The sequence below is a fragment of the Mangifera indica genome, chromosome 1, assembly GCF_011075055.1.
Source record: "Mangifera indica cultivar Alphonso chromosome 1, CATAS_Mindica_2.1, whole genome shotgun sequence".
In the NCBI taxonomy this organism is placed as follows: Eukaryota; Viridiplantae; Streptophyta; class Magnoliopsida; order Sapindales; family Anacardiaceae; genus Mangifera; species Mangifera indica.
The window spans coordinates 3906729-4023667 of record NC_058137.1 but is presented as its reverse complement, the minus strand read 5'-3'; the positions used below and the strand labels follow the sequence as shown (position 1 = coordinate 4023667).

The window sequence follows — 116939 nt, the reverse complement described above, 5'->3', positions numbered from 1 at the left end:
ATGAGTTGTACATTTGGTCTATTTACACACAAGGGAAAAAATTTTAAGTGAAATACCTAAATTCATGTCTCAATGTGAGAATGTCTAGAGTTGTGCACTGTGCAATGTGTTACCATGCCTTAAAAAAATCTGACAAAGTATGCGGAAATTTGGCTGGTTGTTGGTTTCAGTAGAATGGGCTGGTCTCCCCAAATGAGGTTGCTTTTGGGCTGTTTCTGTGCAGGCTGCGTGGGCTTTTTCTGTAGCCTCTGCAGATTGACTACTTCAAAAAACCGATATCCTGTAAAATTGTTAAAGCTTTGATCAGTCCCTTGTAGTTCAAATTCTTACATTTATAACAAATATTTACTTTGATAAGTTGTACAAAAGATAATGTGGCCGAAAACCAAAATGGTATAAGAGAGCTCCAGTTATGGTTGGCGCCTTGACTTCATGGCTACCACCGCCATCACAACAGGTATCCAACCCAAGACCCCCTTCCTTCACTTCCTCCCTTCATCCCCACCACCTAAATCCAAACCCCACTTCCTTCCCTTCTCCACTTCCACCTCCACCGCCACTCCTCAGCCCCTTCTCTCCTCACTCCACCACCCACCTATCTCTTCTTACCCTGTCAACATCCACAACTCTTCTTCACCTAATAACGTTACTACCAACATTGACCTTGACGTTGAAAACTTCTTCACTTTGCTTCGCTTGTCAGTTCAATACGGTGACGTGTCACTTGCCAAAGCCGTGCATGCTTCAATTGTAAAAATTCAAGAAGAAGAGCATACTCGTCTCGGTAATCCTCTTATTTCAGCTTATGTCAAACTGGGTCTTGCTGTTGATGCTTATAAAGTCTTTACTGGACTTTCAAACCCCAATGTTGTGTCTTTTACGTCTCTGGTTTCTGGTTTTGCGAAGTCTGGTCGAGAGGAGGAAGCAATTGAGTTATTTCTTAGAATGCGAGATGAAGGTATTGAGCCTAATGAACATAGTTTCGTTGCTATTTTGACTGCTTGTATTAGACTTTTGGAGTTGAATTTCGGTTCACAAGTTCATGGTTTGATAGTCAAAATGGGCTATTTGGACAATGTTTTTGTTGCTAATGCGCTTATGGGACTTTATGGTAAATTTGGTGGATTGTTGGAGTATGTAGTTAAAGTGTTTGATGAAATGTCTCAACGAGACATTGCGTCTTGGAATACTGTGATTTCTAGCGTGGTTAAGGAGCTTAAGTATGAGAAAGCATTTGAATTGTTCCGTGATATGAAAAGAAATGATGATTTTAGAGTTGATTATATCACAATTTCAACCCTTTTGACGGCTTTGACCGGAAGTTTTAGTTTGATGGAAGGCCGATCTCTTCATGCTCATGCTATTAGAATTGGGTTAGGGTGCAATTTGAGTGTTAACAATGGGCTTATTGGGTTCTACACCAAGTGTGGAAGTGTAAAAGATGTGGAGACCATATTTGAGAGGATGCCTATTAGGGATGTTATTACTTGGACGGAGATGGTAATAGCTTACATGGAATTTGGGTTAGTGGATTCTGCAGTGGAGACATTTGATATGATGCCAGAGAAGAATTGTATTTCGTACAATGCTCTTCTAGCTGGATTTTGTAAGAATAGCAGGGGCATGAGAGCAATTGATTTTTTTGTTAAGATGGTGGAGGCAGGTTTAGTCTTAACGGATTTCACTTTGACCAGCGTTATTAACGCTTGTGGGTCTCTCGCAGAAGTAAAATTGAGTGAGCAAATTCATGTGTTTGTTTTAAAGTTTGGTTTTGGTTCAAATGCTTGCATTGAAGCAGCATTGTTGGATATGATGACAAGGTGTGGGAGGATGGCAGATGCTGAGAAGATGTTCCACCAATGGCCATCATATCAGGAAAGCTCCATAATTTGGACATCGATGCTATGTGGGTATGCTCGAAATGGGCAGCCAGAACATGCAATTTCTCTTTTCCACCGCAGCCAGTCAGAAGGAATGATGGTTGTGGATGAAGTTGCAGTAACTTCAGTACTAGGTGTCTGTGGAACTTTAGGATTTCATGAGATGGGAAAACAAATCCACTGTCATGCTCTTAAGACTGGTTTTTCATTTGATGTAGGAGTGGGAAATTCAATTATTAGCATGTATTTTAAATGTTGTAACATGAGTGATGCAACTAAGGCTTTTCATGTTATGCCTTCACATGATATAGTTTCTTGGAATGGTTTGATTGCTGGTCATCTTCTCTACCGACAGGGCGATGAGGCCTTGAATATCTGGTCAAGGATGGAGAATGCAAGCATAAAGCCAGATGCAGTAACTTTTGTCTTAGTTATTTCAGCTTACAGGTGCACTAAGTTAAATTTGGTTGATAGTTGCCGAAAATTGTTTCACTCCATGGAAACCATTTATAACATTGAGCCCACTTCAGATCATTATGCATCCTTAGTCAGTGTTTTGGGATGCTGGGGTTTTCATGATGAAGCAGAAGAAATCATCAACAAAATGCCTTTTGAACCAAATGTTTCAGTTTGGCGAGCTTTGCTAGACAGTTGTAGAACCCACAAGAATACTACTATTGGGAAACGAGTTGCCAAGCATATACTTACCATGGAGCCACAAGATCCCTCTGCATATGTGCTTATATCAAATTTGTATTCTGCGTCCGGGAGATGGCATAACTCTGAAATTATCAGGGAGGATATGCGAGAAAAAGGGTTTCAGAAGCACCCAAGTCGAAGTTGGATAATTCATCAGAACAAGGTGCATTCATTCTACACAAGAGACAAGTCCCACCCACAAGAAAAAGACATATATAGCGCATTAGATATACTAATCTTAGAATGCTTCAAAGCCGGGTATGTACCAGACACAAGGTACGTTCTTCATGAAGTAGAGGAACACCAAAAGAAGGATTTCCTGTTCTATCATAGTGCAAAACTAGCAGCAACCTTTGGGCTTCTGAAGACCCAGCATAGAGAGCCCATTCGGATTGTGAAGAACATCCTTGTTTGTGGGGACTGCCATATGTTCTTAAAATATGTCTCAGCTGTCACTAGAAGAGAGATATTTCTCAGGGATGCTTCAGGATTTCATCATTTTTCAGATGGCCAGTGTTCATGTAAAGATTTCTGGTAGTTGAGCAATTTACTATGTTTCCAAAGCCAGTTATCTTTTCTGTAAGGGTATGCTGAAGAAGTTTTGACATATATCCCTGCTTTTGTCAAAATGAAAAGTTGCAAGCTGAGTACATTATAGATTATATGTATTTCTGTAATTAAAATGTGTAATTCTTCATGATATTAGTCAATACAGGGATTTTGTCGAGGTTTTTTAAGACTAATGGGTAATTGTCTTGTATGAAATTTTTGTGCACATAAACTGAATTGAGTGAATGTTATGATAGTGTAAGGCTTGGAAGTTGGAACAGAGAAGGCGAATAACAGATACACTTTCTGGTGTAAATTGATCCTATCATTAATCAAGTTTAAATGATCTATTTCTTATGTTGGAAATTTTAGTCTTCTATTTGTCACATTTATGCATGCCAATTACACTATGAAACTGAAAAACTATCACTTTGCCAAACCTAAGTCCCTTACTAGGGTTGGGTTGGATTCAATTATGGCTGAACATGGACAAATTTTAATTTGAGATCAGTTCAAATCTAAAAGAATTAATTTGAGATCAACGAACTAAGCTGCAAACTCGGCTCAAATTATGAATCAAAGAACTCTTGATGCTGAGTTGACAAATTCCAAACTTAAAGAAGAAGAAACAGATTTCAACAATCAGCTAATCAATTTATCTCAGAATGGCAACCGGTTTGCCCCAGAAAAGCATCTGTCACTGGTATGGAACAAGTCACTTTGCCAAGGCATGCCAGTCATTCATAACATAAGGTTAATTAATCACTTCATTCCCATCAAATCAATCTAAACTTTCAAGAAAAGAAATAAGCTAATTAGCATCGTATTAGCATTTGTTCTTGTTCAATCACTGATATAAAGTGTTGGCTGATTCACATCTGCCCTTCCTAAATGACCCACAAGAACCCTCAGTTTCAGCAAAGCTAGCAAATCAATTTCAGAAAACACTTTTTCTCCTTAGCATGATAGTTTCAGGGTGCTGCCCTCAAAAGGGTTCGCACAAACTAGCTGTTCACATCTGCCTTAAAATGATCCTTAATATTACCTTGTACCAAAAAAACATCTTATCTGTTGGAAAATCTTCTTCAAAACAAAGTCATAGTGACCATTTTGAGCCATTTTTTATCCTGAGCAAGTGTTAATGACTTAATGTGATGTTCATACGTTAGTTCTAGAAAAGTGAAAGCCAAATAATAGTGAAATATGATCCATTTCTTGCTTACCAATTTGCTTTGAGTTGAAAAATGCACGAAGAATGTGTCCACTTTCTTGCCCACAAGAGCATCTTTCTCATCAACAACAGTACTGAAAATATGAAAGAAATAGCAAAAGTTTTCTCGTACATGAACCAAATATAGGCTCGATTAGTAGAAAACCGAAGACAGAGAATTACCTACCACCTAGTCATATACCACAAGTAGTCTCTGGTGTCATTTTTTACAACTTTTTGATGGAAGGGTTCATTTGTAGTGAAATCACTACCAACAACAATGCCATTCTTAATTTCCTCTATGCCTCATTTTCCCAAACCCATTTCAAATTGGAGGGCTCTTTCGTATTATGTCAAGAGCTAACTTTGTGACACACCCACATAATATCTTCAAGACTGTTTTCTCAAAGATCAACTTTTTATGTGCCCATATTATGACTTATCGTCACTCTTGTTTTGGACTCATCAGAGTAGTGACAATAACTCTCAGACCAATTTGCGCAGAGATGATTTAATTCCCTTTCAATGTCACCTCCCTAACTCCATTGTGTACATCACATGCGTAGAACACCCCCAACAAATAACAACACATCCATGAAACCAACCATCATGTACATTCACCCATTAGCACACTTATATACCATTTTTGTTCAAATACTTGTCATACTCACCAACTTTAAACTGTGACAATTATCAACTCCGTTAGATTTTTTGACCATTACAAAGGTTTGAAACTTTCAAATAAGATTGTTCATTCTAAAGAAAGAAAAAAAAGAAGCCTCCAATTAATCATTTATTTATTATTAAGCTTCTTTTCAGAAAAAAAAAAATAATAATAACAATAATGCTTCAGTTTACCGGTGACGGCGAGGGGATGAATTAATAGAGACAGCCAGAAGACACCTACTCTCTTTAACTACCCTTTTTTCTTGCCATCTTACAGTAGAATATCTAAATTAGGTTCAATCCCTAACCGTTGGGTAGAACATCTAAATTAGGGCACATTTTGGTAGCATAGGGATTTGAATTAAAGATGAGTACTGTTATATATATAATTTAGTGCATAAACAATAATGTATTATCATGTGATTAGATAGTTAAAAATTAAAAATAAATCAATACTCAATCACAAAATGATACGTCATTATTTATATATATAATATTATTAATTAAAAATAAAATAACATCTAATCATATAATAATATATTATCTGTATATTCAAAAATATATTTAAAGTGTATTACACACTTAGCGTTGCTTTTTATTATATCCTCAATCTCTCTTTTATTTTTCTATTAATTTCTCTTCAAAACAAATAATATTGAACACTGATATATGCACTCAGTTTTGAATGTCAAATTACGTATCTAATTTAATTAATTAGATGTACTTTAATAAAAAATATTTCAAAATTGGAAAACATTTAATTAATTAATTAATGCGATCAACATTCACCCACTTAAATTTTATAGCCAGTCACATGATTTATATTCAAGAGAGGAAAACACTTAACCAGTAACGATCTTAAAAAAGAGAAGCATATCAAATGAGATAACAATTTAATGCCAATAAATAGAAAGAATATGAGGTCACATTCAATAAATATTTTCCCGAAATTAGATTGGTGAGGTTCCCTAACGTGTTCTATATTTTAAAAAAGTCAATATGTAGCCTAGCCACTACCCACCCACTGATTTTTATTTATGACCATGCCGAGAAATAAAAATTAAAATAAAGTTTTATTTATGCACAAAATTTAGACCTAAATTTAGATGATAAGAAAATAGAAAATGGAAGAGAAATTTGGTAAAAGACAAGTAGTGATGAAATGAATGAAAGGTGGTAATTGGCAGTAAAGCACGAGAGCCCATAGATTATTATTAGACAATGAAAGACAAAGAAGCCCTTCAAGTTTTCGCTTATGGAAAGAGAAAACAACACCCCTTTATGCGTGTAATATTCACTCTCTCGACTACCTAAAGAAATGTACTCTCTGCATTTTATTGCCACATAGCAAAATGAAGTCATTCTTAGCAACTGTTGTGTTGTACCCGCTATAAGGATTACACATTATAAACAATAACAAGAGGTAATCATTATTTTAACTATTTTTTCTATCATTAATATATTTATAATCATATTTTTATTTAATTTTTTTAAAATAAAAGTTATTCGATCAAATACTTAATTAGACAACTTTCATTTGAAAAAAAAATTTGTTAACCAATAAACTAAACAACTTTTATTTTTAAAGAAATTATTTTTACTGGTTAACTGGTTAAACACCTAACCAAATATTAGGTCAAACAACTTTTATTTCTACACAATTTTTTTTTAAGTGAAAAATAGGTAGTTGGCTAGCCAAATATTAGACCAAACACTTGATCGAGTAACTTTTATTTTTTAAAAAGAAGTTAAACATAAATATGACTAGAAATATATATTGAATAAAAAAGTCGTTAAATATGTATATACAATTGAAAAAACGGTTAAAATAATTAATATTCCCAATAACAAAAGCATGCATTGATTTTTTTAATTAATTATTTTATTTTTTAAAATATCATATAAATTAATCATTATTTGAGGTAAGATTCATATTTGACATATCAATAGATTATATCAATTTTGATATGATCAATCATATCTAAGGGTTAGATTAAATCAATCTGGTAATGTGATAGGATTTATGATACTATCTAAAACTTTTTAATAGGTCATGCCTTTGCATTGCCCTAAATTATTTCTAAAATTATAAAAAGGTTTTATAATTTTACAAATATCATTTTTCAAGTTAGGAGTTACTAGTATATGTACGATAACATAGTCTAAGCGATGATGTGAAGCGCGTGGAGTAACATTGGCATATAGCGCCGCTAGGTAATAAAAAACTACGTAGGCGGAGAGAGCGGGGAGAAGGGTAAAAGGGGAAAACAGTAAAGTTTGCATGAGGAGCGGACGCTTGGCGTGATTATGATGCCATTAATCTCCAAATGTTTGAAAAAGAGAAATACTACTAACACATATTTTAGACAAACTTATGTTGGTTGAAGAATAATTAAATATTATTTTATTTTTAATTTAAAATTAGTAAATTATAATAATAGATTATTATTTATATATAAATATATGTTTATTATTTATATATTAATTTTATTATTTCTATAAATTCTCTAATTATTTGCGTTATAGTTTTATGAATTTTAGAAACTCTAATTATTTGTATATATGATTTTATTATCTTTGTAAAAATAATATTATATATACAAACTTATTTATATAAATTAGGATAAAAATATCTAATTAGATGATGCTAAAATGAGAAAAAAATAAACATCCATATTATAAATACAATTATAAATGATCAGCTCAATTTGTATATATAAATTGTTTAGTTTATTTTGTAGAATTTTGCTGTACACTGTAATTTTATTCATTTCATGAACTCCCCAAACGTCATTGCTTTTATTACTTCAATTTCAGAAACAGAAATAGAATCTCAGGGTCATAGTCATTGAGAAAAAGAAAAAGAAACAGGAAAAGAACTTTGATCAAAATGGGAGGAGGTTACAAAAACTGCTGTGCATTGTGGTCTTCTTCATCATCATCAATGAAGAAGCTGTTGTTTGTGGTTCCATTAATCATAGTTGCATCTGGGTTTGTTTCAATTTTGGGTTCTAGAACTTCCACTTGGGTTGTATTTCCTAACCGTTCTTGGTCATCTTCTTCTTCTGAAACTAAACAGAATGATGCAAAAAAGACAGAGGAGATGGTGGATTTACAGTCAAGAATGGTTGTGGTGGGTTTACAGGATAAGGAAGAAGCTCTTCTGAATGTTGATCAGCTTGTTCTCAACAAATCGTCTTCCCCTCCTCTTCCAGTAGAAGCCGTGCACGTTCAACAATCGGTAGCACTATTTTTTTCTCCTTGTTTTTGGCATCTGAAATTAAGTATGTTTCCCGAGAACATCAATTCTAGGAAATAATTAATCCTTTCCATTGAAAACATTAACGTAGTTAATGTATTATAAGTTTTCTTTTTCACTTATATAATCTTTTATTTAGTTTTTCTTGGCACTTTGAGAACACAAGAGTGTTAATTTTTCTTTAATTTAAAATTATTTAATTATATAATAATATATTATCTGTTTATTTATTTTTTATATTTAAAATATATATACATAATTTTATTATTTATATATATATTAACAAAACGTATTGGCATTCATAACTAATAATTTGGACATAACAATGATGTGTATATTTGATTAATATTATTTTATTTTTATTTTAAAATTATTTAATTATACGAAAATATATTATTATTATTTTTATGCCCAACTGATATATAATAAGTGTATATAATTTTATTTACTAGAAAGATAATAACCAATAATTGGGATTTAAACAGAATGGTTCAGTGTTGGAAGATGGCTTGAACATTTCAGTAATGGCTGAATCTCCTGGTGAAGCTCCCATGAGTGAATCGGTGGCTGTTCCCACGAAAGCAATGCGACCAAAGTTACTTACAAAATTGGAGAAGCTGGAAGCTGGTCTCCAAAGAGCAAGAGTTGCAATTAAACAAGCTTCGAATGGAAATCAAACTGATCCACGGGACCCTAATTTCGTCCCTCTAGGCCCAATGTATTGGGATTCCAAAGCCTTTCACAGGTATATTTCAATGTACCATTTTCAAAGATCATCCTATTTTTAAAGACAGCAATTAAAACTAAGCATTTCATATCCAGAGCTACATGAATAGAAGCTTGATAAGAAAATGTCAAAGGATAAACATTGATGGCTTCTTAATGTTAATCTTTAGCCATATTTGCATCAACCCATTGATTTATATTCAATTTGCAAATAAGCTTGGTTCCTCATGTTACAGGAGCTACTTGGAAATGGAGAAACAGTTTAAGGTCTTTGTCTATGAAGAAGGAGAGCCACCAGTTTTTCATGATGGTCCCTGCAAGAGTATATACTCCATGGAGGGAAATTTTATCTACACTATGGAGGTTAATGGACAATTCCGGACCAAAGATCCTGAGAAAGCACACGTCTTCTTCCTTCCCTTCAGTGTGGCGAAGATGGTGCAATTTGTCTATGTCCGCGATTCCCATGATTTTGGTCCCATCAGGAGGACAGTCGTCGACTATGTCAATCTTATTTCTTCAAGATACCCCTACTGGAATCGAAGCCTTGGAGCTGATCATTTTATGCTTGCCTGCCATGATTGGGTAAGTTCACAGCTTTTTGCCTTGTATTCTGCTGCAGTTGCAATCTGCAAAATAGAGATCACTATAAGGGAATAATGTCAACAACTAGCTTTTTATTGTCATTAATTTTCTATTAACCTCTGCCAGCCATATCTAGAGGTGACAATTTGGTTTATAAAATTGGGTCTCAAACCCTCTCCTCCTTTAATAAAGAGAAGGTTAATTGATAAAGATAGGAATAAAAATAATGATAAAAATGACTAAAATCCTAACAATCAAAAATAGAGACGCTCTTTCTCTGTTTCGTCTCTTTTCTTATAAATTTATTAAATCTTAACCTATTAAATTAAGTTGTAAATTATTACAAATATGTATTAATATTTAATAAATATTTTATTATCTTTCTAATTGGGATGGAGAGGAGAAGTGCAGAGAATTTTTCTCATGGAATAGGAAGGGGAAGAAGAGAGAGATCTCACAGGGAGAGGACATATGTTTCTTATCATCCTTGTATGTATCGAGGAAGAAGTGAGGACAAAAAAAAGTTTTTCTTGCAGGAACGGGAACATTGAGTAAGATATTTGACCCTGCACCTGCACCAATGATAATCACTTACTAAATTTGATTTTATGACAATATTGTATGGCATGGGAGAAAATATAAACTTGGAATAAGATACTGAATTTCTGGTATTCAATTTTATAGGCACAAACATTTGAAACAAAAATATGTAATTTTCAAGTATTTTTAATGGTTGCAGGGGCCAGAAACTTCTTTTTCTGTACCATACCTGGGGAAAAACTCCATTCGAGCCTTATGCAATGCCAACACCTCTGAAAAATTCAGCCCCATGAGGGATGTATCATTTCCTGAAATCAATCTCCTAACAGGCAAAATAAAAGGCCTGGTTGGTGGCCCATCCCCATCTCGCCGATCAATTTTGGCCTTCTTCGCCGGCGGCGTTCACGGTCCAATCAGGCCCGTCCTTCTTGAGCATTGGGAAAGTAAGGACGACGACATCAGGGTCCACAAATACCTCCCAAAAGGAGTCTCATACTATGAAATGATGAGAAACAGCAAGTTTTGCCTTTGCCCCAGTGGCTACGAAGTCGCCAGCCCGAGAGTCGTCGAGGCAATATACACCGGCTGTGTTCCGGTGCTGATCTCTGAACACTATGTGCCGCCGTTTAGCGACGTTCTGAATTGGAAATCATTCTCCGTGGAGGTTTCTATGAGGGATATACCAAATCTGAAGAGAATATTAACAAGTGTATCTACAAGACAGTACTTAAGAATGTACAGGAGAGTGGTGCAGGTAAGAAGACATTTCGAATTCAATTCGCCTCCAAGGAGATTTGACGTGTTTCATATGATTCTTCATTCTATTTGGCTTAGAAGACTAAACGTTAGAATCCATAACGATCAAAGTGGTTTCACCAATTGATGAACCAAAATGGTTCAGTTTCAGATTTGTGCAGGGAGTTGAAAAATTCTTGGCTTTCTGGTAGATTACCACGTTAATAATCATCTAAGCAAATAAATGGTTTCTTCTTTCCCATTGTGTTTTTATTAAGGGATATTGAAATTTTTACCCTTTTTTTTTTACCATGTATACATATATACCATTTATTCTAAAGTTTAAACAAAATTACCACAATAATATAACATTTTTTTAAAATACTCCTATTGATGTAACTTATACAGAAAGAGAGAATATTATTTCTCTTATTTTCTTCAACCTTCTAGTGAGAAAGAAATCTCTGCAGTAGAGTTAGATTCGAGTCGAGTCAAGCTCGAGCTCAGCTCAGTTCACATATAGTTGAGCTCGTTGAGCTCGTGAAATTCAAACTCAAATTCAGCTCGAATTCAGTTTGACTCATTTTTCGTTATTAAAACAACGTCGTTTTAATACATATTGGTCAAAACGATGTCGTTTTGTATCAAAATTTTTAATTAAAAAATCTGGCGAATAGCTTGAGCTCGAGCTAGGTCGGTTCGAATCCAGCCCTACTCTGCAGTATGGAAAAAAAATTCTTCAACAAAGAAAACATGTGATTAAACAATAAAACTTATATGTTATGTGTTTTTTTTATGAACAATTGAAAATCAAATAATGTAAGATAGATTCATGTTCATGAGTTCATATGAAATTTAATTTTGTTGTGATTTTATGTTGTTAGATTGTTTAATATTGTTATTTCATGTTATTTTTATTGTTTAAAGTTGTTATAATATTATATTAATTGTTATAAAATACAAAATTTTAAATCTGAAAAATTTTCAGACGAAGAACGGCTTGGTATCGCCAACCCCTTGGCGTTAACGCTAACCCTTAGCGGCAACGCCAACACCCACTAGCTTATATTTTTTTAAAATTGAGTTCATTGTATGAAAGATTCAGTTCACGTCAACACTCATGCAATGGACCCTATTGAATTTGAAGATTTATGGATTCTCTTTCATGCAGTGGGGCCTACTGCATTTGAAGATTTTTAGATTCTTTTTCATAGAAACAATATTTTAACTTATATAGCCTCACCATATAAAAGAGAATCCAAAAATTTATAATAGTAAAATAAAAAAGTCGGCGCCAAGGGTTGGCGACACCAACCTTTTTTAGTTTTAAGAAAGGTTGGCGTGACACCAACCCTTTTATTTTACAACGACAACCCTTTTATTGAAGGGTGGGCCCACATCAACCCTTTTTTAAATGAAGGGTTGGCCAACGCCAACCTTTTTTTAATTGAACGCCAACCCTTTTCTAATATTTTTTTAAAATTTTTCAGTAACTGTTTTTTTTCAGTTAAATGTCAACTCTTTTTTTTTTTTAGTTAAATCTTACTAAATGATTTTTTTTTCTCATCACAGTACAGTTTTAAAGTTGTAGAGAAAAAGAGAGAAAATTTCTTTACATGAGTCCTCACTTGAAAGCCGAGGAAGAAGAAAGAACAAATTTTTAGAGAAAAAAAGAGAATCTATGTACTAATCATTTAAAAAGAGGTATTTTGGAAAAGTAGATTACTGTTGTGGTATATTTGTTTAAATTTTAAAATGAGTGACATATATGTATACATAAATTAAAATAAGGGTAAAAATTTTAATTTCCCTTTTATTAATTTTGTTTATTGACTTGGTGATTAATCATGGTAAAATGACTATTTCCCACCAAGCTATCCAAAAACGATAAATGTCGGGAAAATGACTATTTCCCACCTATTTTTTACCCCATTCTCAAACCTATACTCGCGGTAGATCAGAAACCACTTTTCCCACCTATGACCAAACTACCATTCATTTTTTCAGTTAGGAATAGGGATAAAATCTTCATTTTAATTATAAACCTCAAAACTTTAAAATTTCACTATTTCCCCCCTCTAGGTTTTAAAAACTAACACCTTAACCCATCCTCAAAGTTTAAAAAATTTAGATTTCACCCCTAAGGTTTGTTTCCTTCTTCGGCCACCATCGACGGCTAACGCATTCCACCGATCTCCTATCTTCGACTACAAAGGACGACGAAAGACTACCATTCGTCACCCAGATTTCGACGATGAAGTGTCGTTCAGATCTGGAAGAACAAACGAAGGACAATATTTCGTTGTCGCGTCTGGACGACGCAACGAGTGACGAAGGACAACAAAGCGTCGTCTAGGTGGAGCGACGAAGAGAGATCTCTTCGTCGCATCGTGCGACGAAGAGATCTCCGTCGCATCGTGTGACGGGGAGATGAAGATCTCTTCGTCGCACCACCGTCGTCGCACCAGAAGAAGGAAGAGATCGGTGATGACGTCGGAAGATGAAGTTGAAGAACGAGGGTGAAACTACTATTTTTGAAAGTTATGGGGGCGGTTGCGTTTTGAAAAATATGGAAATCCTAGGTTTGGGGGTGAAAATGTTACTTTTTAAAGTTTAAAAACTTTAGGTAAAAGTGAAATATTAGTTTCTAAAACCTATGGAGGGTGAAAAGTAATAAATTTTATAACTTTTTAATATAAACAATAAAATAACTATTTTACCCCTCTCTTTAACAGAAAAAATGGACAACAGTTTGGTCATGGGTGAAAAAAGTGATTTTTGATCTATCGTGGGTATAAGTTTAAGAATGAGATAAAACAAAGGGTGAGAAATAGTCATTTTCCCGATAAATGCCACTATTTAGTTTGAAAAATGACATTGTCTTCCACTTTTATCAGATATATTATATTCTTTAATTTTTAGAAATAATATTGTGTCTTCAAACTTTATTAAACATATTTATGACCTTAACTTTTAAAAAATAAAATAAAATTGACATTTAATTATATCATATTAGTATAATTTCAATTGAAATATAGTGTGATTCATACTAGAATCATGTTGGTACATCAACAAATTCAGAATAGAACTGTAGTGAGGTAATTTTGGTTGAGATCCCATATAAATCTTATTAAAATAGTGTGATTTGATCAAATTACAATATTATCGTATGATTCTAGCTCCAATTTTATTTATAATTTGTATTACTATGAATTTAAGACCGTTTGAGGTTAAATTACAATTTTGATTTTATGAATCTCTTGCCTGTATGAAAAATGAACTGACTTATTAATTTTTTGAGTAACTGGCTGGTATCTTATCTATATTAACCGTTCAGTAACCTAGACAATGTCTGTTATCTAGCCACGTGTTATGACACGAGTAAGTAAACTATAGTCAAATGTTCCCATTAAACTTCTCTGGTCTACAGGTGGCAATTTCGCCCAATTTTAAAGGTTTCGACCTTTTTTTTTTTACTCTAATGAAAAATAAATTCTCTAATAAAAATAGGGAGAAGAACAGAGATAGAGATAAAAAAGTTTTTGTAATTAAGAATTAGTTGAAGATAGGGATATATGTATCTTTACCCTATTCTCGTTTTTTTATATTAATATATTTACTTAAAATACTAACATATCTTAAATTTTATTAAAAATTCTTATATTATAAAATAGTAAGTTAATTTTAATTTTACTTAATTATGTTAAAATATTAATATTTATAATATTTAAAATAATAAATTAATTTTAATTTTATTTAATTTTATTATTTAATATATTTATATTGTGTTTAAAATATATAAAAAATACATTTTTTCTTGTAAACATAAAAAAAGGTTTTTTTAAAAAAATAAAAAAAAAGATAAAAAAAGATTTTCCTCTATTAGGCAGAAAATAGAGAATTATTTTTATTCTCGAAACAAAAATTGATATTCCATACGACAAAAGATACGGAGACTGAGTTGTCCTCCTCGATGTCATCCCTACTCTACTCAAGGACATAAAAATTATATCTGTAGCTTCGGTCCACAGCTTTGCTTCCCTTCCCTTTTCCATTTTAAATCCACGTGTCACCTCCGTTCTCCGTAGTCACCAGGTGTCCGTCACGTCTCACCAACTCAAACGTGGCAACCGCTCCTCAAATCTCTCTGCTATGCGTGTCACATTCATAAAAAGTAACCTCCTTATGTATGCACCTGTTATATATTCCACAGTTCACCGCATTGCACCATCAACAACATTGGGAAATCAAAGAAATTCCAAGAAAAAAGTTGTCGATTTTGGTTATTGCCAGTGTGTCTTTGTGATTTAGCAATGGCAACGAGGCAACAAAAAGAAGAGAGAGCCGAGGCGGCAGTGAGAATTGCTGGAGCTGACCTGAGAGACGTGAACCGAGGAAGAGAATATGAAGAGAGAGTTTGTAGGGTTGATACGACGACAGATCAGCCTCAGCAACAACAGAAGAGACCAGGGTTGATTGGGTCGGTTTTGAAAGCTGTGACGGGGACCATTGGGCATGCCAAAGACGCCCTTGTTGGGAAGAGCTATGAGGCTGCTGAGGCAACCAAGGAAGGAGCTCAAACGGCGGCGGAGAAAGCCAAAGAGAATAAGGACTACACGACGGAGAAGGCGAGGGAGACTACCAACAAGGCCAGTCAAAAGATGGAAGAATATGAAGATTACGCAGCGCAGAAGGCTAAAGAAGCTAAAGAATCTACTACAGGAAAGGCGGGAGAGAATGCCGAGAAAGCAAAGGAGACTGCTGATTATCCTCCACAGAAAGCCAAGGAAGCAAAAGACAAGACAATGGAGAAGGCGGGAGAGTATAAAGATTACTCTGCTGAAAAGGCAAAAGAAGCTAAGGATAAAACGTTGGGGAAAGCTGGAGAGTATAAAGATTATAACGCAGAGAAGGCAAAGCAGGCGACGGACACGACGTCGGGGAAGGCTGGAGAGTATAAAGATTATGCGGCGGAGAAGGCAAAGGAGGCGAAGGACACGACGTTGGGAAAGGCTGGAGAGTATAAAGATTATGCAGCAGAGAAGGCCCAGGAGGCCAAGGACACTACAATGCAAAAGGCTGAGGAACACAAGGATTATCCGGCTGAGAAAGCAAAAGAAGGGAAGGACACCACTGTGGGTAAGTTGGACGAGCTCAAGGATCCTGCTGCTGGTGCTGCCAAGAAAGCAATGGATTACTTGACTGGTAAGAAGGAGGAAACTAAGCAGAAGGCCGAAGAGACGGCAGAGTCAGCTAAGCAAAAGGCTGAAGAGCCTAAAGCATCTGCTAAACAGAAGGCTCAGGATACTAAAGAGTCCGCAAAGGTCAGATATGGCTGATGCCATGATTAAATATAGATATAGTTACTACTTGTGTGTTCAACTCAATGTTGGATTTTGATTTTTGTTGAAAACATAATTCAGGAGAAGTCGAGTGACTCGGAGGACGCAGCTTGGCAGAAAATGGAGGAATTGAAGCTGAAAGGTGAAGAGCCAAGGGCTGCACGTAAGCATGGAAGCACAGGAAGAACTGTGCCGGCGGGGACGGTTGAGAACGACATTGAAGAGACACATCCCGGCGCCATTGTGGAAACATTGAAAGCGGCGGATCGGATTACGGGGCAAACTTTCAACGATATTGGACGCATAGATGAAGAAGGCGCAATACGCATAGAGCGGAAAGAAGACGGCTATGGCAAAATGTGATGAAAAGTTGTATGAAGAAAGCTAAATAATATGGTTTTGCTTCGTTTCTATTTTGTTCTGTTTTTGTCTCTCGTTATGTAATTTGAAGCTAGTTCTTTTTGGGCACGTTCAAGTCTCCTCTATCGTTCCTAAGCTAAGACCAGTTGTTGTTCTGCTACTATATCAAATATAATTCACCAATTCAGTTTCATGTTACAGTCAGTTTGTTCCTTTTTTATGAAATTCATTATTTCATTGTTATGTGGTGAACTTTCATTGTTGTATTTGGTTGTAATCTGGTTGAAATCTCGTTAAATTTAATATCATAGCCTTAAAGCAAGTACATAGTGTTTAAATAGAGTTGGATTTGAATTGAGGCAAAGTAGTTCTATAGTGTAGTCAAATTTAAGTTTCAATTCAAGTTCTCTTCAAAAGTGTTCAAGTTTAGATGTTTAAAAGGAGTCAAGCTCGAGTTTGAATTCGAATCAAGTTTTAAGTTTGGTTAGATATTGCAACTAAACATAAATAGTTAAAATGATATTATTTTGATGCGTATTGATTAAAATAATATCGTTTTAGTTAGTTAGTGTTAAATTTTTTCATGTTTACAAGTTTAACGAACTGAATATCTTTAAAACTTCAGTTCAAATTCAAGTTAGAATATATTTAATTCTTAGAGTTAAATTTGAATTCGAACAATTTTAATTCGAATTCAACCTTATCTACAAGGATGGATGGTTGAATTGATGAATTGGAGTAAGTTTATCAAAGTTTGGTTGGTCGAATGGCGTCCATGGAAGTACGATTGGATGAACTGACTATCAAGTTGGATCAAAACGAGAATCGATTTGTTGTCCTGACTGGTTTTAAGCAGAAGCTCAAGCAGCATATGGTGAAGGAAATGAAAGGTATACCACTGAACCAACTTATGACTCATCGTCGATATCATTGAATCAGCCAACAATGTATAACGGAACCATGTCAATTGCTGGTGAATCATCCCACGTCGAGCAACCGTTGTACTCAACAGTGTTGGAAGGTAGTTAGAGACACGAAACCACGCCCGCACGGCCCGCTGGCCGTGCCAAAGAGGTCGGAAAACATGATGAAGTTGGCGCAATGCATAGGAGGCCGAAATTAGGCCCTGAAGGGGGGAAATTGGGCGATGGAAAGTGATCCAAGAATATTCAAGCAACCAGTAAACAAGTCCACGTGGTTGTGCATGATTGGAGGAAGAAGTATTTAAAAAGGAGCATGACAAAAAGAGGGGAGCAAGTAGAATTTGAATAAGTGGATCATTAGTGGGAGAGACTAGACACTCGAAATAGCCATTGTTTTTTCCAGTTTTGTTGAGAAAAAAAAATATTTAGAATTTATTTTTTAAATTAGCATATTTAGAAAATGAGGCTTTATATTAAACTCCTGAAAAATAGGCAATTAATTATATAATTTTCATTTTTCTAAATATCCAATCACTATTTAAATATAGCCAACAAAATATAAAAAATACTCTGACCGTTTTCAAATCTTTCAACCGCTGGACTCCCCTCCCATTTACCTTTCTCTCTCTGTATCCAACAACAAAGACAACAGTCAAAGCTCTTAATCAAAATTCAAACAGGTATGCATTTGATTCTTTGTTTTGTTGTTTACATGAATAATTGGCGCAAGTCCATCATTAAATATTTGATTTGTTGATTAATTTTGCCGGTTGATATACTATCTTTTTCATTTCAAGTAAAGCATATCATAATTTTCATATCCACAAAGTTTGCTTCAAGCCATTTGCAGAGGGATTTGTTTTTTGGCCTATAGAGTCAACTGGATTCTGATTTTCATTTTGGAAAATATAAAGGTTCTCTGTTTTCTTATTTTTCAATTATTGAAGAGAACTCATGTCAATCAATAAACGGTTGTTACTTCCATGAAACCCCATCCATTCTTTCTCTGAAGTATCATTGATATGGCGCTTGTGGGGTATTCTCATATCCCAGATTTTCTTTTTAAGTTCTGCCCTTCTTTTCTCAATTATTAGTTTAAAAGTTGATAGAGATAATTTTACCCTTGTTACAATATATATATATATATATATATATATATATATATATATATATATATATATATATATAAAATGGATAAAATCGTTCTCCTTATTCATTAGGTTTTAGATAGACTTTAAAAATTGTCAAAGTTTATCTTAAGTTATGATCGCTCTCTCTGCGAGGTTTATTTTATTATTTATTTTAGTTTTAAAAAGGGACAATGAGGTGTTTGGTTGATCGGGAAATTAGAGAAAGTGGGAAGAAAATAGGAGAATCTACAATCAATTAAGAAAAAGGAAAAGACTCTCATAATTAATTATTATTTTAATTTTAATTTAAAATTATTTAATTATATAATAATATATTATTAATTATACGCAAAATTATGCACCTTAATTATGTTGACAGCCCTGCTCAAAAAAATAAACAACACTTGGAAAGCGTGGCTGCAGACAGTATTTTTGTTGGGTCTGTTTGAATGACGTCCGCTTGCTAAAGCTGTCAGCCTGAAATTGCAAGGCACGACATGAAAGCGACGGACTTTTAATAATAATATTATATTTTCAATCATAAATAAGTGATTTAGTATTATATACCTTCTAGATGTATATTCATTCGGAAATTATTTTTGAATCAAAACACTCTTAACTTGTTTAATTTTATTATTATTTTTAACAATTAAATTTAATTACATCAAATAATTCTTTTTGGTGTGAAAAGTAAAGGCCTACCATAAAGATTTACCATTTTAATGAATATTTTAAAGCCTATATGTAGAAAATAATACCAGTCTTCCATATTATAATATCTGAATTGGTTTGATGGAAAAACGTTGGGCAAATGACATTGAAAGATTCCTATATTTTGGTAGGGAACAGAAATTGACAACCTCATAGCCTGGAACCATTCAATCATTCTCTTAAATCCTCATTTTATATGTAGAGATTGGAAGTGAATGAATGATTGAAGTAGGTGGTAGGCCATTAAAGTTACAGGTGCTATTGTAGTTTTCTTATTTGTAATGAAGATAGAAACAAAACTTTGGCAGATAGCTTTTCAAGGGTAGATTGAAAAAATTCTCAAAGGACGTGGTATACAAAAAAGCAATGGAGATGATTTCTAAGAGTTAGTAAAATTAGCGGATATTAGAATTTTGAAAGTAATGGTTTGAGTTTAAACTTCTATTATACTAATTTATCTGATACAATAATTATAAATTTGATCATTATGTTATGAGTTTATTTATCTAATAAAAACATGAGAAATCTTTGATCACTTTAAAAAAAGAAAGTAACGGAGATAAAAATGAAACTCTTACATAAAAAACAAATAAATGAAATTGATTCTGAGAAGATTCTCTCTATTCATCATGAATTTTTGAAAAATATTCACATCAATCAGTTTGGCCTTCCTCACAACCATCTACCCTTGGTTTTCAGTTTTAATTTTGTAATTTTATAATTATGGTTTTAATAATTATGTAATATAAGATCACTATTTTTTGGTGAAAATAGCAAAGACAAAAATGGTTAAAATAAGTAATAATTGAAACTTTCAACAATTGATTTTATGGTGAAACAGGAATACATATTATAAGAGAGATGGATCAGGATGTGGGTTGATGAAGAAACAATTCTTTATAACTAGCCAATCCTGTATTGGATCCAATCATCACTGGTCATCAACATCATGTGAGTTTTCACTATCCTTCTTCTTCTTCTTCTTCTTATTGGTTTAACATGGTACGCTAATTTTATAATCAATGCTAATTTGATCACATGACACACACATGGATAGGACCTACCCAAGTTGCAACATCCCACACAAATTCCCAACTCAGCTTATTTTTGGTGCATCTTATCTTACATCCATTAATATTAAGACAAAATTTTAAACATTTAATTAAATATTTAAATGATGTATTATTATATAATTAAATAATTTTAATTAAAAATAAAATAATATATAATTTTATAATGACATATTCTAAATATATAATTAAGTATTTAGAATTAGTTACACCTAATATGTTACCATATTGGATATGGGAATATTCCATAAATTTTGTAAAAAAAAAAAATATAAATGGTCTTTGTCTTTTAGTAAAAATGATTAGAATGGGGATGAGCCGCCAAGTGAATAGTGAGTCATGCGGCCTTACCTTTTTCTTTAAATGTAATTTTATACACCTACTTCTCCACTCCACCTAATCAATATTATCCATTTAGAAAACTTGGTGTGTTGCCAATTTTAATTTTGTTTTTGCTACTACTACTACTACTATTTTACAAATTTATGTCGAATGTATTTATTTATAATTATAATTATTTTTTAATAAAAAATTGTGTATAGAATGATATTAAATTTACAGTTGAAAATGACATAATGATTTTGGACTATTCATTTAATCAAAGTAACGTTTCCTTTGTTCTACTGGCCAAGTGTCTAGTCTTTACGTCAAGTAATACATTATATTATTATTATTATTTTTCATTTCTATAAATTACGCCACTTGTGTTATGATTTTATTTTATTTATGGGACTCTTCTCCTCTTGAATCAAATCTAATAATTAAGAAAATATTTATGCGTGCTTTTTTTTTAATATGATTGGTTCGAGCTAATATATAATTTATTTGATAATTTATTTTTATTTTTAATATTATCTTAATTTATCAATTAATAAAATATTTGTTATTAACAAATCTTTATTTGTATTTAAACCTATTTGTTAGGGAATAGAAACAAAGCTTGGTATTTGGTTGGGTTTATAGGGGAAATAAATAGCCAGAATTTAAAAAGAGGAAAATGAGCAACGCTTTTTTGAAAATTATTAAATTTATTCTTTTTCTCAATTATTGCTACTCTCATTTTGTCCTACAAATATTATTGAAGATCATTCTTACCTACCTCTCCAGCTCATTGAGGCCGTGGCCCCGAATGCCAACCCTTAAACGGTGCCCTATTCATCTCAAGCTGCTTCAAATCCAATTTCTGGGCCTACTTCTTACCGTCATCAACCCACTGTTTCACTAGTTTCCAATTTATTTCCTTCAAGTGAAACTACGTCGTTCTACTATAAGAATAAGGTACTTTTCCGAGTATGGTATTTCTTTTATTGCACTATTTAGTTGGTATATTACAATAATGATAATGATGTGTTTAGATTCATATAACTTTTCTCTTTTGGTAGATTCATATAATCTTTTATAACCAAAATAATAATAATAATAATAATAATAATAATAATAATAATAATAATAATATCAACCATAAATTATGTGTAGAAATTATTATTATATTTATGAAAATTACTATATACAAATAATTTTATATTTAGTTTATGATATAAAAAAATATTTAATTATTATTTAATTTAACTATTTCTAAAAATATAATTTAGTATTGTGTTTATTTAAACTAACATATTTTATAACATAACATTTATTTTGTGTATTTTTTGAAAATATTATCTAAACAATTTATTAAGATTTTTTATATTGTTATATTGTTGAATTAATTAATTAAATTATTTTTTATTAATCGCCATATTTTCCATATATTTTTTTAAAATATTCATGGTATTAATTTTTATTAATTAGATAAAAAACACTATTTTTCTTAACTATAAACAAGGTTATGTCATTAATAAAAAAATAATTAGGTTTATGCAAACACCACCTAGCATGATTCATTTGTTTTCGAAGTAAACTCAGTTTCTGCGCTGTAAATTAAATTGCATGTGATGTCGCTACTGCCTCTTTTGTTTTGTTATAAGGTACCAGAAAATAACAAAAGCAACAACACAGAAGCATAGTCCTCTCTTCCATTGTTTTCTCTTCAGTTTCTTTCTTTCTTCATCTGTCTTACACTTTTTTTTTTGAACGTTGATACACTAGTGTTACGTAGCAATAGGAAGTCGGCTGTGACTGAAACAGACATGGCCACTGGAGGTTTCGTTCTTTATTTGCTTTCAGGTTTCTCGGTGGCTGTTCTCTCTGCGTTCTTTCTCATCAACAAGTATGATACAAACCCACATGAGTATCTTGGTTCCTCTTCAGACTCTTTCTCCAGATATGCTTCAAGCTCTGAGAAAGTTTGGCCTGTATGTTAACCTATCCTCTGTCATTGTATATTCAAATTTATATGATTATTATTGAGGTTTTGTGTAAAGGTACGAAGGAGTGGTTTGTTTAATGTTTATTTTGATGTAGGATTTGGAGTTTAATTGGAGATTAGTGTTGGCAACTGTAATAGGATTTCTTGGATCGGCCTGTGGGACAGTTGGTGGCGTCGGTGGTGGAGGCATTTTTGTTCCAATGCTCACTTTGATCGTTGGATTTGATACCAAATCTGCGGCGGCTCTTTCTAAATGTAAATCTCTTTTCCAGTTTCAGCCTCTTCTTCCTTTCCATGTTTTTGCCGCTAGAGCTCCCTGGGAGTTCACTAATGAAGAGGCTATCTTTAAAATAGCGATTTACTTTCCTAGTTTCATCTTTTTAAAACTTTTCCTATTTGAGATTATTTTAGTGGAAATATGATGTCATGGTTGCAGGCATGATAATGGGGGCATCAGCTTCATCAGTGTGGTACAATCTGAAAGTGAGTCATCCAACAAAAGATGTACCAATTTTAGACTATGATTTGGCTCTGTTGTTCCAGCCTATGCTATTACTCGGCATAACAGTCGGTGTTGCTCTTAGTGTTGTCTTTCCTTACTGGCTCATTACTGTCCTCATCATTATACTTTTTATTGGTATGTTTGAAGAATCATTGCTCTTTTAATTGCAGTATTTATTTTACTGTTTTGCTAATAGAGAAAAAAAAAATGCTTTCTTCTTAATTTGATGATCAGGAACCTCATCAAGGTCCTTCTACAAAGCGATTCAAATGTGGAAGGAAGAGACAATACTCAAGGCAAGTTTAAAATGAACTAATGTCAGATTTATTGGAGAAGTTTTATTTGTATTAACCCAGGTTAAATTCTTTAAACTTTTGCAGAAGGAAATGGCAAAACAAAAAGAAACTCTGGTTAATTCTCATGGCGAACGTGAGTAACTAGCTCCTAGTTACTAAAATCTAGGCTAGATAAAGATATATTCATTAATTTGTTGTCTTTTTTTGTTTGCAGTCTTGATTGATTCGGAGTATGATCCGTTGGTTCCCAGAGAAGAGAAATCAGAATTGGTAAGCCGAGGGCACAATTTTCCCCTTTTACTAATAATTTTCTATTCTTTCTGTGGTAGAAACTGAATTAATTTTTCTGAATTTTCCAGGAAATATTGCGTTTCAATCTTAGATTGAAATGGGTTGCTATGCTATTTGCTGTCTGGGCTTTGTTCCTAGTCATTCAGATCATTAAGGCAAGCATCTCTCATGAATTAATCACCTCATCAATGAAATGAAACTTTTTTAATAATATGTTATGCTTTTAAATTTGTTTCTGCAGAATGATTTACCTGTTTGTGGCACATGGTATTGGGTTTTGTTCTTCTTACAGGTAAGTTATAATAAGAATATACTTCTTCATAGTTTATGGTTTCTGGGTTAATGGTGGACTAAACATTTGGGGTGTTATCTTTCAGTTTCCCATAGCTCTAGGATTGTTTGGATATGAGGCAGTCAAACTGTACAGAGAGCACAAAAAGAGAATGAGCACAGGAAACACAGAATCCATTTGTGAGGCTTCAATTGAGTGGACTGCAATGCACATTGCATTCTGTGCACTTTGTGGCATCTTGGGTGGCACAGTCGGCGGCCTGCTAGGTTCCGGTGGTGGATTCATTCTCGGCCCCCTTCTCCTCGAGATTGGTGTCATCCCTCAGGTCTGATTATAACCCATATCTCCTAATTGTGCATAACTTCATTAAATGAAAATATTCAATCAATGAATGTGGTTTGGTTTCCTGTTGGTCTAATTTTGTCAAGGCTTGCAACAGGTTGCAAGTGCAACAGCTACATTTGTGATGATGTTTTCATCATCCTTATCAGTGGTTGAATTCTATTTACTCAAGAGATTTCCAATTCCCTATGGTAACTCTCCCTTCTAGTTCAAAAACTATCCCATTATTCTGTATCATGACTATTAATTTTACTGATAAAATTTAATTTCTTTCGCAGCATTATACCTTATGTCAGTGTCAATTCTAGCTGGCTTCTGGGGTCAGTATTTTGTTAGAAAACTTGTTACCATTCTGAAACGAGCTTCAATTATCATCTTCATCCTCTCCGGTGTGATCTTTGCTAGCGCTATTACAATGGGTACTGCAAATCACTAAACAAAAAATTTTTATTTCTTCATCTTAGTAGTGTTGACTAACTAAATTCTTGTTCATTGAAATGCTCTTGCAGGTGTTGTAGGCATAGAGAAAAGCATTAGAATGATCCACAATCATGAGTTTATGGGATTTTTAGGCTTTTGCAGCAGCCAATAAAGAATCTGTAGAATGTGAAATTATGGGTCAATGTTAGGCAGTAGAAACATCTGGGATTTTGGTCAATGCCTTGTTGACAAAACCCATAAACATTGTCTGGTGAAAATTAAAATAAAGAATGTAAGTGTCTATTTCTAGACTTGTATTGAGTGTCAGTTGCTTGCTGACACCTCCAGCTTGCTGTTCTTCAGTAGTAGAATGCCAATAAAATTCTCATTCAAACTAAAGTAATCTTTTCATGGGCCTTGTTCATAGAATCTTGCTGATTCAACCTTGATAGGACAGAAAAATGCAAGTATCTGATTTGACATAAAAGGAAATCAAAACAAAATTGAATACTAAATATAAGACGTGGCAGTCTTTTGGCCAAGTGCCTATTGGATTATGGCATTATTACGCAATATAATTTTTGTTTCACATACGCAGGACTTAGAAGGTTTTGCACGGCAAAAAGACTGGAGGGGCCAATGTCTTATATTGTGATTTATTTGCATGTCCCACTTCTTTGTCTCGAAGCTTATCTATTTAAATTCTAGCAATAAGATGCCAAATTTATGCATTTATATTTTGTTCTTTAACAATTGTACGCATTCTTCTGTAGTAATAAATAAAAATGTAAGTGTTCCAAAAAAAATATTCATCTCTCAAGTTTGATGTCATAGCAAAAAATTTCTAAACATTATGAATTGACAACATTTTTGCACCCGTTCGTAAATCATGAACTTACACTACTGATTAACATGCGGAAAAATATTATATATATTTAATTTTAAATATTTAATTAGATATTTAATTTAAATTATATGATGATATATCATATTGATGTTTAATTAGGTATCTAAAATTGGGTATATATAATTTTATTATAATATCTTTTTCACCCAAAGTTTGACTTAAAAATATTTTTTAATTTTTGATAATATAAATCATACTTTCTCACTTAAAATCAAATTTATTTAACGGAAATTGTAATAGAATCTATAATTACTATATTACCTTTAAGAGTAATTGTATACTATATTTACCAACTTTATCTTTAACTTTACTATAATGCCCCTTCAGACGAATGCCCACCAAAAGAGGATGCATGTTTGAGGAGGAAGTGTTACTTAAATTTACTTCAAAATCATGCATTTAAACTAAAAAAAAAAATTAATCAAACTTAACTCATATCATAAACTTTTAAAAGAGCATTGAAAAATTTCCATAATTATGTGTGTAAATGATGTCATAACAACTAAAACATGAACACAACGTCAAATATCCACATAAAATTATGAAAGAAAATATGTATATAAACATATCAACATTGGGTAAATCTCCTCCTTATATAATCTTCTCTCGCTTACTCACATTCCTCCTTAGCCTCACAAGACTAGTTCCTATTTGTAAAACAATCATAAAAGAGTAAATAAGTGTTGAACACTTAAAAGTGACTTTTAAGATACCTTAAATCTTGCACACAACTTATCTTTCAATTATTTATTTATTTTTTCACACTAATTTATGTATTCTTTCACACAACTAACATAATCTAAGGTAAATCTTTCGATCTTATTTATGATGATCTTGTAAAAGAATGCTAATTTTCTTTTTCTCGTAATCATTTTACTTTTCCTATCAAACTAGGTTGTAAGTGCATAGTCACCCTATTCATATAAACTCTTGCAATCCATCTCTTCATGTACATATGTCATATATACTGCTAAAAATATCTTATTATAAGTGTTTTATAATATCAAATTATTGATGTAATTTTTTGTTATTAACTGATATATATAATATAGAGTTTTATACAAAATAAACTTCAATAATAAAGAGTAGAGCTTGAGAAAACTCAAGTAAATTTATTGTGGGTGTTTGAAAATTCTTGGAGAAATATATGGAAACCAAAGTTTTTATGTGGTTTAACCAAACAATTAGTCTATCTATCCAATGATGTTCCCATTAATTTGTTAATTAGTACAAAAGTGATCCAATGACATAGTCTTTTGGAGGACAACTATAATTGTAGTATATACAAAATTTTCAGTAATGATTGAAGTGGATAATATTTATCATTATTATTGAATCTTTTTAACTATCACTTGCGAATTCCGCTTTCTAAATATTTTATATTATCTTTAAAAATTTTAATTTCATTTATTTAATGAGTTTAATAATGCCTACCAACAATGGTGGCTTTCAAAACATTAAAGCACGTGGAAGGTGATTATAGTTTTGTTGAATGTTTGCACACCTGTTATCAATAATTACTATTATGTTGGAAATTTTAAATTATATCACTTTCTAAATTTCACCCTACTACTTCACTTCCTAACTTTGCTGAGACCAATGTCAAGGGGGTTAGGTGTCATAAATCTCGAGTTAAGCTAAACAATATTAAGAGTTGGATAATATTGTATATATTTATTTTATATATATAAATAAATAAATAAATATTTATATATATATGATATATTATTATATAATTAAATATTAATTATAATATTATTAATTATCAATAATTTGATAACATATATCAAATATGTATTAATTTATGTATTCAAAATAGATATATTTAATTTTATTATTATATGTATACACTTTTAAATATATAATTGAGAATATAGATAATTTGTTATTATGTGATTAGATATTATTTTATTTTTAATTTAAATATTAGAGTTATATGTAAAATATTTTATACAAATAATAACATATTATCACGTGATTAGATAGTTTTAAATTAGAGATAAAATAATACTTAATCATATTTATACACATAATTTTATTATAATTTAAATTTATCTAATTATATAATAATATATTACCTATATATTTAATTATATATTAAAAAATATGCGCACATAATTTTGTTATCCCAGTAATACAATTCTTTAGATAGATATCCAAAGCTTCTGTAATTCATAAAAAAAATTCATGAATTTTAAATAAAGATTCTTGTAATCACTTTTAAAATTCTTCTTTTTATCCAACTTTATTCTCTTTCTGTAGTCTTTTTAAAGTTCCCCATTTCCTTCCTCTTTGTTCCATCATCCTTTCACCAGTAGCTCTTTCATTTTGTTCATGCAAAATGATATCTAAACTTAAAGTCTTGTTTCTTTCTAGCGATATAATTTTTTTCTTTCTTTTAATCTTTATTCATTGTTGTTCTTCCCAAATCACCTGCCCAAACTGTGGCTCTATGCAAGTTCCTTATCCCTTAAGCACAAGCCCCAAGTGTGGCGATTCAAACTATGCTCTAAGCTGTGATATTCACTCTCAGAAGCTTTACTTGGACGCCATGAATGGAAGCTCTTACCTTGTACTTAGAATCATGGCTTCGTCGCAACGCTTGGTGGTGCAGCCATCGCCGTGGCTAGCTGGGACTTGTGTTACTCAAGATATGGTGGTAAGTGAAGGAATCCGGTTGAATCAGTCTCTTCCTTTTAACATCACTTCATCTAACACGGTCTTCCTCTTCAATTGCTCGCCGCGCCTCTTGGTTTCGCCTCTAAATTGTACTCCTTCTAGTCTTTGTCACAAATTCCTGGAGAGCTCGGGGCGTGTTGACAGACAAAAAGCTGCTCAGTGTGCCAGTGAGCTCGACCCTTGTTGCACTTTTGTTGCGGGCGGTATGCCTTCAGCATATAGGATTAGACTTCACAGTTCGGGGTGTAAAGCTTTCAGAAGTATCCTCCATTTGGACCCTGAAAAGCCTGCAAATGAATGGGAAGAAGGACTGGAAATTCAGTGGGCTCCTCCCTCGGAACCAGTTTGCAAAACACAGACTGATTGCACTGGAGCTTCAAAATGTTCACCTTCTGCCACGAATGGCCTCTTTCGTCGCTGCCTTTGCGATAACGGCTACAAATGGGATCATGTTCTTGGAACCTGCTTGAGGATGAAGAGAAACAATAAAACTGGCCTCACCTTGAAGGTGTCAATTGGGTTAATCTCCTTTTTCGCTTTAAGTGTTGCTTTGGCAGCAATTACAGTAAGAAAATTCCTGAAACCTTCCAACAAGGCAATAAGGCTTGCCAAGGCAAGAGAAGACTTGTTGAAATCGAGCCATGGTGGAAAACAAGCAAGAATTTTTCACTTGAAAGAGGTGAAGAAAGCCACAAACGGGTTCTCAAAAGACAGGATTTTGGGGAGTGGTGGGTTTGGTGAAGTGTACAAAGGGGAGCTTCAAGATGGAACTGTAGTTGCTGTCAAAGCAGCAAAAGTGGGAAACATTAAAAGCACCGAACAAGTTCTCAATGAACTCGGGATACTTTCACAAGTCAACCACAAGAACTTGGTCAGACTCTTAGGTTATTGTGTAGAAGCTGAGCAGCCATTGATGATCTATGACTACATTTCAAACGGGACCCTCTTTGACCATTTACAAGGAAAGTATTCCACATTTTTAACCTGGGAAACAAGGCTAAGAATCGCTTTACAAACCGCTGAAGCTCTAGCTTATCTCCATTCTGCTGCATATACTCCCATTTACCATAGAGATGTCAAATCAACAAATATTCTGTTAGATGATGAGTTCAATGCAAAGGTTTCTGATTTTGGTCTCTCAAGATTGGCTCTTCCAGGGCTGAGTCATGTATCAACATGTGCTCAGGGAACACTCGGATACTTGGATCCTGAGTACTTTCGAAACTATCAGTTGACTGATAAAAGTGATGTTTATAGTTTCGGGGTGGTGTTGCTCGAGCTTCTGACTTCAAACAAAGCGATTGACTTCTCACGAGAGGCGGATGATGTGAACTTGGCGATATATGTGAGCCAAAGAGCTGCAAATGGTGCAATCATTGAAGTGATGGATCAGAGGCTGATTGGGGAGGAGCCCTCTGAAAATATTCTGGCGAGTGCTAAAGTATTTTTGGAGCTTGCATTTGCTTGTTTGAGGGAGAAGAAAATTGCGAGACCTTCCATGAATGATGTTGTACATCAACTCGAAGGCATAATCCAGATTGTAAGTCAGGAAAAACAGGTTTCTAATGAGGTCAAAGATGAAACTGTATGAACTTCCATACTCTCTAGAATTTGTGACATCAGTACGTGTTGAATATATGTAATTTAAAAAAGCAACCTTTGATAATTTGAAGGTTGTTTTTTCTATACTTGTCCTTTCTAGAATATGTTGATACATTTCTACCAAACTTATTATAAATTTTATATAATTGGAACAAAATTTTAAAAGTGAAAATAAAAATGCAGTAGAAACCGAGAAGAAAATAGAAAGAAGCAAAGTCTACTGTTAATTGAGAGATGGGCATCTATTGTTCTCTCTTACAAATGAAAAGAGGAGGGGGGTTTTTATAAGAATTATTATCATCCCTCCGGTCAATAAAAATGACTATCTTCAAAGCAAATTTTCTAAGGCATTTAATGCTTTCACATTATTTTTGGCCAAAGTTTATTTCACATGGTGGAAAAATCTGTCATCGATAATACTCTTCCTTAAACTCTTATCACTTACAAATAATTATATTAAAAAAAATTTAATAAAACAAAAATCAAAGTAAAAGAATATAATTATTTAATATCTTATAAAGTAGGATTAGATGTACTAAAATTGTCTCATTAAAAGTTTTACTAGAAAAACCCAGTAAAACAAAACCTGGTAAAGTAAAAAGAATACAATACACATTTTATCCAAAATATTATAAACTTCAAAAATTTTCTTCTTCTGATAAATGTTTCCCCTCTTTGTAGTGAGATTAATTTAGTTGCTTGTTGAGTTATCGCATACCGATATTATACATTAATTTTTTAAATGTTGATATCAGTAATGTCTTAGTGAACAAATCTATAAAATTCTCACTAGATCTTATTTGTTTGACATCAATCTTTCTACTCTATTGGAGCTCATAAATGTTAAATAGCTTCCATGATATATATTTGATTTTGTCTCATTTAATGTATTCTCCTCTAATTTGGGCAATACATTTTGTATTGTCTTCATATAATATAGAAGAAGTATCTGTTGTAGAAAGAAGACTGTATGTATTTCAAATATGATAGATGATAGACTGTAACCATATGTATTCTTGGTTAGCCTCATAGAGAGCTAGAATCTTTAAATAATTTGAAAACATTGCAACCAAAGTTTGTTTGATAGAGCATCAAAATATCACTATATCATTATAAATAAAAATATATCACTTCTATAAGCGGGTCTTATAAGGGTTAAAAAGATAATCAATATCTACATATCCAATCAAACTAGAATTTTTAAACGATTTGATATAATAGAATAATCACAAATCTTTAGTCTCATATAAGTAATGAAATATATATTTAATTTCGTTTCAGTGATGATAGATTAGTACAAAGTTAAATCGAATCTATAAATTGACTATAAAAAATATATCTAATTTAATATATTAAGCCAAATATAATAAAGTTCCAAAGCAAAGTCTACGATTAATTAAGAGATGGGCTCTCTCTTACAAATGAAGAGAGAAGGGGGTTTTTATAGGGATTATTACCGCCCCTCCAATCAAGAAAAATGACTATCTTCAAAGTAAATTTTTCAAAGCATTTAATGCTTTCACATTATCTTTTGGCCAAAGTCTATTTCACATTGTGGAAAAATCCACCATTTATAACATAACTCAAAATTTAATAAAGATTGTTTTTTTGAAATTTTTGTCCAATAATCTTATACAATCAATAATTTTCTAATCTATCAAGTTATAATAGAAAGAAATCTTATTATATTAGGATGAAATACAAAAATATTTATATAATCAACTCAATTTTCAATATTTTCACTTAAATCGGTGTATAGATGTTACTTAGATTCAACTTATCTAAAAATCTTAAGAATAATCAATGTGAGATAGCTTTTGTAAGAATATCAATCAATTAGTTTTTTGATCGAATATTAGATAGCTCTAAAATTTTCTTAATGAGCTTTTTCTTTATGAAGAATATGTTCATCTTTACATGTTTAATATGATCATATTATATTAGATTATATGCAATGTCACATGTAGCTTTATTATTACAATACAATTGGATCATATGCCCAAATGAGTAACCCAAGTCTTGCAAGAGGAGTTGTATCCATAATGTTCCACAAAATTCAATTGTCATACTCTTAAACTTAACTTTAGCACTAGATCGGACAATGATATTTTGTTTCTTAGTTCTCCATGTGATCGAATTACCACTTACAAAAGTAAAGTAATATGAAATTGATCATCTAGTATTTACTAATCCAACCTAGTTAGTATTTGTATACACCTATATGCTTTCAAAATTTGTATACTTGGTGAAAAAAAATTTCCTTTTCAACAGTGTACTTTAGATACCTTAATACATGTATGATCACATTCATATGTTGCTCTCTAAGACTATACACACATTGACTAATGACACTCAATGTATAAGAAAGATTTAATCTTGTGTGAGATAGATACATCAATCTCCCCACAAGTCTTTGTTACCTTCTTTTATTGCCAGGAACTTGGTTAGATTCAATGTTTAACTTTAAACCTTTTTCTACTAGCGTATCAACTAGATGACATCATGACATCTTTGTTTTCTCTAAGATATCTAAAACATATTATCTTTATGATATAAAAATTCTTTCAAATGATCGTGAAACTTCAATACCAAAAAAATGTTTCAGATGACCTAAATCATTTAGTTTGAATTATCTAAATAAATGTTTTTGTGTAGAGTCTTTTTTTCTTTTGGTCCTTCCCTTATCCTCCACATATAAAATGAGAGCAGTGATTTGATGCTTTTGTGTTTTCTAGAATAGAGCATAATTTGAATTACTTTGATGCTAACCAAAGTGTATAATTGATTTTGTGAACTTTTCAAACCAATTTTTGAGAGACAATTTTAATCCATATAGACATCCTTAAACGATTCACCATGCAGAAAAGTGTTCTTCCTATTGAATTATTATAATGGTCAATCCAAGTTTACAGTCAACAATAACAATATTTGAACTGTGTTGATCTTGACAATAGATGCAAATGTTTCTATGTAATCAGTCCTATAAATTAAGATGTATAATTTTGCCATTAATTTTACTTAAATTAATTGTACCATCAGCTTTGTACTTCATAATATAAATCAATTGTGATAACTTACACATTATAAATCAGTCTGAACTTTCTCATTATACCCTTCTTGAAGTTTAGGTTCAAAAGAAAAATACATGTAATCTTCATAAAATATCACATCCATTATGATAAACATTTAACGAGTTTGAGGATGATAATGCTTATAAACATTTGATGAGTTGGAGAATGATAACACCGATAACCCTTTTTAAGCATAACATATCCAAAAAAAAACCAAAACATACCATAATGCTCTAGGAGCTAACTTATTTTAGCCATGTTTGTGAAGATATACAAATGCAACACAACCAAAGATACAATGAAGTAAATTTGAAACAGTTAGGGCAATAATCTACAAATAAGAATCCAGAATGGTGTGTGAAAATCAAGGGAGTAGGTAGACGTGCGATTAATTAAGGTCATATGTAAGCCATTAAGGACATATTATATAAATGTTAATATGACCTTAATGGCTTAAAATTCCTGTTTAAGGTCAAATTAACCTTTGTACTTTGAAGTTTGTTCTCCCTGTCATAGCGGTAGGGTTTCATATATTAGCTAGAAATCTAAAACCGAATATGTGAAAGAGAAATAACATGGGCATAAAAACTGAAATGAACAAAAATTGTGTGGCTGGATTGGAAGTGATAGATAAGTGAGCTTTGAATATTCATGTTGGAAAGCAATTAAAGGAGTGAAGGAAGTGGAAATAATGTGAAGGGAAGGGCCACAGAAGCTGAATTGATTCGAAAGGGTACATTTTAAGCTGGTGGAAATTAACATAAAATAAGAATAGATGGGATTGGGATCAGATGCTTTCTTTTTGAAGTAAAAGCTTTTGACTGATGAAAAAGACTAACACTTCCAAGATAGGGCATTTTGGAAATTATGGAATCTAAGTGGGATTTTATTTGTAAGTGATAATTAATGCTTTATGGAGGAATATAAATAAACAAGCTTTTTGAAATGGGGATAGCATTTGGAAATGAAATACTTAAAAAATGGTAAATGTTAGCTAAATGGGTTAATGGAGAGGCAATGATAAGAACAGACAGCCATTTACCTTCTTTGTATTTGTTGATGGCATGGCATTAGTCAAAAAGCAGAGTAATTAATTCCAGTGGCTGTTCAAAGGTAAGAATTGATGAGGAACTTGAACCATTACCAACAATAAATAAGGCATACTTATAATTCTATCAATACACCAGAAACAAAGTTGCAATTGCACAAGATATCTACCAACATATGTGTAAATATAAAGCTTAAATAGATTACATAGCTTGCATTTCATATATATATATATTTTGAAGATAAAGAAGACTGGTATATTTAATTAAAATGTTTTAATATTTAATAAACAATAATTCTATTTATCCCAAAGGAAAATGACACATCACTTGGGAACATTTTTTGGGTTGGTATAGTATTACAATCAAATTTTGCTCACAAACAATATGCACAAATGATGATATGTTATTATATAAGTAAGTGATTTTAAATTAGAGATAAAATAATATATAATTACATAATAATATATTATCATTTGTGCACATTATTTGTAGACATAGTATTACTTATAAGGGCGTTTGACTCAAATGGTAGAAAGATTATTTTAATAATCTGTCTTAGCCAAAGGACTTATTCCCACCCAAATTTTGTTGATTTCTCAAATTCCCACCCACTAATTTTGTAAACCCAAACTCTCACCTATCAAGAGTTAAGTTTAACAATTTTTATTACTTTAAAGTTTAAATAATTAATTTACCCAATATCTAGTGAAATAATTAAAATACCTTTTAATTTGAATAATTATTTTACCATTTTTTAAGAAAATGAGAAAAGTATCTTGCAACTTAAATTATTAATATAATGTATTTACTAAGTTCTTGTCGTCGTAAAAAATTCATCGATTGTTTCACAATTTTACTAGGGAAAAATTTCATAGCAAAACTCTCTCTCAAAGCACTGGAAAGGAAAACGAGAAGCCAAAAGACTTCATTTTGGCATTTTATCGTTCATCATAAAATGAATAAACAATTTTTTATTCGTCCACGTTTTTCAAATTTTAGTGTTAAATGACAAAAGAGACTTCCAAGTATCACAACTTTATTGGGTGAAAAATTCAAACGTTTTCCTGAGCCGTTAATTTTCATTAAATTAATTATGGGTGCTTTTACAAGAATTCACAAACTGTTTAACTGATCAATCAACTCCTTCCTAATTACATCTACACACAATATTAGAAGGAATATGAATATGGAAAAAGGATCATCTGCTTGGCCATGAAAAACTCCACACAATTTCATGTCTTCATTCGATGGAAAAAAATGCATGAACAATTTGACAAAAAGATAGTAAGAGAGTTATCAAAAGAAAAGCAAGATTAACTATTTTGCAGAAGTCCTTATGAAGATTACTGTGACAAGGCAATAAATAACCAGTAACAAAGCGCTGTTTTACTGTGTTTTGTGTGTATTAACACTACTGCTGCATAACCAAATGATTGAATTATGTGGACTTAAAACAAGTCATAACATTTCATTTGAATAATATTCACATAGTAATAAATTATCTATGACAACAAAATCTGTGTTACACTGCCAATGGCCTCCTACTATGGTAATAGTCCCCGAGGCATTGGTTCAGGGACAAGTTGAAAAATTAGCCACATATCACCTACGGTAGCGATAGCGTTTGAAGTTGAAATATACATGTAATATCCCACGCTCAAATGTGCACTTGAATCCTTTCTTATGAGAATACTCCCATTCTTTGTTTACAATTTTAAATGCCTGTAATATCAAGATAAGTGGCAGAGCAAATTAATCGTAAATAAACTAAATATGAAATTATAAAAAAAAAAAAAAAAATGGACCAAGTGAACTTACAATGTCCTCATAGGGAGGCCCAGCATGGAACCTGATGATGCATGTTTCACCATTGCTTCCATCCTTCTCAATCGTGTAGGTTGGAGCCTTTGTCTTGTCTACAAGGTCTGGATAGAAGATGTTGAATTTATATCCTTGCACAATCTTTGGTGGGGGGTTGTCATGGTCATAGTGAGTCTGGTTATATTTGTTCCACTCATATCCAGTGTGAACACGGTTGAAATATTTTGGTTTTCTTGGTCGGTACTTGTCATGCCACCAATACACCTGCATCCATATTGATTTTCAGAAAATGGAACTTATGATAGAACTTGGAGAAAAACAGTCAAACCATGCATGAAATTCAGAGACAGGGTAAGATGAACCACCTGAGAGTCCAGGTTCACTTCTGCACCAGAGCCAAATACAGCATCTCCTTCTTCCATAGCTCCCATAGCTTTCATGGCTTTCAGCTCAAAGTTATCTTCTGAAGGAGGTGGTTTTGATGCCATAGCTTCTTGAATCCGCCTTTGCTGCTCTTCCAACACAGCTACACGTTTACGTTCCTGTAACAAAGCAACACCATACATGATTAAGCCAAGACACAGCTTATAACTCATAAGATTCTTAGTAGACGACAAAGATTTTGTATAAGCTAGTTACCAATATAGCCCTGTCCTCTTCAGGGTCAATAGCTTCTTCATTGTCATCACCATGCAATAGTTCAGGTGAGAATGATCCAGGCTCTTCTGCTTTTTGAGTCTCTTCCCTTGATACAAGCTCTGGAGAGAAGTTTCCCACATCTATATATCGAAGACATTAATCAATCGTTATCACTGCAATAATCTTAATAAAAAAAAAATCCAGAATTTCAACAAAAGGGAAGAAAAAACGGCATACCATTATCATCATTCTCAAGCTGAATGTTCTCGTCTTCAGACTGCAAATCATGATCAGTTTCAAATTTATTTTCACCCTCCAAAGGTTGCTCAAGGCGTTGCAGATGCTTACGCAGCATTTTAGCATGTATTTCTTTCAAACAAGCCTGTAATTGTACCAAATTACAGCAAGGTCCAAAACAAGTTGTGAATAATTTAAATAAAGCCATTTAAAAATGTCGCAGATAAGTACCTTTGCTTTGTATATGTGGAGTCTTTTAAGAATGGCTTCCCAATACTCTACCACCTTTGCAGTGCCAGTACGCATTTGTGATTCAATATGACTTTGTAATGCCTCAAGCTCACTGTGAGTCTTCCCTTGCAAAAGGTTCCTGACATCTGGTTCAATACTAGAATGCAATCCCCTTTCTTCGGCAAGCAACTCAGCAGGAGGTTCCTCCCCACGCACTCTAGCTCGATCCAGAGCATCCTTCTTCCGTGCTTCAGCTAGTTCCCAATCACAAACCACCATAAGTGCCTGTTGAATACATAGAGTCAAGAGACAGTCTACTTGACATTCAGCACTAAATGTAACAAGTAACATCATTAATTCCAGCAAGCTCATAACTTTATATATAAAAATATTCTGGTTATAATCTTCCAATTATAACCATTTGAACTGATCTTGAGCAATCATTTCATCCAAAAACTATGGTATGTGGGAGACAACACGCTTCTAGACCAAGAAGATACATAAATTGAAAATGCAAGCATATATCTGAAGAGAGAGAAAGACAGAGTCCTGACATGAAAGTTATTTTCTCTCAATTTAACAAACCCTACTTCATAATCCCTAGAAAAGATTACATAAATCCTACATAGTTATTTTCTTAAGAGGGCTAATTTAATAGCAAATAACGAAAGGCAGGCAAGATGGAAACGTTTGTAAGAGAAATGCCTGAAAGAAAGCAGTTCTCTGAATGTACAGCTAAAAATTCTACCTCTCAGCTGGGACTAATATAGCTACTCACAAAGTCTGTAAAAATGAAGGGGTAATACCTCCCAATATTCTATATGCATTGGTGTTGCCCTGTCCAAATCCAGATACATCTTGATGTCCTCACGAAGCTCTTCCATCTCCTTAACTGTCAAGCCCTGTATCAAACAATACACATCAAAATGCCACTGTGAAAGTCTAAGAAAAATATTTAAAGCATGTCTGTAAATGCAATCACGTCAAAAATGAGATAACACCACTTAATTACCTTGAAAACCATGTAAGGTTCATTTATTTCTATGTCCAAGTCATCTGAGCCACTAAGATGGTTGCAGAGAATATCAATAGCCTTTACACGACCTTCACGCAATCTAATCTCAGATCTGACTTTGCTTTGATCAAAATGAAACTGCAGATCAAATATATAGCTAACTCTTCAGATGGCAAATAAAAAGTTGCAGTATCATTAAAAAATAGAATATTGGAAGCACCTCAGCCACACACCTCTTCCTCTTTCTTCTCCCAGTCCTGAAATTCAGCACGAGCACGTTCCCTTGCTAACAATGCCTGCAGAAATTATTAATCATATTTAAAGTAAGAAAACTTTTTCAAAATATTTATACATTAATTTCAATAATATAAGGCACAATGGGGTATCTTCACCAACATATTCCAAACAAAAAATTTTGCTCTATCAAGGAACTAAGCTTACCATTTCTTCTTCATGCCGTGCTTTTTCAACAGCTCTTTCCTCTCTTCTCTTTTTAACCTTTTCAATCTCTGCCTGTATCATGAATGGCAAAGACATATTAAATTCTGATACTCTAAAGGAAACTCCATGAAAAGCCAAAATTAAGATGACACAAAGACAACAAGGGCTTCAATTTTGCAAATAAGAGGCAGTGTCTTCTCATCAACTTAGATTCACATACCAGCCTTTCTCTCTGTCTCTTTCTCTCTGCTTTAATCGAGAACTCATCAAGAGGTACACCTTGGGAAACATCTCGCTCGATCTTCTTACGCCACACAAATCTGCAGCCCACACATCACAACTCAATCACATTCAAAAAGGAAAAAAAAAAAAAAAAGAATCCTGCCTCAAATTTACAACCTATAAATTTTTACTACTTTAATGCTCTTCCACATACACCAAACTTCAATTTCGAAAATTTCATCAATCATTAAAGGAGAACCCAAATTGACTTAATTACTGCACAAAACAGAATCAATTAATGCAATATAAGGAAAATGAAAAAACTTACTTCTCATTTAGATTTGAATCACCGAATGGATTCGAATCGTTTGAATAACCAGACACGTTCTGCGCCTTCAACTTCTTCGAAACGCTAGCCGCCTGAAAAATAACAATAACATACTCGATGAATAAATTAATTTCAGAAATTAAAGTTATAATGGAAAAACACTGAAAAACAAAGTAAATAATTTACCTTTCTCTGAGCTTTTTTAGCCAAATACTCAGTAATTTGTTCCTCAGTAATCTTCCTCGAAGACCTTCGCTTATTGCGGCCACGATCGCTCTCGTCGCTATCGTCACTATAATCATCCGAGTAGCTATCACGTCTACTAATTCTGCTTTTTCTCTTGCTTCCGCTTCGATCTTTGTGCTTCCGCGAGCTCCTCGATGGTGCCTCGTCCGAGTCGGTGTACGATTCAGACTCAGCTTCCGACTCCGCTGCAGAGTCGTCAGATCTCCTTCTTTGACTTCGGCTTCTACGTTTTGAAGAAGATGATTTTTCTCTCTTGCTCCTTTCGTTACTTCCTCCCATTATCGCTTGAACGTTGCTATTGGAAAACTAGGGCTTCAATTCTGGTCCTTCTCTGCCTATTATAGAGGCAAATCGATTTTGCGACTCCCTAAACCTACTCCGGTTGGGGATGGTTGAATTGAATTCAACTTATTAAGTTCTCTTCCTTTTATATAAGATTTTTATTTATCAATATTTTCAGTGTTTATTTGTTTATTGGACTATTTATAGGGATATAGTATAGGACTTTGACAAGAATTTAAACACAACAATATAGTTAGCAAACAAATCATAAACACAAAAAATTCAACCTTAATTTTTGTGGATTTTTCAACAAAAAACATTTGACTATAAATCTACAACATTCACTTCCTCAACCTTGCAAGGCAAGTTTTCCCTCCATCTTCTCATTTGTGCTCCTTGGTCTGATTTTAGTATAAAAATAACAATTTTTATGATTGTTTAAGTGATTAAGTTATAAATTTATATGTGATTTATAAAATTTAGTGTGTATTTGTAATAGATTAAATAGATTTTAATAGTTTATATTATCAATTTTATCATTGAAATTGAAGTTTAATGTATACATTAAACTTTGAAAATGAGGGTTAGGTGATAAATATTTAAGGTGAAGGGTTTTATTTATTTAATTTGTTATGATAACACTAAGACAAATTAATTTTTTTTATACATATGTATGACCAAAAAAATCCCAAGATTTTATATTTTAGTGTAATTTTCTTCCAAATAAATTTTGAATTTGTTTATTTTTTTTCTTTTTGTTTAACTAATCAATTTTTTTCTTTTTTAATTTTTTTTTTTTAAGAATGCTGCGTCAAGCTAAAAATGAAAATCCTAATATTCGATTGATGTGTCAATGTACATTCCAACTTTTCGAGAACAAAGGTTAAGGAGTTTTTCAAATAAATCAGCCAATGAAGTCCCATGTTGCAAATGAATAGTCTGTCTAGAAACCAATGCATTGCAAATGTATAATCATTAATAACAATCTATAGAAGACTATAATTCCAAGGCAAAACTTATATTGTTACATTGCTATCGCCAATGATGGTGCCAAAACTTATCCACAATCTAAGATGCGCCTGCCAGCACTAAGAGTTTCAATCAAATTTAAATTAATCCTTATCTTACTAAAAAACTAGCCCATAATAAGAGTTCTTCAACTTAACTCTTAAAAAAGAGTTATATCAACTTATATCAAAGTCCTAAAGATTTTATTCTTTTAATTCACTGCAACCTCAGCAGATAGGTAACCAGAATGAAGCACTTCTTGACCAGAAACTTTGGCCTGGGAAAGCTTCAGTACTTGCACAGCTTCCTCTACTTTGGCAGTCAATGATTCTGGTGACTCCAACAAAAGCAGGAGTTCCGAGTTGTCCATCTCCAAAAGCATCCCTGTTATCTTTGCAACAAGATCAGGCTGCACAAGCATTTTATATTAGTCAAAATTATGTTGAATACGTTTTCTTAAACCAGTAACAATACAATATATATATATATATATGCAATATTTACCTGGTGCTTCTCCACGAGGGGATACAGGTGCTCGCCAAGTATCTGTTTCTGCTGCTCTGTAGTAGCAGCAGCAAGCATGCTGTTCAGCATCTCTGGTTTTCTTGACACCACTCCAACAGAGTTAGAAGCTGCAGATGTCACTCCAGATCCATTATTCATCTCACGTGTATGCCCATTTGGTACATACTTGCTCTGCCCGCCCCGCTGTGATATATAAAACAAAAAAACATGTATAATACACCATTAACACATATTAGTTTAACCATTATAGATAACATCATCACTACTTCTGCACCCCGACTTATCAAGAATATTATTAATACAGATACAAGAATAAGCGACCAAGAATTAAGAGCTGCACAGAAATGAAGATGTGATAACATGAAACTATAAATAGAGCAAACCATAAAATGTCAGTAGACAAACTTGTATGATAAGATTGAATAGTACAAAACATGAATCCAAACCTGCTGATTGCTTGAATCTTTTGAAGGAGCCACAGATTGATTGGGATGCTGCATATATTGAGCACCAGTCTGTGGAAGCACATGCCCATTCATCCTACCCCGGTTTTGTCTATGCTGTTTCTGGTTGTTAGGAGCCTGTTGAAAAAAAAAAAAATTGAAAGGCCAAAGTAAGCAAACAGAGGCACAGTAGATTCAGTAAAGCTGGAGAAGCACACTTACTGCTGGAAGTGTTGATGCTTGATATGCTGGCCTGGCTGAAGGAGTAAAGCCATTTGCCCTCCATCCAGCCCTCAAACCCAATGGTTGGTACATCAGCCCAGGTCGTGTAGATACTTGTGAAACAACAGCCGAAGGAGCCGTATAGTAAAGAGGTGGGTATCCACCAGGAATTACATTAGTAGAAGGTCCTGCTAGTCCAGCCATCTGCTGTGCATATTGAAGCTGCAGCTGTAGTTGTCTATCCTCCTTCCTTTGAGCAATAGCCACATACAACGGCTTGCGGTGAAACATACGGCCTGTTAAAGTATAAAAGGAATAAATAACTGGCAGCTTAAAAGACCCAGTATTTTTTTCAAAAAAATCAGCAAGTTCTTTGCCAAATAAGACTTTCTTAGAAATGAGCATATAGAAAATATGCATCTTCAAATAGAAAATATACATGGGCACCATATCCATGAACCTAATTTATTCTTCCACTAAGTAGAGGCATGACAAGTCTGGGCCCAAGTTGATGGCTTAGTTGAATTTTTCTTATGTTAGATAGCAATTTTATGATAGTGGATGGTTGAGAAGTACATATATTGGGTATGGTTAAACCATTGGATATAAATGTGCAATCATTAAAAAGACTAAATTTTCATCTATGATTCTAACTTCCTTGGTATATGATACCAGCATCATGAAATGACCCTATTTAGAAATAGTCACTAGATCCTTCGAACCTCAATAACGGAAAAACTAGGTAAATAAAACTTGTACAGGTACATCTGATATGATTTATCAGGTACACTACTGGATAATTGAGGGAGAGGAGCTTCCCTTCTTCCACCTTAGTGCACTGTAAAAGTAAACCTATCTCCCAAATCAAAGTTTTATCAACTTACCATGAAAAGTGTTCACAGCCTTACTGGCCTCCTCAGGGCTGGAGAAGCAGACAAATCCAAAGCCCTTATTCATTCCTTTTTCGTCTCGCATAAGTTTTGCAGAAGTAATGGTGCCACATTGACTGAAGTGCTCTCTTAGGTCTTCATCAGTGACATCATCATCAATATTCTTGACATAGACATTTGATCCCTACAATTCATTTGAAGATATGCAAGAATAAGAAGTAAAATCCATTATAAGCAATAAATCCTAGAAGTGAATTTAGACCAGCCATTACCTTATTTTTCAAGATTTGCTCATTACGTTTCTCCTCAAACTGGCGACGCAATATTTGCTCACGCTCTGCTTTCTTTTGTGCCCTTGCTACGTACAGAACCTTTGACCCTACCCAACAGAAATCAAGTGAAACAAGAGAACTTTATTAGGCCACTGTCAACTCCTCAATTAAGAAAACAAAAACAACAACAACAATAATAATAATAATACAAAACCCACCAAGTTGTGATCCATTCATTGCCTCCAATGCCTGTCTAGCATCATCTGGATTATCAAAGTTCACAAAACCAAAACCTCTCGAGTTCCCATTTTCATCCTTTACAACAACTAGGCTAACAATTTTCCCAAACTCCGAGAATTTCTCTGTCAGAAGTTCTTCTGTGACATCTGAATCCAAATTCTTAAGGTACAGATTTGTATATTTAGCATCAGGATTAGGCAAGATTCGATCGCTCTTCTTAACAAACTTTCCAACATATCTGCATCAGAAGTTATAATCCTAATTTTAGAATAGTAAACATTAAAAGACCAAAAACTGGGAAAACACTGGAAACTGAGAATACGTCTAATCAGATTCTCAGACAGCATACAAAAAAAAAAAAAAAAAAGAGCTGCCTTTACATCTGCTTGTCACCAACAGTGGAGCCATTAAGACTCTCAATAGCGGCATTTGCAGATTCCTCCGACTCAAATTGAACAAAGCCATGTCCTTTACTCTTCCCATCCTCAAAGGTGGCAACTTTGCAGGATATTATTGTCCCAAATTTCTGAAATATCTCTTGAAGCCCCATATTGTCGATTGAATCAATCAAGTTCTGCCATAGATTCCCAAAATACATGTTACATTACATTTAAAATTAGAGAACAAACAGTGGCAGCGCAGTATTATCTTATAGTAGAAAAGGAAGATACCTTAACAAACACATTCCCAACTCCACTTCTTCTAGCATCAGGATCACGGCATGACCATGAAATCCTCAAAATTTTACCATTGAGCAAAGTATGATTCTTTTCCTCAAGAGCGCGAATTGCTACCCCCCAAAAGAAAGAGAGAAAAAAGTGAAAATTAAGGAGGAATTCTTTCAAAATTTGATGTATAAATTATAATTTTCTTCCCATTAAAGAATATGTAATGTACCATTCATTTCCTATCAAAACAACCAAAAATATAACTGAAGTGAAATTGATAGTATAGATCAATCACAAAAATTAATATAAAACAAAAAACAATGATATTATCTGGCAAAAACAAAATGATAATGCTAGAGTGATTACACAATTCTTCAAGTTCACAAAACTTTCCTTATTCTTCCCCGACATTTTCCCACCACCCAAACAGCACCATAATTATTTTCGTTAGTTCCTCAAACCCCAAACAAGCTTAGATCAAGACTTATAAATAAACAAAACCATGATCGAAGCACCAGCGAAAGTGCATTTCTAACGTCCACGTGCACAAAATAACAAATAAAAAAAGTCTATAAAACCAAAAAACAAATCAGAAATAAAAATTAAACGAAATGAAGAAGCATTATAATATAATAAAGATTAAAAAAAGCGAAGAAAATATACCATCTTGCAGCGAGAGGAAGTTAACGTAACCGTAACACGTGGACCTGCCACTACTGGAGTCTCTACAAATGCGCACGGAGGCGAGGCTCTTGAATTCAGAAAACGCTTCACAAAGTTGAGCGTCGGTGACGTCGGGATCCAAATCACCGACGTAAAGCGACACCGGAGCAGCGAGTGTAACCGTCGATGGAGCCGCCATTGGCCGATGATGATCACAAAGAAGAATGGAAATGATTTAAGAATTCTTCAGGCTTCAACAGATCAGGCTTATTGTTGGTAATTTGTTTTGCATGGACGCGAATAAGTAGAAAGACTCCTAAAACGCCTTCATTTGCTTTCCACGCGCCCTCTTCAGCGCCCTTCTTTCGCATTTTACCTGCTTATCCGGTATTACTCCATCTCCTTTCTCTTTTTCAGTTGACAATTATTATTTTATTTATGATTTTATTATTTAATGTATTACTAAATTTTTGTTTTTGTTTAAAGGAAGAAATCCAATCAAATTGGATCATTACATTAGATTAAAATTATTTATATAAAATAGAATAAATTTTAAATTCAGTAATTAATTACTAAAATTTGTCAATGCATCTAAGTGTATTCAAATCCTATTAATTGAACTGATTTGATAATTTTATGAATTGAATCAAATTTTTTATTTAAAAAAATCATAAATAAAAACTGTTATTAATTTAAAAAATAACTAATTTTAAACTAAATTGAAAATACCAATTAACAGAATTGAATTTACGATTAATCAGTTTTGAATCGAATTTTTAATAATTATCTTTTTTTTTCAATTTTTAAAAAAATATGTTCAATATCTTATTATTTTTTAGTCAATTTGTTTAAAACTAACCTGTTTTAAAAAAATAAATGAACCTATAATTAAACTAAAAAATCAGTTTTTTTATATTCTTAAATCGATATTCGAATTAATTTTTCAAATAACTTATTTTTTTATTTGATTTTTGATTTAAAATTAATTCAATTTGATTACCAAATAATTTTAAACATTTCTAAGTAAATCCCCGCGATAATATTTTCCCAAAGGCGATACTCTCACGTTACTATAATTTGTTAGGTGTCATTGGTTATGGGTAATCCAATATGGAAATAAATTTCACCTACTTTAAAGTGAGTTAAATCTTAATTAACTTTAATTAATCTTAATAAAACCAAGTACCAAAATTATATAGCCAGTTAATGTCAAACCTCTAAATTAAATTTATTCCTTTAAAATAATAATATAATAATTTATGACATTAAATACCAAGTTATTTAAATATTAAATACTTACTGACAAGTAACATTTTAAATACTTACATGAAAAATTAATTTAAATGATAAAAAAAAGGTCAAACGACTATTTCCCACCCAAGGTTTAGCGTTTTCTCAAAAGTCCCCCCTTTAACTATGGAAACACCAAACACCCACCCATGGCCAGTTAGATTTAACCAAACCCTAACGGTGGTAGGGGTAAAATCGTCATTTTAGCTATAATATTAAAAATAAACTAAAATAGAATCTAATTTTGCCCCCCTAAACTTTAAAAACTGAAATTTTCCCCCCGCCTAAGTTTTAAAAAATGGCAGTTTCACCCTAGGGTTTGGTTTTGAAATCTCCGGCGACCTCTCTGTCTCCGTTGCCGACGGCCGCTCCCTCCGGAAGCAACCTCTCCTTCCGGCGATCTCTTTCCTCCCATTTGGAGGTCCGATCGGCGTCCGGAGACGCCGTGGGAGACGAAGACTTCGTCGGGAAGACGAAGTTCTTCGTCTTCCCAGACGAAGCCGACGCCATCGTCCTCGTCTGGGAAGACGGTCGTCTTCCCAGAGGTCTTCTTCTGGGAAGACGATCGTCTTCCCAGACGAAGACGACGGCGTCGGCTTCGTCTGGGAAGACGAAGAACTTCGTCTTCCCGACGAAGTCTTCGTCTCCCACGGCGTCTTCGGGCGCCGATCGGACCTCCAAATGGGAGGAAAGAGATCGCCGGAAGGAGAGGTTGCTTCCGGAGGGAGCGTCCGTCAGCAACGGAGCCAGAGAGGTCGCCGGAGATTTCAAAACCAAACCCTAGGGTGAAACTGTCATTTTTTAAAACTTAGACGGGGGGAAAATTTCAGTTTTTAAAGTTTAGGGGGGCAAAAGGAGATAAAATTTTCAGCCGTTAGGGTTTGGTTAAATCTAACCGGCCATGGGTGGGTGTTTGGTGTTTCCATAGTTAAAGGGGGGACTTTTAAGAAAACGCTAAACCTTGGGTGGGAAATAGTCGTTTGGCCTAAAAAAAATTATATATAAATGAGTATGAATTCACGATAAAGATAAATATAAAATTTTAATATTTTTTAAATATAAATTAAAAATTTAAGATTTTTCTAATTTATAAACATGTTCAAGTGTCTACTTAAAAACAGAAAAATTATTAGCAAAAATGACTAGAAATTTTAGGTTTTACTACAAATTTTTGACATCTTTGTAATATTGTATCAAATAAAGGGTTATTTTAGTCCAAAAAATGTTGATAGAAAGCTTAATTATATAATGAAATATAAATTGAGGTTTTTTTTTTTATAATTTGAGTATTAAAATAGGGATGATTAAAATAACTAATTATTAAGAGAAAAAAAGTAATATGCTTAAGCCGGTGAACGGTTAATGCATGTGGTTTGAAGGCTTTGTTCAGTGAGAAATGAAAAGACGCGTGCTAAAAAATATACACGTGCGGAATGAAGAATAAGTACAGTCTAATATCCTGAAAGATTGTTCTGAAGTTAACGAAATAACGCAACGCTTCACACTGTCTTTCACTGCGATTTACGGGGCGTCTTTTGACCGCCGTAACTTAACCTGATACGATGCCAACTTTTACGATCATACGTGTCATTTCCTCTGTCTATTCTCACATTCTTGTTTGCTTTCTGCTTTTATTCCTTTTTTTATTTATTTATACTAAAAAATTATTTTATTTTGCTTATATGATAGGGATTACTGTCACCATAAGTAGAACTACTCTTTTAAAAATTGATTCAATCAAAATCAGTTTCAATTAATATTTAAAAATAATTTATTTGTTGACTTGATCATATCTAATTAAAATTGATAAAATTATATTTAATCAAAATTTAATTATTTTTTAGTAATTTAATTATTTTAGAGTAGACCTATAAATTTTAAAGGTCTATAGAGAAAATATAAATTCAAAAATAAAATTAAAAAAAATTCATATCTATTAAAATATTTTTTATAGATAATGACTTACAAAATGATATTTTTTCCTATATTATTAGATAGAAACATTTTTTTATCTAATTATTTCATTGAAATTGGATGAATAATTGTCACTTCTTAGAAATGATATGTTCTAATCACCATAAATATGAGTATCTTAATAATTTTTTTTTTACAAATTTTTAAATAAAATCTATTAGTTAATTTGATATTATTTAAAAAATTTATTATAATTTAATAATAAATTGAAACAATTAATTTTCGATTAAATCAATCAAACCATAAATTAATGAAACAACTGATTCGATTATCGATCCAATTTTAAAAATATTGAGTGAAACCAATTCTCACACACACACACATATTCATACTTGTTTGAGTTTGACTTATCTTCCATCTAACCTTGATTTGACCTATATCTTGCCTGTATTGTGTGACAGTCATTTGTTTTCAAGGCTTATATGGGGGGACCTTAGGTAACACCAATCCTGTTGAAGTAGGTTTAATAATTTGTGGGAGAGTAAAGATTAATTCAATTTTTTTTCATGGCGTCTGATCTTGAAAATCCACCTATGGCTGCCCGCCATCTAACATCTCTTCACTAAATTAATGAAAAGCATAGATGACCAAGTAGAATATCAATTCACAAGTGTAGGAATTGAAAACCCCGTTAGCCTTTTGAGCATCACATGCACAAAAACCTATTTAAAATATTACATTTTTCTGATCAAAGTAGTTTACAGAGATGAACAGTTTGAATTGCTAAGATAGACAAATATTACAGAATTGAGCTGCAACCCTGATGTCATATATATATAACTCTAATATCTCTAGCTAACCCAGAAGCAGTAGCTACGTCGACAGAGAATAACTGTTTAGTTCAGTTCTACATACGGTAGCCCAATTTGGCAGTGCAATACTCAAACTACCTGACATAATTTACAGTTCCAGCATTGATCACGATGGAGGATCCTTAAAAAGCAAAAGGCTGAACTGTGATCGGGAGTAGTCGACAGTTGCATTACTGGCAACTGGAACCTTGGAAGAAGTAAGCAGCCACATGAAATCCAGACAGAAGCAGAAAGCCTGGCTGATTGCTATGAAGAAAATTGGCCATGCCAATATATATGTGACAAAGAATAGAATGGAATCACTGAGATTAAAATTACACAAACTAAGACTCCATATACACCAGGCTGTGCAAGAGGAGAGCGATGATGCTCAAAGGTAGCAGTTTCAAGAGCATGCCTATTGATGAACTACTCACACTAAGCTGCCCCGAATTTATGAACTCATCCTTGCCAACAGTTACAGAAACATTTACAGATGAGGAACCTGATAATTAAGAGATTCGGTTATCTGTCATGGTACATGAATAATGCGGCTCCAAGTGGCAAAGAAGATGAAGTCTAATTTCAATGAACTTACAATCATAGTTAGCCCATCCAACACGTTGCCGAGCCAGATCATATACAAAGATCTTATCCTTTAGAACAAGATCTGCAGAACAAAGAAAAAAAAACCAAGAAATTAGTTTCACAGTTTAAATGGTAAAGAAATGGGAAAAGGAATTGCAACTTCTAGATGTCCATTGACTAGGATGATAAACTTGTCAATACCACAACTGGTATATAATGAACATTCAAGTAAATTATGAAACATTGTTACTTTAAATTTTACTCTGAGATTTTTTTTAAATTTCAATGAAAACCGTTCAGTAATCAGAAATCCCTTGCATTGTGAAATAATGGACCCAAATTCCTAACATGTCCAAAAGAATCTTGTCAAGTTTAAAAAGGTTATGAAAAAAGGCTCACATAATTAAAAGAAAATCTTCTAAGAAAAAGTTGAATGTTCTGAAACAGACCTATATTGGCTAATGAATTGAGTGTCCTATGACTAATGTGCATACAAGTCAAAAGGCATGTGCCTAGTCTGATCCTTGTACATTTATGTTATATACTCGATGTGAAGACTCCGCTCAACAAAATTATCTCAATGTCTCTACTCCACGATATAATTTCAAGGCCTATACTCAATAAAATAATTGCAAAACCTCAATTCCCTTACTATTTCAAATATCCAAAACTGATGCAGTAGCTTATACCAGCTGCATTTGCTAATGAAAAAGGCAAGAACTAAATGGAAACTGACAATCAAGGCAAAAGTTGTACCAATGGATTTACGCAACAAAAGACCAACAACTTTGTAAGTGGAAAGGAAAACTGAGATTTTTCTTGGGGGAAGAAAAGCATCACAGAAAATGACAAAAGCTGGTCAGCAAAATTAAATTTCCTACATCTAGAGTTGTATTTACACATGCTCTGTTATATATGAGAAAGTGCAAAGTAGAACGTAAATTGAAGTTGGAAAAACTTATTCCATCATTAAATAAATTACTATTGCTAGATCAAAAAAATCCCAAAAATTATAGAAGTATGTCATATTCATGTACCTAAACTGCATTCAACATAAGTTATAACTGCATAGTGTCAGGTATCTAGCCACATTTTCACCCAAAACAACAAACAAACCAACATATAAAGAAAATGGAAATCATTTTATTCACAAGAGAGTATTACATGGATAAACTGGACAATTCGAAGAGCCGGGGCGTCCTATTTCAAGTTATTCAAAGAGTTGGAAACCTCCCAATCAGCCTTAAGGCTGCCCACAACTCTAAGGTTGCCTAAAATCCCAAATTCTTTTTTTCCTTAAAAACCCTAACTACTCCTCGATATAATAAAATCTAACCTCTTAAAATAGGACAAGTGTCCCTGTATTCTAACACATTGTAAGTGTCACAACAAACTTGAATACACATTACAAAGTGACTATAAGGAAAGACGCGTTAACAAGGCATTAGAACAAAGAGGCGAAACAAACGTTGCAAGTGTGAAGAATGCAACAGTAAGAGTAAACAGAGCATTAGGCAAAGCATTACATACAGTTAAAAATTGAACATCTACAAGTGGAACAACTAAGATCTCCACTATCGTAAATGCAACATGACTCAAAGGATTTTGGAAGTCAAAGTGAATTGTTCAGAACTTTAAATATATTTCAGGACCAGGAAGCTAACCTCCTAAGATTGATACCCCTCCTTGGACTTTCTCAAAACCAATGCACCACATTGCAGCACCATCCTGAAACAAGTAGAACATTCATTTTTTTCTACAAGGACAAGAATCATATCTAATTTTTTTATTCTCAAAAAGAGATAGAATTGTAAACAAGACAAGATGAACAACTTACATAGAAACCAAGATGTGTCAGGTACTCTTCAGGTTTTAAAATCATGGATGCACCACCATCAAAATTTAAACTGACCGTAGGAAATATCTCGGATAAACTGAGAAGAAAACAGAAATTTATCTTCAGATGTTTGAAGAAAAAAGGGCAAAAGTACAATATAAAAAGGAAATGTGGCTATAAAATATTCCTTGGAAACATATAGTTAAGACTGAACCTGGCGGAGACTAGATAACACTGTCTTCCTTTAGACATGGTGGGAGTCACAGTTTGTGAAACACTTGTGGTTATCTACAAAATCAATCAGTGTAAGACCTTCAGAACATAATAGAAGTAATTGTAACAAAAATTTCACTAGAAGGGGAAAATGCAGCTAGGAAGTGGCAGCAGGCATATTAAAACCACTCAAAGTGAAAGTGCTTCTTATACTTCTGTTTGATTTCTATCAGGTTGAAAAATGATCACAATCACAAACCATTGCAGGCAGTTTTGAAGTTATTCTCCATTCAAAGGCGCAAAATTACTTCAAAAAGTATTAAAAAAAATCCCAATTTACCAGCTACTTGCTGTTTTCTTTCCATATTTTGTGATGAAACAAATTAGCAGATGGTGCAAATATGAACTGAATGAATTATCAATTTAAAAGAAACAGGTAACACCAGCAATAACCACCAGTATAAAGCAGGTGCCTACACAAAGGGGCTCTTGGTTTATACTAGTATAAAGTATAAAATCTATTTTGTTCTTCATAAAGAGACTTTTCCAGGAATTTTTATCATATATGGCAAAACAAGTTCCACAGAGATGGCACATTGTCAAATTAACCTATTAAGAGGAACAATAAAGAGATTTTCCAGAAATCTTATAAAACGACTTTTCTACACCAATACAATTTTCAGAAAAAGAAAATCCTCCATGATACTGGAACCAAGCATGTTAAGTTAGATATGAAAACCCTTCTCTTCTTTTAATGCATAAGCATTACTGCTTGTGGTAATATTTAACTTTGGGTTCTTAAAGGGGGTATTCTTAAGAGATGTCATATCTTGATCAACTTACTATAGTTAATGCCATCATAAAAATTATATCACCCTGAAAAAATGACAAAATTAACTTACAGCATCAACAAAAGGATCGAAAGCCTCTTCTACAAGGTAAGTTAAAGTTGTTCCAGAATCAATAATAGTTTCTCTGTTGTTTGAAGCTGCAAAAGCTGTTGGATCAATGGGCAACAATGTTCCATTGACAGAAATGCTCAGCAGATTTATATTATAATGAGGCCTGAAATTTCAAACAAAGAGGCATTCCAGTTTAATCAATATTCATACACTCTGTTAGAACAGAAGATTTATTTTGTAAGTAATCATTTATATAAAACAGAAAATTAAGGACCTACATTAAAATGTTAATATCACAATCAGCAAAGTAAGTGTGCTTGACAACCACAAGACTCTCACCCTACCATCCCAAAAGAAAGATACGGTAATCAAAACCAAGCAGTGTCTTTCTGCAAAGTTTCATACGTTAAAAATCCTTAAAAAGGTCAAATTAGAAAAGTGCAGTCACCCCACTATCATCAGTTCTGCCAGATAAAAGTTTCGAATCTCACAGAAGAATTCACTGCAGCATTGAAATATTCTTTTTCTTTTTCATAAGACATTAAATTATCCGTGTTTGGTAGCTATTTTCAACAACCTACTTAGCTCTTCAGCATACTCAAAATTGACAGGTACCAAACTCATAGAAGCAACCCATACAAACTGCCAAAAGAATAACAATGCACTATTATTGTACAAACGTAAAAGTGTGCTGTCTTTAAGCATAACCATTATTAAAGTGAGTGGTCTGGGGGAATGGAAGGATATTCTTCTCAGAGGCTAGAAGACCTTAGCGAATTAGTTTCTTCCGGATAGCCAAACAACTTTGGTAACACCTGAAGTTTAAGATCGCTAACCTTACACCTCAACTTCAAAAATTTCCGAACAAAAACAATGATAAAGAAAACCAAAATTGCTTCAATTACCAGAAGAGGATAGAATAGAAACCCAGTATCTAGATTTAACGAATTCCTATTCTCATTTTTAAGAGTAAAAAAACAAAGAAAAGGAAAGATTGCCACAAAAAAAATAATAAGTACATACTTTGATGGGACTAGTGGAGTATAAACAATGCTTGGGTCCAAAATCTCTCCAAGAACTAATATACCACCTCCATTGCCCTCTCCCTTTAAGCAATGAGAGAAAACTCTTGGCGTTATCCCGTGGGATGACAACTGTGATATAACTGACAGATCCCCTTGGCCAAATCCAAATATCCCATCAATTGCTTTATCTGTTTTAGTTAAGTCCCCACTCTGATAGGTGCTACACCTGTTTCAAGTACCATGCCAAACAATAAATTTAAAGTAACACAATAACATGGAATGGATGCGAGAGAAACAGAAACTACCAGAAAATGAAGAGATGGCTAAAGGGTTAATGAAACACATGACTCCAAATCAGTTGCAGATAAAAAAGACTCCCTTGTTAAATAACACAATATCAATTGCATCTTTCCAACATTTCCAGCAAACAGATAAGAACATGACAATATTAACTGTATTGACAACTAATTATGGTTCCCTTCTTAAATAATACAATAAAAAATCACACAAGCACTGGCTTATTTACGGCAAATGAAAGCAATCTTAAAGTTGGTAACAATTAATAAAAATTTACTGTCATAATATTGTTGAGTGCAGTACAGCCACGATCACCTTAGTGTTAAAATAGCTGATAGCAACTTAAGTTATTTTCTCATAAGTGAATAATTCAAATACTTTGAGATCCTCTGAAACTTCTTCCCATTTGTTCTCTTTATTTTAATGATTATTTTCTCTTCACATCATGTTCATACAAACATTTTTGAAATAGTCATAAGAACTCACCCAAAAACAATAAGTGCTGAAGAGTTTGCAGTCATAGACTCTCCCAAAATAGCATCAAAATACAATGTATCATATACATATGAGCCGGATGTACCACTTCCATCTCCATATTGAAAAGAATAACCACACATATTACTCTGAGGAGGACATTGAGTTGCTGTTGTTTGAATTTCTGAAGCACATAAGGGATCTGAACAGGGAACCGGCCTAGCTGTCGATGAGCTAGAAATGTCAAAAAAATTGAGCGGAATCTGCAAAACAAATAAAATTTCAAGTAAGAATTGATATTCTAGATTTTCATTTTACTATAATAGCTCATTTAATTGAGGAGCTAAAAAGAAGTTAAAGAAAGAAGATTTTACTCCGAGTCCACTGATTTCAGGGCAATTACTGCAGGTACTGCAAGTAACCCACAAAATGTCGCTTCCGGTATCAATTTGCACATTGAATTCTCTAGAAGGAGAACCCAACTTCACTTTTGTAAAATAAAGCCTAGACAAATCAAGAACAAAGTAATTTAATATAATTGTCAAATACTAAATAGAGTGATTTAATATAGTTCTCAAATGCTAAATAGAAGATACTTCCTCATCTAACCCTAATGTGAAACTGGAAACAACCAAAAGACCTCAGCAAAACCAACAAATATTCAAAACACGAATATTGAAAGAACCAATGACCAAGATGCAACAAAATCTTCTTGAGCAAAATCTTTTTGTTTCTATTCTTCCACCTTCACATCACTCTAATTATATACACACTTATATACACAGAAAACAATAAACTCTGACCCAGAAACAAGAAAAAGTAACACTGAATACTAAATAATCAAACTTCTGAACACACCCATTAACGTAAAAGCATTACAGACCTTCAAATTTTATTGAAAAAATAAAATTCAGGCGACAAATTTCACCTAGAAAATATAAAAAAATAGTAGTGATATTACAGAACAGAAAACTTGCCCAACACTTACCAATATGAATCACTGCAAAGTTTGAAACCAAGTTGATGATTTCCCCACAACATAACAAGAATGGTAAATCATTAGCAAAGCACATACACAAAACATAAAAAAAAGAAACAATCTTTCTTTAACTAATTTCCTTACACCTTTTACCAGGAAAAAACTTAAAATTACAAAAAAGAAAAAGAAAAAAAAAAAAAACAGCGATATTGTAAACAAGAAGAAATGAGCAAGTTACCCAATTAGATAGGGATCAGAGGAGCCTTGAACTGGGAAGTCAACAACGCCACCGGTGTCAGCTTGCAAGATTCTGGGGTGCCTGACACGGTCTCGAGCTCTGAGTTGACTCAGTGGAAGTGAGTGGTTGAGTGGAAAAGCCCTCTGCAATGGAAGAACTACACTATAAACCACCGACAACGGCACTAGAAATGCTGAAATCGCCAAGATCAAGCCACGCCGAGCGCACATTTTCGGTTCAACTTCTTTTGAGTAACTCAAACTTCAAAGAGTGGGTTGGAGAGGAAGAAGAGAAGCTGATTTTGGTTACTAATTTCACGTTAACTTTTGTCTTTGAAGAATAAGTATTTAAACAAAGAAGAAAGATCTTGAAGGTCGAAAATGTCCTTCAATTATTATAGTGGTGATTTTCCCACTTGAAGCGACTTATAAAGCTTGTTTGATTTGTTTTTTCATATAAATTAAATAAGGCCAAACGACTATTTCCCACCCAAGGTATGATGTAATCTCAAGTTTTCACTCTTTAACTATGAAAATATTAAATATCCACCCATAAACAGTTAAAATTAACGGTGGTAAGGATAAAATCGTTATTTTCTCTATAATATTAAAGATAAACTAAAATAGAATCTACTTTTCCCTCCTAAACTTTAAAAACTAAAATTTTCTCTCAATCAAAGTTTTAAAAAATGGTAGTTTCACCCTAGGGTTTCGTTTTGAAATCTCTGATGACATCTCCGACTCCATTGCCAATGGCCTCTCCCTCCCGAAGCATCTTTTCCTTTCGATGATCTCTTTCCTCCCATTTGGACGTCCGATCGGTGTTAGAGAAGCTGTGAAAGATGAAGAACTTCATTGGAGAAGATTCGTCTTCCCAGTCGTCATCGTCTGGCATCGTCTTTCCAAACGAAGACAAGATGACTCGTCATCCTCTCGAAAGACAAGTCGTCTTCATCTGGAAAGATAATTGTCTTCCTAGATGACGTCTCTCTGCGCTGGATGGGTTGGGGTGGAGTTAAGGGGGGCCGTCGGTGGAAGAGAAAACATCGGGAGGGGGAGACGGCCGGCGATGGCGCCGAAGAAAGTGAAAGGGTTTGGAAACTAAACCCTAAGGGGGAAATGCGATCTTTTCAAATTTAGCTTAGGGAAAAATATTAGTTTTTAAACTTTTAGGGGGAAATGAGATTAAATTTTCAGGGGTTAGGATTTTGTTAAATTTAATCAACCATAGGTGGGTGTTTGATATTTCCATAGTTAAAGGATGAAAATTTGAGACTGCAGCATACCTTGGGTGGGAAATAGTCGTTTGGCCATTAAATAATGATAACTGCTACGAATATTTTTTAATCAAGAATTGAGTGCCAAGGTGATTTGTGGTTTCGTGATTAGATTTTTTTTTATTTTTAATTTAAATTTATTTAATTATAATGATTATATATTAAATATATATATATATAATTTTATTATTAAATAAATAGTCAAAAGATTATTTTTTATTTAAAATTTGTTGAAATGAAATTTCTATCTTAGAGTTTCAAAAAATTAAATTTTAATTTATTATCTATTTTTGTAAATGAGTTTCCCTAGGTAAAATGATAAAAATTTCATTTTAGAAAGATTTTTTTATTTTTTTCAAAAGTTAAAAAAATAAAATTTAATGGTGATTTTAAAATTTTTAAAATTCTAATGCATTCATAGTTTCAAAAACAATAACAATTAAAATATAATATTTTAAAATTGATTTAAGTTTTGATAATTTTCAAAAAATCTAACTAATAAAATTTTGAACTAATAAATATATATTAATAATTTAATATTTATACCAAATTGTAAATTTAATGGTTATTTTATAATTTTAATATAAGATCAAAATAATTATTTAAAAAAAAAACTTAATAGATTTATAAATAAAATTAAATGAAAGGTGAAATTTTGGTTTTCTTAACTTAAAATTTTTTGTTCAAACTTTAAGTGAAAAATAGTCATTTTATTTAAATAAATAAATATATAAATAGTTTAAAACAAATACACAAATAATATGCGTATACAATTTTAAATGTATAATAAAATATTTATCTAATGTATTTTCGTGTAGTTAAGTATGAGTAATGTTATTAATATACATTTATACATAATTTAAATATATAAATGATATATCATCATATGATTAGATAATATTTTATTTTTAATACAATATTACTTAATTATATGATAACATATTATCTATGTACTTAAATTATATAAAATATATATATACATAATTTTATTTATTAAATAATGTTTAATTATATAATAATATATTATTTATATGAACGATTATTTATTTAAATTATATTAATATAATATTTAAAATAGTAATATTATATGTATAAAATTTGTATATAAAAAAATTATACAAATTGATATAATAATTATTTAATAATAATAATATGATAATATTAACATGTAAAAAATTAAAAAATATTATTATATTAATTTATGTAAATTTTCCGTGTATATAAAACAGTTAAAAATATTAAGAATAAAAATTAGTTATAAAAGTGATTTGTGTGTAGGGTAATTTTGACCGATAAAGCCAACGTGAAAGGAACATACCACTGTGGCTCAGTCTGCAGTTTTCGGATGTTGCTTTTCAGTGTAAAGAAAAGGGGAGCATATCTGTTTTGAAACCGACAGGCGGCAATATGATATGATAAAGTGCATACAGCTAGCACGCGCTACATGTGCGAACTACCTGCACTGTCATGTATTTTTACATCTCTTAGAGTGACTTTCGTTGTTATTGTTCTTTTTACCAAGCGAGGGTTGGAAATTATCCGTATTATTTAAGGTAAAAAAATGGGTTTGGGTCAAATGAGATAAAAACCAAATTGATTTAAACAAATTTGAGTTTAAGAGGATATTTAATTTGTTAAACTCTTTTTAAGTTTATGAATATAAAAAAAAATTAATATAAATCAATTAAAATAATATTATTTTGATTAATATATATCGAATTAACATTATTTTACTATTTTTTCTTAACTATAATATTGAATTAAACTCAAAATTTAGTTGAATTTGACACTCAAAATGAACTTGTACTCAACTTTTTTCAAACTAATCAAACTTGAATAATTTTAAAAAAAATTCGATAAACTCAAGTGTGAACTCAATACGGGTAAGCTCTAATAGGAAAACTTCCCCATTCTCCAAAAGTTTTGATTTCTCGAAGGATAAGTGCTTGTTTTAATCCTCTCGCACTCGTAATTGTCAAAATATAAAATAATAATATGATTAATAAAATTTTGTATACTTATTTTATATATATAAATATATATATATATTTATATGTGTTATCACATAATTTAGTGATTTTAGATTTAAAAAAAAAAACAATATCTAATTACATAATAATATATATATATATATATATATTTATATACCTAAAATAAATACATATAATATTACTCTAATATTATATACTCTTTCCTAAAATTAATAGGCATTCATTTTTGCCAATTGAAAAGAAAAATTAACTGTTGTAATATTGAATTTTAATTAATTTGGATTATACTTCTAAGTACAGCCTGGCTTTGATTTATGATTAATGAACACATCAAATAAAATATAAAGATTGAGTCAAAATAAACAAAACGAAACCATTGCTCTAATTCATCATATTCTCAACTCAAGTGCTTTTAAGTATAACACACTCAATACCAAATCGTCTAATTTATCCCTTAATTAATTGACAACACCCTTTACTTGGGGAAGAATTCGTCTATTTTGTGAGTGGTGGATGGGTCAAATTTATAATGTTGTTGGGTAGAGTGCCAATTATGATTGTCACATTCTTCCACGTTACCCTCATTATAAGCAAAACAAAATACATTGGGAGGTTTGTGTGCCAATTGCTTCAAGTTTTTAGCATTGTGACATGTTTTAAGAATTCTTAAAAAGGCTATGCTGGTGGGTTCATACTCATACTTCCAAGACCCAAATGCTTGTGTCTTTTGGAAGTGCTTTTTTTACTTCCAGGCGAAGGTTCACTTAAAACCAAAGTAATTGACATTTGATGATAAATTGTTGGCCCATTCTAGAAACTTTCTCCCATCTTCACCCTTTACTACTTTTCTAATCTTCAACTTCTTCCTTTAAAGATTCTATTGGATACGGTCTATCCATAATCGATTAACTTGATCCGGTTTAATATAACTGTCAAGGGCAATTATAAAAGGCAGTTGGATTGACAATTGGACTCTTATTTTAAAACCCTAACTATTTTTCCAAAAAGAATACATGCCATTTTTTGTAAAGAAAAGAATTCTCCACCCAACACAAATGCACAAATCCTGTCTCCCAAAATAAAAAGCAATACGTGGGTAAATGACGTCACAAAAATAGACTAACGTCAATACCTCACGCTGTATTCGAAGATGTTTCATCGAAAATTGAAACAAATAACAAAATCTTTGTTTATATAATTCACAAAATTTGATCCTGACATGTTTAATTATTCTCAACAGATTCAAACCCATATAAATATTTTTATATTTTATCATCTATCAAGTATTGCGATATCAAAAAATTCATAAATGGTTTGTGATGAATCAACCAATCTTTTTCTTGGTTTTTTGTTTGATCATTGATTCAAACTCTCGAATCATCGCAAAATCTTTACAAATATTATTTTAACAATACATGTCATATATAATTTGTTGTCTGTTAAACATATAATAATGGGGAATGAGCCTTTCAACTGACATTTAAAGAGCCTTATTTCACGATATCTTTTACTAGTCTCATCATATTTTCTCCATTTTCTTAGTCCTGACTTAGACGAAGTTTGTTTAACCAGTGAAAGGCATTTGTTCATAATTTCGAAAGGATTCATTTTCTTCTTCTTTTTTTGGTTAAGTAAAAGGATTCTTTCTCTTCATTTTGTTAAAAACAGTTTCACCTTGACCAATGAAACCATCTGAGCACCTTTCTATATAACAGCAATCACCCCTCCAAAGTTGACAACATCAGTATAGTTCAGACTTCAGCCTAATATGCCTTAATGAACCTCTTTCCACAAAAGTTCTACTGTAAGAACTCAGATTTTAAAAAAAATTGCTTTTACTACTTAAAAACAAATGTTAATTAACCATCTGTTTTTATTTATTTTTAATTGAGAGAATACCTTAAACTAATTATAAGTATAAATTAAAATTATATTATTTTATTAAATTTAAATTCAGTAACAAAGAACCATCAGACCCCTTATATCAGTTAAGCTCAGAAATAGCCCAAGTTTTGGCCGAAGGACTTGCCCCCACCTAGAGTGGCAAACGTGCGGTCGGATCGATATTAGTATAGATAAAAAGAATAAGAATAAAAAATAAGTCAAGTTATACGAAAAATGATTTCTGTACTTGTATCTAACTCGATGGATACAAATCAAACTATGAATTACCTGTTTATATTATTTTTTTTATTTTAATGTATTTTTTTCTTAATTTTTAATATTTCTCTTCAAATATATAAGTATTTCGTAGAGGAACATAAATTTATCTCAAATTATAAAAATGTTTTTTTTTATAAATTTGAAGAATTTCAACACTAAACATGAAATGAGTATTTATAACAAAATATTTAATATTCGTATTTTTTAAAATTTGTTTTTAATATAACAATTTTTTTAATTTTAAGATAAATTTTAGTTCATTTCATATAAAAAAAAGAAAAATATACAAAATTTATGTTTGGTATATTATAAGTTTGATGTTAAAGTGAAAAAAAAAAAAGTGATCCACAATTATATCCAATTCATCTGTAAAAATTTATTACCAACAAGTAAGGACCAAAAAATTTAAAATTTATACCTGTATTTAGATTAATTACCTAAAGATAATCTGATTAATTTGTCCATTTTGCCATCTCTCTTCCCATCCACCCAAGATTTATTGTTTTTTAAAATAATTGTTCGTTAACTTTAAAAAATTAAAAATCTCACTCTTGAGCGTTAATTTTAACATTTTCTCCTGCTGGAAAGGACATTTAGATAAATCTGTTTTCCATACCAAAAAATCAATTAGACAAAAGATCAAATTCATCAGAAGCACGCTGAGCACAATTCCATAAAACAAAGCTTTGAGCTAACCTACTTCTTCTCTCACCATTCAGTTCCTTTAATTTCTTAAACAAAGGATCCTCCTCACTCTCAAACCTTCTACCAAACATTATCCTGTACATGTTATTGTACATCATAAGTTGCAGTTTCTTTCTCAAAACTATTCCATTTGTTGCAGCCTCAGGATTCTTCTTGACACCCTCAACAACACAAGCAGCCTCCTCTTCCCAGCCATATCTATATTGTTGAACAACTTTGTTTTTGAAAAATAACTGTCATGATCCTTCTCATCTTTCTCCAGTATTCTCCATAAACAGTAAAAACCATATCTTGGCCCTTCCCAGTGAAGATGTCAAACACAACATTTCTAGTTCTTGAGCCAAACTCAACACCCTTAGCATGCAACACCGCTTTGGCCAAGTCTGGTATGAAACAACCACAAGATTGCGTTGCCCCATACGAAGCAAAAATATTTCGCCGAATTTCTTGGCTAAGTTGGTCATGTTTCTGTGGTTCAAGTCATCACCAACCTGAAGCCAGTTACCAAAAGGGGAACTGGGATGGGGTTAGCAGGGAAATTAAAGCGTTTCCCACGAAGTGTGCAGATGGTGATGGCGAGATCAATACAAGTCCGCACTTCGTATTTAGAATGAATTTGAAAATATAATATCGCTATTTTGTTTCTCCTCCAAAAAGGGTCACAATTTGGGGTGTAACTATAATTTCTCAAATCTTAGGGTTATAAAGTAATTTCATATACTAATATTCTTGGGTTAGAAGTTAGAACTCGTGTAAAATAACATTACCAGCGTGATTTTTAAGCAAGTTACTACGGCATTAAGACTGAGCTTAGACTCTGATTAGTCGGTTAAACCGTCCTCTATAAATTCAAACCCTCAACATTGCCAGAAACTTCATCCTCTCTCTCACGCACATTTCTCCTCTCCTTTTTAATTTTGTTCCTCTAACTAAACTTTCAAATTTCAATGGCCGACTCCACCGATGCCGCCGCCGCCGCCTCATCGTCAGCGCCAAAGCCAGAGCCCAAGCGATCCTGGGGCGACGAAGTGGACGATGAAGAGGCTGTGGATTCTAAATCTGGAGCTGAACTTGATGTCGATGGATTGGCTATAGATGAGAACAAGAAGATCAATAAGTTCCTTGATGAACCTGAAGATTCTAACATTAAAGCCGTACGATCTCTTTTTCCTGAGCTATTTTAGGTTTTGGTTTTTAATTTATATAAAGTTTGGGATCTAAAAAGTTTATTCACTACTTGAATTAGATTTAGGGTTTTACCAGATTAAACATATTTTATGTGACCTTCGTGTTTAGGGAGAAAATTTATAACTAAAGGAAGTTCAATAGGTTCTATGTCAAGTTATTCTCGGAACATTTAAGTGACTTTCATGTAACTTTTTTGCCCCTTCGTTTCTCAGAAATCGTAAGGAAAACAAAGTTCATTGGCTTGCTTCTAAATTACATTTCTGAGTCTCTGTAACTTCAATATAATTTCTATATCTTGTTTGTTTCTTAAGAAAATTTAAGAGGATATATAAAATTCTCAAGGCTTGTTTCTATACATTCGAAAGATTTTAAGGGACTCTAAATCTTTGTTCGATAATTTTTTAAAGTGAAAACTGAAAAGGTCTTGTTGGCTGAGTTTAGTTCAACTTTTGGTTCCATTAGTTTTTTATTTTCTTAATTTTTTTAGTGACTGGCTGTGTTGTTGGATCTAGGTTACACTGGATAATACACCTTACACATCAGCTAGTACATTTGAAGATTTGAATCTGTCACCGGAGCTGTTAAAAGGATTATATGTTGATATGAAATTTCAGAAGCCTAGTAAGATTCAAGCTATCAGTTTGCCCATGATATTAACTCCTCCATACAAAAATTTGATTGCACAAGCGCATAATGGTTCTGGAAAGACAACTTGTTTCGTGCTTGGTATGTTGAGCCGTGTTGATCCAACCCTAAAGGCTCCTCAAGCGCTTTGTATTTGTCCTACTAGAGAATTGGCCATTCAGGTTAGCTTCTGTGTTTCTCCCTTTGTCTAGTTCTAGTCGTTGATTCTTGTCTTTTAGTTCTTTTTCAGTTACTAAATTGAATTAAAGTTTTATGTTGAATTCTATGGTCATTAATAAATGTTGCAGAATCTGGAAGTCCTGCAGAAGATGGGAAAACACACTGGGATAACTTCTGAATGTGCTGTGCCAATGGACAGTACCAATTACATTCCAATTAATAAGCGGCCACCAGTTACAGCACAAATAGTGATTGGCACTCCTGGTACTATTAAGAGATGGATGTCGGCAAAGAAATTGAGTGTCAGTTGTATAAAGATTCTTGTTTTTGATGAAGCAGATCACATGCTGGCTGAGGTAATCTTATCTTGCTGATGATGCTGTAATTCTGACTTTTAACGAAATTACATTTCTAATGTCTGTAGGTACAGATGTCAAAATTGACATGTTGTTGCCTGGAATTGATGGGTAATTGTGTGGTTTAGCAAGTTGTATAGATTGATATTCCTTAATATTATAAATCTGGGATCATTGGAGACATGGATTTTTATCTTTTTTTTCCATGACAACTTACAGTATGTCAAGCACAGAACAATTGTTTCCCGTGCCAAAGTTTATAACTTGAAAATACTGATTTTTGAAACTTTTGTAATAGTAATTTCTGCATGTGAACATCTTTGTGTCTCTTGGTCTATGTGCTATTATTGATTCTATATCAGTCTCCATCAATATGAGTTTTTGGTCTCCAAATTCCTGAATTGCCACATGTTTGTGGGAGTAGTTCCAAAAGTTGTGCTTAGGTCTTTGTCAAAGGATCCCTAATATTAGTGTGGCTTTTGAGGTTGATTAGAAATTTGTAATAAATGTTGGTATCAGAAGTTTCCTATGCATCCTTTTAGAGTTATATTGAAGTTAATGCTAAGTATCAATCAGTTTTGATACAATAAAAGTTTTTTTGGATCTTTTTGGTGTCATTCTATTTTTTATTTTTTGTTGTTTTTCTTGGGTTGGGCATGGAATGTCTTTTTGTGTATTGACCTTGAGGAAACAAGTAAATGGGGATGAGAACAATGGCCATGTACTGAAAGTGTTAATTTTAAACATGTTTAAAGGACTTGGCTACCATGACATCCTTTATAATTCACTCCATTAGTGGCTGAATTGCCCTTGTGATTAATGCTTCATTTATGATAGAAATCATTTTATTACCAATTCTTCAATTTGTACTCTCTTGCACATGGTTTAGCTTGTTGAAGTAAAACAATAGATAATCTTTTCTGCATTATATGAGTGTGGTAATCATTATTTGATTTCTCTGAAAGATTCTGAGAATTCATTATGCTTTAAATGGATAAGCTATCAGACATGGTTTGCTTACGGTAGATATTAAATATGCAGGATGGCTTCAAAGATGACTCTTTGAGGATTATGAAAGACATTGAAAGAGGCAATGCTCAGTGCCAGGTTTGTCTTTCTAATTTGTGGTTAATGTATTTCCAACTCAGGACTGTGACTGAGATTTATTTTTGGTGGAATTGCAAGTTCTGTCACGTTTGACTGTATGCAGAACTGCAAAGTGAATGGTAGATTCTTTTGTAATTCTTGAATAATATACATGCAGTGCACACGATAGATGTAGCATAAATTTAATTACTCGTACTCTTTTTCCAGTTAATGTGATATTTATTTGCTGTATTTATGTGAGCAATAGAGTTTACTTGCATGATGAATTTCATGAACAGCTGTTGACATTTTAATTTCCACTTTGCTTCTAGGTTCTTCTATTTTCTGCCACATTTAATGACACTGTCAAGAATTTTGTGACGAGAATTGTTAAAGATTACAATCAACTCTTTGTCAAGAAAGAAGAGTTGTCATTAGAATCAGTGAAGCAGTACAAAGTGAAATGTCCTGATGAACTTTCTAAGGTTATGGTAATTAAGGACAGAATTTTTGAATTAGGCGAAAACCTGGGGCAAACCATCATTTTTGTACGCACAAGACATAGTGCAAGCACATTGCACAAGTCTCTTGTGGAACTTGGGTATGAAGTGACCACAATTCAGGGTGCTCTTAAGCAAGAAGACAGAGACAAGATAGTTAAAGAGTTTAAAGATGGTTTAACTCAAGTTCTTATATCAACTGACCTTCTTGCCCGAGGTTTCGATCAGCAACAGGTGCCTGTCAAAGCCATTGTTATTTGAATTTCTGTTCGTGTCATGGAGCCAACATTCTGATTTCTTTTTCAGGTTAATCTTGTCATAAATTATGATCTCCCAATGAAACATAATACCTTAGAGCCTGACTATGAGGTCTACCTGCATAGAATTGGCCGGGCTGGAAGATTTGGCCGCAAAGGTATTTTCTGAATTTGGATCCTGTTGTGTTAATTTGTTGTTGGCAATACATTTGATTTGGTTATTTGAAAGACAGTTGGCCTGCTTTTTAACTTGCCATTTTCATGTGCAATGATAATGTTGTCTTCTTTTGATTATTCTCATGCTATTCTGTTGACTTCCCAATGTGTGGTTATTTTTTTCATACATCTATTATGATTTATGTGCTTTAAAGGAAATCCTATATGTTCTCGGGGATGTACAATGTGTTTACATCACCTTGAAATCATGACACCACATATTCAGAGACATATATATATACAATTGTGTATTGATATTTTAAGAGTTCTCCAATTTACATTCTATATGAAGGAGCAAAAGATTTTGATTTTAAATAGGTTTCCATCTGAAATGGATAAGAACTGGTTAAATGATATAATTATAATTATTACTCAAGTGCTTATATGTGAATGTACAGGGGCTGTTTTCAATTTGTTGATGGATGATCGGGATCATATGCTGATGGAAAAAATTGAGCGACACTTTGGTGCCCATATATTTGAGGTAATTTCATGGCTTTTCCTCTTGGTTGAAGAATTTCACGATCTAAGGATAATCACATTATATATACATGTGAACACAGTTGGGATACCACAAGAGGATTTGAAGTTTTCCTGCTAAATGTGGTATTAATTTGTGTGGTGCTGACTGTTGAAAACACTTGCTATTAAAATCAAGAACATGAGTGAAAATTGTAGGTTGTTCTTTCATGTGTTTGTGATGTGCATTTACACTGTCTAATTATCCCCTTTCGACTGCCTTGTGTAGGTGCCATCATGGAATAGCGTTGATGACTTTAAGGCGGCTCTGAAGGAAGCTGGTTTGCTGTGAACGCGCCTGCTGTACCAGTTTATCAACGGAGGCTGAGAAACAAGGATCAACACCTGTAAATTTTAGTGGTCTGAGTAATGCAAAGCATGAATGGGTTTTGGTTTGGTAATATGAATACTTATGAAATCAATGTCTTCGTCAGTTATTAGAGGTTTAACGATGTTTTGTGATTATTATTAATTAAATTTCCTCTTATAACCTTTTTATTGAGTTGAATTTGTATTGTATTTGGAAAAATTTCAGGGTCATTAATCTCTATTACTATTCATATACTGAACCAAGGCGATTGTTGCCTATTTATCTCTATTCATGTACCAATTAAGACAATTGTAGATTGATAATAATGATATATTATAGATTATCATCTCAACCGATCACTAAATATCGATCCGGTTGTAGGTTTTGGGTCTGTTGAAGTAGGACTTCCATTGATAAAAGAAAGCTAAAATGAAAGTTCCTACTTAACAAGAAGATCTGAGATTAGAACTTAGTTGTTCTTCTATGGATAAGTGGTATAGACATTAATCAATTTCAGCACCGTATCCATTGAGATCAGCCAATGGCAACAACAATTAACTTTGAAAATCATTTTTTAATGATGCTGGACTCCCGATCCGATACCCCCTTGCTCTGCAAAACCTCTTTGTAAAAACGCATGTTCTTTTCTTACACCTTCAATGTTTCATAAAGTATTTTCATCATTTTCCAACTAAGCACTGGCCATAGTTTTATGCAAGTGAAACGCAGGAGTTCTATTACATCTTCTGAAAGTTGGTTTTCAAGCTCTTCAAGGATCATGGTTCCAATTCCCGTTTGGTTTAGCCAGGTGTAAAAATTTGAAGAATCCTATTCAGCCAAACCTTCAATGGCCAACTCCAAGCGGCACTTGATTTTGAAGTATTGGCTATTGATCAGAACAAGAAGATCATTTAGACAAGAAATTTCAGAATCCTAGTAAGATTGAAGCTATTGTTGCCTATGATTATGACTTCTACATACAAAAATTTGATCGCTCAAGCACGTAATGGTCTTGGAAAGACAACTTGTTTCGTACTTGGTATGTTGAGCCGAGTTGATCCAAATCTCAAGGTTCTTCAAGCGCTTTGTTTTTGTCCTACCAGAGAATTGGCTATTCAGTCTCGCCTCTGTGTTTCTCTCTTGCACTAGGTGTTAGCTTTGTCTTTAGTTTACAATTTTTTTTTTTCCGGTTATTGAATTGAATTGAAGTTTTTTTGAATTTTAATGGCTGCGAATAATGTTGCAGAATCTTGAAATTCTGCAGAAAATAGGGAAACAGACGGGGATATCTTCAGAATGTGCTGTGTCAATCGATAGTACCAACACATTCAATCACATTAACACTAGAATAATGATATATGTATTCTTTCAATATATTAAATAGGTATATCAATGATACGTAATTGAATATTATTTTATCTTTAATTTAAAATCATCTAATTATATGATAATATATTATTTATAAATTTATTTTGTATACATAAATTATATATATACATATACGTATATATATACATATATTAGAAAGACTTTCTATATATATATATATATATATATATATATATATATATATATATATATATATATATATAAAGTCTTTCTAATATGGCAAATATTTATTTGGGAATTCAGGAGCACAGAATAATATTGTAACATATAGTCAACTAAAATCATTCTAAAACAAAAAAAAAAAATTGAAAATGATTTGCACGTCTCAAGTAGTGCCCTCCCACCCAATACACAATAATTGATGAATCGATACTTATATAAATAAAACAGCAGTCTTCGAATTTTCAGAGAAAGCATCGATTCTAAATTACAAGAAGAAGAAGAAGAAGAAAGGGATCATGGAAAGCATGGTGATGAAGGTGCTGCTACTTGCAGCAGCATTTTTTACCGTATGCACAAATTTTGCAGTGGGTTACGACGGCTATGGAGGAAACACAGGTGGTGTTACAAAAGTGACCGGTCAAGTATTGTGCCAGGATTGCTCCAAGAGCTACAACGAATGGGTTAACAATGCCATTCCTCTCAAAGGTAATGTCATTAAAGCTAAACTATTTATATGCTTTTAAATACATAATTAAGTATATAATTAATGTGTTATTATATTATTGAAAGTTATTTAGATTTTAATTTAAATTCATCTAATTAATTAACGACACAATGTGTTGGTAATTTTTACGAAACAAAATATAGACTCAGTGTTTGTTAACTTAGTCCATGAATATATTGCAGGCGTTAAGGTATCTTTGACATGCATGGATAATAGAAGAAGAGTGATGTACTACAGAAGTGATGAGACGAATGAAGAAGGGCGATTTGAGATGAGCGTAGATAAATACGCTTACCAAAATAAGGAGGTGAAGAGTGAACGGTGTAGGGTGAGATTGGTGTCATCGCCCCACCCCGGCTGCAACGTTTTCACAGACTTCAATGGTGGAAAGTCCGGCGTCAAACTCCGGCGACCCTCCTCCGTTTATAGAGACACTGTTGCATACACAATGCAACCCTTCTATTTTACTTCTCCTATGTGTGAAAAACCGGACGTTCAAGAACTCCAAGCAAACAATTACTAGTTTTATTGGGATTATTATTACTTTCTGTTTCATGTGATTCTCTAATTTCATGTAATATATGTATGGCCAATGTTATGTGTATTTAATTTTGAGTATTCAATTGGATATATAGATGATATATCATTATACGATTAGTTATTATTTTATTCTTAATTTAAAATTAAATAATATTATATATATATTTTTAAATACATAAATAAGTACACATATAATATATTATTATTATATGATTAAATATTATTTTATTTTAAATTTAAAATTATTTAATTATTTGATAATATTTATTAAATATATAATTATTTATGTATTCTAAATGCCTGGTTTTGGTGTCCATGTATATTATAAGAAATCAGGGTTTCTTTATTCCACTGAAAATGATTGGACATTATAAAAATTAAAATATGTTTTTTCATAAATTAAAAGTATAAAATATTAATTATACAATAAATAGTCAAACAAATGAACCTCCACTCGCCACGTGGTAAAATCTTTCTGCAACGCGTATCCAAGTTAGCACGAACGCGCAGATTCATGAACAAGCCTTCCAAAGTTGAATCTATCTCGGGGTGAGCCATGGCGACTCGGCTGGCAAGAGCAGTTTCATCGTCGATATTTCTGAAATCAACGGCTGAGATCTCTAGGCGGCATGGACGGTGGGCGTACTCTTCATCGTCTAAGACGGAGAAGAATTTGAAGATGAGAGAACGTCTGTCAGGTTTAATTGACGCCGTCAATGACCGTAAACTCCCTCCTGAACTCCGTGGCCAGCGTAACTCCATCAGGTCCGTTTAAGGTTATTTCTGAAACTGGTATATGTGTAGCCTTTTGAAATTTATTCGAATTTATTGAAGCTTTAGTGTAATCGAAATCTATGAGAAATTTCGAATGCAAGTGCTATTTGGTGACTCTCTTTGTTAGTTTATCTGTTCTCTGTCAATATCAAACACTATCAAATCAAGAAAAAGCTTGCAGTTATTTCAAAATTTTAGTAATGTATTGAATGCTACTAAAGTGTCGTTTTGCTTGATCAAAACGTTGTTAGATTACTAATTCTTTGCTATTTTGCTGTAGAACAATGTTGTATTGATAAGAGTATGAATTTTTCTGATTAGGCCTTTGAGTTCAAATTCCATTAGAATTATTGACAGCAGCTGAAACTCTAGAAGTGTACTGTACAGTGCCAAAGCATCTGAAGTTCAAATAATACTAATGTCTTATGACAGCTCTTTGAAATTTGAGTAAAGGCATTGTATTTATAAGCACCTCAACACAATGTCAATTAGAAGTATTTCCTGTAAAGTCATCTAAAAGCCTCTCTTTTAAAGAAAATTTTGATGTTCCCGGAAGGTACTGAAATGTTGTCAATGTTGTTTTCAGTCTGAAAGGTTTTTTTGTTAATCTTAGTCCGATTCTATGAGTAGGGAAAAAAGGCCTTAGTTATTGAGAACCCTTTTTTTTGTTTGGTTCATGAATTCTTTGGTTGTGATATATTATGATGGGTTGTTAATGGAACAGATCAGAAACAGAGATAATAAATGTTGTGGAGCAAAGAATATGGCATTCAATGGAAGAAGGGCAGTTCGAGAAATTACCGGGAAAAGGTAAACCACTTAATCTTGGTAACAATCCACATGCTGACCCAGCAGAGGATACCTTGTATCGAATCCTCTCTAAAAACAGATGTGCACCAGAATGGGTTGAACTTAACAAGGAAATAAGGAGTCTAGTATCCGCATGGCGAGTAGCCCTCAAGAAAGCATGGGCAATTAAGGGCAAAGGTGATCACACTGAATGGGTTGAATCAGTTGATGCATTGCAGAAGCAATTGCGTTATATTAATAATAAGGTGCGTTGCAAATCAGATGCACTATTGCTTATAATTTTGTTGTTTTAATGATTCTTTTTAGGATAATTTTTTCTTGTTTAAGGGTTTTTTAAATTACAAGCTGACTCGTCTAGTTTGGAAGGTTAGCAGAAACTTTTAGGTAGAAATTTTAAGAAACTCTGGGTGATTTTAAAGAAGATTTATGATGATTTCTGTGTTTCTGAAAGAATTCTAATGAAGTGAAAAACCATTGTGCTTTGCTTGATCATATTTTACTCTTAATTAGGACGACTAAGTTAGTGAGATTGCTTTATACAAATTTGGTATGGCGTTGGACCAAGAGTAACGTATGGACTGCAGGTTTTCAGGTATAACCTAATCGTGCCGTTTGGTCGCCAGATGTTTGGTTTGAAGTGGGAGAAAGAATTAGCTCGCATTGAGGAATGATTTGTATTCCTTTGTAATAGTAGCAGGTTAGAATCAATTGTTGTAAAACAACAATCATCTCTCTGTCTAATTTACTACGGTAGACTACTCTTTTTTTTTTTTAAATAATTAGAGACCCACCTATATTTATTTCTTAGATAGATAAAACTGAGATACAGTGACCAGACTTATAATCACTGTATCAAGTTAGTAAAAATTACATAAACGCAATAAAAATTCGAATTCAAATCTTTACTTTAAAAGTTTTAATACTCTATTAATTTTGTTAACTTTTAAAATTTATTGTAAACACTATTGTTCAGTACTTACAATATTTTAAAACTTGGATTGTGCCTTACTCGTCCAAGGGTTTGATTTGGGGGGAAACTCAATTTGATTAAGGATTAAATTGATAAACTAATTAGATAAATATTATAATAATATTCAAGTATCAAGTATGCGATGCAAAATTCTTATTAAATAAATTAACAATGGTAGTCTAATTTAAGTATTTTACCTTATATTAAACTATAGTAGGCAAAATCTGTCTTTTAAATTAAAATTTTTAATTTGTTAAAATATAAAATTAGTAAAATTGACTATTGACCCAAGCATTTCTGTAATTGTAATTTTATGTATATCCACTTTTCATACAAAATTTATATACATAAATAATACGTCATTATAAGATTGAAAGTTATTTTATTTCTAATTTAAAATCATTAAATCACATAACAATACATTATTTGTATACATAAATTGTATATTAAAATAAATATACATAATTTTATTGTTTTAGCAAAGATAAGTCTAAGAAACACCGAAGGCAGTTTATGATGAAAAATGAAAATGAATGTAGTTTATGTTTTGATTAAATTATGAACTAAAAATGTAATTTCTGTTTAAATGCGAATAGTTAATGCTCTCAGTGACAAATTAAGAAACTCTGTAGATAATTTCTAATGACTAAAAAGATCCTAAGACCTCTAACAAGATGCCCAATTGTTAGAACAGTAATTGTACAGCTGTGTGGCTAAATAATTATAAGAATAAGATGCAATGACGAATTATTTTTGCTTCAATACAACATAAACAATGCCTTATAAATTAGGCAAGCATCTTGAAAACCAAAGGAAAGGGGGATTATATGACGATGATTAGACAAAATGATACAGGGAACAAAATAAATTGTATCTAATGGTTGAACTTCAAACAATGAAACGATCTGCATTATAGTATTTATGTATAGAGTATACCATCACCCCTTTCCACAGGTCAACCGAAAGAGGATGTTTTTGCTGCAAGATGGATAAGGGATCGCCGGTGGTAAGTTGTCCGCAGCTTCTTGTACTTCTGCACAAAAGTACTGGTATCTATTTCCTTATTGAGGAGCTGAGCATGCAGAGTCTCAGATTCCTCCTCTGTCTTATCTAGTGCTTCTGCAATCGAGAAAAGTTTAAATTATTTCGTAATGTTCCTTTCCATCTATGTCTCAACAATCTAAACCTAAGTATTCGGGAGGGTATATTAATTTATTAGCATTATCACCTTGAAGCTTTTGGAGAAGGGATGCGGGGGAGTAGAACTTCAAAAGCTCTTCCTTCTGTTTCTCAAGCTCATGCAATTTCTCCTGAGCAGCAGCCAATTCTGTCGTCCGGATGATTCTGCTCTGCAACATTAGAAAGAGACAAATAAGTTTTACCATTGTCAAGCCATAATTAAAAAAAAATCAATCAACAAGAAAATTAATGTCGGCTCAGTCTCACTTGATTTTTAAGCTCCATGATGCGGGGTTCCTTCTCTAAGTTCTCCCCTGATTTAATAACATAAAAATTTAGAAATTGCTACTGGATTTATACCACTACAGCAATCAATTTATTGACACAATTACAGAAATAAGAGGAAAAAAAAAAAAGGAAGAGATATCTCACTAGCAAGCTGCAACGTTTCCATCAGTAGATCATCCCTTATCTGATATAATTATGAAGAACACAATAAACCACAAAAAATGATTAGAAAATTGGGAAAGCCTGTCAGAATCAAGCCAACAACAAAATGAGATATATGAGGGAAGAAACACCCCGTGATAGTAGCCTATTTTTTTGCAACAAATAAGAAAAAATACACATAACTCAGCTTGTATGTGATGATGCTAAAAAATTGAAACCATGTCACAAGAATGTTTATGATATGACAAATAACAGAGCATATGAATGACTGATGCATCTGTTCTGTGCATGAGTGTAAATATTTAGGAATGCAAACATAACAACATTACAGTGTGGAATCTGATCTTGACATTCCAAGCCTTTTAAAATCTTATATAGACCTGTTCAGCATTTTATTAGTTAGTCAAAAGAATTGCCACCATGAACAATAAACTCACAACACCGGCTATTTAAAATTAACTACATCCAAACAAATATCACAGTGCATGAACTTCATTGTCTGTGCCATATACATTCTTAAAAACAAAGAAGTAAGAGAAGGCTCGGTTTTCTATAATATTGATTTCAAGTGAGTAAGGCTCCTTTCCTGGAATTTTATTTTTCAAGAGTTGATAGTCATATAGAATAGAAAGACACTGGTGCTCAAATTGATGCCCAGATGATTTAAAAAAAAAATTTAAATAAATAAGAAGCCCGAAGTCCTAAATTCTCCTACACCTTGATAAGGCACAATACCATCATGTTAAAGCAGTGATAAAGAGTGATAAGGTTTTTCTATCTAACAATTAAACCAAATACTAATCAACCTATCATGGCCAAACAACTAACTTTATAAATAAAGAATATACAGAATGTTTTACACACTTAGGGCAAACATAAGAAAGCAATATGTTAAATTATTAGCTCAGAAACTCCCATGGAATAAAGAATAGCAAAATCAGCAACTTACCTTGTTTTGAATTTTTACTTGATCAATTGCAAGTAAAAATTGGTGGTAGGCATCCTTGTCAGACAAAAGCCTCCGCAACTCATCAACACTAAAATAATTTTTCACCAAAAACAAGAAACTCATTAGAGAGGGTAGATGAGAATTTGAAAGAAATTTTTTTCATTTCTAGTCAAGCAATAAAATCACCTAAAAAATTTTCTTGAATAATCTGAAAAACACTAAAATCATCATTCAAAAGAATCTCAATATCTAATGGCACCAAAATTCTAAATTCCAATCATGAAAATGAAAGTCAAGACTTCAGCAAATAAAAATTATAATGACAATACAACAACATTAAATAACATCACTGAAACAAGAACAGTCACAAATACACATGGAAAGACAAATGTGCACATGCATAGGCCAACATGATCAGAAGCATCCAGTACTAAATTTATTTGCTTGGAAAGTGTTCAACAGATTCCAGTGTACAGCAAGCAACAAAATCACTTCCATGAATAGGCAAGACTGATCAATGAAATGAAGCAGCATACACGGAAAATACTTCATTGATATAGCCCTATTGTCACAATGGTTTAGTTTTCCTCACTCTGTTCTTTTATTTTGACTAAACATTACATACTTTTACTTTCATTTCTGATATCAAGTGAAGGAAATAAGAATCAGAATGCAAGCATCACTTCCCTTACTCAAATTGTAAACCAAAAAGAAAGTACTAAATAATTAACAATAAAAAATATTTAGTTAACATTCATAGGGTTCCTCAGTATCTTCCCAAGACAAACAATTTTCATTGAGAGGAAAGGGAAAAATTCCAATGCACTATCAATATAATAAGCTTATGAAGTTAAAGTAATCAGATGCCTCACCTTTTGTCCTTCAAGAGAGCAATAATGCCAGCAGCTTCAGCTGGCGAAACATGTGATGGGGACCCTGGCCGATCTGCAGGCCTTGTTGGATTGAAACTACCAGAAGAGCTGAGACTAGAGGTTGAAGGGCGGGAAGAATTTGGAGTGACTACAGATGGAGGGTACCAAGACTGTGGAGAACCATCTTGTGGGCGTGGCTGACCTTGTTGCTCCTGTGAACCCCTGTAAGTAGGCATGCTCAGTCTAAAGCTATATAAATGTAACACAACAGATCTGAATTATCTGAATTCAAACAAACAAACATCTCAAATCTGATTCATCCTTGATAAATACATATCTGCAGAAGACCTCTTTAGAACAGTTATGAACACAACATTCATAATATTTCAATGCAATCAAAAGTAATTTAACTTCCACATAAATACCATGCAAACTTTAGATATCAATGAAAGACCGTGACATAAAAATTAGAACGCACAAGATAGTACTACACAGAATCAAGTTTTATTAAAAGTGTTTCTCGATGTTTAATTTCATGCAATTTCATGGGTCAGCCCTGACCTAGTAAGACATGAAAAGTGACATATGGTTCTCAAAAAGAACTAATTTTCCCAAATTCCAACTCCAGTAAAAGGCAACATCGAATTATCATCAGTATAAATATTAAAACAAAAGAAACAACTAGTCATAAGAAGCAGAGGCCATCTAAAATAAAAATCAAAGTTCATTTTATAATTAAAAAAAAAAAAAAATCAATAGCAGCAACCGGTTCTAGTTATAGTTTTTGCAACAGGTAGCAATATTTCAATAACCCGAACTCAATGTCAGACACACCATTTGATTTAACAGCGTCACAATTCGACTATCCATTGTCAAAATTTCGAATACAAGCATCTCAAGTCACTAAATTCCATTCACTTGAACAATTAGTTGTCCACATCAATAATCTTTAAAAGTAAAAACTGCAAGAAACTCCAAATTTCGTTTCACAATTAACAATAACATATTAAATGAACAATCCAAATATAACCAAAAAAGGAAAAAAAATAAAAAAAACCACTAGTACAATCGGTGACTGCGTGTAAAATTTTTAAAGCAATCGCAATTGAAGCCATAGTATCAAAAAATATGAACACCAGAAATCGCAAATTTTTTATGCAGAAACAGCAAGTGAATGAACGAATTATTGAAAAAAAGACTACTAAATGGACGAAAACGAACGGATTAAAGAAGAATTACCAGAATTTGAACATAGCTCAAAGGCAATCGCGATTGGCCGATTATTTGAACGAGCAGATCGAAGAAACCCTAGAATTGTAAGTGATAACAAGAGGGTTTGGATCGTGAGTTGCCGACTCCGCGTCTCTGGTTTTTCTTTTTTCTTTTTAATTTTTAAATTTTGTATGCATATAAAATCAAGTTCAAGGTGATTTCATCGAAGTTGCTTTTCCGCGAAGGTAAATTCCAGTTGCGTCTGATAATTTTAGAAGTTTCAAGGAAAGTCCCAAAATTAGTAAATCAGTTTTCATCGCCATTTCATAACTTAGCGAGGTCAATTTTGTAAATGGGCAATGAATATTCATATCATATTATTCTATTCTCTGTCATGAAAAACAGAAGGATTAGATGTCAGAGTTCAAATTCTTGAATGCAAATAAGAAGAGGGTTAAAAATAGAGTAATATTATATGTATATATTATATGTTATTATATGATTAGATAATATTTTATTTTTAATTTAAAATTATTTAATCACATAATAAAAAATCACCCCTGTTTCTATAAATATATAAATATATATAAAAAATATAAATATATAATTTTATTATTAAAAATATCCATATGTCTTAAAAAATATATATATAGTTTAGTTTATAATATGGGGCAGTGACCCCATTGGGTTAAAAAATATGAGTTATCTCCCTTAATATAAATAATAAGTATTTAATATTATTTTAGACCATACAAAATTATCAGTGTAATATATTTAAAATATTAAAATAATTTTTTAAATTTTATATCAATTTTTTTAAATTTTTTTACTTTTTAATTAATTTCTTATATTTTATTTTTATTTTTATTCAATTATGACAAAAACCTTAGGCCCATTGGGTTAAAATGTACAGAAGAAACCGTCACAACTAGCATTCTTTCTCATTTTATTGTCTTAAAACCACGTCAAATAGTAGAACGATAAGTCGCAATGGCTACTCTACTCAATCTTTTTTATTTGATTTCACATGTCTATTTTATTTCTTTCCATTCTGCATATCGAAGTCTCTTGTGAATGCTGTTTCTTCCTTTTATGAGCAAAATTCTAATTAGGCGAGCGAGTGATGTTGCCCACCATCTGAAGAGAAACACAAGGCTGCTCGGCTGGAACCTGAGAAAATCATAATTGTTTTGAACGTGAAAAAAAAAAAAAAAATTAGCTACGAACGTATAATTGCAAAGCTGTATAATGATGGAGTGCTTACAAAGTGGCCAGATCCAAGAATCTTATAGAAAAAGAAATTCTTGTATGAAGAGACAAATCCTTTGGTAATGGAATCATCACTTCCACAGTATAAAGGAGAATGCTCAATGCTTAAGAAATCTTTCAACCCATCCCACCTGAAATGCAGAATTAGTTAATACAACCACCAAAAACAGAACACACAAGCATTGAAGGAGAAGAGAGAAATAATACTTGAGCTTCTTAATCCAGGCTTCTACTCCTTTTGTTGAGCATATCACATCAAGCTGTGGTAAATATCAACCAGATTTCAGTTGTTGGTTGTCAAAAATATATTACTCACGTTAAAATTTCAATAAAACGACAGTTACCCAGAATAATGTAATACCCAATCTTATAATTATTCAATTAAATATTCAGAATTGGATATCTAAATGAATATTCAAAACAGAGCATTACTCTTAAAATTAACAAATGAAAACTCTTACTTGTCCGTTGTATATTGTTACATTAATTCCCTTGGCCAGGAGCTCATCCACCTGTTAAACCTCAGAAGTTAAGCCTGAATGTTAATTACTTTCCATGACTTGAAACATTTTTGTTGGCAGCCTATACGAAAACCAATTTTTATTACCTCACTGATTCTTGGTTTCATAATATCTCCAGACATGGCTGAAGAAACTGAATAATGTAGCTCCGCCCATCTGCAAGAGAGTGGTTAATAATCCACGAAATAAGCCCAAGTGTTTACAATTCATCTTTGTAATTTAAAAGGCAGGAACTTACGTTACGTTTTCAGGAATAATCTTTAACTTCTTTCTGATAGGCCCATTCATCAATTTATCAAGGTCAACAGGCTGAGCTGAAAATTTTTTTGTGATGAGATGCTTAGCATACTTATCCATTCCAAGTCCTTTCGATTTCTCTGCTGCTGTACTGAAAATGGGGTCATTTCCATCATCAAACAAGAAGTTGTAGAAGTCCTGCAATCCAAATTTACACTAAATAACTAAAATTCTGAAAGCCTTTGTATTGCAAAAGTCTTTGCAGATATTCATGAGCATCATACCACGTTACTGTGATACACAATAACATACTCGAGTTCACCCCATGTTGTTGTTGCATTTTCGTATTTACCTGCTGCTAGTTGCTGCCTGATCTGTAGAGCTAAGCTGTTCTTGCAAAACGGGTTATGTTAATTGGATTTTCGTTTCTCAAAACACTAATTAATAAGAAGACAATTAAACTTTTGATCTGAACCTGTTCGATTCATTCAAGCCTTTGTCGTCCATTCGCGACAGGTCTTTGAGAAGCGGTGCCCATGAAAACTGGATTAGTCATTAAGAGTTAGAAAGTAGAATTATTTGGCTTATAGATTTTATTATAATGAAGCCACATACCACAAAATCTTCAGGAGAAATCCAGGAATTGCCCAAAGCAACTCCTGCATTTAAAAACATATAATAAGTACTTAGTAAAATGCCATTTGAAATGCCTGTAGATGGAACAAGAAGATGTTAATTACCCTCTAGATGAAGCTTTAATTCTCCAGCTTCAATGGCTCCTAGAGTTGATACCCCTAGAGTGGCTGCAAATTTTCCCCCATATGACTCTGCAAAAATGTAAAATGGACTTTTCTGAAGGGTTTCATTTCCATTGAACAGCACCTTCAACAAGGTAATTAAATCTGCGGCAGCCTCCTCATCAGTTCTAACGAACAAGTTCCTGTCATCGCCATCGACATAACTAAATCCTGTTCCCACTGGACTATCCTAAATTCCATTAAAGTTGAGAAAAAGGGTTTACTCAACTTGGTCTTTTTATGCAACAAAATGGGAAAAAAATGTTGAAGTTACTAAACATTGTACCACAAATAAAAGATCTGCTTTCTTAAGCCAGGTAGAATTCCGGGGTTGCAAATTGCCATCTAATGGTCCCATCTCTATGAAATTTCCAAGCCCAACACCAGAGGCTCCCTAAATTTACATATAAAAATCAAATCAGATTTAACAAACATATATAACCACATGTCCAATATCATTTTTTCATGTCTATAAAAATTTTACTCACAGGACCTCCTTGTAGCCACAGCAATGTTGGCCATGGCTTGGATGGATCTTCGACTCTGTATGGACTCTTATAAAGCCACCAAAAGAGGTGAACCTCTGCATTTCAAAAGTAACCATTCGAGCATTAACGATAGCATTAGCATCATCAAGATTAATATTCCTCAAGTTTTACAAATGTTCACATACTTGGTCGAACTTCAACGTATCCCCATTGTTCAGACCCGTCATCGGTTCCTGCAGCTAACGCAAGGCATTCATGAAGAAATCTGGAAGAGATGAGCAAAAAGATAAAGGGTAGCAAGTGTTTCTCCATGGGAACACTGTATGTGATCAAATGCAATTGCCTGGACGAGTTTATGTCATAGTAGCGTAAGAAATTTCACCACTTTGATTGTCACTATCTCATAAATAAATATATAGATGTGTGACGGTTACAAGGAGCTAAGTCAAAATAAATGACTATGAAAGCACAGACAAGGAGAAGACTATTTGCTTGCACAAGAGGACAAATTGTAAGAGAAAGTAGAGAAGGTTATTTATAGATAGAATGAAAAGGCCAAAGGACTATTTCTCACCCAAACTATACTGAATTCTCAAAATTCTCTTCTGTTAACTTTGAAAATACTATTTACCCACCCATGATCATTTAAATCTGCTAATTTTAAAGATAAAATCGTTATTTTATATTTAATATTAAAAATAAATTTAAATATAATTTCATTTCCCCCCCTAAATTTAAAAAACTAACTTTTTTCCTCTAAACCAAATTTGAAAAAATCACATTGCCCCCTTAGGGTTTAGTTTCAAAACGCGTTCAATTTCTCTGACACCATCGCTGACCGTCTCTCCCTCCCAACGGTTCCCTTCCTTCGACGACCCACCTCAACTTCATCCCAACCCATCTGACACCAAGAGACGTTGTCTAGGAAGAGAAATCGTCTTCCCAGACGATCTTCATTGTTTGGAAAGATGATAGTTTTCTCAGATGAAGACGAGACGACTCGTCTTCATCTGGAAAGACGATTTCTCTTCTTAGACGACGTTTCTCGACGTCGAATGAGTTAGGATGGAGTTGAGACAGATCGTCAAAGGAAGGGAAACCGTCGGGAGGGAGAGACGGTCGGCAATGGCACCGGAGAAACTGAATGCTTTTTGAAACTAAACCATAGGGGGGAGGGAGAATGTGATCTTTTCAAACTTGATTTAAGGGATAAAATGTTAGGTTTTAAACTTTTAGGGGGGAAAATCAGATTAAATTTTTAAAGGTTAGGGTTCTGTTAAATATAACCAATCATGAGTGGATAAATGATATTTTTAAAGTTAATAAGGGGAACTTTGAGAATTCAACATAGTTCGGGTGAGAAATAGCCCTCTGGCCCAATGAAAATGACAAATATATATAAGAATCTTATCAAATCAAAGGGGAAATAGAAATTTATGAGAACATTATAGCTAACCACTTTGAATACATACTTGTATGTATTATTACGTGATTGAGTATTACTTTATCATTAATTTAAAATTATCTAATCACATGATAACACATATAAGTGTGTATCTATTTGTATATTCAAAATGAATATACGTAATTTTATTGAAACATTTATGCTCAAATTGTACTGAAATAATACAGAAGTAAAGTGAACTTAAATTTAAATTTTAATTAATGTAATTGTGCTGAAATACTAGTAGTTGCGATTTTGAATATCTCATGTAAATAAAAATATGCTCTTTGGATCTCCTTGGAGTTTCCATAGAGTTAAAACAAAGGCTGATGACAATTACTAAGAATTACAAATTCCAGGAAAATACCATTGTGAACAAAGCTTATGATGTAAATAATATAAGCCGGGGCACGTTTTGGATGGTCGCTGTCGATAAAGTTACTCCTTGTTAACATGAACTAAGAGATAGTTGTCTTTTGTTATTGACAAGAACTAATGAATAATTATTTGTAACTTATTACTAGTAGATAAATTTATTTTTGATAAAACTATGCCATTTTATATTGAAATCGATAATTTTTTATTTTATTTAGAAAAGTTTTTATACTTAGAATTGTTTTTTAACATGATTGCCAACTTGTCAAAAACTAGTCGCCAATATAAAGAAGACGTAATTGTAAATTTGAGAGTAGAATCAAACTCAATTCTTGAAATGTAGTTTTTTTTTTTTTTTTGGGCTTTTGATGGTATCAAGGCTATTCGACTTGCATCTATGACTAATCTCTATTCTTGTTCAACTGCTCTGGACAAAATTGTCAGAATATGGTCTATGATCCTGGTGATTATCATTCAATTCCTCAATTCTCAAATTTGACTGGCCTAAAATTGCAACCAGTAAATCCAAAGCTTAATGATGAATATCCTTTGTTGTCGATTCGTGACAGGTCTTTGAGAAGTGGTGCCCATGAAAACTGCATTGATATCAGGTGCAAGATATTTTTAATGGAAAATCCGCTCATAGAATAGAGAAAATATTGAACAAAAAACCACATACCACAGAATCTTCAGGAGAAATCAAGCTATCACCCAAAGCAACTCCTGCATTTTAACACATATAAGTACATACTCATGTATTTTTACTTGAACTGAATATTTAGTTGAATCACAAAATGAAGTATATTATTTTGAACGCATTCTGGAACTTCTGCCTGATATGGGAAACAAAACCTGGCTAACACAAGATGAAGGATTTATAAAATGTGATATGGACATGACATAAACTCAAATTTAAATTTAAATGTAATTTAAATAATGCAAAACTTAAGTAAAAGGGACAATTTGAAATCTGATTTCTAGATGAGAAAGGCCGAACACCCCGTCTCAATTTATAGGATTTTCCTTGACAACTTATTTATTTATTGACTCTTTGTTCTTGCTTCATGTCTTTTCATTTTTGTTTTTTGTTTCTTCATTTTTTTTTCCTTAGCTTTTTGTTTTTTTATCTTGGTATAACTTGTTTAATAAGAGTTTTATTATTATCTCCCTTAATTAGTCTCATCTTGTCCGCAAGGTGAAACTTAACGTCAACTTCAAAGACCGAATCTCCCCAACTCTATTGCTTGCACCATGCAACACATTTGAAACAAATATATAAGTCTAAAAGATATGAATATTTAACAAATAAATTGTCTCAAAACTCTTTAATTGGTCCCAATAGATTTCAATTAGATGGGTAATTTGGTTGCATGGATGTAAGAAATTTAGATTAGATGAGTGTACAACGTAAATAATTTGGTGGTGGACTTTGATTAAAATAGTAGAATGAACTGAGGGGTTGTTTTGTTTGGGTGGTGTAAAATCAATTGCTTGTTTTGGGAGGAGGAAGTGGGTTGTGCAAAAAGGAAATTTGAGTTAGGGTAGTTTAAGGTGATGGGCTGGGTTGCTTTGAGTATGGGTTAGGTTGAGTGAGTTTTATATAATTTGATTTTGCTAACTGAGGTTGGATTGCATTGGACATAGGTTTGGGTTTCGTTTATGTGATATGATTTTTGGGTTAGGTTGGGTTCCGGGTTTGGGTGGAAATTGCGTTTCTTCTTTTTTTTTTTTTTTTTTTTTTTTTTTTTTTAAACATCACTACTTCGTCTTCTTCTTTCAAAATATGCACAGCTTTCGGTTCCATCACCAACCGTGCTAGAGACTTCTGGGTCTCACCTGATTCTCCCAGATGGCAATCAAAACTTTTCGATTTCTCCTTCCAATCACCTGAATCAACTGTTTTTTCGTTGAAAGTTCCCAACTTACACGAATCAATTCTTTTACTCTTTGGTTCTTCGTCATATAAGATTAGTATGACGTCTAAATCTGAATCATTTTCCTCTGCCATAAGAACCGTCCATCAGAAAGGTCAACACTTCAATTGTCACTATCTGATAAACAAATTTAGATTTAACTAGATTAATTTAGTTGAGAAGAATTTAATAGTTACTAGTTCAAACCTCTGGACTAGTAATCTTTTCACTACTATAAATAATGCAGTTTCTTTTTTTCATCTCTTCTAAGATTTCATCTTGTTTCACCTTTCCGCTCCATCAACTTCCTTTTTTATAATCTTATCAATACCTCTGAATCCCTGATAACTGATTTGGAATTTGAGTTTAATGTCAATAAAAAACGTAAATGCCTTTTGTGGTCTTGGTGATGGTGAAATGTTCTCTGCCAATGTTAAACTGGCCTGGCTCCAGTAATGGCAAAGACTCTCCAGTTGACTTGAATGTCAGTGGCCCTCCAGTGCTAACAATGTCCAATTGACTTGAATGTTAGAGGGTTAACGCTAGTGACACTTGCTGAAATCGCGGCTTTAATTAAGCAGCATGGCACTCTTTGGAGTCGCCTTCTTGACATTAACATTGGATTGATTGAGGACTTGATGAAATTTCCAATATTCAACAATAGGGATATGGATCCTAATTTCTAAAGACTCAAATTTGAGCGGCTACTGTGGGTTTGAGATACTTGCAATTCCTCAAATTTGTTACTCTCCTAAGTTTTTAAGTGTCTTTTAAGTCCTCTCGCAACAAAATTCAAGTTTATATAGTTCATCTAAATCAAAATATCTAGGATTGTATTATTTTGAAGAACGGTGCTTAATATATGAACTCTTGTACACAAATTGATGTGGTATTAATTAGCATTAGTTGAATTGACTTTGTCTAGAAATTCATCTATTCATTTGTTTTACATGGAGAGTTTATATTAAAAAAATTGTATATCTAAATTATTCTAGAAATTAATATGAATATAAGGAATTGATGTGGTAATAATGCGTGAATATCACATAAAATGGTACATTACTTGAAACAATATTTTTTTTAGGCCAAAAAACTTGTTCCCACCCAAGGTTTAGTTAATTTGCCACTTTTATCCATTAAGTTTAAAAAATTCAAATACTTATCTGTCAATTATTAAAGTTAACAAAATTTATTAGTATTAAAAGTGTAATTATCATTTAACTAGTAATATTATTAAAAAAATAATTTTTTATCTCATTTCTTTACCTTAATTGAAAAACTAACAATTTTTCCTTAGCCTAAGTTTCAAAAACTTACATTTTCCCCTTGTTAAGGTTTGCATTTTTTCTCCTATTTCTCCAGTTATGGGACTCCGACAACGAATTGATGGCACACCGAGACAATAAGCTTCCATCGGTGTTTTTCATTGAATTGGCTATGGAAAAGGCAAATCACACAATTGGTTTTGCATTTGTTGTCAAAAACGAATCAACTTGTTCTTGGGTTTTCGTCCGATCAATTTTTTGATTTTTCATTCGCAATACTAGTTCTCTTCATCTGTTATCTTAGATCGAGCCACTCTTCCATAGATTTCTTCATCAATTAGAGATAAAAGGAGAAAATGGTGGAAAACAGAGATGCAAGTGTGATGTTTCTAAATTTAAGAAGGCAACTGTAAAATGAAAATTTCAAATAATATGAAACCCTTGGACAAGGGGAAAATGTCATTTTTCTAAATAATGCATTCCTTCACAAATTTTGGTTTTCTATTAGTATGTACAATAAATGTTAAAAAGGGTAAATTAATAATTTTTAATAAATTTAATAGATTTTATTAACTTTAATAACTGACTAATGAATATTTAGATTTTTAAAACTTAGTCGGTAGAAATTTAGGAATGGACTAATATTGTATGGGAATAAGCCTTCCGGTCTTTTCTTTTAAATTTATACGGAATGCATTATATTATAATTTTTTTTATTCTACTTTATGAGAATATAATGTGGATAAATTTAATTGCTATTTGCGGTTGAAATGGGAAGTTACATTTTGACAAAAGAAACTTGCTCTTTAGAATAATTTTTTCACTTTCTAAAAGAAGTGAAATCACATATTATAATTAAAAGCGTTTTCTCTCAGACTCTTAATTTTTATTTATTAAACTATCTAAAGTATATATCAATTTTTAATAGATACCCATCTGGCATGCATCTAGATTTTCACTTAATATATAAGCATATACATTGACTCAAATTTAAATGCTTAATAATTATTGTAAAAATGAAAATAATATACTATTTTTTGGTTTAGTATATGAATAATTGGAATACAATCTTCTTTAATTTTAAATGGCCAAAGGATTATTTCTCACCCAGAGTATGTTGTAATCTCAACTTTTCACTCATTAACTATGAAAATCTAATTTATTCATTTATAAACGGTTAAAATTAACGGTTTAAAGGAAAAATTCGTTATTTTATCTATAATATTAAAAATAAATTAAATTTTAATCTAGTTTCCCCCTCCTAACCCCTAAAAACTAACCATTTCCCCCTAGACCAAGTTTTAAAAAATAGCATTCCCCCCCTAGGGTTTAGCTTTCAAACCCTGGCATCAAATCCGTCGCCATCGTCGACAACGAAGCTTTCAAGAGGCATCACCATATTCTAGCCGTCTCTATTTTCTCCTCTGGAACATCGATTGGTCGAGATCTGACTTGAAAAGTCGAAAAGCTTTGTCGAGAGGCGAAACTTTTTGTTTTCCCAGACGAAGACAAGGTCGTCGTCTTCATCTGGAAAGACGAAGAGCTTCGTCTGCTGACAAGACTCTTTAACTTTTCAGACTAGATCTCGATCAATCGACATTTCAGAGGAGAAAAGAGAGACGGCCAAAGCATGGTGATGCTTCTGGAAAGCTTCGTCGTCAGAGATTGAAAGCTAAACCCCAAACAGGGGGGGGGGGGGGGAATGCTATTTTTTAAAATTTGGCCTAGGGGAAATGGTTAGTTTTTAGGGGTTAAGGGAGAAAAGAGATAAAATTTTAAGGGGTTAGAGTTTTGTTAATTTTAACCGTTCATGAGTGGGTAAATGAGATTTTCAAAGTTAACGGGGGGAACTTTGAGATAATAGCATACTTTGGGTGGGAAATAGTCATTTGGCCATTTTAAATTGACCATCCAAATAATTATCACTTGGTACCACTCTACCTAATAGTTTTGTCCTTTTTGTTAAGGCACCTTCTTGGTAAGAAGCTGAAATAAATTTATTCTTGATATTATCGAAAATATATTAGATTTTAATTAAATAAAATAATGAACAAAGAAAAATAATACACTCATTGAGCTATTTAATTAGAGTAACAAAAACAATGATAGAAACATGTATTAAATAACAAAAAGATGTTGGTTCTTTATGTAATCGGGGCATGTGGGTTGTTGGACCCACCAAAAACTGGAAAACGGACTCCACAAAGACTTGCTTTATAATTTCTTAATTACATGAAGACCTTGCAACTATCAATAACAATTCTGCATTATTGCCTTCTTTCACAAGAGAGAATTTGTTGTTTTGGGTCCCAATCCCCCCTAAAAAGCCTAATTTTACTTACCCTTTTGTTCGTTTAGACAACTCAACCAAAAGGATACATTAAATTATAAAATTGACAATTTTATCAAACTTTGGGACCATCATATTGATGCTTCTCAAATTTGAAGATAAATAATGTTTTCACCTTCATGAAGCCTCTTCATTGTCATTCAAATTATCTTTACGGACAAAGATAAATAATGTTAAATCAGAAATATACCCGTGTTGAATGAATAATGTACGTATAAGGCTGAGTTGTGAGGTTAATAATATTAGGAGCCAAAGGGTGCCCGATGAGGGATGCCTTTTCTTCTTCTTGCACTTGAAGGAGGTTTGGGAGACGTAGAAGGGTAAATGTGATGCTGTGGCTGTAAGCCTTCACGCAATTCTTCTTGTTGTTTTGATGAGACTAATTTTGATATTCCTTCTCTTCTTTCCATTAATGCCTCATTCTTAACCTCCAAGGTAAAGTTTGCATCTCCATTTCTCTTTATTTCTGCAAGCTAAGTAATTAAAGAAAGAATAAAAACAAATTTATATCATATAATATAAATATAACAATGTTGTTGATGATGATGATGATGATGCCTCCACATGCCCTAATTTTCCCCAATGTTAAGGTGGATGTTTGATATAGAATAATGATGAATGGTGGGTGGTTGTGATGGTGATGGATTAAGAATGTGGAACATATTTGTATACATATACATGCATGATGAAATCATGGCCATATGATGACTTTTGAATGGTGATGATGAGATGATCGATGAGAACAATGTGGGAAAGATGAAGAAAAGACTAACCTTACATCCCAATGAACAGAAACGAAATGGGTCGAGTAAGCTTCTTCCGCAAATTTCACAAATGTGAGCAACTCCTTTGCCACTTCTCGGTTGAGGCCTCTCATTGAGAAACAAAACTCGAGCACTGTTTATCACATAAGTTTGAACTCCACTTATATCTAGCACCTTTTGAATCTCTGAAACTCTCACTACATCATGATACGACGATCTTCTTATCTGCAAAATCAACAATTCTTCGGCAATTTTCCCTTAATTAATCAAAAGAAATGAAAGTCCTGCAATGTCAATGTATTCAAACCTGAATGACTTGATGATCTTTGTGTTTAGAGGAGCGGCAGTAGAAGCAAAATGCATCGCCATTGCAGTCTAAACAATACATATTACATTCACTCCTGGCGGCATCTCCATGTGTACGGCACACTGTAAAAAAGGCCGTGGTTAACAATGGCTCCAGCCATGGAGGAACCAGCAATGTGCCCTGTTAACAAGCCAAAGAAATTAACTTCATCATATGAAATTTAGTCTTTTAAAAGAAGAAATGAAGAAATCTTTACCATTTTCAAAGATGGAGAATTGCAGAAATGGGCAATTGTTGAAGAAATGTGAAAATATGAGATTGAAATGGCTGAGGAAGAAGGAGGGAGGGAGAGAGAGAGAGAGAGAGCGAAGAGATCAACCTGTAACTTATAATTCAACAACAAAGCAACGCCTGGAAGACTATGAGACAAGAAGGTTTCATAAACAAATGAAGTAAAAATATACTCTGAGAATCTCAACGGATGAGATGACTCGTGGTGGCTGAAGTTGATAAACAACCGTTGGATCATTAGACAGCGATAGGTGGGATGGCGCTTACGCTTCCTTGGATCTTCTTTGCGTCTCTACGTAGGCAGTAGGTCGGCCACTTGGCCACGCATGAGCTGTTCACACATTTCATCCTTTTGTGTCACGTGTACCTAACTTACACATGGCATCATCAGAACCGTTTACTTCATAGAGACCCCACACTCAGGGCAATTTATGAAATTAATGTTATGGGCGTCGAAATTGAGTGAAAATGGCTAATTGTGATGCCCTTTTCCCACCCTCCTTGTCATCGCAAGAATTAGGAAATCCCAATTTTCATCTTCCCAAAAAAATTCCTACTTTATTATATATATATATATATATATATATATATATATATATATATATATATATATTTACGTAACTCCCATTATAATTATAATTTAAGCAACACCTTTTTATTTTTAAGCCAATCGGATAAATACTATAAAGTCCAATGATGAAATTCCAAAAAAAATAATGGGTTAAATAATAAGTAATCAAATCTTACCTTTTCAGACATTTTATTCTTAGAAAAATAAAATAAATACAGCTTGGTGAGAGGAGGCACTTTAGACAAAATACATAAAATTAGGCAGGATGTCATGTCGTGATGTATATAATTTATATATTTTATTTATTTAAATACTCATTGGCCACCTTTCCTAGTCATATATTAACCAAAAAATATCTAGCTGTTTAGGTTAATATAATCGTTATTTTGCCGGCACATATAGATGGTAGGCTGATGGGTTCCAGCTCTACACTTCTCATTGATGGAGGATGATCATTACCGTTAATTTATATCATGATTGATTATTATATTATTATCACAAAACAACGTTATGATTGGCCAAGAAAGATTCAACAGAAATATTCTATATCTTGTTTGATTGGTACAATTATTAAGAGAATTTGGATCAATATTATTTTATTTTTTTATCGTAAGATGTAATTAGAAATATTTTTTTTACATTGTTAAAAATATTTCTAATTATTAATAAGTTTAACTTCTTCCTCTAATCAATGAATTAAATAATGTTAATAGGGTAAGTCAAACCCTAAAGTAATGTTATGGGGAAAAAAGAAAACCTTTTAATTTTAGAATGGAAAAAGCACATGGGTCAATGAACACGAAATTTCATTAAATTTTGTGGAAAACGTTTTTAGTGGCGATGATTTTCTATTTATGCAATATGTATTGATCAAACATGTTATGCATTTCAAAGAATAAAAATGGACATTTCTCAAGAAATAATATTAATTGCAAAATTCTTTGTAATATCAAATCTTCCAGAGACGCATCGCAAATATTGAAAGATAGTGATTAATTTTTTTCAATAACGAGAAATCATATTTGGGTTGAATTATTTTTTTGGATCAAATCAATTACTTTGAACTAATAAAACCTCTGATCAGTGATCAATTTTATAACTATTATACTAGATAAATTAGGAACTTAATTTTAAAATATTATCGAAATAATTTTAAATCTATGTTTTTTATTTTATATAAATGAAATCTCTTAATTATCAGTCATGTTACCTTGAGGGTAAGAAATGATAATCTTTCATGTGGTGAAGGAAAGCGAGGAATCTGTAAGGCAGAGATCCACTTCTTTTAATCAATTTGAGGAAGGTTAAGAGACATTTTCAAAAAGTAGAGAGCTATATTAGGGTTTGTCTATGTTCTCAAAAAGTAAATTTTCCCGTGAAAGAGGCAAAAAAGGTGAAAAAAAGCTAGCTTCATTTTGATAATATAGTGAAACATATATTTTAATGAAGGGCTAATCCATATGATAATTAGTTTAATACACATCTTATTATACTTCCGAGATAATGATATCCATATTCTCACTATATATTATAACAATAAAATTATGTGTATAAAAAATATATAAACCTACTTAATCATATAATAACGTATTATTGTTTGTGTATATAATATTGTTTATATTATAGTATTACACTCAAAGAGTGACGTGATATTTCTCGTTACATAAAAAATAAGTTAATGAATTTATTTCATAAATTTATTTTATCAATTATATATTTTTATGCATATTTTTGCATTTATTAAACCTTAATGTAACATACAAAAAATGACATTTTACATAATAATAATTCTGAAAAATCACTTCCTATATAAATTATTTTAACAAGGTACCAAAACATTTTCATCAACAATCAAGACATCACAATCACAGGAGAGCATATCACACAATTGAAGGGATCCCATCTTTCTTTTATCCATCCTTTTTTGTCCATTAATGATGCCTTTGATTGACAACTTAATTGCACCTTTAAGAATCCAATTTGGGTCACACCTTTTGTAAAAATTCTTTAAATTTTTCGATTTTCGTAAATATAATTCATTCTTAATTAAGCATACTTAAGTGAGGTTTATTCCTTAGAAATTCCATAAACTGCCTTAAAATTAGATTACATTAAAGCATCACTAAGTCTCCTATCTAGCATTAATTTTTCCTTTAAAAATTAGAAGAAAAAAAGTAATGTTATGTATATATATTTTTGTATATATAATTTAAGTACATAGATAATGTATTATTATATGATTATATGTTATTTTATTATTAATTCAAAATTATCCAATCACAGAATAACATATTATATATAAATTATGTATTAAAAGTATGAATATATAATATTATTAAAAAATATGGGATAGTTTCGTTTTCTCACTTGGGTGTTGATGATCAAATTATACAATAAAATATAAAGCATTAAAAATAAGACTTTAATAAAGGAAAATATGTTTTTATTTACGGCATTAATATTTTTAATGAAGAAATTATAACGGTAATGAGATTTTTTTTTATTTTAATAAAGGGAAATATATTTTTAATAATTAAACTTTTTTTACTAAGTTATAAATTTATTTAATTTTATTAATAGTATAAGTAATTTATCGTTAAAATAATATTTATAACTATAATAAGATTTTTTAAAACGAATTAATAAATTATAAACTGATAAAGAACATTTGATAAGCCAACCTATGTAATCATAAGAATCTTTAAAATGTCTTAATAAATTATTAACTGATAAAGAACAATTTTAGTAAGGGAGAATATTTTCACTACTACTTCTGCCTATACTTAGATGTGAGAGAGACCTCACAAATCCTGAAGACATTCGATCAAATTGCTTCATAGATCGAGCCTTAAACGATCGACTCTCCATTAAAACATTTCTTAAGGAAGAACAAGAAGAAGAAGATTCTTCTTTCCTTTTCTCCCTCTGAATATCAACAAGAACATAAAATTGATCCATAGATAACGACCTCTTCAAACCTCCTGCAACCAACTGCTGCCGCTTCCCGGCCTCCGGCAACACCATCGGCATCGGCAAAACACTTGAAGATTCAATTCCTGAACTTGACAGGCTTTTATCAACCCCATCATCGGGTAAAATTTGAGAAACAACGTCATTTATCCAGTGACTCATAGGCAAAACGTCGTCGTTATTGTTAGGTTCAACCATTAGTGACCGGCAAAGGGGGCAGCTGGAGTGTCGCCGGAACCAATTATCAATGCACGAGATATGAAACGAGTGTCTGCAATTAGGCAACAAACGACAATGTCGCCATCTTGCAATTTTCCGAGGCAAATAACGCAGTCGGTTTGATCCACACGAAACATAACGTTGCCGTCCTTCTTTGTTGAGGAGTAAGAGAGAATCGGGATTGAGAGGAGGATTTTCTCTCCGACCCCGCAAGGGAATTGCTGATCGGGAAGTGGGTTCGAACGGCTGAATCGGGAGCAAACCTCAATCTCCGTCTCAAGCAATATCTAACAATGAAGAAATGGTATGCAACTATTGCTAGAGCTGTGGCCGCTATGCCCGCCATAGATATCAACAGTGGAGTGAAAAATGACCCTGAAGCTAAAGAATGTTCCGGTGAAGACCCTACACCATCCATGGCTCATCATCTACAGAATTCTTAACAACGGATGGTAGCTTTTTATAATCAGGGAGTTAAAAAGTTGAATCAAGTACAGAATGAATGGGTTTCTGTTGTTGAACTGAGATAGAGATGGGTGAAGAGATGGAAGTGGCAGTGTACACTTGTCAGGAGTGACCATAAAAGTTGTGAAGTACTGGGGCACGTGGCTCACTTGTGACAATTGTCATGTATCCGATTTCATATAATTTGCATTATTAGGATATGAAAGCACCTAACATTGATTTGGAAGGATTATAAAAATGGAGGGTTGGTGATGTTTCCTCAAATATTCATTTAGAAGAGGTCGGATAGATGAAGATTAGGTGATCAATAATACGGATGATCTAAGCTAAAGCAAGAATTTAGCTCGGTGATATCTAGTGTTGGTCAAATATGTATATAAATATAGTTTTTCGTAATGCATTTTGTGGTTGTTGGACGGTGGAAACTGACGATGTATGGCTGTTTCCAGGCAAAATCTGCATAGAAATATCAACACGTGAGCAAGAATATATGGGCAGCCGACTGAATCAAATTATTTTATGTTGATGCAAATTTTGGTAATACCCAATTAGTATGTTGCACATTGTTCATTGTTAGAAAGTTCTTGTAGCATTAATTACAATTTTATCAAATTTGGTAGAATTAATACATATGGTTGCGCAGCAGATTACTATCAGCATGTTAATTTCTGATATGTTAGACGGATGGAATTATATACCAATATTGAGAATCCAAGATTAATTAATGGATCAATGATTCTTTATTTGCTTGTAAGCAAGAAATTAATGGAGTCTAGAATGAAAAAATGAAAATAAAAAACTAAACCAATGGAATAGAGGCTCAAGCGTTAAAGAAAAACAGTCATAGTGTTCAATTAATTGTATCAGAATGGAAATAGATATAACTTAAAACCACCTCAATAAGGAAGAATTCCATTAGGTGTGGTGCTACTCCTGCCCATCCTTAGTTGTGAGAACGACCTCTCTAATCTTGACGACAAATATCGTGCCCCATATGATCTACTTTTCATTAACAAATCTCTTGATGAAGAAGACGACGAAGATGATGATTCTTCCTTTCTAATCTCACTTGGTGTATTAATAAGCACAAAATACTGATCCATGGATAAGGATCTCTTCAACGCTAGAGCCAAACATGGTGGTTTCACTTCACATGGTAACAATAATGACACACTATGTCTTAGCAACGCATTCGGACGTTCCTCCATTGATGAATCACTCGACTCACTTCCATCGCTGGTGCTACTACTAGTTAAGCTACCACCGTTGTGCCCATTAATCTGATTCGAATCATGAACCCCGTCTTCATTTGTGATTTCGTGAGTTACAGGCGTGGCGACATCTAAACTAGTCCTTTCTTCAACAAGAGGTGACCGGCAAATGGGGCAGCTGCAGTGCCTTAAAAACCAATTATCGATGCATGCTACATGAAATGCATGCCTACAATTAGGCAACAGGCGTACCATTTCCCCATCTTCCAGCTCTCCAAGGCAGATCACACACTCGGTTTGATCGACACGAAAGGCATTTTTCGTGTCATTCGTTGTCGAATAAGAGAGAATCGGAATTGTAACGAGGATTTTCTCTTCGACCCCGGAGGGAAAATGCAGATTGGGAAGTGGTTCCGAGGCAGAAATAATATCAGTAGATGACCTCAATAGCCGTCTCAAGCAATATCTAATAATAAATTGATGGAATGAAATAATGGCTAGAGAGGCAGAAACTATGCCTGCCATGGAGATCACAAGGGGCGTGAAGAATGAATCTGAAGCTGAATCAGGTGGTGACCCTACACCATCCATAGCTTATCCTCTACAGAATTTCCAAGAAACTGGTGTTTAGATTTCAAAAAATTAATTTACATGTATTTGATTTTGGTTAAAATTTGGTCATTGTTGGATTCAATTTGGCTTTAAAGGTGTAATAAATATGTTTATATAAGAGTGAGAGAGTCCTATCAACAAGGCGATTGCTTTTTTGCTTTGTTCTCTCAAAGTGTTTCCAATAATTTTGGGTTTCTGTTGTTGAACTGAGAGTTTGGGAGACTCAAGTGGATTTTGTGTGGTATAACTTCTGACAATTGTAAGATGTTCATGCTCTCATGGAGGTTTCATGTATCATTCTTACATTTTAAAAGTAAGTCTAGCTACTTTACCTTATATTATTAACTTAGGTTTTGTATACTGTGTTCACGTAATTTTGATGGACTTAAATTATAGGTGATATAGGGATTAGTTAATGTATAGCAATATTTTTACTTTTTTTTGTCTTTGATAGATATATACTTATTACAATTTTTTCTTTCTGTCAATTAATAGGTCTAAGCATAACCTGACCACTAGACAAGATGAATTGTATTAGAACTGACTCAAAACTAAAGTTGAGCCAATACAACTTGGTACAACTTATTGGTCATGTCTATTAGGCCGCTTAAATTTCACTGTAGCATTTAAATAATCTTTTTGTACAAGGTAGACATATATTGAATGATATAAAAGCAAGTTTATATCCAAATGTTATTGAAACCATGGATTGAAAAACCGGACCGGACAGGCCGGTTCATCTGATCGGACTATGAATCCGTACTATAGATGGATATTGTTGAAAGCAAAATCGCTTTAGGTTTAAAATTAGATTGAACTGCAGTTGAACCATCGGTTCGCACTTGAACCGCAGTCCAACCCGGTTTGCTAGGTTCTTGGTTCAAGGTTTCATATAAAATAAAGTTTATTTTATTTGTTCAGGTAATCTGACGTTTCGTCCCGTCAAATCAAGTATTAAATTGCACCAATAAATTTTTTCTTTGGGTTAAAGGGTTATTTAATAAACCTTTAATATTGTTTCTTCTTCCTTGCTCCAAATGCAGAGGGAGATTTGCTGCAGGCAACAATTTACTTTGTTGCTTGGAAATTCAAAGTCCGTTCACTGATCTTTTACATAACATAAAATTTAATATGTAAAACATATATAAATAGATATAATTTTTATAAGTTATTACATAATAAAATTAAAATTTTGATCAAATCGACCGGTTTAAACGATTTGACCAGAATTAATATTTAAAATAGTTTTCATTTCGATTCAGTTTTAAAAATCTTAGTTAAAACTATTATGAGTACGAAAGAGTAGGTGAAAAAATTTTAAAATGCAAAATCATGTTGTTTACGATGCATTTAAAAATTTTAAAAATTTAGATTCTTATAAAAGTGAAGATTGATGATAATTGTACATGAGTTTATTTTTCCATGTAAAACATAAGTTTCATTTATTTTATTGGCTTAGTTGTTGTTATTAACATATAACCACGACTTTCTTTTTGCATAAGTGAACGTTTTAATAAAATTTTAAAAGCATTTGTGTATCATCTTTTCTTTGTCTTTTAGAAAATTAATTATGAACATTAAAATGTTTATATTTCTATGGGTTAACTCCCAAAAAGGCCTATGGAGGCATGATTTGTCTTATGTGAGTTTTGATATTTTGTTTGTGGGTCTTAGCACAACATGACTTGTGACATGTTGAGTATTGCCATTTACAACCTAACACATAGCACTGTCTAGTCCACCACCTCCTCCAATTTGGAATGCCTAAACTTGAGTTGTGCCTTACATGATATATTTTGAGACGAGTAGTAGTCTTTTTTTTTTTTTATAACAAAAATTTTATTTGAATTGGATCATCACTTTCAGAATCAAATAAACCACATCGAATAGAAAACTTATTGGACATTTGGTTGAAAAACTAGTTGGGTTTTATCATTATCCTTTTTTTAAGAGATAATCCAAGAGAACTATTCATCATATTTCCCTTACCTTTTTATATCCTATTATAAAATATCATTACAATTATTGGCAATATATATCAATTTGGGAGATGTTTAGAATATTCTCTTGCCCGAGTTACCCTGACACTACAAATTCCAACTTTCTATAATCAGTATGGTCTTATCTCTTAACACTTCAGTGGTCACATTTTGAAAATTAGAATTTTAACTTTTATACGTAACATTAAATTTAAAGAGTAATAATAATACAAGGCAAACTGGTAAATGATGTAAGGTGTCCAAATTTAAGGGTTTATTGGTGATATGTTTTAAGCCGAAGGATTTACTTCCACCAAAAGTTTACTCATTCTTAAATTCTCATCGTTTTTTTTTTTTAATCTTTATACCCATGCATAAATGGTTAAAATTAATAAAATTTGATAGTTTTAAAATTTTATTTCTTTTCCTTTTTAAACCTTAAAAACTAATAATTTTTATTTAAATTAAATTTTAAAAAATAATATTTTTTCCTTAGGGTTTATTTTATATTCTCTAATATCATCTATGATGGCTTCTCCCTCCCAAGACTCTCCCTCTCTCTCTAATGGTCTCTCTCTACCCATCTCTCCCTCTGGTCGGCCATCTAAGATGTAAGATGAAGCATGTTTTGGGTTCATCTTCCATCTTGTATAGTCAATTAGCCGAAAAGGAGAGATGGGGAAAGAAAGACTGTTGGAGAGAGAAACCATTAGAGATGGTGTTGAAGAATAGAAAATAAAACTTGGGAAGGGAGAATGTTATTTTTTTAAATTTGGTCTAAGAAAAATTATTAGTATTTAAGATTTATGAGAGAAAAAATAAAATAAAATTTTAATTTAATTTTAATATTATTAATAAAATGATAATTTTATTTTTAAAACTAATAAATTTAATATTTATAGATAAATAAAAATGTTTTTAAAAGATTTTAAAAAAATGAAATCTTGTGAAAAGAGTAAAGTCCGTGGGAATAAGCCCTTTGGCCAATGATTTATCATGAAGTATGAAATGCTGACATGAAAGGATGAATAAAATATAAAATTGGGAAGATTTCTACAGATTACGTTAGCTGGTGTCTCACAAATGATCTGTTTTTCAAAGCACCAATACTGGAAGGATGCCAGACTTAACAAGCCATCCTCTTGTCAACTAGTTTTGTTGAAAATTAAGAGTAGACGATTATCAGCCTCGCTCCTGAAAGCGCGTCAGGAGCGTTACGATATAATCTACCAATCACAGTACATCCTGATCCTCCCCTCAACTCCCTAGTCAAATCCATATCGTTTACTTGTAGTGTGAAATTTAGTTTCCTTATACATTTTTAGAGAAGTCAAGCTAAAGTCAATAAACTTATCTTATTCCACACGAAATTTAAGTTTGTCTTAGATCACACGCATCACTAGGCGGGTGAGATTCTGACCACTTTCCCATCGTGTGAATAAATATAAGGCAAATAGGAATTATAAATTTAACTCGAATTCAAAACGCACGCAACTTAAAGGTTTTTTTTTTTTTTTTTTAAAGATCAAAAACTAATTTCCGCCTAAAGTGTGTTAATTCACCGAAAATTCCTTATAAACTTTAAAAATCTTATTTATCTATTTATAATTGTTTAAAATTAATAAAATTTTAATTTTTAAAAAAATTATCTCATTTTCTTTTTAAAAGTTTAAAAATTAATATTTTCTCTCTTAAATCAAATTTTAAAAAATAACATTTTTCCCCTAACATTTAGTTTCAATATCCTATTACTTTTTCTGATGTCTTCATTGGTCGTCTCTTCTTCTCGATAGTTCTTCTTCCTCCGACAACCTACCTCAGTGTCATCCCAACCCCTCCAACACCCATGTCGTCTGGGAAGATAACTTGTTTTTTTTTTTAAAAACTATTTATTTTCTCAGACGATGTCTTTTAGTTGTAAAAGGGATTGAAATGACATTGAGACAGATTGTCAAAATAAAAGAAACCATCGGAAGAGAGAGATGACCAATGATGGCACCAGAGAAAGTGATGAGATATTGAAATTAAACCCTAAAGGAGAAATGTGACTTTTTTTAAACTTGATTTAAAGAAAAAAGTTAGTTTTTTAAATCTAAATGAGAAAAATTAAATCATATTTAAATTTATTTTTAATATTAAATATGAAATAATAATTTTACTCTTAAAATTAATAAATTTAAATGGTTATGAATGAGTAAATGAAATTTTTAAAGTTAAAAGGAAATTTTATGAGGGGAAATAATCCTTTGGCCTTTTTTGGTTATATTATCATTATTTATTGATAATTTGAAATGCTTATTGTGCCCTTAGAAGTGCTGTAATTTCTAAGCTATTGGTAGGGACAAATTGGCCATTTACAATCAGGGGCATTTAATACGAGCCAATTATCACCACACCTTATCTTCAACAAAGAGACACCGGAGATTCTAAAGTCCAACCGCATCTGAATCTTTGTGAATCATGCTGTCCAAATGTATCAGCATCAACCTCCATCCCCATCTTCAATTTTCGCAGAAACGAATCACCCCCTGCAAATTCCCCACACCATTGTTATCAGCAAACAGATACACCAAAGCAACTTCCTCTCACATCTTCTGCTCCCCTTCTCTCAGGGAAAAATGCAGCATTTTGATCAGCATGGCATCAGCCAAAACCGATTTCACCTCTGATTTCAACAACTTCCAGCCTGACCCCACCCTCACCAATGAAGATCTCAAGCCAACAGAACTCAATCAGAGGACTTTCTCCGGGTGGGAAATGGCTTGTCTTTGGATTGGCCTTGTGGTTGGTGTCCCTTCATACTACTTGGCTGGTAGTCTTGTGGATCTCGGCATGGCTTGGTGGCAAGGAATCGCCACTGTCGTTGCTGCAAATATAATTTTATTAATCCCTTTAATACTCACCGGCCATCCTGGAACCAAATATGGAATCTCTTTTCCTGTGTTGGCTAGATCTTCTTTTGGTATCCGTGGGGCTCATATTCCTACACTCCTTAGAGCATTGGTGGGCTGTGGTTGGTATGGGATTGAAACTTGGATCGGTGGTGAGGCAATTTTTCTTCTTTTGCCTAATTTCATTAAGCAATCTTCACTGTCTCAGAATTTAGCTTGGCTTGGTACATCTCCTTTAGAATTTGCTTGTTTTATAGCCTTCTGGTTTGCCCAATTGATCATTGTTTGGAAAGGGATAGAAGGAATTAGAGAGCTTGAAAAGTACTCAGCTCCAATTTTGATCATCCTCACTGCAAGTTTTCTTTTCTGGGCTTATTCCAAAGCCCGTGGATTTGGCCACATGCTCTCTATGACTTCCAGGCTATCTTCTTCAGAATTTTGGTCACTATTTTTCCCTTCACTCACTGCAAATATCAGCTTTTGGGCTACTGTTGCACTTAACATTCCTGATTTCACTCGATACACCAAGAGCCAAAGGGATCAAATTGTGGGTCAGGCTGGTCTTCCAATTTTTATGGGGGCATTTACATTTGTTGGCCTCGCAATAACCTGCTCTACTGAAGTCATTTTTGGCCATGTTATTTCTAGCCCAATTCAACTTCTGGGACAAATTGGAGGAATCACAACAATAATATTAGCCATTTTAGGCATCAGTCTGGCCACCATTACAACCAATATTGCAGCCAATGTTGTGGCTCCTGCAAATGCACTTGTTAATCTCAGTCCTGCAAATTTCACATTCAGAAGAGGAGCTCTTTTGACTGCATTGATTGGAATCGCCTTCCAGCCTTGGAGGCTGCTGAAATCCAGTGAGAGTTTTGTGTACACATGGTTAGTTGGGTACTCTGCATTGTTGGGTCCAATTGGTGGTATAATTTTAGCAGATTATTATCTTATTCACAGATCAAAACTAAGTGTCAAGGACTTGTATTCTTTGAGTCCTAATGGAGCTTACTACTACTCAGGGGGCTACAATTTGGCAGCAATTGCAGCTTTGATTATTGGGATTTTGCCTGTGCTTCCTGGTTTGTTGAACAAGGTTGGGTTCCTCTCTCCAATCCCTGATAGTTTTACCGTAATCTATAACAATGCTTGGTTTTTCAGCTTCTTCTCTGCAGGTTTCATCTATTGGGTTCTTTCATGTTTGAAAGGAAAACAAGACTCTCCACCATTAGAAAAGGAACCCCTTTTGCCCAGTACATCAGCTTAAAACATTTCCTCTGGTTATTTACTTGGTAACATCATAGTTTTGCACTGTAAAGATAAAACTATATGTTATGAAAAAGAAAATTATACACAAATTAAATTGTTATTTGTTTTGTTCAAGTATGCTCAAGCTTTGATGCTGTCACCCATTTCAAACTTTGGATGCTCCATTACAGTTATTTAAATATTTAAGTACTTGCACATTGCTTTCACCACATTTCTAATTGAATTTTTATTATATTAGAATTGTTGTTTGTCTGTCTCCATAAGCTAATTGAGATCAACAAATCACAAGAAAATTTTATAATTTCTAAGATACTGGCAAATAATCATGCCACTTTCTTTCAAATGGCATACTATGTAAATACACTGGTTTCAGTAGTTATATTGGAACTCATCAATTGAATAACTGTGACAATTCCCAAAAAAAAAAAAAAAAAATTAAGTCTAAAAGAAGTTTACTCTTATGCTGCATTTGGTTTGGGTACTCATTTTTACCAAAACTATAAGAGTATAGCAAAGATAGATTGCATTAGATTAATTGGGATAAATTAATATTGTGTTTAGATAAATTTATATTTATAAACAATTATTGTGTTTGGTTTATAATAATGAAAGTATATTAAGATGTTACTTTATTTAAATTTTCTAAAATTTGTTAAACTAAATCAAATGTGTGAAGATAAGGGAAACAATAACAAATCAAAGATAGATGGTTGCAGAAAAAATGACAAGGGAAAATAAGTAATAATCAAAAGTGGAGGGTTGGATCAAAAACAATAATATAGGAGCAAACAATGGCATGATGACGAGTGATAACAACATTTAATTGTCTTTGTCCTATTCGTTTGGTAGAGTTATTTTATCTTTAATTTAAAATCATTTAATTATATAATAATATATGATTTATGTATTTATCTTATATACTTAAATCATATACATATAATTTTATTAATAAAATTTTAATTGTTGAAATAATATTTTATTCTCTGGAACCGAATGCACTCTTGAAGTTAATGTACTGGCGTGCAAAGATGAATCGACCTAATTTTGGGCCTAAATTTTCTTTTATGTGCTAAGAAGAATTGCAAGTGGACGTTTCTCATCAACATTAAACATGGTTGCATGAAATTCATCGGCCCAAACCTGCCGGATGCTTCAACTCAAACATGGGCTGTGTAAGCCATCTGTTTAATGGATTAATTTAAAGACTTGCAGGACTCTGGGATGTTTGCGGATAGATTCAATCCGAATTAGTTTGACTGCGACTTTCTAAACCCCTGGAGAAGGATATACTGAATTTTCATAATGCTTACACAAAAAGAATATGGGCATACAAATTTACAATTTTTTAAAATTGGGCAGAACAATTGCTTCCCAACCATTTTTTTCTCTCTTTAATCTAATTTTTTGTTATCTTTAACCGTATAGTAACATAAAGATAAATTTTCATTTTATTTTTTCATATCTCTATTTGTCTATATTTTTAAATCGATCAAACACGAGTTAGTTATAGCCTTGGAATCTTCAATAACATGTGTACAAAATCAATGGCCAAAATTACACAAATAATTAGACATGTGAAATGGGTTGAGTTGTCCCGCAACCCTGTTTGAGGTACAATTAAAAAGTCTAATTAAAAAAGAACACAACTCATTACTGTAGTAGATTATGTCAGGTCCGTAAATCTTTCAGATCTTACCGTAAGTCTGACTTTCAAGATCACATGATACTATCTCATAGACTAACCTATTTAACGTTTGTATAATACGACTTTATATATATATATATATGATCGTGTCGTGGACCTTGAGCTTTTTGTGGATCAGCCTGGCCCTAAGGCCAAGTGGGATATCTCAAAGCCAACTCAATACAACTTGACACAGGCCACTATCGCCTCTATCAGCAACACAAGCTTTAGTAGTGACAAACAGGTTGCTGTCAATGCATAAAAAACAATGATGCACGCTGACAAAAGAGTAGTATTATTAAACTTAAAAAATCAACCATCAAGAATATTTTTGTTTTTCCAATGTTTACTAAAATAAAGTCAAAATCTAATTTAAGTGAGAAGTTATCATTTTTTAAATTTAAGTGTGAAAAAATACTGTTAAGAAAAAGATCTATTAAGAAAAAGATCTAGTGAAAAATGGTTATTCTGCCTTAAAACATATCATATACTCTTGTAAAAAGAGGATTTTTTTTTTTTTATCTTAAAACAATAAAATTATTTGCACAAATAATTTATATAATTTTGTTCATAAATAATAACATATTATTACGTTATTAGGTATTATTTTATCATAATTTAAAATTATGTAATCACATAATGACATATTACCAATTGTATATAAAGTTATATATATTAGTGTGTAAACATAATACTACTATTAAGGATAAATGATAATCTTGAAGGGACAAATGAAATACCGTCTTGGCTCCACAGACCACCTTCTATTTTGATGGCTGTTGAGTGCCAGCACCACTTGGTAACCGAGGGAACATGCCAGAGGCTCATCGAGCACTCTGAATAAATGATGAGACACCAACAGAAAACATGATCAATAATTGAAACGGGAGCTTCAAAAGAGAATGACAAATAGAAACAACTCAATTGTTAGAGAAAAGACAATTATTTTTGTTCTTCTTGATTATAAATACATGGTTGAATTGGATGATTGTAGATAGAAAAACGGATTAGTATTAAATTCATTGTTTCTGATCGATTAGTATCAACTACTTGGTAGACAGGTAGTGGTTTCATTTATAATTCTTACACAACTGGAATATTGTTAGAATTCAAACTGGTATGGAGTTCAGTGGCCAATGTTGTCTCATTGTCCCACAAGAATGTGAGGGAAAGAAAACAAGAACTCTCGTTCATTCATTTGACAAACAATAAAATTACGCATATCTTTTTTCGAATGTATAAATAAATATATATTTAATATCTATCATATTGTGATTGTATAATTTTAAATTAAAGATAAAATAAAATCTAATTTTATGATGACACATATAAATGTGTACTTATCTGTGTATTTAAAATGAGTATACACAATATTATTCTTTGACAAATATCTAGATAGAAGCAGAATCATTCTTGTGGGCTCAATGAATGTATTCAAATTATAATTTAATCTAACAGCCGATTCATTGCCAAGCAAGCATGGACGATAAATGAGAGAGAAGATCTGTCTTTTTTTAATTATTATTATTTTGTAATAACCATTGATGGCCAACTAAAATGAATTTGATGTTGAATATCTTGAAGTGTTATGGCTCAACTCTCCAATGATAAAAGTCCAACAACAAAACCTTAAATTTTTAGCTCTATGGGATAATGCAATAGTGTTAAAAATTTTGTAGTTTTGAGGTATACAAATATTTCTCTCCTTTTTAGTTGGATGTTCATAACTTTTAAAATTGAAACCTTGCCAACTATTATGGATAAATACTTAAATTTGTCTACGTCAATTTACATTACATAATATTAAATATATAAATTGACACGACATAAAATGAATCGATAAATTTTATATAAAAATAAAATTAATAAATACTCAATAAATATAAACGAATGAAAGTGAAATAAAATAGTGATATTATATTAGTTTGTATAGAAGGGTTTGTATTCCTCACCAAGATACCCATTAATATAACATGCTTTTGATTCTAGGAAAGCATATATTCCTCACCTTACCAATGAATTGATGACTATTATTCCATGAGAAATGTAGACCGATTTGTCATTATAAATTTCATATTAATAAAACTATGTGTATTCATTTTAATTATATAAATGAATACACATTTATGTTTGTTATTATATTATTAGAAGATTTTAAATTAAAAATAAAATAACACAAAATCATATGATAATACAAATAAATATGTATTTATTTATATATTCAAAGTGTGTATACATAATATTGTTTATTTCATATACTACATGTATCATCACTCATTCATCAACTTACTTTAATTTGATCCATGAGTAGAGGGCTTTGTTCGTTCGGAATCTTTGGATGCAATCTAGATATTAGCTTAATAGGCAGAAACAATCTTTCAAGCTTGAAGAAGCCGCCTCATGTTTAATTACCTATATTATTTTCTCAAGATATGTTTGGTTCAGATAAAAAAATTAAGATATTATTTTATTAAAATACCTTTTTGATAATATTTACTTATAAATTAGTATTGTGTTTAATCAATGAGATTAGATAATATGATTATTTTTTCATTTATTTCAAAATTTTTTAATAAAATATTATTATATCAAATCATATGAATAAATTTATACAAGTTATTTATAAATATAATACTACTCTAAAAATATAGCCTTGTAAATATATATATAATTTTGGAAGTAGTTACCAGAATTTTGAGTAGAATATATCAAGTTGGTCATTTTTGAGTCTTTAATGGGTTTGTGGGGAATATGTACAAATTAAAATTATTTGTAATTATATTATATTAGGCTATGATTCATCAGCACACAAGGCCAGTCTCATGCTAAAGTCGACATATAGGCATAGTTTTATCTATAAATAAATAAAATTCTTTTATATATTGGTCAACCTAACAATCAACATCGGGTCCTTTTATTATATAGAATTTCACACAAAGTCTACCTCCACGTTGAAATTAAATCTTACTTGAAAACTCACGAAGAGGTAAAACATGTATATAAATTCAACAAAAATCAGAAGATAAAAAATGTTTGAAAAATTAATACAAATCCCTTTGAAACTATTGGAGTGGCTTCCCAACGATCCCTAGAAAAAAATATGTGATGAAATAGGAGAGTTAGTGGGTAAGATATGAACTAAGAAAAGACATAAAATAAAGAGGCTTACATGGAGAGGAAATAGAATAATGAAATGTTGACGTGGATCCAATGCACGGAGAAGAAAAAACAAACCAAGTTTTAGGAACAGCTTGGCAACACTGTAACCACACAGAGAGCCACATCACATTTCGAGTCAAAGCTTTTAATACTCAGAGGGATCGCTTTTGCTAGGGTTGACTCACTTTGTTTTGAGAGTTATAGCTCACTCGTGCTTCACCGGAAGGACGGAATATATATATATCTATATATATTGATTCCTCATGTTCAAGGAATTAGATAGGAAAAAAAGACCCTTTAGATCGTCTAGCAACTTGCACATATAATAAAAATAACTTCACTTTCATGTAATTGGTAATATTTTGGTAGGAAGCATTTGATCACTCAAATTCATTGATTATATCAAGTTTTTCTTTGATGGAATTAAATAATTTTTTCTTTTGGCAAAACTTTGTGTTAGAATAATTTGACTCTCTCTGGTCTTTATATATAGTTATGATTAAAAAATACTAATGATGGAAAATAAATTTTTAATACCTATTTTTTATTAAAATCATAAATTTATTTAATTTTAACAAGAATATAGATAATTAATTACTAAAATTATAAAAATAATACTTATAATAATTATAAATTTATCCACTCATTATTTTATTTTAAGTTACTTTATTTACAATTTATTTTAGTATTTGATTCAATGAAAATATAAAAATACCTTCGAAACAATAATTGTTTGGTGATGTATTTTCTGGCTAGGGTGATAGGTGATGAATTTTATTTTATTTTATTTTTTTTAAAGAAACCTTTGTAAGATACAATAAAACTATATGTATATATTTTGAGTACATAAATGAATACGTATTTTATATGTATTATCATATAATTAGATTATTTTTAATTAAAAATAAAATAATACTCAATTATATGATAACACATATAAATATATATTTAAAATAGATATATATATAGTGTTACGTTTATAAGATATATGAAATGTATAACACAAAAAATGAGCACCCAATAGGCTAATTATAAAAAAAGCTTTTGATTTTTTATATTAAATTTAAAAATTATGTCAAGAAGTACACTTCCAAACACACACTCTAGCGTCCATATTTAACAACCAATTATAGGCTATATTCTAATCGAAAACCAAAACTTAGACTTTTCCATATTGGGATCTCCAGTAATCTTGAATACATAGATTACAGATCCAGCATTATAAACAGCCTTATAAAAATAAATAAATCATGGGATATAGATAGCTTATTGTACAATTTAAATATATAAATACAAGGAAACGCACGTTTATGAAATAATCATGTACAAGGATTAACTTAAAGAGGTCAACAGCTGTAATACAGGAATAAAGCCATCTGGGAGATGACTTCGATCTAAAATGAAAAAAATAGTCTCATCATCCTTTTCTTTTTGTGGTTATTTTATTCTTCGCGGTTTCCTGGAAAGACAAGATAATGAGCCAATGGTGTTGATAAGATGCACGTCAGCTTAAAATTTAGGTTTATCAAATGGAGTAGCTGAAAATGCCAATACTAGCACTCTTCTAGAGGTAGAAGTATTTTAGAACTTAGAATATGCTTGGCAGTAGACTTGTGTATGACTAAAACCATTTCTAGCCCAACAAAATCATGTGTATATATATTTGAATATACAAACAGATATATAAACATATTATTTATATACTCAATTATATAATAAAAAATATGTATATATAATATTGTTCTTTTGTTACGTATGTTTAAAGTAGGCCTGAAATTGACCAAGACCATCTCTAAAGCTGCATGTCTTCAATTTGTGTATGTATGCAATTCATGAGATTGTTTATTAACATTATCAATTGCCAAAGTGGCCAATTTCTTTAAATAGTTTTGTTGCAAGAGATTTTATTTGTTTGGATACTGATGTTTAAATGTCACTCCAAGAAAACAGATCGTGGGCTATTTCAGAATTTACCTTTTTGTTTTTTTTTTTTAAATCTTTTTCTTAATCTTTTTATTGATTGTGAAGGATTTGAAATATACCGAAAATTCATACCAAACCCTTATAGACTACCGGATAATAAGAAAATTTGGTCAACAATATAAATCATTATCCAATTAATAATATTTTTCTCATTAAGCAATATTATACGTATTTATTTTAAGTATACAAGTGAATATACACTATAATATCTTTTTCATTGAGCAATATTATACGTATCTATTTTGAGTACACAAATAAGTATATACTTATATGTGTCATCATATGATTAAGTGTTACTTTATCTTTAATTCAAATCACACAATCACATAATGAGACACGACAAGTGTTTACCCATTTATATATTCAAAGTGGGTATACATAATTTTATTGTTTTTATTAATAAAATAAAAGGTTGAAATCTTCAAAATTCATAAATTAGAAATGTATTATCACCCTAACACAATTTCATGGAGAATACATTTGTAAAAGAAGATCGAAGCATGCATGCATTTAGATATTAGCAGTTGCTGTTTTAGTGAATTTAGGGTTTCTTTTAGAGAGATTATTTTTCTAGCAAAACATACTTGTACATGAAGGCTCATTGGTTGGTCGGTTCATCCTACGCACTCACAAGATTCAAAGTTATCTGAAATTCTAGAAAAATAAAGATATATACGCATAACCAATTAAATCATCATGCTTAAATCACTTAACCAGTAACAAACAAGATTTATATTATATTACAGGTCAAATTATAATCATAAAGAAGAGAAACGCTGCCTAAAAAATATTGCAAATTGCAGGCTTATTAGATTCTTTCGTTTGTAACTTTCTAAATCGTCGTCTTGTCTTCGGCTTTTTCGCAAACTGGCACGTCAAAAAATTTAGCCGATAAAGCTCATATATACATGTACAAGAGACAGCCACCCCTGTATTTAGCTTTATGTGTTCAAAATTTATGACGAAGAACCATTTGAATATGTGCTTTTTACCAAAGTTCCTCAATGGCACGTAAGTTCTTTATTGAAATTCAAGGTTCTTTATGTCATTATTTAAATTAATTTGTTCTTTTAATCAGATAAATCTATACAGGCAGTATCAGTTGAACTTAATAATGACCCAAAATTTAGTTTGAATGTCAAACTTGATGTGCGTATTCCTTTGAAGAAACTTTTAAATCATCAAAAAAATTTAGTAAAATAGCTGAAATGTTACCAAAATACCATGAAAGTTGCTTAAGATGGTAAAAAGAGAAAGAATGCCGTGACAAATTCGTAGGGTGATGGGCATGGATTCTGGCGTAAGAATTTCGATCAATTAGTTTGAAATAATCTCTTTTAAGTCTGCTTTATAAAATAATGTCATATAGCATAGACCTCTAGATTAAGTAATATTTTGCCGACAATGCATATAACTAAAACAAAAAGAAATCGAACCTCATTTAACCGCTAAAAGAAGCAGCCTCATTAGATTATGCATTCACACATATAATAAATGTATAGTCATATGTTTGTAACAGTCAAGATTGGCGTCAACAGTAAAATTGTATTTTGCTTGTACGTACTCAATAAATGGCCAAGTATGAATTCCCACCTCGATGGTCACATTTATGAGAAATTATGAATATGAAAAAAATAATTAAAATTTGATGACCAAGATAGCTTAGGAATATGGGAGGATGTGATGAATGACAAACAAGAGTATCAATATTCTACTATATATGATATATATCATATAATAAAATATAATACAAGTAAAAATAATACAATATGATTCAATACACAAAATATAAAATTACATTTTTAATAAATGATTCGATCATCATGACACAAAAATTAGACATAGTGGATATTTGTTAAATTAAGGGGGATATTCTTTTAAAATGTAGGACCGAAACCTAGAGGTGGCTGTTTTTTCCCTCAAAATTTTTGAGAAAGGGAGAAGAAGGTGGCTGGCTATATCGCTTGCTGTCTAGCTCGACAAAGTATTTCAACTTACTGTTGAAGATTTATTTTCAAGTGGTCGTAAGGGGAGGGCATTCATGGCCCTACCAATTAATCGTGGTATGGCTGAAAAACTTGTCAGCTGTTTCGTTAATTATAATTTGGAAGTTTTCTTTGGGATTCACAAACCGGAGCTGGTTTCCTGGAAACTAGCTACTGTTTTCGCTATCACTTTGATTCTTTCCTATAAATACACAAACAATTCACTCTCTTCTTGTATATTCTCTGTAATACAAACTATCTCAACTCTTAACTCCAAGTAACGAAGGTTGGTTTTCACTTTCCTTGGCCCAAGTCTTTCTCTCTTTTTAATTCTCCAGTAAAATTGATCTTTATATATATCTGACTATTTTGTGCCATGTGTTGCACTATTTCAGGTAGTTTTATTTATGTCTCCCGCAGTGGCATTTAATAGAAGTGATGAGATGAGGAAGACAAATGATGATGATGATGACCATGTTTCAGAAATCCAGTATCAGCAGGGAGTGAAGCATCTCCACGAAACTGGCATAAGCAGAGTACCTAGAAGATACATATTTCCCGATTCTGATCGCCCCAATGAAGCTTATATAAAAGCAAATAATCTAAACGAGGCCAAGCGTAATCTTCAACTCCCCATCATTGATTTGTCCGAATTGTTTGGACCAAATCGTGCCCAAGTCCTCAACTCCATCGCTGTTGCTTGTGAAGAATACGGGTTTTTCCAGGTAGCTTAAGTACTTTCTGAGTGCGTAAATTCAGATTAATTAACAATCTGGAAATGGGAACTAACTAGTTTTCTGTGTGCATTTGGATTAATAATCCAGCTTGTGAATCACGGTGTTCCTCCGGAGATTATCAGTAACATGATTGATGTAAGTTCAAGATTCTTCGCTCTCCCATTTGAGGAAAGAGCTAAGTATATGTCATCCGATATGAAAGCCCCAGTTCGCTATGGAACTAGCTTTAACCAGAATAAGGATAGCGTATTCTGCTGGAGAGATTTCTTGAAGCTAATGTGTCATCCCATGGAAGATGTTCTTCCTCATTGGCCTTCTTCTCCCGCTGACTGGAGGTAATTAAAACTAACTCCTCTCTCCATTTACATATGGCACTCTACCCTGTGTTTTAAATAATTAATTTATTCTATTATGAAACAGGAGATTGGCGGATGCCTATGCGAGAGAGACCAAATTTTTGTTCTTAATGCTAGTGGAGGCCATCCTCGAGAGCCTGGGGGTGTGGGGGGCCACTATGAATAAGACAGAAGAAGATGATGAAATTTTAAATGAATTCGTCAATGGCAGCCAGCTAATGGTGGTAAATTACTATCCACCATGCCCAGAACCCGATCTTACCCTCGGAATGCCACCACATTCCGACTATGGCTTCCTCACACTTCTTCTTCAAGATGAGGTTGAAGGCTTGCAAATTCAACATAAAGAAAAATGGGTCACTGTTGAACCTATTCCCAATTCATTTGTTGTTAACGTTGGTGATCACCTTGAGGTGGGTTTAATGAAAACAAATTAAATTTTTTTCCTTTATGCTTATACTGTTTCAATTTCAATTAACCTTGTTTTCTTTAACCAGATATTCAGCAATGGGAGATACAAGAGTGTGTTACATAGAGTTCTTGTGAATTCTGCAAAGTCTCGAGTATCTGTGGCTTCTTTGCATTCTCTTCCTATAAATTCAACGGTTAAGCCGTCGCCCAAGCTCATCGATAAGGCAAATCCGAGGCGCTACAAAGACACAGATTTTGCTACTTTTCTTGAGTACATTTCATCCTGTGAGCCTAAGAAGAAGAATTTTCTGGAGAGCAGGAAATTGAATAATTGATAAGGATAAAGTGAATCCATATGGTTGACTTTGTAGCACCAATTATTTATGTAGCAATAATTGATTTGAGATTTTTTTTTTTCCTTTTTAATGGGTTGAGATTTTTTTTTTTTCCTTTTTAATGGGTTGAGTTTGAGTAAGAACCTAACTCCTCTTATCAAGCCATATCTTATGGAATAGTGAACTACAGAATTGTATTTGTGTGAAAGAAATTATTGTCCATAATGGAAAATTTTAAAATTTTCTTATTTCCAATTCAAACAAGTTTATGAAATTAATTTTAGAATAATTATTGATAATGTTACATATTCTAAGATTTTATTATAAATTATAAGTAATATTATATATACCAATTTTTAAATACATAAATGAGTGTATATATATATATATATATATATATATATATATATATATATATATAATGTGTCATCATATAAACAATAAACTATATAATTGTAACTGTATGAAAGAAATTATTTTCCATAATGGAAAATTTTAAAATTTTCTTATTTTCAATTCAAATAAGTTTATGAAATTAATTTTATAATAATTATTGATAATGTTACATATTCTAAGATGTTATTATAAATTATGAGTAATACTATATATATATATATATATTCACTTTTGAGTATATAAATAAGTATATATAAAATGTGTCATCATATGATTAAGTGTTATTTTATCTTTAATTCAAAATTACTCAACCACTTAATGACATGCATAAAATGTATATCTATTTACATACTCAAAATAGATATATATAGTTTTGTTGATAATTATATATTATTTTTGTGTAGAGTAATAAATAAATAATTAATTAATAAAATAAATAAGGCTAAAGGACTAATTCCCACCCAAAGTAAATTGTATTCCCAAGTTTCCCTCCTTATTTTTGAAAATCCCAAACACCCACCTATGGGTGGTTAAAGTTAATGAAATCCTAAACCTTTAAAATTTTATCTCTTTTTACCCTCTAAATACTAAAAAATAGCAATCTCCTCCCTTAGGCCAAAATTTGAAAAGTAGCAATTTCCCCCCTAAGGTTTTTTTAATTATTCGGCAGCATCTCCTTTCTCTTCTTCCAATAGTCGCTCCCTCACCATCTCTCCCTCTGATCGGCAGTTTTAAACCCAATAAGAAGGCGATGTTTTGTCGGAAAAGATGAAATATTATCTTCCTCGATGAAGACAATCTCATCTTCGTCTTTTCGACAAAGTTGGAAGTGTTTTTAGACGTCAATCAATGTCATCCAAGCTTCCAAATGAGATAAGCTTAGCCGTCAAATCGAGAGAAGGCATCAAGGAATATTAGTGGTCGACGATTGTGATGAAGATTTGGAAATTAAATCCTTGAGAGAAAATGTCATTTTTTCAAACTTGGCTTAGAGGAAAATTTTTACTTTTTAAGTTTTAGGGAGAGAAAAGAGATTAAATTTTTATTTATTTTTAATATTACATATGAAATGACGATTTTATCTCTAAAATCATTAACTTTAACTACCCATAGTTAGGTGTTTGAGAATTTCAAAGATATTGGGGGTAGAGGGAAAACTTAGGAAAATGACATACTTTAGGTGGGAATAAGTCCTTTGACCAATAAATAATATAATAATGTTGGTTTACATGAGAATTGTATTTGACATAGATACCTAAATAATATTGCATTCATGCATTATTTGATGGATAATAAAATTATGAGTATATACTTTTTAATATATGTGTGTGTGTGTGTGTGTGTGTGTGTATATATATATATATATATATATATATATATATATGAGGTTGATAGTTTTAAATAAATAATAAAATATATTTAATTAGAAAATATATTTTTATGACTAAAAATAATAGATTAATTGAAATGAGGTATACTAAATGCCCAACCCAAATTTCAAGGCTGCCAAATGCAATCATATTAAGGTTCAATTTGAAGCGAGGAAGATGGCTTTGGAGAGATGCTATGACATTGATGCCATGTGTCATTATTGACTTGACCTAACCACCTTGGCAGTCTTTGTTGACTCACTACTTGGTCATAAATTAGAATTTGACTAGGTCGCTACTGCATTTGGTCAGCCTTTCAAGCGGAAATAGCATGACCATGTGAATCTTCAATCAACCTGTTTGCTAATTTCCCAACGTGCATTATTAATCATTCACACATTTTCATTGTATTCATTTACATTAAATCTCTCGTAAGCCTTCAAAGAAATTTCATTTTTCTTGTTTTTGTTGTGCTGATGGAAAAAGTCTACTAACCATAAACACGTAAAATTATACCTAAATAATAATAAATAAAATGAGATTTTTAAAATAGTTTTACTTATTGGTCAGAAGCATTTGACTACTATTAGGTTAATAGCTTTTTAGAAGAAAATTTGATAGAGTAATAGTATGAGAAAGAGATGATTTAGTACTTACGTCATTGAAAATAGATACAATTAACTTTTAGTATATTAAATCTCGATATTTAAGAAAATTGATTGATTATAATATCTCGTTCAAATGGAAAATAATTACTCTCCCATCAAAGTAAGAGATAGAAATGAAATGTTATTAAACAAATTGTAAAAATATTGTTGAGCTAATCTTGTGGAAGTAGGAAATGGTATGAAATGTTTGTTCATGAACTCTCTCGAGTATCCTTTCTTGATGAGGCCTTCAACCGCGTCTTTTAAAGCTTGGCACTGGTTTGTCCAATGTTGTGGCACTGACAAAACTTTCTAGGATATCGCTTAGTGTGATCTCCTTTCATCGTTATAGGTTGTAGGAATATGTCTGCATCTTTGGATACCATATATATGTGATTAGTAGGAGCAACTAAAGTGGTGTAATTGTTATAGTAGCCAAGTAAAACATGATTTTTTATTGGTTCTTTTATCTATCACTTTTTAAGGTCTTTCTGTCCACCCCCAGTTTTCTCTTCTTTTCCTTTTGACTTTTTTTATTCTTTGTGAAGGTGTTAGTAGAAGATTTTGAACCAACATTTCTTAGTGTAACTATAGAGTTTTCTATCTATTGACCTTTTTTTGAACATTTTATGAAAATAGACCAAGGACACACATTCTTTGAATTATAGTTCTTTTCAAAATTTGGTATGTGGGCAAATTTCACCTATAACCAATGCTCAAATCGATTCTTTTAGTGCATAAACCACATTTAAAAATTCAATTTTGAAACACTCTAAGTTAGACTTCAAGGTTTTGTCTGTCTCTTGATAACAAGAGATACAAGGGGTGTCTGAAAATAGGAGATAAATGTTTAATTGATACTGTCAGCTTTGGACTAGTCATCCGAGCTGATAGTACTTATAGAGGAAGGGTATATGAAATGTCATAGTATAGTTCGAATGGATATCTAAGATGTTAAAAAATATCTATGAATAAACCTCAAATATATTAAGAACACAATAGATTATTGGAACACCTAGTAAGTTATCTTTTGTTGTGGTGTCCCAATAGGTCACATAATTATTAAATGTTGTAACACTCATACGTTCAATTTTGTGTGATTTTGTAGTTAAGTAAGGTTAATAGCAGGACATACAAAAGAACCAATGGGTTATGGTGAGGATGTGTAGGTGACATCAATGATCCTATGAAAAAGAAGTTAATGATGATAATAGTGGCCATGAAACAATAAGAGTTAGAGATGATAAAGTCGTAAGTTGGCAACAATAGGAATGATGATGGAAAAAGTTCAAAAAAAATATTTTGAAAAGAAATTATAGAGTTTCGGGACAAATTATCATTTGTTCGTGTTTCATCCATGTTCAAATGGGATATCGTCATATGACTTAATCTTTTTTTAGGTTTTGAACATAGTTAATTGTCCCAAAAAGTTGGTCAATGATCCTTTTTCCCCACAATTTTCAGTTGAAGCAAAACGGTGCGTTTTATGTAAAATCTAAACCCAATCTACAGAGAGCCACTCAACTCTATTCCAGTTATGGCGCCATTGCTGCTAAGATATTAGAAGAGAAGAGAAGCACAGTGAACCATGCAATCTTTGCGCACGCTCTCATCATTCTATTTCTCGACACCACCACAGTCGCTTCAAAAACCCACTAAAAGAGCCACTTTCACCATCAAATCCTCCGTTAACAGAAGCCAACAGAAACCCACCACAAGTACAACCAAGCCCAGCTCATGGGTCAGCCCGGACTGGCTCACTTCACTGATCAAGTCTTTGTCTTTGACCAAGAATGACGATTCAAACATACCTCTAGCTAGTGCCCAGCTCGCTGACGTTGGTGATCTTCTGGGTGGAGCCCTGTTTATCCCGTTGTTTAAATGGATGAATGAGTATGGACCCATTTACAGGCTGGCTGCTGGACCCCGAAATTTTGTTGTAGTTAGCGATCCGGCTATTGCTAAGCATGTGTTGAGGAACTATGGCACCAAGTATGCCAAAGGTCTAGTCTCTGAGGTCTCACAGTTTTTGTTCGGGTCGGGTTTTGCGATTGCTGAAGGTTCGCTTTGGATGGTAAATGTTTCTTCTTCGAATTTTTGTTCTGATTGATATTTACGCATAAATAATTTTCATGGGAAGGAATATCTTATAATTCATAGGATATTGATTTAGTTTTATAAATTTCATCCTGTTAGATATTTGTTTAAACTTTACAATGTATTAAAGTTGCAAACTTGCAATGTTGGGGGTTTGAAATCCTGGTACTATTACTGAAATGCGGGTTGTCTAGCATGTTAGAATTGTGACCTTGAATTTATATGATTTAAAATAAAAAAGGTTGTAGCCCAATAGGAGTTGTAACATAACTTCATTTATAAAATATTGTGTTCGCTAGCCTTACTTAATAAGTGGGATAGAATGTATGGTTTCAGATTATATCCTTTTTAAACCTGATTCTTTTGCATCAGTTAAATCTGCACTGCCAATTTTGTGTTATAAGTTTAGGATTCAATGATGGAACATACCGTTCATTCATAGTATTTTCTACATGGTGGCAAGATATATTTAACCTGGCTATTCTTCAGTTGGAGTTAGTATTTATCATTTGAGTACAATCTGATTATATGATAGGCAAGGCGCAGGGCTGTGGTTCCATCTCTTCACAAGAAGTACTTATCCATGATAGTTGACAGAGTATTTTGTAAATGTGCTGAAAGATTGGTGGAAAAGCTGCAAACTGATGCACTAGATGGGACTGCTGTAAACATGGAAGAAATTTTTTCTCAATTAACCCTTGATGTGATTGGTCTTTCTGTATTCAATTATAATTTTGACTCACTTACTACTGACAGCCCAGTTATTGATGCAGTTTATACTGCTTTGAAAGAGGCAGAGCTTCGTTCCACTGATATTCTACCATATTGGAAGGCAGGTTATTTTTTGTGTCATTTATTAAACTTTTTTATGTATTGGTTAGTGAAACTGACAAAGTTTCTTGTTGCAGATTAGAGCCTTGTGCAAGATTATTCCAAGACAAATAAAGGCTGAAAATGCAGTTAAATTGATTAGACAAACTGTTGAAGAGCTGATTGAAAAGTGCAAAGAGATTGTGGAAAATGAGGGAGAAAGGATTGATGATGAGGAATATGTCAATGATAGTGATCCAAGTATCCTCCGCTTCTTGCTTGCTAGCAGAGAAGAGGTCTGCATGTGCTCATTCATTACCTATCTATGTTACATTTTTCTTTGATCCATGTCCTCCTATCTTGATTGCACTTGTAAAAATGTTAAAATGGAATCAAAGATCAATGCATTCTGAGATTAATAATTTAAAGG

The 116939-nt window shown here is 32.4% G+C and overlaps 18 protein-coding genes and 1 pseudogene across 25 annotated transcripts in view; 11 read left to right on the top strand and 8 right to left on the bottom strand.

Annotated features, from left to right (window-relative positions):
- Window positions 1–337: 337 nt before the first annotated feature.
- LOC123205651 (pentatricopeptide repeat-containing protein At5g03800) lies at window positions 338–3344 on the top strand. The gene has a single exon (XM_044622698.1). It carries the CDS (start codon window positions 433–435, stop codon window positions 3115–3117), a length of 2685 nt encoding a protein of 894 aa, XP_044478633.1. The 5' UTR covers window positions 338–432; the 3' UTR covers window positions 3118–3344.
- A 4403-nt stretch (window positions 3345–7747) lies between these two features.
- LOC123217081 (probable glycosyltransferase At5g03795) lies at window positions 7748–11109 on the top strand. Its single transcript, XM_044637843.1, has 4 exons — window positions 7748–8245; window positions 8749–9008; window positions 9226–9574; window positions 10314–11109. Exons 1-4 carry the CDS (start codon window positions 7895–7897, stop codon window positions 10995–10997), a joined length of 1644 nt encoding a protein of 547 aa, XP_044493778.1. The 5' UTR covers window positions 7748–7894; the 3' UTR covers window positions 10998–11109.
- Window positions 11110–15075: 3966 nt separating this feature from the next.
- LOC123192793 (late embryogenesis abundant protein ECP63-like) lies at window positions 15076–16751 on the top strand. The gene is made up of 2 exons (XM_044605462.1): window positions 15076–16173; window positions 16273–16751. Exons 1-2 carry the CDS (start codon window positions 15163–15165, stop codon window positions 16552–16554), a joined length of 1293 nt encoding a protein of 430 aa, XP_044461397.1. The 5' UTR covers window positions 15076–15162; the 3' UTR covers window positions 16555–16751.
- Window positions 16752–18062: 1311 nt separating this feature from the next.
- Window positions 18063–25235, top strand: LOC123220413 (sulfite exporter TauE/SafE family protein 4). Of its 3 annotated transcripts, none has more exons than XM_044642643.1 (15): window positions 18063–18154; window positions 20157–20266; window positions 21493–21663; window positions 22474–22679; window positions 22789–22948; window positions 23130–23330; window positions 23430–23491; window positions 23576–23624; window positions 23706–23761; window positions 23851–23937; window positions 24024–24074; window positions 24160–24399; window positions 24514–24607; window positions 24695–24835; window positions 24926–25235. In XM_044642643.1, exons 4-15 carry the CDS (start codon window positions 22515–22517, stop codon window positions 25006–25008), a joined length of 1389 nt encoding a protein of 462 aa, XP_044498578.1. In that variant the 5' UTR covers window positions 18063–18154; window positions 20157–20266; window positions 21493–21663; window positions 22474–22514; the 3' UTR covers window positions 25009–25235. The 3 variants fall into 3 exon arrangements, with proteins under 3 accessions (XP_044498578.1, XP_044498571.1, XP_044498585.1); XM_044642636.1 differs by having other exon boundaries at window positions 21470–21663; XM_044642650.1 differs by lacking the exons at window positions 18063–18154; window positions 20157–20266; window positions 21493–21663 and adding an exon at window positions 22243–22352.
- Window positions 25236–28050: 2815 nt separating this feature from the next.
- On the top strand, window positions 28051–30126 carry LOC123220406 (wall-associated receptor kinase-like 20). Its single transcript, XM_044642625.1, has one exon. The coding sequence runs from the start codon at window positions 28085–28087 to the stop codon at window positions 30011–30013; it is 1929 nt and encodes a 642-aa protein (XP_044498560.1). The 5' UTR covers window positions 28051–28084; the 3' UTR covers window positions 30014–30126.
- A 5461-nt stretch (window positions 30127–35587) lies between these two features.
- Window positions 35588–39811, bottom strand: LOC123220398 (cactin). Its single transcript, XM_044642613.1, has 13 exons — window positions 39265–39811; window positions 39079–39170; window positions 38749–38848; window positions 38529–38600; window positions 38321–38383; window positions 38085–38225; window positions 37879–37974; window positions 37073–37357; window positions 36842–36986; window positions 36605–36744; window positions 36331–36507; window positions 35963–36229; window positions 35588–35866 (listed from the first exon to the last, which is right to left on the bottom strand). Exons 1-13 carry the CDS (start codon window positions 39601–39603, stop codon window positions 35747–35749), a joined length of 2037 nt encoding a protein of 678 aa, XP_044498548.1. The 5' UTR covers window positions 39604–39811; the 3' UTR covers window positions 35588–35746.
- Window positions 39812–40530: 719 nt separating this feature from the next.
- Window positions 40531–44867, bottom strand: LOC123209524 (polyadenylate-binding protein 7). Its single transcript, XM_044627606.1, has 10 exons — window positions 44538–44867; window positions 43878–43996; window positions 43587–43780; window positions 43185–43444; window positions 42967–43073; window positions 42689–42878; window positions 41805–42100; window positions 41586–41720; window positions 41119–41322; window positions 40531–41023 (listed from the first exon to the last, which is right to left on the bottom strand). Exons 1-10 carry the CDS (start codon window positions 44734–44736, stop codon window positions 40826–40828), a joined length of 1902 nt encoding a protein of 633 aa, XP_044483541.1. The 5' UTR covers window positions 44737–44867; the 3' UTR covers window positions 40531–40825.
- Window positions 44868–48452: 3585 nt separating this feature from the next.
- On the bottom strand, window positions 48453–55482 carry LOC123209533 (aspartic proteinase 36-like). Of its 2 annotated transcripts, XM_044627620.1 has the most exons (11): window positions 55146–55482; window positions 54917–54928; window positions 54303–54432; window positions 53941–54191; window positions 53156–53383; window positions 52133–52295; window positions 51232–51305; window positions 51018–51114; window positions 50845–50908; window positions 49191–49262; window positions 48453–49097 (listed from the first exon to the last, which is right to left on the bottom strand). In XM_044627620.1, the coding sequence occupies exons 1-11, from the start codon at window positions 55373–55375 to the stop codon at window positions 48937–48939; spliced, it is 1482 nt and encodes a 493-aa protein (XP_044483555.1). In that variant the 5' UTR covers window positions 55376–55482; the 3' UTR covers window positions 48453–48936. The 2 variants fall into 2 exon arrangements, with proteins under 2 accessions (XP_044483555.1, XP_044483562.1); XM_044627627.1 differs by lacking the exon at window positions 54917–54928.
- A 5716-nt stretch (window positions 55483–61198) lies between these two features.
- LOC123226256 lies at window positions 61199–62079 on the bottom strand (annotated as a pseudogene).
- Window positions 62080–62139: 60 nt separating this feature from the next.
- Window positions 62140–66868, top strand: LOC123227646 (DEAD-box ATP-dependent RNA helicase 38). The gene is made up of 8 exons (XM_044652740.1): window positions 62140–62434; window positions 62981–63274; window positions 63401–63628; window positions 64670–64735; window positions 65047–65448; window positions 65521–65629; window positions 66086–66171; window positions 66436–66868. The coding sequence occupies exons 1-8, from the start codon at window positions 62228–62230 to the stop codon at window positions 66496–66498; spliced, it is 1455 nt and encodes a 484-aa protein (XP_044508675.1). The 5' UTR covers window positions 62140–62227; the 3' UTR covers window positions 66499–66868.
- A 1395-nt stretch (window positions 66869–68263) lies between these two features.
- LOC123226224 (pistil-specific extensin-like protein) lies at window positions 68264–69095 on the top strand. The gene is made up of 2 exons (XM_044650762.1): window positions 68264–68553; window positions 68755–69095. The coding sequence occupies exons 1-2, from the start codon at window positions 68364–68366 to the stop codon at window positions 69093–69095; spliced, it is 531 nt and encodes a 176-aa protein (XP_044506697.1). The 5' UTR covers window positions 68264–68363.
- Window positions 69096–69564: 469 nt separating this feature from the next.
- On the top strand, window positions 69565–71609 carry LOC123213219. Of its 2 annotated transcripts, none has more exons than XM_044632621.1 (3): window positions 69565–69877; window positions 70611–70941; window positions 71289–71609. In XM_044632621.1, the coding sequence occupies exons 1-3, from the start codon at window positions 69669–69671 to the stop codon at window positions 71292–71294; spliced, it is 546 nt and encodes a 181-aa protein (XP_044488556.1). In that variant the 5' UTR covers window positions 69565–69668; the 3' UTR covers window positions 71295–71609. The 2 variants fall into 2 exon arrangements, with proteins under 2 accessions (XP_044488556.1, XP_044488548.1); XM_044632613.1 differs by having other exon boundaries at window positions 71281–71609.
- A 792-nt stretch (window positions 71610–72401) lies between these two features.
- Window positions 72402–76605, bottom strand: LOC123194214 (vacuolar protein-sorting-associated protein 37 homolog 1). The gene is made up of 7 exons (XM_044607371.1): window positions 76356–76605; window positions 75117–75338; window positions 74245–74332; window positions 73278–73317; window positions 73113–73159; window positions 72895–73015; window positions 72402–72785 (listed from the first exon to the last, which is right to left on the bottom strand). The coding sequence occupies exons 1-7, from the start codon at window positions 76367–76369 to the stop codon at window positions 72622–72624; spliced, it is 696 nt and encodes a 231-aa protein (XP_044463306.1). The 5' UTR covers window positions 76370–76605; the 3' UTR covers window positions 72402–72621.
- Window positions 76606–77238: 633 nt separating this feature from the next.
- On the bottom strand, window positions 77239–80018 carry LOC123229282 (serine carboxypeptidase-like 51). Its single transcript, XM_044654983.1, has 13 exons — window positions 79826–80018; window positions 79641–79735; window positions 79439–79546; window positions 79096–79342; window positions 78971–79014; window positions 78831–78898; window positions 78640–78742; window positions 78357–78553; window positions 78205–78274; window positions 78059–78109; window positions 77805–77857; window positions 77593–77728; window positions 77239–77498 (listed from the first exon to the last, which is right to left on the bottom strand). The coding sequence occupies exons 1-13, from the start codon at window positions 79950–79952 to the stop codon at window positions 77433–77435; spliced, it is 1365 nt and encodes a 454-aa protein (XP_044510918.1). The 5' UTR covers window positions 79953–80018; the 3' UTR covers window positions 77239–77432.
- Window positions 80019–86684: 6666 nt separating this feature from the next.
- Window positions 86685–92527, bottom strand: LOC123226101. Its single transcript, XM_044650583.1, has 6 exons — window positions 92373–92527; window positions 91721–92161; window positions 88438–88558; window positions 88059–88238; window positions 87761–87976; window positions 86685–87460 (listed from the first exon to the last, which is right to left on the bottom strand). The coding sequence occupies exons 1-6, from the start codon at window positions 92525–92527 to the stop codon at window positions 87230–87232; spliced, it is 1344 nt and encodes a 447-aa protein (XP_044506518.1). The 3' UTR covers window positions 86685–87229.
- Window positions 92528–93470: 943 nt separating this feature from the next.
- LOC123226083 (RING-H2 finger protein ATL17-like) lies at window positions 93471–94376 on the bottom strand. The gene has a single exon (XM_044650565.1). It carries the CDS (start codon window positions 94374–94376, stop codon window positions 93471–93473), a length of 906 nt encoding a protein of 301 aa, XP_044506500.1.
- A 4352-nt stretch (window positions 94377–98728) lies between these two features.
- On the top strand, window positions 98729–100653 carry LOC123210062 (purine-uracil permease NCS1). 2 transcript variants are annotated; one of them, XM_044628249.1, is made up of 2 exons: window positions 98729–100158; window positions 100293–100430. In XM_044628249.1, exons 1-2 carry the CDS (start codon window positions 98837–98839, stop codon window positions 100390–100392), a joined length of 1422 nt encoding a protein of 473 aa, XP_044484184.1. In that variant the 5' UTR covers window positions 98729–98836; the 3' UTR covers window positions 100393–100430. The 2 variants fall into 2 exon arrangements, with proteins under 2 accessions (XP_044484184.1, XP_044484175.1); XM_044628240.1 differs by having other exon boundaries at window positions 98733–100653.
- An 8889-nt stretch (window positions 100654–109542) lies between these two features.
- On the top strand, window positions 109543–111478 carry LOC123216545 (probable 2-oxoglutarate-dependent dioxygenase SLC1). Its single transcript, XM_044636991.1, has 5 exons — window positions 109543–109636; window positions 109746–110075; window positions 110175–110422; window positions 110508–110856; window positions 110941–111478. Exons 2-5 carry the CDS (start codon window positions 109758–109760, stop codon window positions 111187–111189), a joined length of 1164 nt encoding a protein of 387 aa, XP_044492926.1. The 5' UTR covers window positions 109543–109636; window positions 109746–109757; the 3' UTR covers window positions 111190–111478.
- Window positions 111479–115102: 3624 nt separating this feature from the next.
- LOC123228821 (carotene epsilon-monooxygenase, chloroplastic) overlaps window positions 115103–116939 on the top strand; it is a 5591-nt gene continuing 3754 nt past the window's right edge. For 2 of the 3 annotated variants that reach the window (XM_044654300.1, XM_044654285.1), the window contains exons 1-3: window positions 115105–115676; window positions 116235–116531; window positions 116608–116805. In XM_044654300.1, the coding sequence (XP_044510235.1) occupies window positions 115191–115676; window positions 116235–116531; window positions 116608–116805 (981 nt within the window). In that variant the 5' untranslated portion in view covers window positions 115105–115190. Of the gene's footprint in view, window positions 115677–116234; window positions 116532–116607; window positions 116806–116939 lie in introns of all 3 variants that reach the window. The other variant, XM_044654293.1, reaches the window with a different exon arrangement.

What these genes read in the sequence shown, in the direction of transcription:
- LOC123205651 (XM_044622698.1), top strand. Translation starts at nt 433, where the DNA reads ATGGCTACCACCGCCATCACAACAGGTATCCAACCCAAGACCCCCTTC.
- LOC123217081 (XM_044637843.1), top strand. Translation starts at nt 7,895, where the DNA reads ATGGGAGGAGGTTACAAAAACTGCTGTGCATTGTGGTCTTCTTCATCA. An exon ending in CCGTGCACGTTCAACAATCG is followed by an intron (nt 8,246 to 8,748) that starts GTAGCACTATTT and finishes GGATTTAAACAG; the next exon opens with AATGGTTCAGTGTTGGAAGA. An exon ending in TGCTTGCCTGCCATGATTGG is followed by an intron (nt 9,575 to 10,313) that starts GTAAGTTCACAG and finishes TAATGGTTGCAG; the next exon opens with GGGCCAGAAACTTCTTTTTC.
- LOC123192793 (XM_044605462.1), top strand. Translation starts at nt 15,163, where the DNA reads ATGGCAACGAGGCAACAAAAAGAAGAGAGAGCCGAGGCGGCAGTGAGA. An exon ending in ATACTAAAGAGTCCGCAAAG is followed by an intron (nt 16,174 to 16,272) that starts GTCAGATATGGC and finishes AACATAATTCAG; the next exon opens with GAGAAGTCGAGTGACTCGGA.
- LOC123220413 (XM_044642643.1), top strand. Translation starts at nt 22,515, where the DNA reads ATGGCCACTGGAGGTTTCGTTCTTTATTTGCTTTCAGGTTTCTCGGTG. An exon ending in GGGTTTTGTTCTTCTTACAG is followed by an intron (nt 24,075 to 24,159) that starts GTAAGTTATAAT and finishes GTTATCTTTCAG; the next exon opens with TTTCCCATAGCTCTAGGATT. An exon ending in TGCTAGCGCTATTACAATGG is followed by an intron (nt 24,836 to 24,925) that starts GTACTGCAAATC and finishes ATGCTCTTGCAG; the next exon opens with GTGTTGTAGGCATAGAGAAA.
- LOC123220406 (XM_044642625.1), top strand. Translation starts at nt 28,085, where the DNA reads ATGATATCTAAACTTAAAGTCTTGTTTCTTTCTAGCGATATAATTTTT.
- LOC123220398 (XM_044642613.1), bottom strand. Translation starts at nt 39,603, where the DNA reads ATGGGAGGAAGTAACGAAAGGAGCAAGAGAGAAAAATCATCTTCTTCA. An exon ending in GCTTGAGAATGATGATAATG is followed by an intron (nt 36,745 to 36,841) that starts GTATGCCGTTTT and finishes TTCGATATATAG; the next exon opens with ATGTGGGAAACTTCTCTCCA. An exon ending in GGCCTCCCTATGAGGACATT is followed by an intron (nt 35,867 to 35,962) that starts GTAAGTTCACTT and finishes TTGATATTACAG; the next exon opens with GCATTTAAAATTGTAAACAA.
- LOC123209524 (XM_044627606.1), bottom strand. Translation starts at nt 44,736, where the DNA reads ATGGCGGCTCCATCGACGGTTACACTCGCTGCTCCGGTGTCGCTTTAC. An exon ending in ACTGTTGGTGACAAGCAGAT is followed by an intron (nt 43,445 to 43,586) that starts GTAAAGGCAGCT and finishes CTTCTGATGCAG; the next exon opens with ATATGTTGGAAAGTTTGTTA. An exon ending in CCCTCGTGGAGAAGCACCAG is followed by an intron (nt 41,024 to 41,118) that starts GTAAATATTGCA and finishes ATGCTTGTGCAG; the next exon opens with CCTGATCTTGTTGCAAAGAT.
- LOC123209533 (XM_044627620.1), bottom strand. Translation starts at nt 55,375, where the DNA reads ATGTGCGCTCGGCGTGGCTTGATCTTGGCGATTTCAGCATTTCTAGTG. An exon ending in TCAGCACTTATTGTTTTTGG is followed by an intron (nt 53,384 to 53,940) that starts GTGAGTTCTTAT and finishes TACTTGAAACAG; the next exon opens with GTGTAGCACCTATCAGAGTG. An exon ending in TCGATCCTTTTGTTGATGCT is followed by an intron (nt 51,306 to 52,132) that starts GTAAGTTAATTT and finishes TTGATTTTGTAG; the next exon opens with ATAACCACAAGTGTTTCACA.
- LOC123227646 (XM_044652740.1), top strand. Translation starts at nt 62,228, where the DNA reads ATGGCCGACTCCACCGATGCCGCCGCCGCCGCCTCATCGTCAGCGCCA. An exon ending in CTAGAGAATTGGCCATTCAG is followed by an intron (nt 63,275 to 63,400) that starts GTTAGCTTCTGT and finishes TAAATGTTGCAG; the next exon opens with AATCTGGAAGTCCTGCAGAA. An exon ending in TTGGTGCCCATATATTTGAG is followed by an intron (nt 66,172 to 66,435) that starts GTAATTTCATGG and finishes TGCCTTGTGTAG; the next exon opens with GTGCCATCATGGAATAGCGT.
- LOC123226224 (XM_044650762.1), top strand. Translation starts at nt 68,364, where the DNA reads ATGGAAAGCATGGTGATGAAGGTGCTGCTACTTGCAGCAGCATTTTTT. An exon ending in CAATGCCATTCCTCTCAAAG is followed by an intron (nt 68,554 to 68,754) that starts GTAATGTCATTA and finishes AATATATTGCAG; the next exon opens with GCGTTAAGGTATCTTTGACA.
- LOC123213219 (XM_044632613.1), top strand. Translation starts at nt 69,669, where the DNA reads ATGGCGACTCGGCTGGCAAGAGCAGTTTCATCGTCGATATTTCTGAAA. An exon ending in GGCCAGCGTAACTCCATCAG is followed by an intron (nt 69,878 to 70,610) that starts GTCCGTTTAAGG and finishes TTAATGGAACAG; the next exon opens with ATCAGAAACAGAGATAATAA. An exon ending in TGCGTTATATTAATAATAAG is followed by an intron (nt 70,942 to 71,280) that starts GTGCGTTGCAAA and finishes TATGGACTGCAG; the next exon opens with GTTTTCAGGTATAACCTAAT.
- LOC123194214 (XM_044607371.1), bottom strand. An exon ending in GCTCTCTTGAAGGACAAAAG is followed by an intron (nt 74,333 to 75,116) that starts GTGAGGCATCTG and finishes AAATTATTTTAG; the next exon opens with TGTTGATGAGTTGCGGAGGC. An exon ending in GGAAACGTTGCAGCTTGCTA is followed by an intron (nt 73,160 to 73,277) that starts GTGAGATATCTC and finishes TTATTAAATCAG; the next exon opens with GGGAGAACTTAGAGAAGGAA.
- LOC123229282 (XM_044654983.1), bottom strand. Translation starts at nt 79,952, where the DNA reads ATGGAGAAACACTTGCTACCCTTTATCTTTTTGCTCATCTCTTCCAGA. An exon ending in TTGTGTATCACAGTAACGTG is followed by an intron (nt 78,554 to 78,639) that starts GTATGATGCTCA and finishes TTTGGATTGCAG; the next exon opens with GACTTCTACAACTTCTTGTT. An exon ending in GCCTGGATTAAGAAGCTCAA is followed by an intron (nt 77,729 to 77,804) that starts GTATTATTTCTC and finishes TCTGCATTTCAG; the next exon opens with GTGGGATGGGTTGAAAGATT.
- LOC123226101 (XM_044650583.1), bottom strand. Translation starts at nt 92,527, where the DNA reads ATGGATGGTGTAGGGTCTTCACCGGAACATTCTTTAGCTTCAGGGTCA. An exon ending in TGCTTGAGACGGAGATTGAG is followed by an intron (nt 92,162 to 92,372) that starts GTTTGCTCCCGA and finishes GCCTAATTGCAG; the next exon opens with ACACTCGTTTCATATCTCGT. An exon ending in ATGTCTTCAGGATTTGTGAG is followed by an intron (nt 88,559 to 91,720) that starts GTCTCTCTCACA and finishes TATCAACTTCAG; the next exon opens with CCACCACGAGTCATCTCATC.
- LOC123226083 (XM_044650565.1), bottom strand. Translation starts at nt 94,376, where the DNA reads ATGGATGGTGTAGGGTCACCACCTGATTCAGCTTCAGATTCATTCTTC.
- LOC123210062 (XM_044628240.1), top strand. Translation starts at nt 98,837, where the DNA reads ATGCTGTCCAAATGTATCAGCATCAACCTCCATCCCCATCTTCAATTT.
- LOC123216545 (XM_044636991.1), top strand. Translation starts at nt 109,758, where the DNA reads ATGTCTCCCGCAGTGGCATTTAATAGAAGTGATGAGATGAGGAAGACA. An exon ending in AAGAATACGGGTTTTTCCAG is followed by an intron (nt 110,076 to 110,174) that starts GTAGCTTAAGTA and finishes TTAATAATCCAG; the next exon opens with CTTGTGAATCACGGTGTTCC. An exon ending in ACGTTGGTGATCACCTTGAG is followed by an intron (nt 110,857 to 110,940) that starts GTGGGTTTAATG and finishes TTCTTTAACCAG; the next exon opens with ATATTCAGCAATGGGAGATA.